Source organism: Carassius auratus, chromosome 43 (genome assembly GCF_003368295.1).
Source record: "Carassius auratus strain Wakin chromosome 43, ASM336829v1, whole genome shotgun sequence".
Taxonomy (NCBI): domain Eukaryota; kingdom Metazoa; phylum Chordata; class Actinopteri; order Cypriniformes; family Cyprinidae; genus Carassius; species Carassius auratus.
Window position 1 is genome coordinate 19,702,463 of NC_039285.1, and position 144,179 is coordinate 19,846,641.

General features: G+C 37.5%; 8 protein-coding genes across 16 annotated transcripts in view; all 8 read left to right on the top strand.

Annotated features, from left to right (window-relative positions):
* LOC113061846 (DNA-directed RNA polymerase II subunit RPB9) overlaps window positions 1–2,401 on the top strand; it is a 2,638-nt gene extending 237 nt beyond the window's left edge. The window contains exons 2-6 of the mRNA XM_026231311.1: window positions 1–54; window positions 304–377; window positions 1,179–1,253; window positions 1,325–1,376; window positions 1,851–2,401. The exon at window positions 1–54 is cut by the window's left edge and continues 1 nt beyond it. Coding sequence (XP_026087096.1) covers window positions 1–54; window positions 304–377; window positions 1,179–1,253; window positions 1,325–1,376; window positions 1,851–1,913 — 318 coding nt within the window. The 3' untranslated portion in view covers window positions 1,914–2,401. The remainder of the gene's footprint in view (window positions 55–303; window positions 378–1,178; window positions 1,254–1,324; window positions 1,377–1,850) is intronic.
* On the top strand, window positions 2,355–6,944 carry LOC113061845 (peptidoglycan-recognition protein SC2-like). Its single transcript, XM_026231310.1, has 5 exons — window positions 2,355–2,373; window positions 4,789–4,951; window positions 5,033–5,228; window positions 5,773–5,891; window positions 6,105–6,944. Exons 2-5 carry the CDS (start codon window positions 4,843–4,845, stop codon window positions 6,287–6,289), a joined length of 609 nt encoding a protein of 202 aa, XP_026087095.1. The 5' UTR covers window positions 2,355–2,373; window positions 4,789–4,842; the 3' UTR covers window positions 6,290–6,944.
* A 395-nt stretch (window positions 6,945–7,339) lies between these two features.
* On the top strand, window positions 7,340–9,214 carry LOC113061296 (forkhead box protein G1-like). The gene has a single exon (XM_026230325.1). The coding sequence runs from the start codon at window positions 8,066–8,068 to the stop codon at window positions 9,212–9,214; it is 1,149 nt and encodes a 382-aa protein (XP_026086110.1). The 5' UTR covers window positions 7,340–8,065.
* An 8,035-nt stretch (window positions 9,215–17,249) lies between these two features.
* LOC113061847 (small nuclear ribonucleoprotein Sm D2) lies at window positions 17,250–22,567 on the top strand. The gene is made up of 3 exons (XM_026231312.1): window positions 17,250–17,364; window positions 18,188–18,367; window positions 22,136–22,567. Coding segments are annotated over exons 1-3 (357 nt in total). The 5' UTR covers window positions 17,250–17,362; the 3' UTR covers window positions 22,311–22,567.
* A 7,040-nt stretch (window positions 22,568–29,607) lies between these two features.
* Window positions 29,608–70,565, top strand: LOC113061848 (vasodilator-stimulated phosphoprotein-like). Of its 6 annotated transcripts, XM_026231314.1 has the most exons (14): window positions 29,608–30,086; window positions 55,099–55,270; window positions 60,129–60,309; window positions 60,410–60,470; window positions 61,620–61,762; window positions 62,094–62,347; window positions 62,667–62,806; window positions 63,873–63,930; window positions 64,494–64,521; window positions 64,614–64,653; window positions 64,850–64,906; window positions 68,207–68,279; window positions 69,329–69,386; window positions 69,487–70,565. In XM_026231314.1, the coding sequence occupies exons 1-14, from the start codon at window positions 30,082–30,084 to the stop codon at window positions 69,522–69,524; spliced, it is 1,308 nt and encodes a 435-aa protein (XP_026087099.1). In that variant the 5' UTR covers window positions 29,608–30,081; the 3' UTR covers window positions 69,525–70,565. The 6 variants fall into 6 exon arrangements, with proteins under 6 accessions (XP_026087099.1, XP_026087098.1, XP_026087101.1 ...); XM_026231313.1 differs by lacking the exon at window positions 29,608–30,086 and having other exon boundaries at window positions 55,091–55,270; XM_026231316.1 differs by lacking the exon at window positions 29,608–30,086 and having other exon boundaries at window positions 55,091–55,270; window positions 64,494–64,518.
* Window positions 70,566–71,927: 1,362 nt separating this feature from the next.
* LOC113061850 (RAC-beta serine/threonine-protein kinase) lies at window positions 71,928–91,046 on the top strand. The gene is made up of 14 exons (XM_026231319.1): window positions 71,928–72,335; window positions 76,496–76,651; window positions 76,811–76,939; window positions 80,421–80,532; window positions 80,928–81,075; window positions 83,323–83,454; window positions 83,539–83,604; window positions 83,705–83,773; window positions 83,875–83,997; window positions 84,160–84,288; window positions 85,583–85,797; window positions 85,881–85,968; window positions 86,221–86,323; window positions 89,556–91,046. The coding sequence occupies exons 2-14, from the start codon at window positions 76,606–76,608 to the stop codon at window positions 89,633–89,635; spliced, it is 1,440 nt and encodes a 479-aa protein (XP_026087104.1). The 5' UTR covers window positions 71,928–72,335; window positions 76,496–76,605; the 3' UTR covers window positions 89,636–91,046.
* A 10,858-nt stretch (window positions 91,047–101,904) lies between these two features.
* On the top strand, window positions 101,905–108,527 carry LOC113061851 (cyclin N-terminal domain-containing protein 2-like). Of its 2 annotated transcripts, none has more exons than XM_026231320.1 (9): window positions 101,905–102,081; window positions 102,696–102,830; window positions 102,969–103,044; window positions 103,287–103,456; window positions 103,529–103,627; window positions 103,995–104,150; window positions 104,220–104,378; window positions 106,677–106,852; window positions 107,966–108,527. In XM_026231320.1, exons 1-9 carry the CDS (start codon window positions 102,031–102,033, stop codon window positions 108,141–108,143), a joined length of 1,200 nt encoding a protein of 399 aa, XP_026087105.1. In that variant the 5' UTR covers window positions 101,905–102,030; the 3' UTR covers window positions 108,144–108,527. The 2 variants fall into 2 exon arrangements, with proteins under 2 accessions (XP_026087105.1, XP_026087106.1); XM_026231321.1 differs by having other exon boundaries at window positions 101,908–102,081; window positions 102,696–102,824.
* Window positions 108,528–110,319: 1,792 nt separating this feature from the next.
* LOC113061852 (CLOCK-interacting pacemaker-like) lies at window positions 110,320–117,409 on the top strand. Of its 3 annotated transcripts, none has more exons than XM_026231324.1 (5): window positions 110,320–110,548; window positions 110,990–111,047; window positions 112,512–112,712; window positions 113,893–114,071; window positions 114,489–117,409. In XM_026231324.1, exons 3-5 carry the CDS (start codon window positions 112,520–112,522, stop codon window positions 115,677–115,679), a joined length of 1,563 nt encoding a protein of 520 aa, XP_026087109.1. In that variant the 5' UTR covers window positions 110,320–110,548; window positions 110,990–111,047; window positions 112,512–112,519; the 3' UTR covers window positions 115,680–117,409. The 3 variants fall into 3 exon arrangements, with proteins under 3 accessions (XP_026087109.1, XP_026087108.1, XP_026087110.1); XM_026231323.1 differs by having other exon boundaries at window positions 110,990–111,039; XM_026231325.1 differs by lacking the exon at window positions 110,990–111,047.
* Window positions 117,410–144,179: the final 26,770 nt, after the last annotated feature.

Below are 144,179 nucleotides of genomic sequence, written 5' to 3' on the forward strand. Positions count from 1 at the left end.
AATAACATGCTGTATCCTAAAGAGGATAAAGAAAACCGCATCCTGCTCTACGCTGTAAGTTATTTTTTTCAAATCTATGTGCATGAGTTGTCCTTTTAGACCATGTGAGAGAGTTCAGTCAATGCTCATAGCGCGTTTATGCATTGATTTATGATTACAGTTAGTAGATCTAATAAACAGATGTGATTTGACATGCATATGACTTATTGTGATTACAATCGAGCGTCAAGCTAATGGTTGATCAACATATGTGTTCTCGATTCTTCAGTCCCTTGCTTGTGTTCATGTACTGTGTGTGTTCAGTGCAGAAACTGTGACTATCAACAAGAAGCCGATAACAGCTGCATCTATGTGAACAAAATCACCCATGAGGTTGAGTGAGTATCTTATCTTGTTTTATTTACTAAGAGACGATGCATTAGTTTGCCCTAGAACTTTTTTTTTCACATTAAAGGCATGTCTGTACTGCTCAGGGGACAAAGACTGCTGGGTTTATTTGATTCTGATTCACTAGCTCTTTATTTGATTCGATATCAGTTGTTTTGGATATAAATTTGTTTATAAATTTGGATATATAAAACAATCTCTCATCTAATGCTGTAAACTATACAGAAAACCCTGTCAGTTGGTACACCGCGATAATATTACAGGATAAAATTACCAATAGATTAGTGCTAAAATAGACAGTTTTATATGAACTGTATAATTGTTCCCTTAATTTATTTTTATAACAGATTTATTCAAACATACAGTAAATAAGACATCAGTGACAAGTTAAGTAAATATATTTTTTAAATATATAATTTTGAAATTTAATGAATACGTAATATGATTCATAGATTCAGTAAAAGAGATGACTAGAACTAGATCTGGACATTGAATGGCTTTTTGGAGGTAAATGTAACATTACATAACATTGTTTACAAGCTGTTTATTGATTTCTCTCCGCGGTTGAAATGATGATTACATGACACGTGATACATTTCAGTAAGTTGTACTGTATCTTTTAACATCCCTTCTGATTTTTGGGTTTTTTCATACTATAGCAAGAAGTGAAGAGGAAAAACTTCATAAATGTTCTACCTGCCGTCTTTAACTCTGGCTGGATTATTCTGTAGTGTTTATTGGTTGAAGAGATTTTTCTAGACTCCTCTAACCTAGTCCCTCTTCTCCGCCAGTGAACTCACTCAGATTATTGCAGACGTGGCTCAGGATCCAACACTACCTCGGACGGAGGACCACCCTTGCCCAAAGTAAGAGTTCAATTTGTTTCTTGATGTAGATCTGTATTAATGATGGTATTAATGTGAATGTGTGTTTTTAGGTGTGGCCACAAGGAGGCGGTGTTCTTCCAGTCTCACAGCATGAAGGCTGAGGTGATGACACACAATCACTGTTTGCTGCTGCTGCTCTTCAGCAGTTTCAGATCCGTGACTTAACAGCACTGACAAATATTTTAAAACCGTTTTCACTCAGAAATTGCTAGTAAAAGCACTGAATTAAACGGAAATACTGAAAAATAGCATTTTCTTGTAAAATGTACTCCAATAATCTTTATTTATAACTATTTCTAAACACTGTTCTCCTCTACTAACAGTAACTCTCATGTACATTATACATTGTATCCACGTGACCGATTTTGTGACCTGTACTAAATGTTTGAAATAGTAAAAAAGGGCTTTATTTTGACTTTAAATATTTTCAATTATAATATAGTATATATATATATATATATATATATATATATATATATATATACACCGTGTGATTTTATTTTATTACAGCAATAACATAAATACTATCTAGGACAAAACTGAACTTTCTGATGTGTTTTGACTTTCTGAATGCAGGATGCCATGAGGCTTTACTATGTCTGCACTGCCCCACACTGCGGCCACAGATGGACAGAATGAGGAGGAGAAAGATTAGATGTTCTGGGGCCCCGCGTCATTCTTGTTCCATCCCTGAACATTATTTCTCAGTTTAGGGGACGTCTGTTGTGGAGTGGATGTGTTTTGCGGCTCCTAACTCGAAATGAAAGTGTGGATAAATAGTACAACAAATAAAAAGGAAGACTTGTCGTATATGTATGCGAAAAATGCGTATTATATGCACGCCAAAGTCCATTTGTGTGTATCAATACAACAAGATTTCCTTTTTATTTGGAATATTATTTATACATATATTTATATATTTTTATGAGACTGGGCTCGTTTTGTCGGTGACTCAACTTTAGGTCATTGATGCATTTGTGAATAAACTTGTGCTTAATTTTAGTGTGAGATTCATGCACAAACACCAGTGACTCGTCCTTTGACCCGAAGTGTTTATAGTTTTTTTCATTTGAATTCTACACAGTGTATTTTTTGGAAGGTTTGTAATAAAAGATTGCAAAAAGTAATTAGAGTTTTTATTTTGAAAAGTTGTTTTTTTGAGTTTGGATAGGTACAGTTCTTATTCGATGGGGATTTGGATAGGGCTGCACAGTTAACGGAAATAAAACCAGAGAAAAGAGAAGAGTTAAGGGCTTTACGGTTTCCTGCCAGAATAAAATCTTAATGGTTGGAAAGGAAGAAATTAAGACAACCATAAATAATTATATTGCAATTTTACAGTTGTACTGCAATTTTTTTTATTATTATTATTAAATATGTATTTTTTATAATGCAATATATCTTAATATTTTAATTAAATAATAAAAGACAGTTATTTTATAGTTTTACTAATAACATAGAATCATCAAATGTTTGACTATATTGTGCAGCCATGCAAACAAGCACAGAAAACTTTTTCGCAATGAAATTACTCTTCTATCAGTGGTGTGGGGAAAGTATAAAGTGAAAACCCGGAATAGAGTTACCGCTGAGCAGGCGCGTGCACACATAGACATCAAAGGGGGGTGGAGCACTTGCCCCTTTTTTTCCTCGAGAGAAAGTGCCCTTTTTTTCTTTTAAATAAGTGAATATGTGTGCATGTTACTGTTTGCGTGAAGCCCTCCCTCCCTTTCCAGTTGTGTTTGTCTTGCTGTGGAGGTGAGTGATGATGAACGAACGAATAAGCTACCTGTGCCTTGAATTTACAACTAATGATCCAAATGACAAAAGGCAAATACATAGTAGCCTACATCTGTCTTGCTAACATCCATGACTCATGAGACTGAGAGCTGTCATGTAAGTCAGCTAAAGTTTAGCAGGTTGGACCAGTGCGCGTTCTTTCACTGCATGATTCAGATTATTAAAATGCATGATCATTCAAGATGGCAGAAATGTATATTTATATAATTCCATATAGTTAATTAGTATCACTGGCGATTTTTTCCCATCAAAAAGCAGCATGATACAAATGTGATATTGCTTATACAGCAGTTCAATAAACAAGAAATTTATGTTAAGACACTGTTTTAGACACACTATTGACTCCTTTTGTTCTATTTCGCCAACGAATATAATTCCAATCAACATCTCTGCAACATGACGGTGTTTCGTTCCTGGATGAATCATCCGTTTAAACGATTCGGTTCAGTCGCAATGACTCACTTATTAACCGTGGCTTGCTGCCGCCTACTGCAGTTTTAGTTTCACAGTTAACGTTATATGTATATAAACGTTAACTGTGAAACTAATATATATATATATATATATATATATATATATATATATATATATATATATATATATATATATATATATATATATATATCAGTATTCAACGTTTTATGTTTGAAATATCAAAACAGTATTAATGCATTAGTAACTGCAGGTTAAAAACATTTATGGCTTGAATTAAACAGTGTAAATGCATTTAAATGCCACTTTTAATGCAGCTGTGTTTTCTATGCATTGCAAATATTAATTTTGTCAATACTTATTTAATTAGCTTGGTAACAGCCTAAATGACTTATTATTCTAATGAACTGATTCAACTTAAGAATTCGACTGAAAATATGATGCACACGTTTAGAAAAAAGGCTTTATAACGGTAAAAATGTCCATAAAAGTAAAACAAATAGAAATAATCAGTTTAAACTTATTGGAAAAGATTAATTTCTATCACTGATTTGAACTGATCACCACACAGACAGAATATGCAAAAAATTAAGTGTCAGCTGTCCACAGTAGTTCTTATGATATCAGCACAATAACACACTCAGCAAAATATCGTCTAATTATCGTTATCGATAAAATCCCAGAAAATATTGAGATAGCATTTAGCTTAGTCAATATCGCACACCCCTGATATATTTAATGTTTTATTTAGATAGAAAAAAATGCTCCTGGCCGGGTTTCAGTTGCTTGACAGCAAACCGTGCTATTCTTAGAGCCAGAGTTTCAGTTTGTAAGGCTTAATTACATCGTCAGATCAAATGTTTCACAGACGTATATCTGTAGCCTATTAATGTCTTGTTATAAAACACTTTCATCCTGGCAATCATGCTGTAAGCTGTGATAGCACTGCCATCATCGTGACTGGCTCAATCACAGTACAAAATAATTTATCATCAACAAGAGAATAATCACAAGGTTTGACTTTTCCCCCACTGTAGCCTACATAGAGAAGTTATTGTGTAAGTGCCTCTTTATATGTTAAGCAACTCTGCCAAGCTGTTACTTCTGTTATTTTTGCAATTGTAAAATATCGCCTATTCATATTGGCATTTCCATTGTGATCTATAAAAAGCCCGTGCAGACTAGAATTTCTTCATATCTGCCTGTAGGACTCACGACCTGATTTTCTGCACGAGACAGGAAAGTACAGCACGCGGAAGCTCAACATATTTGTCCCTCCCAGTCATTCAGGGCTATTAAACGTGTCAGCTTGCAGTCATGTACATTCGCCGTGGATATGGAGAGACACACACCTGGAGAGCCCTTGCATATGGAGAGACACACACCTGGAGAGCCCTTGGATATGGAGAGACACACACCTGGAGAGCCCGTGGATCTGAACGCAGGTAAAAGCAACCGTCCACAAGCGATCGAGCGCATATGTGACATTTCTAGCGTGTTTATCTGATCGCACTGTTGTTTCGCAGTGGCTGTAGTGTGTCGTCGTGCCTGGAACGCCGTGGAGCCTCGGGACAGGACAGAGATGAAGAGTCCCGCACAGACTGTGATCATTCACCACACAGCGCTCCGGTTCTGCGCGCAACCGCGCGAGAGCGTCTCTCAGCTCGCTCACATCCAGCACATGCACGTCCAAGAGAGGGGCTTCGACGATATCGGTTATAAGTAAGATACTAGACTACATTCAATAGGCTATCTGACTATTCTTTAGCCTATATCGCAGTGTAATTAAACTTTTTATATTTTGTAATTATGTATTATGTAGTATTATAGCATACATTTTCTTTAGAGGTAAAAATCAATGATATTGCTCTCTTTTTGTTTAGGATTGCTTAGTTAATAAAAAAAATACAAATACGATTTAAACAACTAACTAAATAATACCTACTTGAAGGATGGTTTTTTATTTCAATTTCTAAAAAAACAAAAATGTCTAGGTGGTGTGTTCTGTAAAAAGACAAAAGTCTCAATAATAGACTAAGTAATATTTGAATAATGTATTTATTATTATTTGGGCTACTAGTAAAAAAAAAAAGAAAAGTCAATAAGTCTAAAGTTTTTTTTATTCATTAATTAATTAATTTATTAATAATCACATATTTTCTTCTTTTTACAAAAAGTCATGTTTTGTCCTATATAAATTCTGCTGATATAACAAGACTGGCTCCAGTTTATACATCACACATCCACTCTGTGTGTCTTACTCCAGCTTTCTGATCTCTGGAGATGGGACGGTGTATGAAGGGCGAGGATGGGGGATTGTAGGGGCCCATGCAAAGGAACACAACCTCAATTCTGTTGGCATCGCGTTTATGGGCAACTTCAACAGTGAGAATGCGTCTACCTCTATTATCACATTTTATTGTACTTTCACACTATTATTTATTGTTCTGTTGTGATGTTTAGTGGGTTTGTAGAAATAGAGATTGTGCATAAGAATACTTTGGTAATGAACTAAAGACTTGTCTAAATAAAACAAAGTATAAAATACAAATGAACAAAAATACACACGATATAAAGAACATTTCTGTTTGTCTATAGATGAAATGCCCAGTTCTTCATCACTGTCTGCTCTGCTGAGATTGCTGCACATTGGAGTTCTTCACGGTCATGTACGGCCCAATTTTGTGCTTGTGGGACACAGAGATGTGGCAAAAACTGAGTGTCCGGGGAAAAATTTATATGCTCTACTACCAAAATTAAGAGATGAGTTACAAAAGCTGTGACCTCTTTTATATGCATTGCCTTTAATCCCTGCTGTGTCTGTAGCAATGTGTGAATGTGTAAATGTATGATAGGTTTATTTTTGCTCTAAAATTACGTTAGTCTTTTGTGACTTAAAATCTCTTATTAAAATCTCTCATAAAAAAATATTTTTATCAAAATTTGGAACCAAGCTTAAAGGCTATAATGAAGAGACCCACTGGGGAATTAAATTATGAAAAATAGAAAATTCTGTTTATCCAGTAAGAGGATTCATCTTTTTGGTTCCTTTAGGATTGGATACAAATTATAATAGAAATCGTATTCACAATCCTTTATGATTTATGGATGAGAGATATTTTACAGATGATTCCTTTAAAGATTAAACTTCTCGAAATCTCCTAAATCACAATTAAGTTTTAATTCATCACTTCTATACCGACGAACCTCTAGTTCATATGGACTGTACAGTACCATGCAATAAATTAGTACTCATGTGTGGCCATAGGAGGATGTTAGATATCCTAAAAATGAAACGCTTTGCATATATGCCTGTTTATTTTTGAAGCCTTTTTGTCGCAGTGACATGTTTATTTGATGCTGTGCATCAATGTCTTTTCATGAAGTCAATGGTGGTCCTTGTGTCTGTTTAAATCATTAAACTCATATTTATTGCTACTGTTTCCCGATTGCATTTCCTTTCACCTAATTTTACATATTAATATTCAATAATACATATAAATATAATTATTTTACTTGATCTATCTGTTTAGTCATTGTACTTTTACTATTCTACTTTATTAGTTCTGCAGTTGCATGTGTGTGTGTATATATATATATATATATATATATATATATATATATATATATATATATATATATATAATACACATATTATTTAAAAAACTGGATATTGTCACTACATTATGGCACTAAAAGCACCCTGTTAGTTTTATAAGAGAAGATGCGAGCACATAATCCAAAAAGTAAGAATCCTGAATTACATAACAAAGCTAATTTGCAACATCTTCAAATTTCACATCTTTAATTTAAATTGCAGTCAGATTAATGTATGAAAAATGACTGGTAGCTATCATCTGAATAGGGAGTTATTTGATAAATAATATCTGCCTTTAATGTATTTTACACTTAATTTCTACAGTAGGCTAATTTCATAGATTGTAACAACAGTACTCACTGTACTTAACGTTAATCTTTGGAAGTATAGGCTACTTCAAAACAACGTTCATTTGAAGCAGAGAAATAAATTATATCAAAGTCTGAAGCACATAGCGCAAGAAGCACTGCAGTTATAGATGTGTTTCAACACTCCCGAGTCATACTCCTTCAGTAGTAGCTATTCTGTAGCCAATATTTTGCCCGATATGTGCACGACACACTCCCTTTATGGAGCCGAGGGCATCCTCCAGAGATTAGGGTTCGTGTCCATCCTAAACTGTTTGTTTACTCACATCTCCGAGTGTTGTCGTATATGGGAACTCCTCCGTTTGACGTCTCTCGGCCTCGCTCGGATCTGACAGGAGTTCAGTCGGATGAATGTGTAAACAGAAGGGCGGTCTCAGGTGAGAGGCTTGAGTTTCAGAGGCTTCCGAAGTCTTATAATTGAGTCCTCGAGTTCATCGATCAGTCAGAGAGATTGGCTGTGCTAGAAACTTATCAGATCTTTGTTTTGTTTTTATCGAGCGCTTTCGAAGAATGAACGGGCATTTTCTGGGGTGCCATTTTGGTTGAACTTTTTAAGTTCAGTTTGACACCTTTGGGAGTTTGTATTGTTAAAAATGGAGGAACTAAAAGCCCCCGTGGGTTTTTTCCACAAGTCCTCATTCAGCATCAGCAGCTTACTGCTCCGACACGAGCGCGCGAGAACCGACACTATCACCGCGCCCGACGCACCGCGCTCCCGCACTGCAAAGCCTCCCGCGCGCTCCATTCAGTCAAATGACCAAAAAGACAAGCCGATTCGAGAGCTAAACGAATTAGCGACCGGACCGGATAAAAAAGAGGTAGTTGGGAAGTCAAAGTGTGAAGGAACCCATGTACAGGAGAAGAAGAATAAACCCGATAAGCCTCCGTTCAGTTATAACGCGCTTATCATGATGGCCATCCGCCAGAGTCCGGAGCGACGGCTCACCCTCAACGGCATCTATGAGTTCATCATGGGCAACTTCCCGTACTACCGAGAAAACCGGCAGGGCTGGCAGAACTCCATCCGACACAACCTGAGCCTTAACAAGTGCTTCGTCAAGGTCCCGCGCCACTACGACGACCCTGGAAAAGGCAACTACTGGATGCTGGACCCGTCCAGTGATGACGTGTTCATCGGCGGAACCACCGGGAAACTCAGGCGCCGGTCTACAACGGCGTCCCGCGCCAGGCTGGCCATGAAGAGAGGCGCGCGGCTGTCCTCCTCCTCCACCGCTGCCGGGCTCGCGTTCGCCGGCTCGTTTTACTGGCCCGTCCCGCCGTTCGTGACCCTCCAGCATCGTCACCCGAACCCCGCGGCGCACCACAGCAACTACGCCGCGTCGGTTCTGTCCCAAAGCTCGCGCCACTTCAGCTCGGTCGGTCCCGCGGCGGAAAGACTTCTTCTCCCGTCCGGTCAAGAGGCAGCTTATTATGGGATGGGTTGTGAACAGATGACCTCCGCCTCCTCCTTCGCCACATCTGCGGCTGTGCCTCTGCCTCTCTCTGCGCCCTGCTCTTTTAATTTACTTTCCAATCAGTCCAGCTACTTTTACTCTCACCAGGTGCCTCACACAGCGGGACCGTCGCCCTGGTCGCAGGAGGAATCGTACCTCTCCAAAACATCTCCTTCTGGACAGTTTTTCCCGGGAAAGCCATCTCCTTCTTCCGAATACATTGGAGGACTACGTACAGACATTCCCAGTTATTTTCCTCATTTTAACACAGCCAGCTCCATGCACTGAAAAGCTTGCTCTTTGTTTTTCAGCTGTTTGATAAAAAAAAAAAAAAAAAAAAATCTTTTAAAGTATTTATTATTATTATTATTATGAGACTGTCGGTTAAAAGTTTTGGAATAATTAAGGTTCTTTTGTTTTTGAAAAAGTCTTCTACTCAAGAATATATTAAAAACAGTAGTTATGTAGAATAAATAGTATTACAATTGAAAATAACTGTTTTCTATTTTAATATTCATTTTAAAATGTCATTTATTCCTGGCAATACTCCATTTATCAGTGTCACATGATCTTTTAGAAATCATTCTAATATGCTGATTTGGTGCTTTTTTATCAATTATTATAGGTGCTCCATAATGTCTCTTGTTATTGTCAATGTTGAAAACATTGTTTTTGCTGCTATATATTTTTGTAGCAAACAATATGTTTTTCTAAATTATTTTATGAATAGGAAGTTCAAACGAACAACATTTATTTGAAATGGAAAACTTTTGCAACATTATAAATGTCTGTGACTTTTCGTCATTTTAATGTGTCCTTACCAAATAAAATAAGAACTGTTTCTTAAGCAGAAAATCAGCATATTAGAATGATTTCTGAATGATCACGTGACACTGAAGACTGGAGTAGTGACAGATGAAAATACTTTTTTTTTCCAAAAAAAAAAAAAAAACTTAATTATTCAATTTTTTTTGACCTGCAGTTTATAATTACCAAGCAGTTTGTGTGCAATATTTTCTATGCATTAGTTTCATGTGAGCCCAAATATTTGTGGCCAAAACAAATACAGTTTTCCTTTTCAATTTTTCAGCTTCAAAAATCTCAAATAAATTCCACTGGAACACAACTCAAAGTATTTTAAGCAAATGACAGCAACACTTGAGCTAAAAAACAGTGCACTGAAAAAAAGGAAGTAGCTAAAGGAAACAACCATGTTTTGTTCTGCTAACCACATATGACTTTTGAAGCATTTTGATGCTATCTTGTTTGAAAACAGGTTTTGTTTGTTTGTTTGTTTTTGGCACAGAGTATTGGGTGACTTGTATGTAGAATGCCAAGAGATTGACTGCATGTTTCTGTCCGGTGCTTTTCCATGTGTTAGGTGTCTTCGTGTTGTTCAGCATTTACAGTCACTCACATAATCCTGAATGTGTGAATATTTCATACAATGAATCAGCTTTACACAGCCTTCAGGTCTTAGCCTCTAATTTTGTCTTGGCACAAACATGTATCCACTTAAAGGGAATAAATGTTTTGGAGGAACAGACCTTTGTTGTTCATGACAATTCATTTGGAATTATAAGACTCTGTCTGAATTCTGAGCGGATTTCTGATATTGAGCTTCAAAGTTTTTGCATTCCGTAAAATTGTAAGTCTCTTTCATACAAGAAAATGACAGACCCTAAATGTATTCTAAATGCACAAGATCAAAATCCTCTCAAATTTTTGGAACAGGTCAAATGAAGATAGAACCTTATAATTCTATATACAAATTATGTTTAGAATTGTAAGTTTCTATCCTGCAAAACATTAACTGAAGCAATCATTTTCAAGAAACAAATACTTAAAATATATTTTAAACCATTAAATTAGTGCTGTAACAATGTATTGGCATGTATGAGAAAGGTAATTTAATGCTTTCTATGACATTTATTTAATTTCTTATTTTTTTCTTATTCAAGTTAAGCATAAAATGCAGTGCTAAATATCTTTTCAGTGCAGATGTTAATTTTAGGTATATTTTGGATAATTACACATTATTGCAGGAACAGCAGCCACTGTAATACATCTGACCAGGACTTTATTCCACAGAAAGTGGGACGGGTAAAATTGCTTTCTCTTCAGATCTCAGTATGGCTGAGATAACCTGCTAACATTTATTCTTGTAATTAAGACCTCATCAATTAAATTGGTTACTATTTGTCCTTTAAGGCTTATAGGAAAATTAAAGACATTTGTAAGGCTTTAAAATGCAAGTAAACAGGCAATGCTTCAACAAATATACTTCACAAAGTTTAACTCTAAAATGCAAGAATGTTTCGCCAGTAATAGGTTACATATGCGCCTAATAAAGGGTCTTTAGCTTCCTGGACCTGATATTTTAATAACAATTAGCCTACAAAAAGAATAAGATATAGCATAGGCCTATTTTGTTACCTTTTTAAATTTGGAAGGGTTCAATTTGAGCAGATGAGCTTACCATCACTGTGATCGTCAGAAAACTCTTATTCAGCATCTGGCTCATATTTGCGATCTCAAACATATTATCAAAACTATCTTTTGCAATAACTTCAAAACTAATATTTTGATTGCTAGATTCAGCCCATCCACAATCAAATGACAGTGACACTTATACTTCATTGCAATTGCTCTGCAGCAGGGCCATGCACAGACCTTTTGAGAGGCATGTGCTGATACTGAAAAAAGCCCCCCTCCACATTTTTAAATTGGTCACATCTTAATGACAAATTAAATGACACAATATAATAGTCTCAAAAGCTTTAGATTCATTTCCTATTAATAACAATCATAATAATAATATAGATTATATAGATACAGGGTATCAGGGCTTCTTTAAACCTAATAACAACAGAAATCTTCTGTGAGCCATGTACTTGAAGATGTTTATGTCTTCACTGTGATGTCCCTCTATACACATAAAGTTCAATAAAAATATGTTTGAATTTATTATTATTATTTTTTTTAGCTATTCTGTCAAATTCTGCTTATTTGTATTATTTGGTTAAATATGTTTATGTGTTTCATTGTGAAGAGAGAAAGGTAAAGCAATGAGTCAAGTATCTTTGCATATTTTAAAATATGCTTTAAATAATTATTAATTAATAATTAACACAATTCCTGTCAATATAGGATATTATAAGAAACTATAGCCATGCCGTTACAATAGCATATCCATGTATCTGCATACCTGACAGAACTTGATACTGTGGAGAACCAAGGATGTTGGTCTCTTGAAGGTCTCTTATTCACTACACTTTTCCTAAAATAAGCCAGCAGTGAAGAAAATATTAAAATATTGTGTAAAGTACAGTTACAGTGAAAAGTTTGAATTATGCCAGAGCTCTCCCCTCCTAGTCCTACATACATGGATATATATATATAGCTATGAATTAACCACGCGACCATATGATATTATTAAATGTTAACAAATTAAGTGCATTAGCAATCATAATAATCAAAGAAGAAATTTCTTAGAAATATATTTTACCAAGGCGATTCACTCAAATGCAGTTTCAGGGTTTTTGACAAGCGAATGTGTGCAAATGTGCGCTCCATTTTACCTGATGTAAAATACATTAGGTGAAAAATCTAATTTGATTAAAGATGAATTGCTATGCTGCTGTCTGTATGCACAGGCTATTTAAGTGTAGGTTATTGGCTATGATGCTAGCCCTCTCTTTTTGTCCCACCTGTCTCGGGCTTCAAATACCTAAAACATGAGCCTTATAGACACAGTGTTGCTTGCATAAAAAACGCTGTACTTATTCAAACAACGAAATTTTTACCATTGCAAGAACTTCAAGAGTTCAATTGCTTTGCAGGCAAGGGTTGCCAGGTTTCACAACAAAACCCGCCCAATTGTTACTCAAAAATATCGCAAAACTAGCCCAATCGCATTTTGAGTGGGTGGAGATATGAGGTTTTACTGACAGTTTGAGCGGATCCAACTTTTAAATTTAGTCACAAGCTTTATTTAATGTTTTATTGGCTAAATATGAGTAAAATAGACAGACGTCTGTTTCATTGAAAAAAGGGCACTTCGGAGTATATATATCATGGGGCAGTCTGGCGACAGAACATTATAGAACCAAGTTAGAGTTCGACTGTAGATAGAACCTTTTTGTTTTCTGAATAAAAAAAAAAGTCCTCATATGTGCATAACTTTAAAAACACAATAACATAATGTAAATATGTAACAGAATAAGAATATGTGAATAACTCAATTTTGACAAAATGTAGGAACCTTATAATTCCAAGGTGACAAGTTGCTCATTAGCCTAATTGTTCAGGATATATATATTAAACTATGTTTATTTAATATTTAAAACTTTTAATGATGTTTTTTTTTTTTTTTTTTTTTTTTTTATATGCTTTGATTTATAAAGGACAGAACAGATAAAGCCCCTAAAACACAAAGCAGAGCTTTGGAAAATTGGGAGTTCACACTGTCTTCTTAAAACACATCCAGAATGAATACATCCTGATAATCAATTTATTGAACAATACAAGCATTTTAGGGCTTTTATATATAATGCAATGCTTCATGAAATGGTTTATGTGTGTGTTAAATTATACAATGATAAAAAATGTGTCAGTCTAACAAATCTGAAAATACTGTACAGTGCTTTGTTTTTCACATCTTTCTCCCCCTCTCTCTCCCAAACACACACACATCGTCTGAGGGTCCCTAGAGTGCGATCACAGCCTCAGCTCAGTAATGAAGTGGATCTCCTTTTTCAAATGGCTGAGGAGGGGAGAGATAAAAAGAGATGATAGAGGAAATTGAAAGAGAAAGAGAGAGAATTCAACCACAGCACACTGGAAATAAAAAAAAATCACTTTCATCAGATTACACCACTTCAAATAGACACAAGTGGTTTTTCACATTTGTACAAGTTGCGGTAATTGAGTGAGCTCGATGAAATGTGTTGCCCTTGAACCAAGGAAACCAGTTACTGAGTACAGATTTCACTTCTCAAAAAGGGCTGATGAGCAGACCTTACATGCCCTCGCAGAGCTACCATTGAGTCTGTGCCATTTTCCAAATACTGTATGTGTTTAAAATAATCATTCTATTCATTTTTATTTGTTATTGAATTGATAAATGTAAATTTAAATGCTTTTAGTATTAAATCTTAATTTAAATTTGATTTAAAAAAGTGAAGTCACGAATAATTACCCAATAAATGCTAACACTGTTTTTTACATATGTTACATATAGAAAAATGGTAAATCATGCATAATTTCAAGAAACTAACCTCAAACCAAACCATCATTTTGTTTAACTAAAATTACAATTTGATGTATATTTAGTGATGTAGATGTATGAATTTGTTTCTTCATCAGAACAGAGTTGGTGAAATGTAGCATTGCATTATTTGTGCAACAATGGATCCTCTGCAGTGAATGGGTGCCGTCAGAATAAGAGTCCAGACAGCTGTTAAAAACATCCAGTAATCCACATGACAACAATTAATCTTGTGTAAAGTTAAAGCTTCTGGCCAGTAAAAAAGTCTATCCCTGTTGTCCTATCACTGCTTTATCTGTACATATTTCTTTCCTGATTCAGATGAGACAACTTTTTCACTGGAGAAAGCAATATTATGGATAAAGGAATCATATTTTGGCCAGAAGCAATGGTTTAAAGTTAAAAACATTGCACACTCTTAAAAATAAAGGTGCTTCAAAAGGTTCTTCAAGCGATGCAATAGAACCCACTTCCTCAAATCATGCCCTGGAGGTCCAGTGCGCTGCAGAGTTTAGTTCCAACCCCAATCAAAGTCAGCTGCCTGGGATTTTTGTAATAATCACAAGACATTGATTGGCATTTTTTAGCATGTTCAGGTGTGTTTGATTAGGGTTAAAGCTAAACTCTGCAGGAAAGTGGATCTCGCGGTCCAGATTTGAAGATCGCTGCCATAGAAGAACTGTTTTTGGTTCCACAAAGAACCATTCAGTCAAAGGTTCTTTAAAGAACCATCTCTTTCATACCTTTTTATAATTTGAAGAACCTTTCAGTTTCACAAAAGAAGGTTCTTCAGAGAAACTCGGGGTTCTGTTAAAGGTTCTTTATGGAACAATTTAGACAAAAAGTTTCTTATATGCCATCGTGAAGCACCTTTATTTTTAAGTGTGTAATGATGAATTTGTCAATTACAAACGCTCAGCTTTTTACTTCACAAAACATTAATTCATAGATTGGAGTCATGTGGATTTCTGGATTATTGAGATGTTTTGTATGACGGTACCCATTCCCTGCAGAGGATCCATTGGTGAACAAGTGATATTATACTAAATTTCTCCAAATCTGCGCTGAGGACGAAACAAACTCATCTACATCTTGGATGACCTGAGGGAAAGTTCATTTTTGGCAATTTTTCATTTTGGTGAACCATTCCTTTAAATACACTGTAACAAGGACACATTTAAATAAAGTGGAATAACATACATACTCTTAACATTACTATTATTATGATATATTTATTATTATTATATATTATTATGATTATTATTTATTATTATGATATATGATACATTTGCAAAAATGTAGACTACATAACAAACTTTAGGCTTAATGCAGACTACACATTACATTAAACTGGTGAATTTCACAGTCACACTCCTTGAACAACTTTAGTCATGGTTAGATTTTATGCCCTGGTCTCTGTTTGTTAAGAGCACTTGTAAGACTCTAAAGATGCTTGGTGGAAGTTGAGAGAGAAACCAGTCTGCGAGGAAGGAAGTGATCTGGAGAGGTGAAAACATAAACCGATGTACCTGAAAGACTCGGGGTGCATTTCCTAATGATAGTTAAGCTTTGTAAACCAATCTCACAGACATGATCCTCAAATCTCCACACTATAGAATGTGATTATCCCAAGCAAAGTCACCACCCTGTGAAATCACGCGGGTGGGATAGTGCCTCGCGGGCGCCCGCCTGTCTCTAAGCAGTAAGCCAATCCCCTGGAGTCTAAGCGCTGTGCAGACACACATCTTTGTCTGTCTCAAAAACTCGCCCCATCATACAGCCTTCTTCCCTGTCAGTCATGACACATAACAAAAAGAGGTCTGTTTGGTCTACACACCTGACCCCTGCCCCATGAATATTACCCCACACCATGGTTAAGAGGCCAGACACATTCTTCTGTTATCGATACATGACTACTTCAATGAGGCAGATCACTAGATCAGATTGCTCCCTTTCATGACAGCAAAATATTTAAAAAGTAGCAGAAGTAACAAAACATTAAAAACATATAGTGTCTCAGCTTTAACACACACACACACACACACACACACACACACACACACACACACACACACACACACACACACACACACACACATATTCTCTCTTTACTTCCACTAAGCATGTTGTACACACACACACACACACACATATTCTCTTTTATATGTGTGTGTGTGTGTGTGTGTGTATGTGCGTTTGTTTGAGAGAGAGTCAGGGACCCAGATGGCAAACGTACATCTGCAAGATATCTGTTGAAGATTGCTTCATCTGGAAAGCATCTGCTATGTACAAACATCTGATAGACGTTTTTAAGATGTCAGTTTTACATAGATCATAAACATCCTAAAGACATCTTCTAAACATCTAAAAGACATCTGATAGGAAGCAATGTTTTGCATATGAGCAAACACTCATATACTCACATACTCAAAAGTACTTTTTGCAGACGTAAATGCAGACTTCAAATAGACGCCTTCGAGATGTACGTGTGCTATCAGGAGAGGGTCTGAAAGTCACTCACCTGCGCAGAACATAAAACTAAATATTACTTTAAAATAAACACTTAACTTAGAAAAACTAAGGAATTTGTTGACATCTCATGCTCCACCTTATTACTTTTTGACCAATACATAATTTAAGTAGTTAAACATATGTGTTATTAGCTACCGTAATAAATAAAAATGTCAACAACAACAACAGAAAGTATAAATACATTTCTACTTGGAAATGTTACAAGCAAAAGGCACCATTAGTGGAATGGCCCATTTATATTTGAAATACTTGTGGGACAGTGGGACAGATTATATCTGGTCTGTTGATTTGCCACAATGGCAAACTGCCATTGAATAGTATATGCATGAAAAATAAAATTACCTTATTTTAAAGACGACATTATTTTTACTGTTGCTAATTCCGTTTTATATTTCTATATAGCAAATTCTTAATTTTATTTTAAATTTTAATTATAGCTAATTAATTTACCTAATAAAATTCTAATATAACCTGAAAACAAGTTTATAAATATACATTGCGGGAGAAAACCGGAACCGGAACGTGAAACTGAGTAGGGCGACACAGACCCGGAAGTGACTTTAACGTTGTGGAAGCGTGAGGAGATTGTGTGGAGCTGCTCACATTTAATTTACTGAAAGAGAAAACTAATAAAAATGTAAGTTCACTCTGTGCGTAGTAACGTACATCATTAGAACTGTTTAAGCGATTACGCTGGGACTGAAAAAAGTCAATTCAAAGATTAATGACCGCTGAAGAAGTAATTTAGCAAGACTAATGCTAATGTTAGCAGCTAATTACAACGAACCTTCTGTTGTAACGTTAACGTTACTGTTATTAGGATTCTTTCGTGAAATACAAACTAATATTTGCGTATGTATTGTAATGGTTGTTTTCATTTGTCTTGGTTATTCGTTGGGTATTTCAATTTGATTGGTTATTCGTTGTGTTTTTCATTGTTTCCTCTTGTGTACTTTATTTCTGAATCGTTAAACTGTTAATAAATTGTAAATGTGTGGTATTTCAGGCTTAATATAAATCACTGAATGAAAAAATATTTTCCAACTAGCACCTGTATACACTGCTGTTCAAAAGCTTGAGATCAGTAAGCTTTATGCTTTTCAAAGAAGTCTTCTGCTCATCAAGACTGCATTTCTTTGACCAAAAATACAGAAAAAAAACAGCTTAAAGTTAATATATATAGCATATGAGATGATTTCTGAAGGATCATGTGACACTGAAGACTGGAGTAATGAGGCTGAAAATTCAGCTTTGAGCTTTGATAAATTACATAAAAATAAAAATAAATAAATAGAAAACCATTATTTTAAATTGCGGTATATTAATGTTTTTCTGTATTTAAAATGTTACTGATCCCAAACTCTTGAACGGCAGTCTGTACGCACTGTAAACTGTGATATTTATCTCAGCTCTTCATCAAGACATTCTAACTCTTGAAATTCCTTTATTGTCCTTATTAGGAGTTTGTTAAACAAGCCCAAATCTGAGATGACTCCAGAGGAGCTCCAAAAGCGAGAGGAGGAAGAGTTTAACACCGGTCCACTTTCAGTGCTCACCCAGTCTGTGAAGAACAACACACAGGTTCTTATCAACTGTCGCAACAATAAGAAGCTATTGGGCAGAGTCAAAGCCTTCGACAGGTACCTGATGTGTTTGATATATCAACTACACCGTATACTCCGTGACTACACACTGTTTTTATTACTTTCACAGATTTCTGTTGATCCGATTGCATCCAATACAAATGTTATAATAATTTACTAATAATTGTTATTTCATATTTGTATGCACTAGGGATGTCAACGATTAATCGATGATCGATTAATTGTCGATAAGAGATGCAATCGATTAAGGCTATCGAAGGTCGGTTAACCGATTCAATGTTGGGCTGCGTGCGGCTCATGCGCACTCAACACGTGCGAGCGGCTGTGAGTGACGGTGACGATATATAAAAGCATCATCATTCATTCACAATGTACAAATTAAGCTTTTAATGTGATTTAAACTTTAAAGTACATTAAAATAGAAACAACATAAAAGTTCTTCAACATTAAATGCAATAGAAATGTAGTTACTAATCATTTCATCAGATAACTGTTTTATATCGTGCGCTTTGCAGGGCTGCGGGACACAGTGACAGGACAGGTAGTCTATTCATTCCTACAACTTGTTAATTCATTCCTACGAATTATTAATGTGGCAATTGTCCATGTTTCATTAATTTTGTTCCCTAAATAACCCATGATTTAAGTGAAATAAGGGAACAAATTAATAAATCGAACGAATTCTTAATTCATGAAATCTTTAATTTCCCTTCCCATGTTTACCACAGTAAGAGATGCGAAAACAGTTATTAAAAGCGAAAGATAATAAAATAAACCTGGGAAATTAGAGGGTTAGACTATGAAGATTTAGGAAAAGAAACGATGCCTAAATATACTGAATTTGTGGAAATTCGTGACCAACCGGCAAACCAGAACAAAGCCGCGTAAATGAAGACTATGGGGTCCAAAAGCATGGTCGCGATCTAACATTTTCCAGTTAACCAATTATTCCTCTAATAAACAAAGCTTTTATACCACACTTGTCATAATCAGATCTTATCATTTCTAAATAAATAATTGCTGGATTCAAAACAGCGATTAATAGGCGCTGTGACCGACACATTCCTGGAGCATTCACTGCTGTCACTAAACGGTGACGCCGAGCATCGTTCACAAGTTTCTGCATGGACCTGACTAGGGCACAGGTTCTAAGCCCTGGGACAAAATGGGATGCTTTAAGGAAAATTTATAGCCTACTAAGTAATAGGCCCAACATAAAAATAACAATTTGTTTTCATGTTTTTTTTTTTTTTTTTTTAAATAGGCAATGCGAAATATATCCGACTTAAATAGGCTAATTAAGATTAACGGATTTAAAACAGAAGTGTGGGCGCTCCATAAGTTCACAAAAAAAAAAAAAAAGGATGACAACGCATTCTGTTTGTTTGCTTTATTTTACAAGAGCACAAATCTTCTGTTTTTATTGTGAGTGTGCACAAATGAAAGTAAACACTTCTGCGGAAAATATATATATTTTTTTAATGTCTCAGCTGTTTCGATCGCCCCGGAGCCTGCTGCACACGTATATTCTAGCGATTCAAACTTACATCGCAGTCTGTTCATTATCAAAATAAAATGTCAACTAAACATTAAAAGGTTACACTGGTCAGTTTAAATAGACCGTAGTATACCGGTCCTCTCTGCTGTTCCAAGGACGTTTTTGCTCATATGAAGAGGATCATCTTTTCCGTCTATATGCGAATGCGTGTTAAGTACAAGCCTAGTTTACATTATAAATAATAGTTTAACATTCAAATACATTGCGAATATGGAAACATTTCGATTTGTGCCGAATGAGACATGAGCAATAACCTCCAAATAAATCTAGCCAAAGCCGCGCTCGCTCATCCTCGTCTGCACGCATGCACTGTCACGATCTAATGCGCTGTATGCTGGATTTTTAAAAATCGGACATTTTCTAGGACAGAATCCAGCAGGATCAAATTAATGTGAGCAACTGTGTTTTGGTGCAGCAGCTCCGATGTAGTTCACTTAATGTGCAGCGCAGTCACACGCGCTCCACATTTCGAATAATTTTATACAATAATGTCAGTTGAAAACATTGCAATTGTGCTTTAAAATACAACAACGAGCAACACAAAACCATTTAAAGATGCGCGTTCAGCGTTCTCCGTGCGGGATTGGAAACTGTCAACAAAGTAAAATGACCTCAAAAGTATGGCGCGCTCTCTTCATTTTATCAAATGATCATAATTGCATCTATTCATTTTATAATCCTGCTACTAGCATTTTATTCAGACTAAAACCTCTTTAATTCAAGTGAGAGCGTTTTGTGTGTGTGTGTGGCTTTTGCACATCCTGTCATACCGCTGACTGCGTGCCTGCAATAGACGCATTTTGCAGTATTATGGTTAACGATTAATCGATTAATTGATCGTTAATTTAAACGACGATCGATCATGGAAATAATCGAAATTTGACATCCCTAGTATGCACAGAAGACAACCATTTTCAGCCTAATTCACAACATAACACTAAACAAGCGGCAACATGCATAACAGATGCCATCTTCAAAGGTGTTGCATATGCTATTTCAATTTTAGCAAACATAAGACATGCTCTCGTCTGAGATATGTGCAGCAAGAACCCCGAGCAATGCAGAGTTTGCCATCCTCAGAATCAGTTCAGTCACAATAAACACCTATTCTCCAGATCTCATATGTGTGTTTCTTTGCTTATTACTTATTCTGACCAGCACTTATTAAAACATATACAATAAATAGTGGTCATACTAAATGTAATTATATTTAAATTATCACCTTGCTGATGAATGTGTTATACTTAGTGGTTTGTAGGATAGTGGAAATGTTTGGTAAAGATTTAAAATTACAATAAATTCATTTTTGGACTAAATTTTTTTTGTTCAAAAACTTTGGTGCAACATGTTAATTTGGAGTTTGTTTCAGGAGGTCATGACGGCTTGCAAAGCTTCAGCTGGTAAACATCTTCAAACTATCATAGGTCAATGGCGATTACATAATAAGTAGATGTGCTCTGGGGCTGTGAAGATCTTCTCTGGTTCATCTCTCAAAGTCAGCGGCGAGTGAGACGTGAATAGACTAAAGCCGCTTTATAGCTGAAATTGAAGTTGTAATAATAATTGAAAGCTGAAATGAAACTGTTTTCTATGTTGAACACTGTAAAGCTGCTCGCTTTAAAACAATTGTATAAAGTGCTATAGAAATAAATGAGATGTGACTTAAATTACAGAGATCCGAATTGCAGAGCTAGTGGAAACATTCACATCTATGATCAGATGCTTTCTGAACTGCTGTTTTCTCACCGCTGTCATTTGTGTTGTGTGTTTGTTTTGTTACCGAGAGTAATAGTGTGCGGCGCATATTTACATGTCCAGCCAAACACCGTTCTCAGCCGCATGGGTGGGACATTATGCGGATGCTTGCTTATCTAATCTAATTTAGCATACTTATTTTCTGTTTTTTGTGCCTTTTTTAATTATTATTTATTCCCCTAAGCATGTGCGACACAGGACTGAAACGTCACCTAGACATTTTTTTTTTTACGAAGCTGATTTTGCAGTTAGTCTGATTCAAAGCTTTATGCTGCTGTTATTATTTTATTTAATAGATTTATGATCTACATAGCCTCTTTCTGACAGATCAATTCAGGTTTATCTCAATCAGAATGAAAAGACTCAAATGCTTTCCATTTTTCTCGAGCTTAAATTAATTTAGTCACATCATATTTAGATACAAGTGGTAAACAAACACAAGAGGTTTTCATAATTTAGTTCCTCACAGTCTCTTTTCTCTGTATTTTCAGGCATTGTAACATGGTTCTAGAGAATGTCAAAGAAATGTGGACTGAGGTGCCCAAAAGTGGCAAGGGCAAGAAGAAGTCGAAGCCGGTCAACAAGGATCGTTACATCTCAAAGATGTTCCTGAGAGGCGATTCAGTCATTGTGGTGCTGAGAAACCCACTCATAACCGGGAAATAAACCTGACGTATAACACATCTGTTCAAGTACAGGCGATCTCCTGGACATTCCTGTTAATTAGACCTTTGAGCAAAAGACTTCTTTTGTACTCAAGGAACAGTACACAGTTTGTCTTGTGCTGCAACATTTTGATGGGAAACCTTTAGCATCATTTTTAAGAGATTGCCTGGTCAAAGAAAGAAGACCTTTTTTTGTTTATGTTGTATAAAAATGTGCTTTTTACAAAAAATAAATAAAAGTTTGGATATTCAAACATCTATATCTGTTGTATGATTCTGTTAGAAATGAACTGTTAACAGACAAAGCAGAAAGAAGTTTGACGTTGCTGTGTGTCCTCTTTCTTCCCTCTCTCTGTCTGCTGCCCCTCTCCTCACTTCATCTGCCTCTCGTTTGGTAGAGTCCCTTGGCAGCAGCTTGGGTGTCAGTGTAGATTTCAGCAGGCAGCACTCAATAAGTGACAAACTGCCGTTTAAAGCTCTCTGCATTATTAATGTGACCAGATGTGCTGACTGTCACTTCACACCCCTGCCCTCCACTGTGGGCTCCGCTGACCCCTCGTACTAAAAGACCTTTTAAACCATTCCTTTTTGTTTAAACTGATTGGATGAAATAGATGTTTTAAAAAATTAAAATGAGCTTTCTAAACGTGGTTTACCATGGTAAAAAAAAAAATGATACCTAGATTTTTTTAAAAAGTATATATGGATAAAAGGGTTACCTCAGGACTTGACCTGAGAGGACAGTCTCAGGAAATCACTCAGTCAGGTTACTTAAATATTCAGTGGAACGGGGAAAATCTAACACTGTGTATCACTTTGAGTTATTGTGATCCACTGGTATCATATTTATTCAATTCTTTTAATGTGTTTTAATACAAAACTGGATAAAACAAATGTAAACTGATGCAGTCTGCTTCGATAGGTTATATCAATTGTTAATAAGGGTTAGATAAAATTTTTTTTTTTTTGATTAGGAAATCATCACAATATTTATTGCTCAGATCTATTAAAAACAAAAAACTGGTTTAGGGTCAGTTCTTTTTCTTTCTTTTTTTTCTTCAAAGAAATTAATAATTTTATTCAGTCGGGATGCATTAAATTCCCAAAAAGTAAAGATATGAATGTTACAAAAATGTCTATTTCAAATAAATGATGCTCTTTTGAGCCTTGACTTCATCAAAAAATCCTGAAAAATGTACCATAGTGTAAACGGAGTTAAGTTTTCAATAAAAAAAATTACAAATAAAAACAGCCAAAAGTAAACAAGAATTTGTTTACTTGTTGTTTGCCAACAAGAATAAATAATTTCAAAATATATTTAAAAGCTATATATATATATTATATATATATATAAAAGAAATATATATATATATATATATATATATATATATATATATATATATATATATATATATATATATATATATTTAGATGTAATATTTAATTATATTACTTTTATGATATTGTAAGTAATACACTTAAACTCATAATTTCTACCACACCACACAGCTTTTACTTTTTGTAGCATCTTGAATTTATGCCTGGTCAGCAGTGAATGGGTGATGGGTGGGATACGCATCCCTTAAAATTAACTAGGAGCCTCCATGCTTTAAAAAATGAAGTTTTGAGTATAGATTCACAAACTTCTGCAGTTCCTCCTGTCCGACAGCGAGACGTGGAGTTTTCTCCCGGGCCGCTGCACCTGGGCGCTGCGTGTGGGTTTGCCCGAAGCTCTGAATACTAGAGTCCTGACTTCAGCCTGAGATCTTATCATGAGATGCTGTCAAAATTGTGATTTATAGGCTTAAGTCTGCAGTGTTTTGGTCATGTCCTTTTTTTTCAACAGTGAATCGTTCTGTGGTGAATTGTCTATTGGACCTTGGTTTGTTTATACAACATGATATGTACAGTCTCAAACATAAATACTCATCACTCAGCAGTGAAAACTTAATCCTTACTAGGCAGGAAAAACAAAAAACCTTCCTGACCTTACTGCATATTAGTGTCTGTTATCAGTAAAAATATTTTCTCCACTTTCTTGACAGCTACATTATTGTACACAGAAATAATCCCATAAAACAACGCATGATGTAATATCCTGTACAACCCACCTATGGCACACACCTAAAAATTTAACTTTTGTCTTCTTTATGACTTGATTCATTGCGACTTCTATCACTCGATAAATTATTGATCATCCAGTTAAAAAACTGGCTCATTATTGCTCCAGAAATGTAAATTAAATTAATTTGGCACTGTGTGTTTGCTAATTTTAGTTTTCTCACTTGTTCTAAAGCTTTTATGTTAAACAGGGCATAATTCAGTGAGTCTGCCACCTTTTAAAAAATTTACCATGGTACCAAACTACTATATAACCATCATATTTATCATCATAACTAATAATAATAACTATTATATTTTCAGTCCACACAAAACCACATTGTGTGAACTTCTTAATCCCGTGAAATTGTACAAAATATAAAAACTAAACTTTTTGAAAAATAAAAAAATGCTTGTGAATTGTCAGTGTAAAAAAACATGTTATACATTTACAAATGTAGAATTATTATTTTGTATTTTTTTTACATTTGTTCTTAGTGTTAAAAAAAAGCTGTCTTGTTAATGGAAATGTGAATAACCACAAAATACAGGATGGAATGGAATTTTAATTTGAAAGTCATATTTACGTGGTTCTATGTTTTAGATGTTTTCTTCTAGCATCATTTGAAAACACAAACTCCTGAAATATAGTTAGGCATATAAGTTCTATAACTCCTTGTTTTATGAGTTGAAACTATTTCCATTAAAAATGCCACATCCATTTGTTTTTGATGGCTACATTTTTAGGGTTTTGGGATCTGTTTTTAACAAACAGCAAAAATAGTGAAAAGTGCATATTTACTTTTGTTGGTAGATTACTGCTTAATTAGTGAACAACATCCATGAAACCCACTGAAGCTCTTCTAGACTCCAACATTAGGGTCATTCCTAATATTCAGTACATTTTCAGATTCCCATCATTTTATGACTCAGTTTTCTGGATAATATATCAACTCAAATTAAAAAAAAGCAATTTTCAGGAAACATTTTAACGTTTTATATCTTAATTTCACTTCTCTAATGGAAATGTAAAAAAAAATAAAAATAAAAAATGAACAAACCATTCAACACCTTGATGCACTAAAATCCAGGCAGTCGAAGTATTTCAGGTGATATTGTAATTTTAAGACAAAATCATAAATGATAATTACAGAAATGAAATATGAAAATATATATGAAAAGGCTTACAAAGTTCAAACTGCCTAAATTCTACTTAAAATCTCAAAGAAAGTGCTCTAATCTCAGTATAATAATCTCCAGAAGTCTGGACTGGAGCATGCAACATGTAGAAGAAAAGAAGAAGCTGTCTGAAAGGCCAATTAGAATTATATATATATATATATATAATATCCATTGTGTCACTACTTCTTGCCAAATGTTTTCCTCCACTTGAATTAACCTGAAGTTCAAATCAGCTCAGGTCAAGAGGACATGAGGTGCAATGATCAGATAAAATACAGATGAGGCTGTGGTTTTACACCCTCAGAGCAGAAACAGCAGATCTTGGCAATTTTCAAATATCACTCTATGGCAAATATCAGCTCTTGGAAAAGAACACGCAGTACTAGACAGAAGGCGATCTGAGCAAACTTCCTTGCATGTCAATTATTTCTGCAGAAAATAAGTTTCCAACATCTTATCTAAACATCATTAAACAAGATGTACTTTCTTATTTCTCAAATGAAGAAAAATATACTACGTCAATGGAAATAAAGAGAATAAATGAATACTTGAGTAGCCTATAATGCGTAACGTAAGACATTAACAGGAATGTAATGTAATGTGAAGCAGCAATAGAAAGAAATCATAAAGAACAACTCACAATGAATATTGAAATATAACAACACTGAAATTTGATGGAAATTTTAGAAACCTTTATATTCCACTGTTATAATTAATAAAGTTCTCGAGGCAGACCGGAGCATATTTCTGAAAGTCTGAACAGTATAGAAATTACAACACAAGCACATTAGTTACAGATATAGGTGCTTTGTATCAAGATGTTTACCCATGTCATCTTTCTAATTTTTTCTGCTTTCTCGGTGTGTGTAAAAATGAACTTGAACAAGTTTGCTCGGAGTCACTGCTCTTGGCAAGAAAGCGCAATGTTTTATTCAGCAAGTTGAGGCGATAAGAGGGGAAGTGTGATTATGATAGCGATCGGTCACGCGTCGATACTGTCTCCCCCGCGCGCGCAACGCGATACTGTCGCCCGGCGCGCGGGCGCGGGGCGGGCTCTCACGTCAGCCATCGATCGCGCGCGCAGTAACTCAACACGCAACACGCCGCAGTTTGTTTCCAAGCAGCTCCGCAGCCGCGAGATCAGGTGCGCAATGATGCACAAACTGCCACCCTTTGGCTTCCCAAACGCTATTTTGTGCGCTCCTTATCTCTCTCTCTGTCTGTTTGTGCACACACCATGTTAGTTATACCTGATTCATTTCTATTACGCAGTACCAATAAACGTGTTTTTGTGTTTCAGGGATATTATACTTAACTAAAGCCATAAAACAGTTTATTACTTGAAATAAAATAGACTTCCCCCGAATAAAATAAAATATAAACAACTTAAGTAAATATATTTTAGCCCATCTCAATGATAGGCTACTAAATTAACCCTGCTTTGTGTTGTATTAAGGAAATATTTGTAAGTGTACGCATATATACTACATTTTAAGGAGTGTTTTATTCAACATTGTTAGGAACATAATTAATTGGATGGGAAATTAACAGGATGCATAAAATTATGAAGATGGAGAGTTGGTCATCGCTGAGCACATGGTCTTAGGTGACTAACAGAATATCATTTAATGTTTTCTAACCCATCTTTAGACATTTAGATTTTCTTATATGATTTCTGTCAATTTAACCGAACGAGATGACATGTTTTGCTGCCGCGAGCCAACTCACACAACAAAACATCACAGAGTTCATCACAACCATTCCTACTGACACGATAAATTGTGATATTGATAATGATAAAATCACAAAATTAAAACAATAACATGTTCTGTTTAAAACATTGCCTTTTGAGAAAGACAAATTAAGAATATTTCTTAAAATGGTCAGTGTTTAACATTATAGAACCCAGAAAAAAAAACATAAATATAAATAAATAAACATAAAATATTAATAAATTAATAAATAATGAAGGTACATAACTGTCACTGGGTCGTTACAATTTCAAAATGTACTAATATTTAGCAGTGAGTACAATGTGTTTTTATTATTAAGCTATGGTCCCAGGGACAGCTTTGGACCTTTTTTTCAGAGAATACAGGGACAGGGGAAGATTGCTCAGACCAAAGTATTTAATTATTAAAAATGTATTTTAATTCAATTGCAATAGCCGTTTTTTAATAATAATAATAATAATAATAATAGGCTGTCTCGTATCTGTAGTTACATCCCCATCTAGTGGTAAACAGGATAAATGACTTATTGTTTTTGTACAGCCAAAGAGTGTCCACTAGGTGACGTAATAAACCATTATTTATATTTGTCAAGGCTTTGAAATTGACGCTGGAAAATATAGGAGAAGATTTTTTTTTTTTTTTTTTTGAGCACAAGTCCAGTGATTGCAGACTGCTCATACATTTGTCAGTGTTCATAAGCTGGGTCCGTGTTGTTTGGCTTTTGCCCAGAATGCCTTTGGAAATTCTTTATAATTTCCTTCTAGCTGTCAGCCTGTGATAAACACACTCACACAATTTGCACATGCACAGCGTTCTCCTGATGGTGTTTCATGCTTCATTGCAGTCTGTCTCATATTTGAATAACATCTGCATTTAAAAGCATGATTCTGGAAGCATGTAAAGAATGTTACAAGGCCACAGAGTCCGAGGCTCTATCCTGTGAAACTGTGCCATGGAAGCAGAGCCAGAATGGGAGCTTGTAAAAGTGGCTCAATGGAGGAGGGGTGAGCCTAAAATTACAACTCACTAGTTTCCTTTTAGATAAGACGTTTATCAAAGCAGTCAGATGTGTATAATTCACATTACACATGCACAAACACACTACAAGAGGTCTTTTGATAGTGTACATCTGTGTCTTCTCTCATGTGCTCTCCTCTGAACCGAAATGACATGCCTGACAGGAAGAAAATCTGATTATGTAATTATCATAGGCTTACATAATTACTTCAAATGTTGTTGTTGTTTTTAATCACGTCTGTGAGTGATGTAAACTGCCTTCTGGAGGATTATAGACTGTTTATAATCTGACATATTTGTCAGACATATCCATATATTTTTAATAGACTTCCAGACATGAGACAAAAACTATTTGTGTATTTGTGATAGAGAGTGAGGCAACCAACCAGACAGTAGGTGGCAGATGTGACACACATGGTTGGATATTTTCCATTTATCTAAAGAAATGGCAGAAAGTTTTGTGATATTTGATCTTTACATATGCAAGCTATTTCTCTTCAGTTGTTTTTCTTTTTTGATTGAAATGACTTGCCACATAATTAGACAGTTTTATAAACTGTCACATAAAGACAGTTTTATAGATAGATTTAGATAGATAGATAGATAGATAGATAGATAGATAGATAGATAGATAGATAGATAGATAGATAGATAGATAGATAGATAGATAGATCGATAGATCACAACAGCTAATAACTGTTAGCCAGTATTACTTGGAGGAATAAGTTGTATATAATAAATGGATGGTTGCTAAAAAAAAGAGAAGTTTTAAATGCACAAGTGATTTAAGGCATCACACCATTATATTGTGTAGTATGAAAATGGATATTAATTTTGAGATTTGCTAAAGATTACATTTAACTGTGTTTTAAATTATTCGTTTCTTGAAAGATATACTTGATCATTGATATCATCTAACATTTATTGGATTATAAACACTTAAATATTCAGTAGGCAATCAACAAAATGATTTAGATCCATTAAAAGTATCACCATGGAACAGGATAAAAGTTCATGGTATTACCACTTTTTGAAAATGATACAACACACTCTGACATACAATACACATTTCACGCGGGTACTGTAAGTATAGGCTATACATAAAACAAAATGTGTAATGTAAGACACAGCACATTATATTAAAAACTGTTTAGTCAGAAATATAACTCGTCGTGCCATTCCCATTAGCAGAACTGAATTTGTAACGCAGAGCTGGGATTATGGAGCTCGGCCGCTAGGGAGTGGATGAGAACATTGCTCTGCCTGTTTTTCAGCTCGGGAGGGGGAGACAGACAGGAATGAAAGCTCTCCCTCAGAGAGTCGATGAGCAGGTTGGGTTTCGGTCGCGAATTGAACGTTTACTGACCGACCGGCGAACAGGAGGAGTTGTCGAAATCCTCGTCCGTACTTTCCAGACAGCAGCGCGAATGGAGACGAGTGCACGAGCCGGAATATGTGCAGACCTTGCTCGGAGCGAGACACGAGTCTAGGATACTGATTAGAGCTGAAACAAACCCAGCTCCAGTAGCAACTCTATCCACACTTCACCTCCAACCCCCTCCTTCGCTCCTCAACCAGGAAATCATCGTGCTGTGCTGCTTATCCTTCTTCCCACAGATTGAACAAAAACACCAGACCCCTCCGTGGGTTGATCCATGAGGATCTCGTCGGTTTCTCTACTGTTTTCTCCTCTGGAAGTTCGGCTTTACGTCTGAAGAGGATCCCCGCTGTCGTCGAACAATGAGGTAAAGCGCGTCAAAGCACATTTGGTGCCGTCGCTTTTGTGTGTGTGTACTTAGTTCTGCGCGCTACAATGTAACACAGTATCGATAATGACTGAGGCCGAGTGTGTGAGCCCGGTCTGTTACACACTTTCTGTTCTGTTACTCGCTCCTGTCGGAGATGGGTCATTACAGGAGCAAGTGTGTCTTTTCTTAGTTGTTTACACTCTCCAAGTCATTCGTTTTGTCTTGCTTTGACAGCTAGAGAGTTTCTTTCTTAATCGCGTTGCTTCGCTAGCTGGTGAATGAAGCTACTATGAACACTGACTAATAATTCTGCACTGATTTTCATGAAATACTTTTGAATGAGTTTGAATCATGAACGAACCATGCCACCGAAATGGCAGCCCTTTTCCGTCTCGAACGAATAATGCCTTTACATGTTTAATACAGACTTTTGCCATTTAAAGCTATATGATTTTAGAACTACCTCTTTAAAAACTGTTTTTTTCTCTGTTTATTTTTAGCCATTTCTAGCCTTGTCGTATACTTCTAGCACAATGTATTGATTAGAAAGAGAATTTTGATATTGAGATTTATACAAGTAGCCTATTCATTTTTCAATAGTTTATTGTTTATGTATACAAACTCATAGTGCTGGGTTGAATAAACATAACAGCCTACTGTAGCCTATATACTTCAATAAATAAATTAACATTTAATTTAACTTTTTAAAATATGTTTTATATATATATAATATATATTTATTATTATTATTATTTTTATTTATTTATTTATATATTTATTATTATTATTATTATTATTATTATTATTATTTACAGTATTATCATACATTGCACGTTTTTGTGAACTTATTTCAACAAGTTTTTTTTTATTTATTTATTTTTTTCATAAAACTTGGAACTGTAGTTTTAATATAGCCTAAGGTGCACCTGTATTTTGCAGTCTACTAGATGCAATATTTTGAATAAAATTATTAACATTGTTATACAAAACGCACAATTTAACTAATATCGATAACTGTGTCCTCAGGCGGTGTACACGAAGTTGGTCATTGTACATGTTGTAAATGCAGCTGTCAAGCGATAAATTGGCTTTTGGTAACACAGCCAGTCCTCTTTGGCGAGTCCTCCCGGTTCTTTCTGTTCTGGGAGTTGACCGCGGTGAGAAATCGCAAATCCTACTGTGGGGAAAGCTTGGCTCATGAATATTAATTAGGTCAGGGGATGGTCAACTAGTAGCGAACGTCAGATATTTATGTTAATGTTCATGAGAAAAGCCTTTGCAATAGTAGGAGAGGTAATTTTGCGGTCAGGGCTGTACCCGGAACTAAGCTTCCATACATGGAGCACAGCCTGATAATTCCACATCCTGCTGCGGCCTGTGCAGTCAGTTACACAGTTCAAGGGCACTTTTTGTTTAGTTAAGTTTTAGTTTAAACAACTTTATTTTGAATGCAATTCTTGCCATGCCCAGACAAGTCTGCGGTCTTAAACCACCAGTGAATTGATGTTGTTTTCTAATAAAATTTAATATGTCCACTTTTGCTGTTATTAAAGCAAAAGTGGACTTATTAAATACTGACAGAAATAAAACTTGATGTTCTCCAGAATGATTTGAAATGTTTCAGAGCATGATGCAAGAAAATCAAACCATCTGTATAAAGGAGTTAATGGGCTTTAGATAATGTCACAAATTCGTTTTTGTTTAATAGTGTTGGTCAGAAATATTTCTTCTTCATTTTACGTCATGACTTTAATATGTTTTATGTGTTTTTAAAACATTGTTAGTTTGTTATTTGGTTTAGCCTATATGAAATTCTATTGAAGTGGACGTAAACGCAGAGTTGTGCAACCATCCAGTTTTGTTTAAAGGAGGGAAATGCCAACACATGGCATGTTCTTCCGACATCTTGAGAATTTAAAACACTCATTTTGCTATGTAAATAACAACAGTAACCTGCCTGACGGGTTTTCATCAATGCATCTCTTAGATCTGTCTCTCACCAAAAATAAAAATGTTGAAATAAGCATGGCCGAAAACCTCAGCCATGCATAGCCATGCATTTCCATGCAAATTTTAGTTCAGCAACGTTATCAGGCAGCATGGGCTCCATGGCATATATCCGTTGTGGCACACAGGGAACTTGGTTCAGGGAGGCTTGCTGGGTCCAAGCAAAGGGTGCCGGGGTCAGCGCAGAGCACGTGTGCTACCATGAGTTTACTGTGTCGGGTCTGCTTGCATAATAGTTGAAGAATGGAATGTTGTCACATTTACAAGTTTATTGTTCTGTCATGTTATGGAATGTCAGTATCAGAAAGCAGTGAAGCGGTTAGCGCCTCGTTTTGAATTTCACCAGGCCACCCAATGCAACAATGGGCTCTCAAACTGACCGTGTCATTTGGGAAGCCCAGTATTGAATTCATGGGAACGCAGGCAAAGTCACTGACCTCCAGGCAAACAATCAAAGTTTCAGTGATGTTCAAACCCTTAACACGGTCCTCTTTATTTGTATCTTTTTTTTTTTTAATATACAAGTGAAAGCTTGCCATTTACTAGTTGCTTAGAACTGATCAAACAGTGTGAGCAGCCCAAGATTTGCTTTTCAGGCCCCTATGAAATCCGTTTTCCCCAAAATGATAAAAATGATTTATTTGATGCAATTTTATCACTTGTACTATTTAATTAATCTGGTAAAAAATTAAATAAGATCATTTTGAATATTTCCTTTATTTTTATTTTATTTTTAATTTAATTAATTTATTTATTTTATAGCTGATTCCGTGATTCTCTCTGCATTTTCAGCCTCCCAGAAATCATAAGGCCCTAACAATTGCTTTAACATTTACATTACAGTCTGGACCTCGGTAAATATTTCATGTTCAAAAATAAAATTTGTTCTCTGATTGACTAATTTGCTGCTAGACTCCTCATATGCATGTCTGCATTTATAATTCAGAAAGTTTAGCATTCTTGGTATGAAAATGATCACTGCGAGACGCTTACGAAGTGAACGAGTCTTCAGAGAGTTGTGAGTGAGAGCGCGAGACGCAGCCTCAGTGTTGCCAGATCCAGCCATTGTAAGGGTTTTTTGACTAGTTTTTCCACCTAATTTGACTCTTTAGAAAGTTAATGAAGTAGGAAGTTGCGGTTTAGGGTCAGCGATAACTGTATCTTATCTAATTTCCAAAATATTTGATTTTTTTTTTTGATAGCAATATCTGGCAACATTGCATCGCCGGCATTAGTCTGACAGTAATCAAAAAAGTCAGTGGCTATTTACACTAAGTGCAAATAGCTATACATGTTAAAATAACAGGATTTTCTGCCATTTATAATACCTATTGCAAATAGTGGCGGTTATCTATTTTCTTTGAGTTGGCCAAAAAGCAGTTTCGAACCCGGATCGATCCCGTCAAAATATGTAAGACACACAGTTTATCTTCTGCACCACTAGATCAGCAATGGTCTAAAAAAGTCTTGTGACAGGGTATTGCTGACATTAGGTGTCATTCGAGACATTCGAGTCACGACTATTAGTGGTGTGGAAAGGTTTATGATATTTACACTGATTAAAGTGATGCAGAAACATTGAGTAATGGGAAAATATAGATGCGTCCCAAACATATCAAGATGAGGAAGCACATGTTATTTGGGGGTGGTGTAGATGTTATGGTGTGTGTTTGGGCTAGGACTGTCTGTTTTGTCTGAGTAATGACGGACAAGTTTGGAAATGGAAAACTTCATTATTTGTCCACTTGTTTTGTTACAGACACTTCAAAAAATTATTTGACACCTATTTTTGTTTCTTAAACGAGACAATGTCAGTTTATTTTATTTTTTGTCTTGTGGAGCTCTGCTTCAACGTTAAATGAAAGCCCGAGCACACAGATGGTCCACGTGCAGCTGGCTTTCCACACTTGCTGTGTAATCAGTCCAGCTTGTTCCTGTGTGTATTTCTGTCACTGAGACACAGCCGGTCATCCTGGAAGTGCTTGTCTGATTAATGGCAGGACTGTGATTCACTGCTGTTATCAGACTGATGACTGAGGGACTCGCCCAGCATGTCTTTATCTAAATGACTTCCACTCTACTGCTTCTCCAGGCCAAAGGGCTTTAGGGTGGCACTGGTGGCTTTGCGACCCATGCTGGATACTGCCGGTATTTAATTTTGTATGATCCCGAGTGGTTACCAACCATCAGATATTGAAATGTTAGAGGAGAACAAAAGGGTCAATTAAAATCGCTTTTTCAATGGCTGTTACCGATATCTAGAGAGCAGACTGACTGATGGGTAATATAATGGAGATATAAATGAGAGAACAACGCATTTTCATGTATAAAAATATCTGAAATACAGTGTTGGACACAGACTGGGCTGCTGCAGAGAAAGTGTATAATTTGAGTTGGCCTAAACCTGAGAGTGCTTTATATCAAGTACTTCAAACAAAAGCATATAGTCATAATGAGACTGCTCCTGTCAGGTGCTTTTGACAGATTGTGCTGTTTAATGTATTTGAGACATTATTTCCTCAGTGCATAACTTGTGAATAACTAATGTGCTGATATCTACCTCTCAATTGTTTTATGTATGTATCAGCATTATATCAGGTATCAGTCAGCCTGCTGTCTAGATATCGTTATCAGCCGATATTTTAGTCAATCAATGTGGGTTTAAATTTCTGAATGTAACACAATGAATGGTTCTGTTTGTAAAGCAGTAACAGTAAAGGGACTATCGAAATGGAGTCTAATTTTTATGTTTATATGAGTGAATCTGTGTGTTCTGGTACCATTTTTAATTTGGCTTTAAGATGACAGCATTGGGCAGGATGTGGAATAACATTTTGTAAATAATGGATTAAAACTATATTTTTTTAAATAATTAATTTCTATCCTATTAGCTGAATAAATAGGCTAATCAACAGATTAATCGATTAAGATGAAGGCTGAGGTGGAGATGGAAATGGAAATAGAATATTGTATTGCTACATTATATTGATGAGAGACAAAAAGGAAATAAATATATATATATATATATATATATATATATATGTGTGTGTGTGTGTGTGTGTGTGTGTGAAACATATCAGATTTCTCAGTAGTGTGATAACTTCCTATTTTTGAAGTCGTTACTTTAGTAGCTTTACTAATTGTAGAGACTCTATTGCTCAACACAGCATATGCACAGTGTGCTTTAATTTTCAATAATTCCTCTGTAGGTAGAGGACTTCCCATCCTACCCCACTGCTGTACATTCATACAGTCTTGTATTAGGACCGAGACCAAAAATGACTTCCTCATTTCAATTGTTGTTCCTCATGAACCATGTAATTACAGCCTTTCTTTTGTCTTTACATGTCCTGATTCTCTTTGGTATTGTTTATGGTGCTGGCCCATAGTAAATCTTTGGAATTGCAAACCTAATGCTATCAATGAATCACACATAGACTTTGAAAGCTCAGATGTGTTTTAATCTGACTGACCCTCTATGCATTCAAAAGTATTTCTGCTTTGAATAAGACAAAGACACTACAAACACGCATGCAGTGCTGTACTTTGCCATACAAATCTCATTGCTAATTGCAAATTGTAGAACAAATTTAGAAAAAAATGTGAATTAATAAGGCAACATAATAGGTTTCATTGTATGACTACTTTACGGTAAAGCAGCTTGTAACAACTGAGCCCATAATCCTGAAGAATTGCACCAAAATAGTAGTGAATAAATTCTCCTTGTGTATACAACTATATGCAAATATACAAGTTGTTTAAGAACACAAATATAATTTATTCACTACTATTTTGGTATAAAATACAATTTTATTTATAAAAACAAATATACAAAAAATGTGTGTGTGTATGTATGTATGTATATATATATATATATATATATATATATATATATATATATATATATATATATATATATATATACACATTAGGGTTGGGGAAGTTAACGCGTTTTCGCACATCAGTTGATTAATGCTGATAATAACTGTATCGTGGGTTAACACAGTTTTTTTTATTATTGTGGAAGTCCTTGGCTCACTGGCTCTGAAAACACATACAGACAAATCATGGTTTACAGGAGGTGATGCTCCCGATCAAATTATTTAGGCTAAGCATCAGCATTTACAAACTGTCCACTGTCCACTGTTATTTTTAATAGAAAAGAACGAGCTAATAATCACGACTTCAAAATCTGTGCTATGGCGTGGTTTGCGCTCACACTCAATGATCAATATATAACTGAACCGCGCTCTTGCACACCTCTTCAAACAGAGCCAGGGACTGCTAAACAGAGCGATCACACTAGTCAAATGAACCAGGCACCACCAAAAAAAGGCGCTCCGGCATGGTTAAAGGGGGGGTGAAATGCTATTTCATGCATACTGAGTTTTTTACACTGTTAAAGAGTTGGATTCCCATGCTAAACATGGACAAAGTTTCAAAAATTAAGTTGTACGTTTGAAGGAGTATTTTTGTTCCAAAAAAACCTCTTCCGGTTTGTCACAAGTTTCGGAAAGTTTTTTTCGAGTATGGCTCTGTGTGACGTTAGATGGAGCGGAATTTCCTTATATGGGTCTAAGGGCACTTCTGCCGGAAGAGCGCACGCTCCCGTATAGCAGGGCACTGAGAGGCTGAGCACAGCCTGATCAGAGCAAGAGCGTCGCGAAATGTCACAAAAGAAGTGTGTTTTTGGTTGCCAGGGCAAGACAACCCTGCACAGATTACCAAAAGAGAAACAACATTAAGAGACCAGTGGATGGAGTTTATTTTTACAGAGCATCAACTGAGTTTTGCAAGTGTTTTTGTTTGTTCCCTGCATTTCGGATTGCACATCGTTTATTTCTTAAGGATAATGCAGTCCCAACGGAAAAGGGTCACGATCGTGTGTTGGAACCACATGCGGTGAGTAAAACTGCTTCAAATATCTCTGTGTTGTTAACTTAGCTATCGGCGTGTAAGCACATCAAGTAAACAACATGCAATGTTGTCATCAAACTGCACTTTCCACATGTAACGTTACAGCTTAAAAAAAAAAAAAAAAAAAAAAAAAAAGACGACATAAAGTGGAACTTAGTCATTTTCCAAAACCGCTAAGCAAATATATACAGTTTCAGTACATACCACATAGAGACGCATTTGCTGATGCTGCTCTTGTTAAATTTCAGCCTCTGGATCTGATTCTTGATCATAAATATACGCTGAATCTGACTGTTAGCCATGGTTTGTTTTGGTTGGTTTTGTCCTCACGGTAATGTCACAGCTTCCAAACGCTCTCAACTCAAAAGCCTACTGGCGCTCGTGATTCTTTAGCTCCGCCCACACGTCACGCCTCTAGGCGCTCGTGTTTTTCCGGGAAAAATCGGTACAGACTATCTTTCTCTTATAAATATAATAAAAATAAAGACTTTTTGGAGTTATGAAGGATGCAGTACTACTCTATAGGTACTCAAGATTAACAGGATATTGAGTGAAAACGAGCATTTCACCCCCCCTTTAAGATTGTCTAGTGTGAGCACATCCTAATTATTCTCCTGCATCCCGCACACACAAGGCTGTACTTGCCCATTTAGTGTTGTCCCGCGCCGCACTCTGCTGCTATGGGTCCCGCGATCATGCAGGTCTCTCTCTACTACGAAGATGCCTGTTATAATGTTATGATCGAGGCTCTGGACTATACTATAAAATATTTTCTATAAAAATGTTAATGTCCTGGCAGTGACAAATAGCTTGTTTTATTTTATTTAATTACATAATGTTACAAGCTAAGATAAAATACAATAAATATTTGAACTGCTGCTATGTAAAAGGAATACTGCTGTAAAAAGCATCTTATTTGTTTAAAGTGTTTGCAAACCAAATGTTATCGCACTTTTGTTCGTATAGTAGTACTTTTGAAATGAAAAAAGTGCACAATACATTACTTTTAAATATATTATTAGTTTTGTGCATAACATTGCGATTAATCACAGACAATCATGTGAATATAATTTTAATAAGTGCCCAGCACACACACACACACACACACACACACACACACACACACACACACACACACACACACACACACACACACATATATATATATGGTCCCACTTTATATTAGGTGACCTTAACTACTATGTACTTACATAAAAAAATAAGTATATATATATATATATATGTATGTATGTATGTATGTGTGTGTGTGTGTATGTGTTTACATATAATATAATCATATACAATATATTTAAAATGTATAATAATTTTTTTTTTTTTGCTTTACCATAATTTCTGATATGATACTGTCATTTAAGTCTTGGGGTTTTTGGTTTTGTTGGTTGGTTTTATTTATAGTACTTCGATACTTTTTGGGAACCCAAGTCATTGAAAGACTTCCACATTTGCACCACTGATATAATAATAATTACAATCTCACTTCTCTTTCTGTATTCAAATGTAATGTGATGTCTCAGAGGTGCTTTGAGATATGTTTCACTTGTTAGATCAGTAGTGGGGGTCACCGTTGGCCTCTGTTCTGATGGGAGTCTGGCGCATGGCCACAGTGCTTAGCTAGGCCTCTGGCCTCCTTCCAAAACCTCTGTCACGCCCTCACCACTTGCTGATTGGTTCATTATCCAGCTTGATTGTTTTTGAATGGCTGAGGAAACAGCCCTTAGACAAGATTAGGTGCATGAATTGCCATAAGTTGCTTACTGAATTCTCTAGTGTTAAAAGCTGGCAACATCTGTCTATTACACTGTTTGCTAAATATTTGTTGGTGTTCAAGTCAGGATAACCACATTGCTTGTTTTATGTCATGTGAATTAACTGTATTCTACATTTGCCATGTTTATCAGAACTGAATTCTCTTTAAACACATCAATGTGCTGATTTTGGAAGAGATTCTTCTGAAATTATTTTAATATGGTAAAGTGTGTGAAACGGAACCGGACAGAACTGGTAGGTGAATGAACAGTAAAGTCAAATATTTATTAAACATGAACAAAAGAGCAAGAGATTTGTGGAAGTTTGTGATTGACAGTCGTTCCATCTTCAACAGAAATCACAAACCATCTTTCCAAACTTGTAATGAGAAGTGCCTTTAAACTTGCCATGATCAGCTAAAGAGAAGCTTTAAGGGCTCCCTTATGGTGACTTATGAGGGCCATCATGAATATTAGTGTTGTAAGTTATTAGTTATATTAGTTGTTAATATAATAATTAGTAATATTATAATTTATATTCATCATAAAATTATAAATTATTAAATGGTTTTTCTAGTTACACTTCATTTTTGGAAATTGTTGTAAAATTTTATAAAATGTTTAATAAAGACACACTCATTATTGATTGTAAAATTTTTATCTATCTATCTATCTATCTATCTATCTATCTATCTATCTATCTATATATATATATATATATATATATATATATATATATATATATATATATATATATTAGAAAAATTCTGATGATTATAATAGTTGACTGTACAAATTTGCTTATGCTTAATCAGACAAGTACAATACCAAACGATCTTAGAAGATGGATAAGTTTGGGAAAAAGAAATGGAGCTTAAATTATTTGTGGCTTTTATTATCTCTTGTGGAATTTTTTTTTTTTTTTTTTTTTTTGGTGTGAAATTCAAACGCATGTAAACCTAACCCCTCATATTAAGGAAATGTGTTGCTCTGGGACTAACAACAAATGTTAGAGACAGATTTACATAGAGACATCCAGGAAACTAACTGACTCCTAATCTGTTGAACAGCTGAACATGAAAGCTGACGCCTCATGGTGCCAACAAAGCAGTGAAACAGTAAAATTTAGTCAGTTGGGTCTGGTGTGGCTTGTGTTGATTCGTTCTTTATCAGCAGGAAGTTGTTGTAGGGCCCAAGCATTTTATTTTACACACAACAGTACCTTAATCTGTTATGAATTCTGTTTTACCTACTATGGTAAGCTTACTTGTTTGAAGACTTACTTTCAGCATATGAATCTAGATAACACAACAATGATGATGCATCCCAATTCACAAACTATCCGTCCTAAATAGTATTCGAAAATAGAATTAGTATGTCCAGAATCATAGTATGTTGAAATGGAATGTCAGAGATTCCCGGATGGTCTACTACTTTTAGAATTCAAAATCCAGATTGATATTCACTCTAAATAATAATATTGCCCACAACCCATTGTGTGTTGGTCGAGGAATCAATTAGAACTTCAAACATGCATAAAAAGTGTTAAAGACTATATATTTGCGAGACGGACAGGTAGAGAAAGGGGTTGGAGTGATAAATAATCAATGTCTGACTTGATGAAAAAATATTTATTTACTGTTATCCACATTATATTTCATCTGCAGCATTATTATGAACTTTTATAAAGATACGTTTGGTCATTAACTTTTTTAATGCATCATTATGCAAACACATGAGCAGAGTTTTTCGCATTAAATACCCAGATCAGCGTGCCTCTTAATTTCTCTCTAATATGGTAAGCAATAAAATTAAATGAAATCATATAAGTCGGCGAATTGGGACGCAGCATGAGACACATTTGCACAGGTGGTGATACCATAATGACCAGCTGTTCTACAGAGAACAACCGTTTTAAACACACTTTAAGAGAGAGAGAGAGAGAGAGACAGAGACCAATAGAGAGAGAAAGAGAGAGACTGAGTGTAATGGGGTTTAATGGACCTGGTGGTAAAGGAGTCCATGATTTAGTCTTTATTAGCACAGTCTAGACAGATGCGAAGAAATTTGATAGCACTATATTAGCACAAGAAAAAAAAACCTTCAAAAACAAGGCATGGCAGAAATCATAGGGGCCCTACACACTGCAAATGGAAGGCATTTGGCTTTTCTTTTTTGTTATTTTAGCTATTGTGTAAAAGTTGTAGTACTTGATTTCCTATTCTTGACTCCCACAGTAGATACTGCATCATTTTCTTAATTTGTCCCTAATTTGAATCAATACAATATTGAGATTGCTGTTGGGACTTGAGGTTAAGTGCGGTGGTCAAATAAACAGCCTGCGATAAACTGGTCTGGTGTCCTGAGATGTCTGGTGTCTGACCCCAGTGTTGGCCATAGCTCTCATGTTCTGTTGCAGATCAGTGTGTTCAGACCAGATGATTCATCCCGACAGATCTCCAGTAATGAATCGCATTTGCTGTGTTATTAACTCTAGGAATTTCATATTAAATTCGTCTTTCTGGTTCTTTAACTCCGTCTACTTTGATATTAACTGCAAGATAAGCCCCTGGAGTTTTACTGATGAGCGTGTTAGGACAACAGGGAACAGAATGATTGGCTGCCTCTTGACTTCCTCTTCCCTGTGAAGGCGGGGCTCTCTCAGGAACAAAATCTGTGTATAGGGTGTACTCCAACCTGTAAAAGGAAATAAGAGCAAAAACCTCCTGCTGTGTTTGATTGGCCGAATATGGCCATGTGGAGTACCAGCCAGGGATGTGAAGGAGGAGGAATGTGTTTGTTCTGTCACTGCTTCAAAGTGCTTTCACTGAATGTTGAGGAAGCAGTAGTCTCAGCCTCAGACATCATGTCCACGGACCATTGGCTAAACGTCTGATGCATATGGGACACAAAAGTGGAAACACTTCAGGACTGTCGAAGTCATCATCGGATTGGATGAGTTCTACAGGATTTCCGGGAGACGTGTGTGTCGGGTTCTTTAACGTTCTGTGTGGAAACACAAAACCCCCTCATTAAAGAAGAAAGCCATAGCGTTTACAACTGTGATGACGAGCACTTATCAGGATCAACTAAGAGTTTCAAAAGTATGTGTAAGTTTGCGGCATAGAATCTTTTAAATATGTCTGAAAGTTTTACACACCGGTCTAGTATTGTGTCAACATTTCCATGCCGCAAAACATGATGCTGAATGAAACAAACTGTGATTGGTTGTTTGACATGTCAGTCAAACAGCTTCATGGGTGGTCCTTGGCCAATGAAAGCTGCTATGAATTCCAGCCCTTCAGCCGTCAGTCTGAAGTCTGGTTACACGAGACTAAGGAAGCATTGTCACTCATAAATTAAAATTTTGTCATCTGTTGCTCAGCCTCATATCATTCATACCTGTATGATGTTCTTCCTTCTGCGGAACACGAAAGGTCGATTTCTCTGGAATGTCCTGACCTTCGTTTTCCATACAGTGGTAGTGAATAATGTTTGATGTTCAAGTGAAGGTTGATAAATACCACAACTTGAAATTAGGGGTGTGCGATAACATGATTTTTGATCATGGACGATTAAAATTTGAGTTGTTCCGATTCCGATACTAGTATCGGAAATATCACCGATACCACAATAAATTCCGGCATGAAACCATATACCGATCCGATACCATTTTCTTAAACGAGACCTTGTTATGACCGCTAGCTTTGCCTAACTGCTGCACGGTTCTTCTTTGCTGCTCAGAATGCATTGCAAACACAGGAAGATGTGCTGTGTTGCCACAAGCAACCCATGTTTAGAGCAGTGAAGAAGAAATGAAAACGCGTTAGCAGCACTGATCCATATATGAATGGATCGCTCATCGCGTTCTAAACTGCCAACAGACAGTGAAGCCGCTTCTATATTATAGATCAGTGGTTAGCAGTATGTCTGCTGTCTAGCAGTATTTCAGACTGCACCAACCAGACAGTAAAACGGCGAGTAGGGATGCCACAAGTACTGCCACTTCACTACCAAGTCGGTGCTGAAAATTAAAAAATGTGATGATACCAGCATCTCTGTAGTACCGGTAGTAAGTTTGCCGTGTCTTTGTCGTGTGTCACTAAATGAAGACATGAACGCATTAACCGTCACTTCATGAGAATTTACCGTTTCATTTAAGAAAACTGTTTGGTTTAACGTGAGTAAATTGCCAATAAATTAAGCTAAGTCTCTATTAATAATAATAATTATGCCTAGATGGTTGCTTGTTTTTTTTACCTGTTTTGTTGTAAAGAGATTATCTGATTAATATATAATTTTAGTAATTAGAATTATAACTTGATAACCATGATTGAATGCATATTAGTCATTTTATAGATACATTGCATAGAAATTTTGCGCATTATGGAGCTGCAATCAATATGCAGAGTATATCATCTCTTTTGAATGAGCGCTCGCTTTTCTCTTTCACTTCTGATTTCACGATCACGTGCTCTGTGTAAGGTAAGCACATCTTATGAGATAGGATATTTTTCAATGAGCTTAGGATCTATTGGAGCAACAAATCCTCCAGTATGATCTTGTCAGGCATCTCTCCTCTGAACCCATTATCTGTGAAATCTGACTTCTGCAGCTCTTACATGTTGGACGCAGCGTTGTTAAGTTCATGTTTCTTCCATTTAGCTAGGCAGTGTTTTAACTGTCAAATGTTAAAAGCAGCATGTAATGTCAATCTAAAGGCTGTAATACATTATACAACTTTTACCTCGATTTACAGTCTGATGGTGATGTGCAATTAGTCATGTGCGATTTTTCATGCACATCTTGTCAGTAATGCCGGTTCCGTGATCCCTATCACCTGCTTTCAGATGGAAAGGTATTTAATACACAGAGCTGTAGATCACTGACAAGCTACGCAATATTGCATTCATTATTGTAGCCTGCAGACAATTCAATCTGCGATAATGAACGCGATGTTGCCTTATTGTCAGTGAAGTACTGCTCTGTGTAGTAAATGCTGCTCCATTTGAAAACTGGCTTTACTGATGAGATGTGCATGACAATTACAGTCTGGAGAAGTTCACCCAATATTTACCGAAAGTCAGGGACAGTCTGCAGATTTGAGTCGATAGATTTAATTGAAAATTGCATAGTGTATGATGGTTATTTTTTTAGGTTCAGACTTTGATTCCATCCAGTCAGAGGATATTAGACATGTTTGATGTTTTCAGCCAATTTTGTACCACATATTGTTTTTGACATGATTTGACAGATTTGTCATTAATCTAAAACAAGGCGTGCACTTCTGCATGAGTTTTTGTCATCGAAATTACTTTAAGTCTGGTAATGTGTGATCCCCATTCGTGTAGTGTAAGATGCCCAGTTTTTCCTTTGTGACTATTTACGAAGTTAGTAAGTGTAGCCTATAATGACTAGTGTTTTAAAATTTGTTCTGTTCTGGAATACACCTATTTTAAAATCAGACCCAATTTTAAAACACTAGGCCTCATACACTCACCGACCTTTACATTAAATTATACATTAAAGGTTGGTTGGTAGTGTATGATCCTCAGTCGTTTAAAGTCATTCCGATCACAAAAATCAAACAAAGTTTACATTCCTATTTTTATCTCATGTAGGCTATTGTTAAATGATTTTAGAAAAAAGCACTGAGGTCCACCCTATGTTAACAAGGTCCAATCAATTAAACATTTCTGGCCTCGCCACTGCATCAATTCAATCACAAGTGGATAACGCTACATATAGGTTTAAAGGGGATATAAAAGTTTTGAGTTTGTCCACTGTCAACCAGTTATTCAAAAAATGGGACGTGCTGTGAGAAACTACACAAAAACAAGCAATTCAAACTTCACTGTTAACAAAAACACTGATTATGGTTGAAATGGATTTGCACAATGGAAATTTCCTTTAATGGATGAAAAAGCCACTTGGGATTGTTTTGCTTTGAGAAGATAGTTTTTTTTCATAGAGGAGAAAGGCCAAATGAACTGTAAGGGTGACTCTTGTATGATTCAGTACTTCTTACAGAAACTTTAAAAGCTGTAGCCCACAGCACTTCGACCAACAAGCTGAGATTGAGAGAGGAGAGACAAAGAGAAAACTTACAATAACTTGAGCAAAGCAAGTAAGTGCTTTAGCTTTGCTTCGCCACTGTCTTTAAGAGGCATCACAGGCTTGACTTCAAAAGTTCATCAAAAGATTCCATTTTAATACTGCAATTTTTTACTGTGTCTTGTAAATACCATGGTTCTCATATGAGGATCATTCTGTGTCATGATACCTCTGTAATATGAGGTTAGTCGTCTTGCTCAACAATGATAGTTCTTCTAGCAGTGGGCTTGCCTTGAACCAATGACTTTTGTATTTAAACCACTAAGTATTATGCTTTTTTAAACCACTAAGCCACCTCTCACACACACCTCTTCATGAGAATGAAGAAGTGATTAACAAAAGTTTTATTTCACGCTTCACAGTGCTGCTCTGTCTTTCAGTTAATATGGAAATGTGGTAAATGAAAAAAAACAGTGGTTGTAATGGACATCTGTGTACCATAGCAGTGTAGCAAAGTAGTAGATTCTCTCGAAATAACTCTAAACATTGACCAGTAAAGAGGAAAATAAAATATTTAAATAAAAAAAAAAGAAGGAATTTTGGCATTCTGCTAGGCGGGTATGTGGTGTTCAAGATTTGTTTTTATGTAATTTCCAGTAGCCTGTCATTTCAACTTTATAGCTTCTCAGAACACATTAGAAATCACTTACATAAGTGGAAAAGCAGATCTAGAATTTCAGCCATGGAAATATGCTTTTTATTTCTAGTTCCAATTTTAAATGGGCACAAGTATCCAAAAATTTGAGACATTATTTTTCATTCAACTTCAAAACATTTCACACCAATTGAAATTTAGTTTCAGTTTTGAAGTCCATTTTTAACATAGATGGGTGAATCATCTTCACCCTTGAGTACTTAAAATAAAAATAATACAATTAATATTCGTTTTTCTGAAGAATTTACCATTAGGTCATTTTCACACCTCCTCCTCTTATAATTCAAATATAACCAAAAGCTAAAATAGTTTTAGCACAGCTGTTAATTGTATTTAAACCATTCAATAATTGTTTATTGAAACGACTTAAAACCCGTACAAAGTTAAAACTGTGTAAGCAAAACGTGACAGCTGATCTTAACAGCTATAAAGCATGACGTATTTTGCTAAGGGATAGACCCTTCAAGTCCCACGAGTCTCTTGAGTTCACATTCTTTTCTTCTTGTGTCCGAACTCTCATCTGCCAGTCTTCGTATCTTATCCACACTGGGTCACTTGCAGTTACACTGTGACCATCAGCCCTTAACTTCCCCCTTGGTGCTGTCGTTGAGCTGGAGAACCAGGTGAAATTAGAAGAACAGAACATATTTGAGATGTTAAAGGAGAGATGACGGAAAGAGAGAGAGAGAGAGTTTGAGACAGATTAATGGGCTTGACTCTACATGTTAAGGGCAGCTGTCTGCACAGCCTTATACAGACATTTCTTCAGCTGTGCTCTGCGGTTTCCTGTTAACTCTTTCATTACTAGGAAACTGGCAATTTGTGGTTCTGTGGAGGAGTGTCATGCATTTTTAAAGTAGAGAAAGTGTGATATGTTGTTTAAATTGCCAATAATATCTAGAGAGCTGCGTACTTAAACTCTGCAGTTGCTGAAAGAACAACTAAAACTTAAAAATTGGTATTGATTACTGATATACTTGTCACTGCTTTGAGTGTACATATTTCAAGACAAAGTCCAGCAAGTTATTTAACCAAAAAACTATGGATGAACAATACATTTTAACCCTAAACTAAAAATTGCCAATTAAAACAGACAGAAACATTTAAACATCCAAATATTGGTTGAAATATATATATATATATATATATTATTCAACCAATATTGGATGTTTAAATGTTTCTGCCAGAAGTGAATGTCTGTATATTTCTGCCTATTATATGATTTTGATTGATAGAAAAATATGTAAAATATATTAATTTCTATAGTTATCTAAATAAATGTCTTTGTGAGAATTAATGCAAAATACAAATTTATGTGACGTTCTAATATTTACAGAGAGAGACACAAACGTAAAAAGTAAATTTTCTGTGTGCCTGTTTTAGCATTGGGTCAGAGGGAATAATGCTGTTCATGTTGTGAATATATTAGATCTGTTTCATCCATAATTTCATGGATTTAGTTAATGTCATGAACACTTCATATAGTTTGCATTCGCTCATTATCCGTCCATGAAGGCAATTGTTTATGTACAGTGTGTGTGTGTGCCTCTTTCTTCATTAATAATTCAGTGCACACCCTCAGTTTCGTCCCTAGTTCCAGCTCAGCCTTCCCATATTAAAAATGTATTTATTTCTCATAACAGTATGGCTGAGTCTAAGCCAAGCTCATCCTGATCTCCCTCCTCCTTCACCTATAATCTGTTCTTTCTGTGATTGCTGTTATCCCCTCTTTCCTTCCAGCTGGTTAACCTAAGCTCCACCTCGAACAACAATCAACATCTGGGCACGAGGAGTGTGTGTGTGTGTGTTCAAACCACTGGCCAGACCATAGCGTCAATCCTTATTCTGCATTTCTTTGAACAGGAAGTGGGATGTGGCATCTCTGTGATGTCACAGGAAGAGAAGATTGTATCACAGTTTGGAAAACATGAGGGAGAGAATGACGAAAATACTTTTAAATATAAGTGCTTTGGTCACTTTTATGTTACAGGCATTTTTATTTTATAAAAACTTTTTTCCCTTTTTTATATTTATTATACTGGTAATGTTTATATATTTATTTTTATTTTTTAAATGCCTTTTATGAATAGATTGTATTATTTTACCCTTGTCTCAGTAGCTGGATCTTGAATTTGAAAATCCATTTAGCATATATTAAATAATTTTAAATGAAAAATTAATATTTGAAGCAATTATTATTATTATTATTATTATTATTATTATTATTATTATTATTATTATTATTATTATTATTATTATTATTTATTAATAACTGTCTCTTGGTTGTGGTGTCATTTCCCTCTTGACAAACAGTTTTGCCCCGATACACTTTTATCAAATGTTAGTGTAATTGGCTACCAATTAAACAGAACTGTCATTGAAGAAATACAAGAAAACAAAGATTTTTTTGTTTTACATTTCTGTTGTGATGCATGTATGCCCACTGTTGTTAGAAGACAAATTAAATAAGCTAATTAGAGTTTGAAAAGTTTATTAGGTTGATGTTTATACTGATGTTAAATGTAAAAATACCAGAAAACTGCCTTTAGTTGAGTAACTGTGCATGTAGGTGGAAATATTCAATTTAATAAGCATGGAAGAATGTAAACAAGGAGCCAGCGCAGCAGCAGCATTTGAATTTGAAGATGAACCGCCTGTTTGTGTCCGATCTGTTTCTCCAGAGACATTATAAACAGTCCAGGCACAAATGTGCCGCCACATGCGCATATCACGATTAAGATGATGTCAGTTTTAAAATCACAGCCCTTGCTTGATGATATCATTGTCCTTGTTTGTATATATTTGTGACAGACTATTCCAATTGTTTTTTCCACTCATTATCAGTTTTTTTTACCACTCACTCGTTATTTTTTTCTTTACCTTTAATGGTTGACAGATACATCCCTACAGTCATTATTTAGCATTTTCAACCATTTTCTAAGCATTTTAGCTTTTCTGTTTGGCTGTCGAGTTTATTTTTTATAATTTCCAAATTATTGTTGAGTAAATTATGTAAAATAATTATTTATTATAAAAAAAATTTTATTTACTTTATTTATCCTTCTGGTGCTGCTTGTGTGATGGCCAAAAATGACGTTTTTTTATCTAGCAAAATGAATGTACTATATTGAAGTACAAAAATTATATATTTTCATAAAATAAAATTTATGGAATAGTTGTGATCCGTTTATAGCCTGCTTTTTGACCTAAAAATTACATTTCTTATTAAAGGGGACTTCAGATGGCTATTTTTCACAAGTTGGTATGATTCTGTAGGATCTTCAAGAAATGTCTGTAACTTACTTTGGTTAAAGGGATAGTTCAACCAAAAATGACCCAAGATTTACCTACCGTCAAGCCATCCTAGGTGTATATGACAAATGCAATCAGATTTAGATTTAAAAATGTCCTGGCTCTTCCAATTTTTATAATGGCAGTGAAGGGGTGGTTATATTCAATAGGGATGCACCGGTTGACCAGCCATAAATCGGAACCGGCCGGTTTTTGCTTAAAATACACGATCGACAATCGGCCGGTTTTTGGTCTTCTCTCGGCCGATTTTTCCGGAAGTGCGCTCGCGTGCACAGACTACATTGTAATCGTTCGCTATGTCATTTGTGTGGAAGTATTTCGAAATCGCTGCGCAGGACACAGGCAGCTGATCAGCACTGGAAATGCAGAGTTTCATGTTTGAGGTAGAGGTCTTCACGGGTCCAAAAATTCTTGCCCGAACCCGACAGAGACCCGTAATGTACTACACCGAACCGACCCGGACCCGTCTATTATTTCAAAAGCTGGACCCGGACCCGTGTAGATCCGAGAAATGCCTACCCGGACCCGACCCGGACCCGTATATTACTTGAAATCTGGACCCGAACCCGCCGGGAAGACACAGACCCTACTGGACCCGACGTTGACACATTCCACCTTAAATTGCTATTACAAGTCAATAAACCTGTTGCGAAGAATACAGCTTTTTGTCTTACCTAATTTAAAGAGCCGTGGTCTCTCTTCCTTGTACCTGACTGCTTGTGATGCATTACAATCCTCCGACAAGAAAGTTATTCATGTTATTCCTCTCGTTATTCCAAGTCCAAGCTGAATCCACTCATTATTTCAGCTTCAAAAGTCCACTTGATGTCACAGTGACGGATGACAAATGCTACTGTGCACATGTACATTCTGACTCGAGTTAATTTGCATAATAACTTACACTGTTTGCCTTTTGAACTATAATAACGATCGCTCGTGCAATGCCATGGCCGCTGACATTATTTTTTTGCTATCATCTGATCTCTGTCTGTGCTCTCTGCTCTGCATCGAGTCTGAATCTGAACCACTAAAACTTTAAGATTAAACGGTTCATTTATAATATTATAAAAATGGGAGAAAATGTAAAACGCGGTTTGGCGGTCGAAGTGTCCCTCACTGCTTGCCATAGAAACATGACTGCACATGCGTGCTAGCTTTATCAACCTAAAATGCCTTAATGCAATTTGAGCGTAATAGAAAACATTCATGTGACAGTTCACCTCAGATTGTGTTGCTGATTTGAAATATATTAAACATGAGTGTGTCCAGGGCTGTTTGAAGGAATTTGGGGGCCCCAAGCAAAATGGACATAGAGGCCCCCCGACAACAACCCAACACCCCCCCCCCCCACACACACACACGCAAAGCCTACAGGAACCACAGCATAGCCATTCAGTTTAAGTTCACCCGCACCTTATATAAATTTAAAAAAGTTTACAGTGCAAATACTGCTTGAAAAAATAGTTTGGTGGGAATTCAATAGTGTTTTTTTTTTTTTAATAATATGACAGCACATACTTAGTTTAAACTCTGGGCTGTGCAGGATATCAGCTATAATTATAGAGCTTGTGGTACCTTGTGCTTTATAGAGGAAAAATCAGCACTGAGAAGTGATGCATCTGTTGATGCTGAGGATGAAGTTGATGGTGTAGCTGGGAAATAATTGAAACAAAAATCTGAAATTACCTGTGAAGTACGTTTTACCATTTCCCTGTTAGCATATTGAAAGAGGTCACTATTACCAGCTCAGGGGTGCGTTAAATGAACAACTAAGTTTCCTTTTTTAGATTTTTTTTTTTTTAAATGCATAGAATGCAATGCATACATTAAAAAATAAATAAATAAATAAAAAATAAAAAAAACATTTAATTATTAATAATTGTTTCTCTGTCTGTACTACTTGTGCTTTGAACAATGACAATAAAGTTGACAGATGAATTAAGTGCATTTAAGTGCCATTCAGCTGGGTTTTTAAATAATGCATTTTCTGATATGCACATTAAACACCAAACATTAATTTATCTTTTAATTATTGAAAATTAAGCAAACTAAAGTTTTTTTTTTAAGAGCAGTTCTGTAGATGTTGTTCATGCGTTCACATTCTTATTTAGTGAGACATCAGACGCGAGACTGAAATCACCGCGAGCGTCACGCGCGCTTAAGTGCGTCTTCAAGGAAGACGCGCTTCTGCTCCTTTCATTAACAGAGACACGCAAAACATGCAGGATTCATATTTAAACAGACTGTTCCTGCTTAATATTTACAGATATTAGTCCGTATCGTGGTTTGATGTAAGCGCAATGACCTATTTTTAATTCATTCATTCAAAATTTGGCAAATTACCTGTCATTCTACTTTAAACTGTAAATTCCGTTTTTATGACTGGATTCCGCGATTCTTGCAATCGAAACACGCCACGACGTTCTCTTTATGTTTGCCTGAGCCCTCAAATCAAAACACTGCTGACTCCTTGCAGTCTGCGATTTCTGATCTGCGTTTTCCTTATCCCGTTAAAAAAAAAAAAAAAAAAAAAACATATTACAGTAACCATATTCCTTCCGTTCGAAAAAAAAAAAGCAGAGATCACTTGACTTGGTTGGCCTGCTGCTGTCAGCGACAACTGAGAGGGGGCCCCTTGAGGGGGATCCCGATAACAGTGTCATTACATGTTACTGCATTGACGATCAAAGGGGCGCTCACACAGTGTCGTTGCATTTTATTCTTAACCAGTCGTTGTCTTGGGGCCCCAGGTCAGCTCGGGGCCCCAAGCAATTGCTTGGTTTGCCTGCCTTGTTGCGACGGGCCTGAGTGTGTCAAGTCTGCAAGCATTACCGTGTGTGCACTTGTATTAACTCTTGAGTCTGCGAGCGAGCGAGAGAGAGAGATCACTTTTTTTGGCTCACTCTTTTCTTTTCCTAATTTTACAAGTTGCAAGCTACAAAAAACACAAGCAGTCTTTGATAACGGCCGGATGTTCTCCGAGTCCGATGACTCCGATCGGCGATCGCACGGGTATTACACACAATGTTAAACAGACCCGGGACCCGATGTAATAGATTCGGACCCGACCCGGACCCGGCTGATGATTTAAAATATAGACCCGAACCCGTACGGGTCCGGGGTCGACGGGTCTCGGGTGCACTGTGAAGACCTCTAGTTTGAGGCACACATAGCAGGAGGCGATCAGCCGTTGGTGTACTGGCACACAAATAAGAGCCTTTCCTGCGAACTGAAGCTGCGCGAGCGTATCTGTACCGGTCCGCGCACTGAACACGAGTAGACCGTGAAGAGATGTTCAGCTCAACTTCTCACGTGTTGGATGAGAAACGAAACGGACTAAACTGTGACAAAACTGAAATGTTTTTTATTTTATTTATTTATTTATTTATTTTTTTTTAGATCTTGCATACACGTTTGAAAAGCCAGAAATAAACGTCAATTCTGCATTAGGATGATTATTTTTAGTTTACCTTAAGATCACATAGACTTAAATTTATTTAAAAATCACCTGCTGTAGCACACTGAAATTCATCCAATTAAAACATTTTAGGGTAATGATTCACATCTATATTTTTTTTTTACTTGAGACAATATATATATATATAATTTTTTTTTTTTTTTTTTTTATTGGATGAATGAAACACTTTGCATCTTTGATTTATTTGCACCAACATTATTTGATTTTAACATTTTGGAAAATGTATTTATATAGCATACTTTTATTTAGTCTCACTGGTAAATATCTTTTTTTATTTAAAACCAAATGTAAAAACTAAAATACTGAATGCTGATTAAGAAACATCTTATTGAGTGTGTGTTGATTGTGGTGTTTGGATTGTAGAACTATGAAGTTGTTGCCTTTAATCTCACATGGTTACAGTTAATCTTTATATTTAAGGCCAGTTCTATGTAGTTTCAACCCAATTCAAAAACAAAATCTAAATGCTGATGTCTGTACCATCTATGTTTGTATTGAATGTAGACTACTTACTGTGCAGTTACTGCTGTTAATTTCAGATGGTTACAGTTATTGTTTTCAATAGCCAAAAGCAAGTTTGGCCTATTTAATACTAAATATATTGTTTATGCACACTTTCCTTTCTTGTTTGTTGCTTAAAAGAAAAAGAAAAAATCGGAAATCGGTATCGGAATCGGCCAGTTTGCTTGTAAAAAATCGGTATCGGAATCTGCCATGAAAAATCATGATCGGTGCATTCCTAATATTCAATAGAAGTCCAATATACTGTGCCCATCCATCTTAAAAAGTGCCCCACGTCTCTGTGGGGTTAATAAAGGCCTCCTGAAGTGAAACGAAGTTTTTTGGGAAAAAAAAAAATCCATATTTAAAACTTCACAATCCATTATTGCTAGTTTCCGCTAACTGTTCGTTCTGTGCGTTCATACACAAGTCGCGTTCCAGTGGATGGCATAGGACATGAGAATATGCTATTCTCGCGAGAACCAAGGTTTGTTTACAGGAGCAAAGGAAGCAAAGTTTCATATGTTTAGCAAAGGAAAACTAGTATTCTCTTGTCTTAGATGGAAACTCTGACATTTTTCTTTACAAATCCTTTTTTGTACTTCTAAATCGTTGTTTTGTTTTGCTGTGTCTGTACTTCTGCATTCATCACTTCTCACTGGAACTTGCGCTACACCTAGGTCCTACTGGAATGTGACTTTCTCGTGAACATGCATATGACAGTTAGCGGAAGCTAGAGATTAAGGTTTATAAAGTTTTAAATATGGATTTTGTTCTTACAAAAACACATTAATTTTATTCAGAAGGCCTTTATAAACCAGCCGGAGCTGTGTGGAGTACTTTTTATGATGGATGGACACAGCTTATTGGACTTCTATTGGACTATTGAATATTACCACCCATTCACTGCCATTATAAAGCTTTAAAGAGCCAGGATATTTTTTCATATAACTTCAATTGTATTCCTCTTAAAGTAGAAAGTCATTTACACCTAGGATGGCTGGAGGGTAAGCAAATCATGAGGTAATTTACAATTTAAAATACCACTATTATCAAATAAAACAACACCCATTTTACCTTTTCAAAAACAGGTCTGTTCACCGTAACTCATTTCGGTGCATGTCTCTTTAAATGATAATGAGCTACTGCTAACCCCACCCCTCTCTTCCGGGCCTTGGACTCCATATATGGCTTGGAAGTGGTCTTATTCAAATAAGTATCTATGTAGAAAACGGTTGCAAATTGAAACTCGCTAAATGACACCGTTTCAGACTCAGCAGGCCATAAGAAACTGGCGGAGTTTTTTCTTTTCAGCTTTTCAGAGCTAGCAGACATGCCAGAAATCTAACTAAATGAAAAAAAAAGTTGAAAAAGGGAAATTTTCATCCAGTGTCTCTCTTTGAACTGTCATAGCTGTCGTAAACTGTTTGAATATCAAAGTCCTAGATCAAAACATGTTATGTTGCAAATTTGAGGTTGATATCTCAAAAACTTTGTTTGGCCATAGTACTATATATTTCCACTAAATGAAGTTAGCTTCCCATTCATTTCCAATGCGGTCATTTTTGACCATTAACAGTACTAGATTTTGTTTTTTTCAGCACCATTTAACCCTTTTTGAATCATAAGTTTCACACCATTCTGATGAAGTTAAATAAAAAATTAAATTAAAATCCAAATGTTATTTTTTATGTCAAAAATGAACAGCACCAGTGTGTAAATTAAATAGTGTGGTATCATATAGGCCTATATTGCCTTCATATATCTGTTTTCGGCCACCCTACTCTCCAAGAAGTCATCATCAGCCATCATAAAATCCAAATTAGTCAGCCACTTCTCACCCTCTTTGTTGTCCCAAATTGCTATTTTGAAAGCACCACACATATTTCCATTAAAATGATCCCTTTTAGAACTGGCTGTGTTTGCATGTTAATGTGTGGGAATTTGATGTGCTGTCAGTTTGAAGTTTCTAGAAACCTGCTTTCTCTCCTGAGCAGAGGAATGTTGAACACTTCCTGTCTTTGTCTGCCCCCATTGTTGGTACTTGCTGGGCTTGTTTCGATCAGGCAGACTTCTCCTCCTACCTCACACATTTCTAACCACACTTGTTTCTTTGTTCATTATGCCTCAATTCTCTGTCATCCAAACCCCCCCAGTATCCAATGCCTGTTTCTCTTTTGCTTTTCTCCTTTCATGCAGTTTTATTTATATACCGTAAATGTATTTAATGTCATCTCTTTCTTTCTTTCATATGCACAGTGAGTCAAGTATCTGTCAGGCACGGGCCACGGTGATGATCTACAATGATGCCGATAAGAAGTGGGTCCCGGCAGGCACGGGTCCCCAGACATTCAGCAGGGTCCAAATCTACCACAACCCCAGCAATAACAACTTCAGAGTGGTGGGACGCAAGATGCAGACCGACCAGCAGGTAAACAACCCAAATATACCGTGGGATTGCAGCCAAAAAAAAAAAAAAAATTTCATTGAAGGAAACACTGCAGAGTGTTGACACGTACAGGTTAACTGGAATTCCAAACTTTGCCTCAAGCTCAGTTTGAAATATGTCTTCAAAAATATGTTTTTTTATTATTATAAAATATATAATAAATAATAATGCAATGCTAATGCAACTTTATCACTGCTTCGAATACTATGAAATACGCTGGGTGCCTTATTCTGAGGTCAGCCCCTTGAGCAAGGCACCAAACCCTCAACTGCTGTTTGGGTATCACAGCAAAAATGGCTGCCAACTGCTTTAAGTTTGCTCTATTAATGAGGATAGGTCACCCATTCAATTGATAAATTAACGGGTAGTTAAAGATGTAAAGGGAACCGAACTACTATAGTATTAATTAAAAATAAACTGACATTAGGAATCAATCTCTTGCACTCCTTATTTTTCTATATCCGTGTTAACACTATTCAGCAGCATATGAAGACTAACACCAGGATGTGGTTTTTCCAAAAAATACTTTTTACTTTTCGATTTCAGTTTAATAAGAAATAATTGAAGTCACATAAATCACTGTTTACACAACTCACTTATATTACTGCTCGTCAGTACACCTGTTCTCTAATCAGCGGTTAATTCCATCAGGTGCGTGATTTCACATAGAGCAGCTGTTACTACACAGAGCCGTTATTAACTGAGAAGATGCGCAAATCCACGTTCATTTTCAGCGTTTATTGGCACGGTTGTATGAACATATGGTTCACGCACCTGATGGAATAAACCGCTGATTAGAGAACCGGCTTTACTGAGATGCGCATTAACGAGCGGCCGATCGTGATCGGAGCACCCCTACAAAATAATTACTGAATCTCCACCCGTCGAAACTAGCTTTCTGTTGCTGGGAACCTTCCTCTGAAAAAGAGCTTGCCGTTGTTGACGCTTCCATTTTTCCCCATCTGTCTGAGCGTGCCGCTCTGCTGCCGGCTGTCGACCAATCAGTGATGGTAAATGATACCTCGTGCCAAACCCAGACCAATCACTGTTCCATTCACGCCCTCCTTCCCTTTTGTTCTCTGTGTTGTGTGCCTTGTGTGTGATGAAGGTGCTACTGGCAAATGTAACGCAAGTAACTAGCTCGGGAAAACTGTAATAATATTACCATTTTCAGACGAGTAATGCCTTACACTACTAGTTACTGAAAAAAGTAATATTATTACAGTAACGCGTTACACCCAACACTGTGTGTCTATTTGTTCATCTATCACTTCTGTGTGTGTTGCACTTGGATAGGTGAAATACAGAACCCAAATTTCGAGTATGGGACACCATACTTGACCACACGTCATGTCCTTTTTCATACAAATAAATTCTTAATATATTTATAATACAGACATATTCAGAAGTCCTTAAGGTCCAAGTAAAGTCTTAAGTCTTGTTCTCTTTATATCTTATATATTTAGCAGTAGTCAAAACACAATATACTAATAATGATAATAATAATTATACGTTATTATTATTAGTAGAATGCAGTAATGGAACTACTGTAGTGCAACTGCATTGTAAAAAATGTAAATGAAAAAATTAACATATTATAATGCTTTTATTATTTAACTATACAATGGAAAATTTGAATATTTCTTCACTTGCAACATTGAAACCCCTGAGCTGTTATTTAGGTGGAAACCTGCAGTTTCAGTGAAAACAGGTTTATAAATGTGGTGAAGTACTAAGGTTGTAACGGTTCACAACATGATAGTTCAGCAGATAACCGTGTATTCAAGTTAGTACTGTCAGGTTACTTTTGAAACATCTGATGAAATTGAAATTCAAAATGAAACTGTCATTTTATCATTTTTTGCAAAGATAAAGGACAAGATATGTTTGCAGTTACATATTATAAGATCATGGGTATATTTAATAAAAACTAAAAACAATTTATTAATTTATTAATCTAGCTGGTATTATTGTGTATCTTATGTTCAGAATGAAATGTGAACCTGGACCACAAAACCAGTTTGAAGTCGCCGGGGTATATTTGTAGCAATAGCCAAAAATACATTGTATGGGTCAAAATTTTTGATTTTTCATTCATACCGAAAATCATTAGGATATTAAGTAAATATCTTGTTCCATGAAGATAATTTGTAAATTTTCTACCATAAATATATCAAAACGATATTTTTGATTAGTAATATGCTTTGCTAAGAACTTAATTTGAACAACTTTAAAGTTGATTTTTTTTTTATATTTTGATCTCTTTACACCCTCAGATTACAGATTATCAAATAGTTGTATTTTAGCCAAATATTGTCAGATTCTAACAAAGCACACATCAATGGAAAGCTTATGTATGCGGCTTTCATATGATGTATACATCTCAATTAAAACAAATGACACTTAACACTGGTTTTCTGGTCCATGGTCACAAATTATACTTAAGTTGTTCTACATTTGTACAAAATTGATAAACCACACTTGTGAGTTATTGCCCCCAGCAAAAATGTATCTTGGTCTTAAATATTATCTTTTAAAATTACGTTTTTCAGAAATGTTTTTTTAAAAAAAGGACATTATTTGAAAGACACTTTTCCTTATCAAAAGTAACAATATATAAAGCTGGAAGTTTCAAATTAAGTTCCACTCGCACAGTGGCTAAAACTTGCGTATTGAACCAAGAGACACTTGCTGAAACATTTTCGGAATACGTATACCGTTACACCCCCCCCCCCCCCCAATGAAGTACTCAAATAATAATCTGTCCACAAAAAAAGTTGGAAATTATGTGTATGTCCCACGTGTTTATAGTAACGTTGGCTCGGTGTGTTTAGACAATTGTTGCGATATTTTATGTTGATACGGAATTAATAGAAAAATATGGTGTTTGATGTTGTTAAAAAGAGAACTTATCGGCAATGACTTGTGTTTTTGTCGAGTCTCTGTCTTCGTGTCCAAGTTAAGTCAGGTGAGTTGTTCACGAGTCCAAGACATGCGACTTCAGCGCGGCTCGAGTTTCCATCACTGTTATAATAAGAAATGTTTCTTGATCACCAAATCATCATATTACACTGAAAACTGGAATAATGATGCTGAAAATTCAGATTTCCATCAAAGGTATAAATTACATTTTAAATTATATAAACATTTTAAAGTGTAAAAATAAAACCGTAATACAACCTAGGTGAGCATTTGCCACACAATGTTTATATATTGTTTCCATATAATTTTCAGCGATAACTAACTTATTTTGTTCTGTTTGTCAAACAAAGCTATTTTTTAACTTTAGATGACTTTGAATATGGTGCACTTTTTTTTACGGCCCCCGTTTTGGCATTTTTGAAGCTCCACGTCCCCAGCATCCATCCACTTTCATCATATAGAAAACAGTGGTCTGGACATTCTACATAAGTGTCTGTCAAATGACCAAAGTATAATTTTTAGGGAGAAATATTTCTCTAACTGTTAGAATGTGATTTAGGTTTCTGAGTTTTACAGTCCACCCATCACCTGATTCCTTCTGTCTTGAGTTCTCTCTTCCCTTCCTGCGCTGGTGCCCTCTATAGGCACAGACACGAATGCTCCCCAGAGATGACTACTAAAGTAAATGTTGTTTCCTGTAAGATAGGCAAACCATTTCCAGTGCCAGTTAGGCCCTCCTCCCCCATTCCCATGACCTCTCCACACTCCATCTGTCTGATTCCACAAACTCATTTCTCTTTGTCTGAATGACTCGACGACTTTTTGTCTCTTTCTGTACAGCTCTTTCTTTGTAGCGTTCTGTCTGTTTCTCTGTATTTTTAATGGCAGTGCTTTTTTGGACATTTTCTTCAACTCTTTTTCTTCCCTGCTCTACTTTATGGAGTTCATGATGGTAATACAAACATAGAAACGAGGTGTCAGCACATTCAGTAAAGGCGAACGCTCATACACACACACACTCGATCTCTCGCACGTTCAACTTGTGTGTTCTGCGGAGGTGGAGCCATCTCCTGGACACGCTTTTCTGGTTTATGCAAAGAAGTTAAAGGTTATAAGTTATAAGTATCAATGGTTAAAGTACTTTAAGGGTGGGTAGAAGAAAATCTTTTGGCACATTCAGATATATGTGAATCTAAGTCTAGTTTAAAATGTGTGTGCCAAGTTCTTAGACATGTTCTAAGATTGATTTAAAAAAATGTAAATAACTCTAAATAATCACATACTTGCTGAGAAAAGCAATATGATGTAGATCACTTAATACATTATTTATGATGGCAGTGAATTTAAAGATGACTATTGTTTGTTTATTTCATATGGCTGAACATATGTTTGCCTTTGGCTTTAATGTCTGTTCACAAATGCATTCCGTCTTTTTTTATTTTATTTTTATTAACCTTGTTTTCTTTGTTGCACTGTTAAACATAAGAATGCATCTTGGCTTTTGTGAAACATTTTTTTTAATCTTAATTGTGTTTGTTTATATAATTGCTTCCACGCAAATAAATAAATCCAAACAGCTAATTAAATGCTAATTATATTATTGCTTCCATGCAAATACATATAAACAAATAAATCCAGACAGTTAATTAAATGCTTACTATATTATTGCCATAAAAGCCCCACAAAAGATAAAGTAAATAAATTCTGAATCTGAAAACATGTTCATTTTATGAGGTGTATTTAAATATTAGTCTATATTAATTACATAAAAATGTATAATAAAAATAGATCTGGACACTAAAATGAGTGTCGCAAAGAAAATTGAACTTCTCAAATGATCTGTTGCATAAAAGAGAAGCTGTATACTTGTGTGTTGTACAACTTAATTTACATTTGGACATTTGTGTCTTCTGTACAGGTTGTGATAAACTGTCCAATTGTAAAGGGATTAAAATATAATCAGGCCACGCCGAACTTCCATCAGTGGCGGGACGTTCGACAGGTGTGGGGCCTGAATTTTGGCACCAAGGAAGATGCAGTGCTGTTCGCCAATGGCATGACACATGCGCTTAACGTCCTCAACTCCATGCCTGATGGAGGTAATGCACATGCACATTTTCACACCATTGTGACGGAGCCATACGTTTTAATGAATAATGAAAAACATAAATGTAATCTTTTACAACTGCATTGTCTTAGGTTACCCCACACGACCTGTGTCCAATGGACCAACCCCAGAAGAGCTGGAACAACAGAAAAGGTACAAACTTGGGATTATTTCTAGTGGTTTATGTTGTAATGCTTCTATGTGAAGTTTTTGTTCACTTCCTGAGGCATCAAGTGAATTGCCTGAAGTCATAGTCTCCCTTTGACCTCATTTAAGCACACACTCTCAAGGGGTTTTTGGTATTAACACTCAAGTATTTAGCTTTCAGTGAGACCCTGAAGTTATGGGGCAGAAGTCCGGGTCAGGCCTTCTGACACTTACAGTAGATCCTCTTCTTTCCTGCCTTTCTCTCCTCTTCTTTCTCCCTGCAAAACTGCAGGCTAAAAAAATCAAACACTAGTGTATTTTCGAACTTAAAATCTTCGATTTTTTTGTATTTTTGTCCTTTTGAAATTTTATTTTATGAACTTATATACCTGAAGTACCACTTTTAAGTTACTTTTTAAGTCCACCCTCAAAAATCTAAGAACACATTTGCATGTTTGTGATTCTTTGATGTTGGTTGGTCACATGACACAGTTAAACTAAATATTTAATTTATTTTACTGTTTCAGTAAAATTTTAATTTAATTGTACAATTATTTTAATTTTGTATGATTTAAAGCTGCAGTAGGTAACTTTTGTAAAAAATATATTTTTTACATATTTGTTACATGTCCTGACAGTAGAATATGAAACCGATAATCTGTGAAAAAATCAATCTCCTCTGGCTCCTCCCAGTGCGTCCTATTGCCATTTGCAGTTACGGACCGCTCCCGTTAAGAAACAACCAATCAGAGCTGCGGTCCGTAACTTTGTTTGTGTTCAAAATGTAGAAAAATGTTTATAATAAGCGAGTACACCATGAATCCATTTTCCAAACCGTGTTTTTAGCTTGTCCTGAATCACTAGGGTACACCTATAATAAGTGTTTATATTCAGACTATTTTAGATTGCTTCGGGGGTACCGCGGCGGAGTAACCCAGTACCTTTGTGATTCTTCATAGACATAAACAGAGAGAAGTAGCTCCGGCTACGATGTTCTTCCGCAAGGCGCAAGCAGTTCTGTTTATTAACCGCTAGAGTGTCAAAAGTTACCTACCGAAGCTTTAACTATTACCTTTATCAACTCAAAAATCTAATTTCAAATTGCAATATGTCAAAATAATTGCAATGGTTTCATGGTTTTTTTTTTTCCTGCAGATTGGAAATGCTGAGGTCGGAGCAGCTAGAGCGAGACAGACAAGAAAGAGACCGACTTGAAAGAGAGCGACTGGAAAGAGAAATACAAGAAAGAGAGCGACTGGAAAGAGAAAGACAAGAAAGAGAACGGCAGGCAGCTCCAGGTCAGCAGAAAGTGTTTTACCTCAACGGACAAGACTTTGTGTATTTGGATTATGAGATCATTGCTTAGAACTTATTAGAGAATAAATAATGTGTAAAACTACTTTGCTGTAGTTATAAAAGTATGTTGATAAACAATTTAAATTAAGTATGATTTAATAATATAACACTATGGTTGAGCTTTGTGAGCAATGCAGTTATTTGAATATGCACATTTGTTTTTTTATCTACTTATTACTAAATTAAATACTAAATTATTAATCAAATCGATAATTTGCCTATTTATTCGTGAGATAACTATTTTAATAGCATAATTGTGCTGTTGTTCTATAGTAGTCATTCCTCCAGCACCACCTTTGGCCCCTGGAGGCCCTCCGGCTCCCCCTGGACCTCCACCTCCCCCTGGGCCCCCTCCGTCTGGACCTCCACCTCCACCTGGACCTCCTCCCTCAGGAGGAGGAGCTCCACCTCCACCGGCTCCTCCTCTGCCCACTTCCGGAGGAGGTGGAGGTGGGGGAGAAGGAGGACTAGGTGGCGGGGGTCTCGCCGCTGCCCTGGCAGGTGCCAAACTCCGCAGAGTACCCAAGGTGAGACAATGAGTCAAAATAATGAGACACTTCCTGGTAACGTTATTTACAGTCTTGCTGACACCTGAAATCGAAATGCTTTTTTAGAGGCAGAGCGAGTTAATCGATTTTTAAATGTGGAATAACGTTTCCTGATGTACAGGTGTCATGCACAATCGTAAAACCAGAAATGTTATAATTAAGAAATATGATCAAATTAATATTTCATGTTGTAGAATGCAGAGAATGAACTCTAAAACTTGTAAAATAAAGACAATTTTTAAAAACTGCATCTGTTCATTCCTGGCTGCTGTTTTTGACTCAGTGCTTCCTCCTGCAGGATGATGTTGGTAGTGGTGGAGGTGGAGGGGGCCCTGCTGTGGCGCCAACTCCTAAAGCAGACAGCAGCCGCAGCAGTGTGTCTTTGCCCAGCGGAGGAGGAGGCCTGATGGGAGAGATGAGTGCAATTCTAGCACGAAGGTCGGTAGAAAATAAGATTCAAAACCATAAAGCTAATGTGTACACTAATGTATCTTCAATTCAGATTCCTTTTATTTCTGGTTGCTTTGCTGTTTTCTTGATGCTTTTGTGGGAGAAGTATAGTATCTAATTTCTTCCACGAACTTATAAGAGTTATTTGAATTGGGCTGCACTCTTCATGCTCTGGAAGCCTGTTTCCGCCACTAAATAAAACATAAAACAAGGTAATTGCGACTTTTTATCTCACGATTCATCCTTTTTTTTGTCAAATAACTTCGCAATTAAAAAAAAAATTCTCAGAATTGCGAGTTCATATCTGACTTTCCAGCACACAGTTGCAAGTTATTAAGTCAGAATTGTGTGATATAAACTCTTAATTGCGAGTTATAAAGTCAGAATTGCAAGATAAAAACTTGCAATTCTGAGAAAACAGAAAATCTGAATTGCAAGATATAAACTCGCAATTGTGAGAAAAAAGTCTGAATTCTGACTTCATAACTTGAAAATCTTGAGTTTCTTTCTCACAATCCTGATATAAAAGACAGTGTTTTATACAGTGGCAGAAAACGGGCTTCCATTTGAGTCAATAAAAAATATTTATTTTTAGTATGATTGCGATGTGTGCTTCACAACAATCAGTGGCAGTGTTGTGTCACCACTAAATAATAATTCTGAATTTGTGGAAGAATGGATTTTTAAAAACTGAAAATCATTTAGTTCCAGTTTTTATTTATTTATATTTTTTAATAAAGGAAACAATTATATATAAGAAATGTTTCTCAGTTGATTCTCAGGTTTGAAATGACATGAGGGTGAGTAATTGTTGACAGAATGTACATTTTTGTGTGAACTATCCCGTTAGTAATTCGTCTTTGCAATGAATGTATTACTGTAAATGTGCTTTCCTTTTATTTTACAAACTGAGGGTCGAAAGTTTTATTATATTTAACTGACATCATGCTCTGTTAGACTTTAACTAGTAAATAACCCATAATATTTCTTGAACTCTTTGGCTATGGTAAAAATGTGCTGTAAATGACTGTTGTCATTGTGTCTGTTGGCACAGGAGAAAAGCAGCAGATAAAGGGGAGAAGGCACCCCCCAAAGCAGAGGAGCCCAGTAATGTATGAACATCTTCAGTCATTATGGGTGATTGTGTCAGTTCCACAGACAAAGCACTTGTGTGTGTTTTTCCCCAAACCAGTGAAGTGTAAAAACAACCGTGCAGCCGATTCTAAAAATGACATTGGTCATATCAGTCAGTGCAAATTCCAACCCTGCCCTAAACAGTAACCTTAACTTTAGTATAGCATTGGTAGCTCATCCTCTTACGCTGAATTATTGTGACTGGAACCAACCAAGTTTTTTTGGAAAGTCAAAAATGTTCTTAAAAATAGACATTGAATTCAGAAATGAAATTGGCTGTAGGGTGTTATTTGTTTGGGGGGAAAATTCTGCAAAAAATCCTGTATTTCCAGTAAAATTCCTGTATATCCTGTAAATCGACCATTTAAAGTGCATGCTAAAGAGGTTTACTATAGACTTGAGATGGATTGTAGCCTCTATAACTGTAAATGTAAGTACTTAAATTAAAAAAAAAAAAAAACACTATTACTGACTGCTGAGGAAACACTCATTCTGTTCTCTGTCTGTTTCGGTTTCTTTTCCTTTGCATGATGATCTTCAGGATGATTCTGACGCTCAAGGCCCAGGTGGTAAGAACTCTATGCATTTGTGATTGGGATTTGTCACATTTAGATACTCACTGAGTGTTTTCTCATTATCTGTGATTTTTTTTCTTTAACAGAATTTAGGAGACCATGGGAAAAATCTGCCACAATGCCCAGGTGAACATTCATTTACAGACACCGGATGCTTTTTAGTTATATACTGAACTGCTGAAACTTTGTTTATATCAAGTACCAGCACTGAATCACCATAAGTCTGATGTTTAAAGAACTCCAGCTGTTGAGTGTGACTGTCTATAGGGTCCTGTAGTTTAAATTTAAAGTGAAGTATATATACAGTACATGTTTCAAACAGGACTAACTCCGCACCCAGAGGTCTGGAGTCACCCTTCTCCTCTAGCTCACTTACCAGGTACTTTTACTACAGTATGCTCTCAACTGGTTTTGGACTAACACTGCTGGCGTTCTTGGTTCCTTTGCTTTCATACATACATTTACCTAAACATGCAATAAAGTATAAACCACCCAAGTCAATCCAATACACTGATTTTACAAGAGAGTTTTGAACTCTCTTTAAAGGGATACTTCACCCAAAAATCTAAATTATGTCATTAATAACTCACCCTCATGTTGTTCCAAACCCGTAAGACCTCCGTTTATCTTCGGAACAGTTTAAGATATTTTAGATTTAGTCCGAGAGCTCTCAGTCCCTCCATGAAACTGTGTGTAATGTAAAAACATCATCAAAGTGGTCCATGTGACATCAGAGGGTCAGTTTGAATATTTTGAAGCATCGAAAATACATTTTGGTCCAAAAATAGCAAAAACTACGACTTTATTCAGCATTGTCTTCTCTTCCGTGTCTGTTGTGAGAGAGTTCAAAACAAAGCAGTTTGTGATATCCGGTTGGCGAACAAATCATTGGATGTAACTGGATCTTTTTGAACCAGTTCACCAAATCGAACTGAATCGTTTGAAACGGTTCGCATCTCCAATACGTATTAATCCACAAATTGCTTAAGCTGTTTACTTTTTGAATGTGGCTGACACTCCCTCTGAGTTAAAACAAACCTATATCCCGGAGTAATTCATTTACTCAAACAGTACACTGACTGAACTGCTGTGAAGAGAGAACTGAAGATGAACACCGAGCCGAGCCAGATAACAAACAACAGACTGACTCGTTCACGAGTCAAGAACCGTTTCTGTCAGAACCGAGGAGCTGATGATACTGCGCATGTGTGATTCAGCGTGAAGCAGACCGACACACAGAGCATCTGAACTGAACTGATTCTTTTGGTGATTGATTCTGAACTGATTCTGTGCTAGTGTTATGAGCGCGGGTAAACCGAAGGCTTGAATCAAGGGCAATCATCGCCAATGACGCCATTACGTCGAGCGCAAAAGAACCCGTGAACCAGTTTCTTCAACCGATTTATTGAATCGAACTGTCTGAAAGAACTACTGGTGATCCGAAAACCGATGCAACCAGTTCTTGACTCGTGAACGAGTCATTATCTGGATCGGGTCGGTGTTCATCTTCAGTTCTCTCTTCACAGCAGTTCAGTCAGTGTACTGTTTGAGTACATGAATTACTCCGGGATATTGGTTTGTTTGAACTCAGAGAGAGTGTCAGCCACCTTAAAAAAGTGAACAGCTTAAGTCATTTGTGGATTAATGCGTATTGGAGACATGAACCGTTTAAAATTCAGTTCGATTTGGTGAACTGGTTCAAAAAGATCCAGTTACATCCAATGATTCATTCGCGAACCGGATATCACAAACTGCTTTGTTTTGAACTCTCTCACAACAGACAGGGAAGAGAAGACAATGCTGAATAAAGTCATAGTGTTTGCTATTTTTGGATCAAAATGTATTTTCGATGCTTCAAAAATTCTAACTGACCCTCTGATGTCACATGGACTACTTTGAAGATGTTTTTCTTACCTTTCTGGACATGGACAGTATACCGTTCACACAGCTTCAATGTAGGGACTGAGAGCTCTCGGACTTAATCTAAAATATCTTAAACTGTGTTCCAAAGATAAACGAAGGTCTTACTGGATTGGGATCGACATGAGGGTGAGTTATTAATGACATAATTTTGATTTTTGGGTGAACTATCCCTTTAAGCTCAACAAGTCTCCATTTATCATAGGTACAGTAAGTATTATGAAGTATGTTTATGATTAAAATGACTTTCTGTTTCAATAATAATAATAATAATAATAATAAACAACAATTTAAAATGAAATTGAATTTTTAACAGCCATTATTCCAGTCTTGAGTGCCACATAATCCTTTAGGAATTATTCTGATATGCTGATTTGGTGCTTTAGAAGCATTATTAATTCTGTTTTTAAAATGTTGCTTTGCTGCTTAATATTTTTGTGTAAAGTGATATTTTTGTTCAACCTTCTTTGAATAGAAAGGAAATAGAAATGTCTTTATTGTCACTTTTGATCAATTTGCATCCTTTCTTAAAAGCACTGATTTATGCTCCAACACACATTTAGTTTTCAGATAAGCCTGGAGGACTTGATTAGTTTGATCAGTTGTGTTTAGTTAGGGTTTAATCTAAACTCTGCTGGCCTCCGGCCTTCCAGGAATTGATTTTGACATCCCTGGTCTGTAGGCTACCATGGTCTGTCTGAATACTTGATTCTGATTGGCTAGGTGTGCATAGAAATCTGAGATCCTGCTGAACGCATACAGAAACATCCATGAGTGTCATCCAAGAACTTGTCAACCCCGCCCTGCAACTTTTATTAATAAAATGCCTTCAATGCTGAATACTTCTCAGCAGTGAACTGGCAGCGTCACTGTTTTTTAAAAAACACATTCCCTTTGAGGCCCTGGTGATGGTGCCATGAAGGGCAGCTCATCAGCTGGCACAATAGATTATAAATATACCACACACACACAAACACAGAGCTGGTTCCGGTCGATTGGATTTGACTTGACATGTCTCATATAACTGGAGTGGATCTGAGATTCTGAGCTTGTTTGGCTTCATCTCGTGGGGCTTTGGAAATCTCTTTGGCTTTCTGTAGTGTCTTTAGATCTGTGCAACACTGTCATAGTATTACATGCTTTCTTCAACAGTTTTTCATGCTTTGTTTGAGGGTACTTGCAGTTTTCTTCAGGCTAGGATTTATTGGATTGATTCTGCTGCTATTCTCTTATTGTCCATTAGGGGAGCTCTGTTACTAACTATATTCCTTCTGTTCCCAGATCTGTGTAAGAGCCCATATTAAAGCTGTTTCCACATCCATGACTTTAAACCACAACTTCACTTTTTGACCAAATTCAGATATTAACCCTTCTAAATAGAATAGCAATTTTTTGCTTAGAATTAGCACCAAAAATACTAATTAGTATATGTACATCCTTGCATACATGCTCTTGCCCATTGGAAGAGGAATTTAAACTTTTTCAGGTAAGGTATATACATAAATATAGAAATTAACGGCACACACGACAGCCTTTTTGCAATTACATTTTTCCAGTTGAAGCCATGGAAGTGGATGAGACTTTGATGTTGGGTTTTCCTGTGAATAACTCTAAAAGTCATTTTGGACATCTTTAGACCAGTTTATTGCATTTTGGTATGGCGTACAGGGCTTTGCTTTCACCTTCGCTTTTTGTTCTCCTTTTCCCTTTTCTTTTTTCCTGTTTCTGTTTAATAATTACAGTCTTTCTGTATTTACAGGATGAAACCCAGTAGCCAATCAGCAGACTCCGAAAGTGGAGAAGGAGAGTCAGAGATGGAACGAATTAAACAGGTCAGAATCAAAGTCAGTAAACTAATAGCTAACCTTAAAGGTCAAAAGTACCAGTGCTTTGGGTGTGGATGTGTACCGTATTTTTTGGACTATAAGTCGCACCTTAGTATAAGTCGCATCAGTCTAAAAATACGTCATGATGAGGAAAAAAACATATATAAGTCGCACTGGACTATATGGCGCATTTATTTAGAACCAAGAACCAAGAGAAAACATTACCATCTACAGGCGCAAGAGGGCGCTCTATGGGTGTACTCACACTAGCCAGTTTGAACCGTGCCCGAGTGCGTTTGACCACCAAAGCGCGGTTCGTTTGACTAGTGTGAGTGCTCCGAATCGTGCCCGGGCGCGGCTCGATTAGAAGAAAAATTTCGCGCCACTAAAGGCGACACATCTGTTTAACAACAGGCTGTGAGAGGGCTGTGGACCAAACGACACAAAATTATCCACAAAGAAAACAGAGCGATGCACTCCATTGTGTTCATAGAGCGCCGCTCTTCCTGTTTATCCGGAAACCGTCGCACCATAATGACGTAAGCGTGCTCCGGCACGAATGCTGAAACCCTATATGTGAGTGCAGGCCAGAGGGGGAGTGGGGAGGGGGGACAATCGTACTCGGGTCCGGTTCATGGCAACTGTGCCTAGTGTGAGAACACCCTATGTCTTCAGTGTAGACTACAGGAGCACTGAGCAGCATAGAGCGCCATCTCGTGGCTGTAGACGGTAATGTTTTCTCTTGATTCATTTCTCTTGGTTCATTTCAAATTAATTTTGATAAATAGGTCGCACCTGACTTTAAGTTGCAGGACCAGCCAAACTATGAAAAAAAGTGTGACTTATAGTCAGGAAAATACGGTATATATATAATATGATCACCTGTGCTTCTGCTTCTCAATTAAATTATTTATTTTAGAGACATTAGAATTTTATTTTTTCTTTTACATTTTTGTTTTGTGACAACCCTGTAGATATTACCATGATTTTACTCAACATGGAGGTTTTGTCATGTGAACATGAATTGGTTTATAACTGTCCATCTGATTGTTTAGGAACTGCTTGAGGAGGTGAGAAAAGAGCTTCAGAAGGTTAAGAATGAAATCATTGGAGGTGAGAACATCATTTTCTCCCTGTGTTTTCCTTCCTGTCCCTGTTGTTTCAAATGAAGATTCATTTCTGTATTAATTTATTGCTGTGTGTCCTTTCACAGCCTTTATTCAGGAGCTACAGAAACGAGGCTCTACATAGTCCCACATAAACTGATGAGAAGGGATCACTCAGTCCTGAGAACCCAGGGATACACACACACTCACACACACACACACACACACACACCCAGGGACTTAACCCTTAATCATTATCATTCAACACAAGATGAGCTTTCTTGTACCTTTACCTGCCAATGTTTTCTTTCACATTTTGTTTCCCATTTAATGTTTTACACACCATACACATTGTCACCTTCATGCTTGATTCCTATAAAACACTGTGCAAGAATCCTCATCATAAACTCAAGACTTGCCTAAAGTTATTGTATTCAGGGAATATAGCATATCAACTATCCCAGTGACTGTAATTGCCATATACAGACCTGCAGAGGTATGATGTGACAATAAGGAAGCGAAAACAAGATGGATCTTAGAGAAAAAGACCTGCAGTCACACACACTATCTTCCACACACACACACACACACCTTGGATCGTCCGCATCATCAGGTCAGGTCCCACTCTTGCGCTTTATGCTGGGAAATTTTCACATCAGACCTGGTTTAGGGAAGACAAAAGCATATTTCTCATTTGAATTTGAAGCTCAGAGCTGTGTGTTTCATTTGTGTGGATGCATGTTTGTGTTTATGGATGTATGACTGCACTTGACTCTGTTTATCAGTGCCATCTTGTATGCGGTCACCTGATCGGGTGGTGTGAATAGCTTCAGCCCTCATTCGAGATGTTTTTAAACTTTGTGTTGAGATATGAAATAATATGGCCATGATCATTTTTGTCTTTTGGCCATGCCAAACTGCCTTGGAAAATACATATACATATAAATATATATTTGTTTTGAGGGAAAAAGATAGAAAACTTGAGATAATGTTTCTATTTTAATTGAAATGATTGGTGAATGGGGATTTATTTTGATTATAATGTTTTCAGAGATTATTTTCAGTTTTCTGTTAATTTTTTTTCTATAGGATATAGGCTTTTTACACTGAAATATATGAAGAAAATTGCGTAGAGACACTGGATTAGATGCCTTTATAGTCAAATACAGCTGCTTCTTCTACTGCACATGTGTCTGCCTCTTTTTTTTTTTCTTGTTGTTTTAACAACCACATTTCACAAGAAAAAGCATATTTTTATGGCCTTGCCACAAACACATTTGGTTTATTCACTAGATTTTATTCTGTTGATTTAACTGTTAGTGGTTAATACAGACACATGTACTGTCATCCACACATACTGGGCATAATAAAAACAGCCTTGTTATGAAATCCAGGAAACAATTTCTTTGACTATATATATGTTTGTTTAGCTGTGGCTGAGAGAGCAACAGCAGAAGGATAATGAGCGATTGTTTCCTGTTATGAATGGACCCAAGCAAATGGTCAACAATTACTATCTCACTCTGCTTTTAGAAGCCAATCCTGATAAACACATTTGATTTCAGAGTAGAAGATTAGAATAACCTCAACAATAGACCAAACCGAGTGCAATAACACTACACAAATGTTACAATTCTTCAGATAATATCTGTTCTTTAGAAACAGATTTCCAGTGTTTTTCAATATCCACTGGACGCTTCGTATGAAAATAAACACGCTCATAAAAAATAAATAAAAAAAGGTTATAAGTACAAACAGTCCAGTTGTGATGAAGTTGCTTTTTTGGACCAGTTCAATAAACAGGATGTAAATTTAATCTGGATTACCTAATCTGATTCCAAAAACAAAGTACTCATAATTAGGGAATATTATATTTTATAATGTTCATTATTAAATGATTTATTTTTATGTATTACATACATATTATTCACCCAATGGCAGTAAATCATTCAGAATTTATTGATTCTTCCTAATTATGTTTTCTTTTAATTTTTAAAATAAATATAGCACCTCTCAAGCAATTATGTTTGAAACAAATAAGTATGCGTGTATATATGCGAATTGGGACCCAACAACTTTTATTTTGGTTCTGAACCGAGGAATCAATTGAACTGAGTAATACCTAACGATGTAACTTGAAGGAAAAACAAAAACAAAGGAATTCTCTTCTATTTCATATATTTGGTGTTTAACATATCTGTTGTGATGTATTTATTTAACCCTTACAAAAATACTAGAGTGGTACCATGGAACGATAATGGTATTACTAACACCATATAATATAAACTTCCACTACAAGGTAGTACGTTACCATATAACTTTTTTGAACATTTTTGCAGAGGAACTGTGGCAGAGATCCGGTAGAGGGAGCTTACTCAGAAAACGTACATAATGTGTTACAATATTGAAATAGCAACCGACGAAACAATCCGGAAATGTATGGTTTTATTATAAAATCATAACCTCGCTATCACTGAATTGTTGACAAACAGCAACACAAAAGACGGTCCTTTTCAAATTTCGGACGTTGCCCGTGACGTCGCGCCGAGCTTGCGCTGAGGTCATTTCCTGTTTGTGCTCCCGTTGAGTCGCTAGACGGAGGCCTATCCGCGATACTATCGCCACCGTAATATCGTTCACAGACCTGCAGGACGGCCACGGCGAGGTTATTAACAGCATTAAATGCGTCGAATAAGTGTTGAGGGATGAGTTTGGGCGACCGGGTTCGAGTTTTGGGCCACTGAGGGGCTGTTTGTGAGGATATTCCGGCGGCTGGGTGTTGTTATTTTTGGGGCAGCTGAGTGGTCATTGGCAGAGCTCAAAACACAGCAGCTCGCCAGAGGATTAAACACACATTTCACGTCTCTAAACACCCTTCATTTACTCCACTTACATGGGCTTCTGAAGATTTTTACATTTCAAGTAACCAACACATCGCAGGAGAGTAAAAGTGGAGGTAAGGGACTAAAACGTGCATCGATGATTGATGGCTAGCGTGATGTTTAGCCTAGCACGAGTCTCTATATTTAAATTGCACTTAAATGTTATGTTCTGTTGCGCTTTCGGATACATTACCAGATAAATCGGTTTATTAATATGTGTTTCTTAGGTTTACCTTACAGAAAAATCGCATCTCCCGTCATGTTTGTCAATCATTTTTTCTTTACAAATCTGTTTACTTAATAAAAGCACGCTTAAAGATGAATTTAAACCCATTTGGCGCTTTGCTGATCTCTCCCGCGGCGTCTTTGCTTGCGGATCTATTTTAAGTGCATCATTGTGTCTTGACGGGGTTCTCAGTCTGTTAAGTTAAGAAATAGTACAGCTAAATAAGTGGAAATAAGAGTATATTATCTATCAGGCCCTTTACGCGCTGTACAAATGCATGATACATGTGGATATATAGGGCGAACTCGCTGTGCATGCTTAATGATCGATCAAACTGGTGCCACTTTGTTTTCGGTTTTATCAATAGAGCTGGCATGCTGTTCCACGTGGAGTCCAGTGCTATTCTGTAGGCACGTTTAAAATATGGAGACTTTATTTAAGGTAAAAGTAGTCGGATGTTTGACAGTTATCAAATAAAGCATCTGTCGGGTTTGTGCATGTGTGTAAATGAGGCCTGAAGGTTATTGAGGTTGAGAGGGGTCAGATTCAGGACTTCTCAGTCTGGAATTATTCCACTCGCTACAGAAAGTGTGTAATCTTTAGTTAGTTGAAATGGTCAACGCCTGTGGACTTCAAAGTGCGCGTGTGTGTGTGAGAGAAAGAGTTGTTGAAAATGAGGAACAGGCAGACAGACCACTGACCGACTGATACACACGCACACTAGATGCACGAATATATGCCAGCGATAGAGTCGGTCAGTGTGTTTTTAATGCCATGTGTTAAGCAGTTGTGTTGTGGACTAGCAGGAGCATCACAAGGTGGGTATTTTACTTTTCAGGGATAATCCAGTGTTGTGCCCATGGTGATAGGACAACATGCCAGATCTGTGCCAGAGGCACTGCTATGCCAGGAAACTCCTCTGGAACAGACTGATCTTATACTCACTACACCCCCCCCCCCCACCACCACACAAACACACACAGACAGACAGAAAACAGCTTTTTTGTGCTGTTTGATAAGGCAAGATTATCGATTATTATTGTATAGGTTAAGTTATTTAAACAAACATTTAATACTGAATGTGAAACCCAGAAATGCATTTTGCTGTTTGTATTACATATTTGAAAGGTACTACTTTGAATCGTGTTTTTGGTTAAGGAGAGCTGTTATTATTTATTAAGAGATCACACTTATTGCATCAAATCAAGGTACAAAAAGAGTTTGAACTGGACTTTTTGGAATTTGGCAAACAAAAATCTTAACATTTTCTTAGAATTGTAAAAGTTTAAATATTCTATAACAAGCTAAAATGTGCTTCTTATATGAGAGCACTTTGCACTGACAGTAACTATTATTATCTTTAATATTTTACAGCTACTCAAGAAGATTTAACTAATACCCTGTTTTAAGGGTTTTTTTAATATAAATTTTTTGCACCAATATTAATATTATGACAGATACATTAAGCCGTTAATTATTTTGATGCTAAGGGCAGTAACAGATAAAAGGACAATATTTCAATAGTTCAACTCCTGTATGACTTTTTTTGCATAACACAAAAAATCAGCTGATGCATGTAGAAACTACGCTCACATTTTCTTCAAGTGGATGAAAATGTCTGTCCCCTAGTTATCAAGCGTTGCAGCCAAAGCTCGTGCTTTCTTATGTCTCTTCTGAAAACAGCAGGTGTCTTGTCTTGTTCGCTGTACAAAGTGGCATGTTTACCTGTGGCTCAGACTGGCTTTAGTGCAGTCTAATTGGCATCTCCATGGTGATGATAGAATAGTGTTGTCGCATTTCCTGTCAGAAATGGTTTAAAAACATATTGTGGTGAATGAGGCTCATCCTTGTCCCATGTTCATTAAGTGCATGTTATTCTCTCCACACGTATTGTGATAAAAAAAAACATAATTTGCATTATGTATATTATCAGAGTAAAATACCAAATTAACTACAAAATAAAAGTGGTTATTTTAGTCTTCCTTCCACCAGATAACTTTGGCACACACTTTATTTATCTAAGCTAAACACATCAATTAAACATGTTTGTAAATTCAAATTAAGTTCTGCAGACGTGAGGTTAATATGTTTATTGTTCACATAAGCCATTATATAATAACAGGTGATCAATGGTCCACTCATATACCACACACTGATTACGTTGTCTTCTTAAAGATGTCCAAGACAAAAAAAAAATTAACACCGCTTATATCCATCCATCCACCAGTATGGAGACCCTGCTCCTCCGTCAGCACTTTTATCCCACATGTAAAGAAACTTGTTTGTGAATAATGACTCAGCACTTTCAATTCATTCATTTGAAATTTTCCATAGAATGTCTAGCACTTACCTCTTTGTCATGATCTTTTCATTCATTTATTTCCTTCTTTGCCCAGTTTTAGCTTTATTGGATCGTGCATGGGAGTCTCTGTTTTATTCAGTAAGATGATAACAAGTGAAATTCAGCTGTCCCTCATCTGTTAAATGTAAAATTGAGGCTTGTCTGTTGCTGAGTGCTGAATGCTGCATTTGTCAAGTTTACATTACAAACATTTCTAAACTGATGGCACTCCTGCAGTTTGGTCAGGTGACCATTTGTGGAAAATGTTCATTTGTGTGCTGCAGTAACAATTAGGGATGCATCGATCCGATACTCAGGATCAGTATCGGCTCCGATACTGGCATTTTCTGCGGATCGGGTACCAGTCAGACGAGACCAATCCTAATCCGATACTGTGCGTGTACTATTGTGTTATTGTTAAGCCCCCAGCAGGCACAGAAACATTATAAATCACCAAAACGTTTTCAAGAACATATTAAAAGTGTTCTGAAGCTGTTCCATAGTTCCACGTGAGGTACAGATTAATATTAATAAAGTCTTTCAATTCAAGTTCACAAACTATTCTTTCCGCTGTGGCTGTCTATCATCCTCCATTCAGCAATCGAACTGCGTGTTGTGTTCTTTTACTACTGTCAAAATAAAGAAACTCTCTTCAAGAGCGCACAGTAACTGAGGTTTATAACTGTTCAAAGAATAGGCTCATTAAACTAACGCACAGATTTAATACACTACGTATCAATATCTCATCCCTTTGTACTAGTGATGTCCGGTTCGCGAACAAATAGTGTTCCTGTAGCTCAAGTGGTAGAACATTGCGTTAGCAAGCGCAAGGTTGGGGGTTCGAATCCAGGGGAACACGTGTTAGGAAAAATCTGCTAAATGCATTCATTTTAAAATTACATAAAAATTGTAATTTAATTTAAATTTAAATGTTCAAATCGTTTGATTTAACCGGTTCTTCTTGGTGAAACGGTTGAACCAGTTCACCAAATCGGACAGAATCGTTTGAACTGGTTCATGTCTCCAGTAAGCATTAATCAACAAATTGAGTACCCGTGATTTTTTTTTAGAGTATGTTTTGCTGCTGAATTATCCACTAACCTGGTTTATAATATTATTTTTTGATTACATATTTTTATTTTTCATTAAAATGAAGTTGTGTTTATGTAGTATATTGTGATTAACACAAAAGAGTGGTGATGAGGTCAACACAGAGAGTATAGAAATTCGACATTGATTTAAAAAAAATAAAGCCGCACTGGTATTCGATTGGATCGATATTGGTAGATACTCAAAATGTTCTGTATCAGATTGGTTCTGAAAAAATGTTATCGTTGCATCTCTAGTAATAATAATAAATTCACATGCAGAATGCTTTAATTAAAGGAATCATTCACCCAAATTGAAAATTCTAATTTATTCACCCTGTTCCAAACCATATATTTTTCTTCAGTCTGTTGAACACACACTCAAAAAAATATCATGAAAAACGTCTTTTTGCCATACATCGAAATCAGTGGGCGTCTAATATATTGGCATTGTTCTTGTTTTGTTCACAAACACTGTTTGCTAAAAATAAGCAACAGAAATGTAAACCTCCTTAGTCTTTGGTGCCTTCTGTGTTATACTTTATTGTGGTTAACAATGGTTTATTTGCATGATCCCAGGTGAGTTTGGCTGTGTGATACTGAACATCTGCCTGACCTGAGACTCCACGCTCCCCCTCCCCAAACCTCCCTGCCACCCTGCCCTACGCCCCACACACCCCTAACCCAGCATGAACGAGGTCAGCATCGTCAGAGAGGGCTGGCTCCACAAGAGAGGTGAGATTGCTTACTCACCCATTCCTTGCAACTGTTTATCATACTTTTATATCATAAACACTGAGTTGTTGTCTTCCTTTTCACTGCCTTTTTGATTTATCCCAACTTTCTTCCTTCTGCCATTTACTTCCTTGTATCTCTTCCTCTTCCTGTCTGCAGGTGAATACATTAAGACATGGAGGCCCCGATATTTCATCCTAAAGAGTGATGGCTCTTTCATTGGCTACAAAGAGAAGCCAGAGACGTCAGACCACAATCAGCCGCCTCTCAATAACTTCTCTGTTGCAGGTCTGCCACATTTCACTGTATCTCTCCACACTAACCAGATTGTGTTTAGTATTCTAATATACAGGTTCCCTGTAGTTAGTTTAGTTTTTGAGCTATGGGCTATTCTTAAGGCAAGGGATGCATCATAAGGATAATTGCACCAAATAGGAAATTGCACAATATCAACAAGGTTTTTTTAATTATAATTTTTTTATATACATTGTTTTATATCTGGCAACATTGAATCTTACATTGTTTCAGCTAATTTAAGAGATTTGAAGGATCACTTTTCCCATCACCTAGCACCCAAAGCAGTGCTCGCAAAATTGCTAGCCTTATATCCCTGGGCTATTGTGTTATCCACTCGGGCTACCAAAATGTATCTCTGCCCTGATATCCACTATCTTGAATAGTGATGTAAAATTCCTAACATGATATACGTTGTTCACTCACTTGTAGGGGTAAAATGGATCATAGTTGTTTGCACTTATTTCGAAGTCTTGGTGATTTAAACATTCAAGCGTTTTAAAACATGCGTGAACATTCAAAGCTAGCACGCTGGTTTTTGTGTGTACTCACTCAAAGCACGCACGTTTTTCAGACAATGCAATACACAGAATTGATTAATTTTCACTTCTCTTTGCTTCTGAATGAACACATACACACACAGATTCTAAAATCACAGAGCTAAAATCAGACCATTCTGTTTTTGCTTACAATTTTGGAATTATACAATCCAAACAACATGTATTTAGCATTTTTTTTGGATAGTAATTCAAATGCAGTGGTTGCCTCTGATTTTAAATAGAGCACAGGCAAAGCCTTTTGGTTTAGATTTCCTTTAGTTGTATAACTTGATTTAGGATTCGTTTTAAAATTTCAAGTTATTTTTATTATTTAACATTTCATTTCACAAAGAAATATGCAGAATTTTGTCTGAGAAAAATTAAAAGGGACACCTTTTCATTTGTAATTTGTTTTATATCTCATTTTGTAAAAAAAAAAAACAATAAATAAATTGTAAGAAAATTGCATTGTGTAATCTGTATCGTGAATTTTATCGCATTGTAAGTTTAGTGAATCGTTAAATCCCTAACAGTGATGCCCGGGTCAGTGTATAAACATCCTGCAACCGACCAACGTTTTCAACTAACCCGCCCGCAACTCGGACCGCAAAATTTTTTTATATTGTACCCGACCCACTTCCTGACCCGCATTTTTTTAAGTAGTAAATGCTCATCGTAGCATCATTGGGGCCATAGTCATAGGAACTAAGCAAATCAAAATAATAAAAAAACCTTAATATATTTACATTTTGTCAAGAATTATATATAAAAAAAATCGTCAATAAACTCATAATTTGTAATTATAATTTATTTATTTTTTTCATGTTTCTGTAACTTCAGCAGACAGTGAGGTTCGTTTTTTTTTCCGATCAGAGCTCGTGAGCGGAGAGCACATTTCTGAATATTCCGCTCCACTCACTCATTCCGTGGAGTCGGATAATAAGCGTTATGACCGCAAGCAAAGAACCGGTTAAAGTAATGATTATGAATGTCTAAATTAGCAAGGAGACATTTAATTGTTTAGCAATAAACTGGTATTTTCTGTGTCACTGCAAAGATGAAGTTGACGATGCGGAAAAATGCCCATTTCATATGGATTACATAATCAGAGAGTAGCCTATTTATAATGGTTTGAATATTTTAGTTTAAAAGTAGACATTTCAAGCTTTCTGTAATATATAGCCTATATTTCTCAAATCTGTGAGGCACAAGCTGAGTTTCGGCGGCCTCCAGTTCACATGCAATGTAAGTGATCGTGCTGGCGCATCATTAAATTGTCTGCTATTTATTTGCTTATCAAATACGGGCAATTGATTGATAAAACACTGATCAAAATTAAGATACAATTAATACAAAATGAAAATCTTTAAAAAAGTTTTCTATAAAACAAAAATTAATGAAGTCGTCAAATTCATGTTTTACCAAAAACAGCGCCGTTGCTCCCCAGTCTTCACCTTTTCTCTCGCCGCCTCCATCTCTTCCTGCAAACTGAGCTTGTGTGTCATCTTCACGCCAGTTATTCAGCCAATAAAGTGTAGGCCCATGTATTTCAAAATTGTCTAGTACTATACAAAGGTTTAATTGGCATCTTTATTTTAAAACGACCCAACCGACGGTGACCCAAATATTATTAAAAATATTTTTAGATGACTTGACCACAGGCACCGCTCATTTTGGATCAACCTGCGCATCACTGATCCCTATATGCTACTAGTTTTGGCTGATCATGGTGATTTGTCCACAGTAAAGTTCAGCCGATGTCCTTTTTTATTTTGGGCTAGTTAAATTAATTTTGGGTTACCAAAACCTGAAGAATGCCTGCCCGAAGGGCTACTAGGGATTTTGACATTTTGCGAAAGTGGTAGTGGTAAATTATGTAAAATCTGTTTGTCTGACCAGTAGAAAATAAATCCGTGTTTAAGAAAACCTCTTGATAAGTGTTTTTAATTTTTCAAAAGTTTCCCGGAAATTACACACTTAATGTTTAAATACAAATTAATGTACAATATGTAATTTTCCGCTGCTAGGCATGTATTTTAAACAAAGAGACAAATCCATATTTTGATGAGTCTGTGACTGAGTGTGGAATTGTGGTCTTCATCCCCGCAGCCGATGCAATTTGATGGGACTCGGCTGGAAATCACGTTGACATATGAGCTAATGATTTATTAAAGTAGTAGAATGAAGCAGGGTGAGACTGAAAGCCATCAAAGCGAAATGAGGTCACTGAACGAACGTGACGCACAGCTCGAAAGCAGCGGCGTTTTTATTTTGACTGCTTCCGCTCTTTCTGTTTGTGCGTATGTGGGGGGGAAAAAGCAGCATTGTTTTATCATAGTATATACATTTGAAAGTTCAGTTATAATGCTACTCTGTGTTATCGTAACTGGTCTGTTAAAACTCACAACATATTAAAGCGTCTTTGTTGTTTCCATATTTTCTACAAAACTAGAAATCGAGAGGTTATGACGTCATTGGCAGGCGACAGTGACAATATAGGCACGGGCCGTGACACTAGTTAAAATTGATCATTTCTCTGGATTATGCATTCTTAGAAACATTTGAGACAATGTAAGCAAAATATATAACACTGTTCTAGTGGTTTTGGGAAATTTTAATAAAAAAATCTTACATAGAGTCTTCGTGTTTGCCAGAGTACAAAAAAAAACACTCATCAAAGTGCAAAATGAGCAAAAACAAAAGAATTTGACAAGAGGTTGTGTGTATGTGTTTTTCTATCAATGTTGGATGTTCTTGTTTGTTTAAATCTCCTAAACCTAGATTACTAGCATATTCGGTCAAGAATCATCTTCGATTAAGAAAGCCAAGAGGTCATTAAATAGCAGATGACTCAATATATTTAGTTTAGAAACTTTTGACATTCAACAAATTTAAATCCAAAATATAACTTTTCAAAACTTTAATATCCTTCACAGAGTGTCAGCTGATGAAGACTGAACGGCCTCGGCCAAACACATTTGTCATCCGCTGCTTGCAGTGGACCACTGTTATTGAGCGCACCTTCCATGTGGACAGCAATGCTGAAAGGTGAGGAGATGAGATGGAGGGTCCTGCTGCAATCAGTGTCTTTGTTGTAAATGAATGAGTGGTAGCGAGAGCGCTTAAGAAACAGATGCTGAATGGTATTTACTGGAAAAGCAGATTTAGATGTATTAATCAGATTTTTGCCAACCAAAACAGGTTATTACTCACTGCCTGTTGCTTAAATTGAATCGTAAGGGAGTTGAAAAACATTTCAGTGGAAACAGGAATTGTGTTAAGGTCATTGTGACTAAAGAGCCCAATTCTTTCAAAGGATGGCAATCACGTACATGTGACCAGTGTAAGAACCTAGAAAATAACAAGAGGAACCAAAACTTCTTAAATGTTTTTTCATTTTTTTTTCATTTAATGAATTCGATTTTATTTTGATGTCAATAAAGAGAGGAGTGGATACGTGCAATTCAGGATGTTGCCAATGGGCTCAAGTCCCGGGAAGAGGAAGAGCCAATGGACATCAACTTTGGCTCCCCTGGAGACAACAGCTTGGAGGGGATGGAGGCTGCCATTGCAAAGTCTCGCACCAAAGTGGTAAGTGCCTTAACTCAAGGTGTAGCCATGTTCTGGTTGTTTGGGCATCGTTTCACTTCTCCAGGAGAAACAAACTCAGTTGTCCATTTTCTCAAAGAACCAGTTTCCTACACCGCTGTTTCAATGGCTGCGTTTACACTTGGCATTAACATGCAACTAGGGCTGGGCGATATATCTAACAGTATGATCATGTGCATCTAGTCAGTTAATCTGATTCCGCCTTCGATAATGAACGTGATATTGCGTAGCTTGTAAGTGATCTACGGCTCGGTCTATTCAATGCCGCACCATTTGAAAGCAGGTGATGGCGATTTAGTGATAATCACGGAACCAGATTTACTAACTATATGCCCATGATCATATAGTTAGATATATCGCCCAGCCCTACATGCAACCTGTATCCGGATGTTGTCCAACTACACATTGAAAAGACAAGTGTAAATGCACTACTGATCTGATTGTTGTCCAATCAGCATGTCCAGGTCCAGAGGTAGTCGGAGACACATTGTGATCAGATCTCAGTGTAATCTAAATAAAATCCAGCCATCGTGTCAGCATTCACAGGTCGACATCATGCAAAACGCCGTGCCCTCTCGAGTGAACTATCAGGAAAAAAAGACAGAGAACACACATGTGGAGACCAGTGAGACTCCTACACTTATCTTTGAATTCTAAAATGTCCCGCATCTGAAAATGCTTTTCAAAAGAAAACCCCCCTCTTTAGGTTGACTGCACCGGGCTATTCTCTGCAGATTATATTGCACGGGAAATACAGATCCAATCGGTTATCCAGATAGAAAAGTCAGTTGATGTTGCCAAGTATAAACCATGGACTGTAAAAAAGATGGAAGACACACCATCATTCACTTCCATTGAATAAAAGTGAAGCCGCCATTGTCCCAATAGGGGGCGGCCATATTGCGCTGATTTGGAAATAGATTTTGCACAGTAGAGAGCAAAATGAAGCAGTGTCCTGCCTACACTTTTGGAGTCGGGGCTTGTGTTAAAATAAGGTAAATACAACTCCAGTCTCTTCTTGAAGATCAGGGAAGCTGTCAATTAGGATGTCACACTCCTGTTTTTATAGCATCACATAACTAACTAAAACCAAACTTATTTTAAAAATGAACACCCTAACTTACATCAGTGTGAATAAAATCTAAATCAAATGACATAAACCATTCTTGAAAACAAAATATTGTCAGTGAAATTTAATTTAGTTTGTATCACGTCCCATTAGATAACATGGGGAGGGCATAGTTTATAAGGTTGGCTTCACGTTTGAGGACTAACTGTGGGCACACTTGTTCTGATTGATTGAGGATCTGATCTGTTTGATCGGATCACGGTGATCACATGTTAATGCCAAGTGTAAACACAGCCACTGTCAAGTTTCTCGTATCACCTTGCTCGCTCTATCTTCATTTAATATCCAGTTATTTTAAGGAATTAACCCAAAAATCAAAATTTTACTCATCCTCAGTGCCATTCAAGATGTAGATAAGTTGGTTTGTTCATTTGATCAGATTTGCTTAGCATTATAGTCCAATAAATTCTCTACTGTGAATGGATGCAGCAAGAATGAGTTTAACAGTTGTGAGAAACAGTTGTTTAAAACAACACCGTAATCCACGTCATTGACACGACTCTAGTTCGTCAGTTAACTGCATGTTTGTAAGAAGCAAATCTATTATTAAGGTGTATTAAATTTAAACTTGTTTCTGGCCAAAATTTGAGTCCATAATAACACTTCCTCCAGAGAAGTCGTCCATCCCCTGATGTTCTCTCACATCAGAATCCACCAACATAAAGTTGAGAACTCTTGAACTGTAGAAAGTTTTCTGTACTGGAGAAAGCAATTTTATGGGTAGAGGACTTGTATTTTAGTTTGAAGTTAAAAACTTCTTGTTGATGGTCTTGTTTATTACAAACATAGGTTTTTACTTCACAGGATGTTAATTAATGGACTGGAATAATGTGGATTACTGTAAAAAACAAGATCACTTAGAATCAGCTTGTCAAAATAGTCCTGTTCAGCATTATATGAGACTCTTCCACTCTGCTATGGGGTCCTGATCACCCTGCCATGGTTTATTTTGTGATAATGACACGCTTGGCTGTTCGTTATCCATTACTTGGCATAACTATAGGTTTTATTTACATAATTTTAAAAGTTGAGATTTTTATGACTGAGCAGATTTAATTCTAATACAAAAAATGTCATGACTCATTTTTGTTCTTCTTTAGACAATGAGTGACTTCGACTACTTAAAGCTGCTGGGCAAAGGCACATTTGGAAAGGTGATTCTAGTAAGGGAAAAGGCTACTGGCATGTACTATGCCATGAAGATCCTACGCAAAGAGGTCATCATTGCTAAGGTGGGCAGCACACAAATCAGAAATGTAAAATGCTCCAGAATGACTTGTGTGAGACTAATGACACAGTGTTGTGTCCTTTTTCAGGACGAGGTTGCACACACAGTCACAGAAAGCAGAGTGTTGCAGAACACACGGCATCCGTTCCTCACAGTACGTCCAGCTCCATCAGGGTTTTTGTTGTTGTTGTTGTTGTTGCACAATTATCTTGGTTCTAGAGTTGTAGTTCACATTGTTTTCAATCTCTCCACAGACACTAAAATACGCCTTCCAGACACGAGATCGATTGTGTTTTGTCATGGAGTACGCAAACGGGGGCGAGGTTCGTCACATCTTGTCGCTCCTTACAAAAACAAACTAGGAAATCCTTCACATTCTGTCTCTTTTAAAATTATGTTTTGTCTCGTTTTTACGTGTTTCCAGCTGTTCTTCCACTTGTCTCGAGAGCGCGTGTTTACGGAAGATAGAGCTCGCTTCTATGGGGCTGAAATTGTTTCAGCGTTGGAATATCTGCACTCTAAAGATGTCGTCTACAGGGACCTAAAGGTTTTCTGTGTTTAATGCTCTATGTAATCATTGTGAAAATACTTAGAATTGTTTTTGAAAATTGTGTCATAGACCACAAAGACATGAAGTCTGTGTTCCTTTTTTCCACAAATGGCAAAACACGATTTCCTAATTCTGTTTGAATTGCATTTGTCTCTGCAGCTGGAGAATCTAATGCTGGACAAAGACGGTCATATTAAAATCACAGACTTTGGCCTGTGTAAAGAGGGCATTACTAACGAGGCCACCATGAAGACATTCTGTGGGACCCCAGAGTACCTTGCTCCTGAGGTACTCCCTACTCACTCCATGAATGTTTTTTTTTTTTTTTCAATCAATTTTTGGATTATAGTTTAATAGATTACATGTGGAAAACCCTGTGAATCAGGCCCAACTCTAATTTTCAAATTTTCTGATCTATTGTTATGAAATCCCACACTGTTTTAAAGCAGGAAATCATCTTGTTGTTTGTGTGTTTTAAATGTCATCACATTGAAAGGAGAGCAGAAGCTACAAAACATCGCAATATTACACAATAGTACTAGATGTCAAGAAGCACTATATGAAGGTTTAAGAATATTTAAAAATAAAAAAGCAAGTCCTATGACGCAGAAAGAATACAGACAAAGCCTTGAAACAATTTTCTGTTATGTTTGTTGTGGCTTGTAGACCCAGAAGTAAACGCCCACTGGTACGATTAGCTAAAAGTTGTGTATGTTTGACAGTCTACATCCTTCACAGATGGATTTAGGTTTAAAACATATAAATACTCAGTACATATCAAACAATCTGAAATGAAAGACAAAGTAATTTTCATTTTATGCAGAGGCGGTGTTTAGCCACACTATTGGGTCATAAAGTGGTACATTCAACAACCTGTCGTTTTAGCAGAATGGCTTCAATATAAGCAGTTTTTTTTTTTTATGAGAAAGTTTTGAGTTCTGAAAATTACTGGGTGTTTTTATAGTACGATGACCTCTTACATGTCACAAGATCAAGGGAATTTAGATTTCTCAGTTCATGACCTCTTTAATAAGATTTAGCTTGATTGTTCTTTTGGCCAAAAGGAAAAAGATGCTTTGTAAACCAAAAATATCACTCCATTATTGTTTGCACAAAGAAGGTTATTTGTGCATTCCTTGTGTTTATATTGTCCACATTTAGTGAATGTTGTTCCATAAATAAATAAATATATATATATATATATATATATATATATAAAATCTAAAGTATTCAGTAGTGTTTAACACAGTAATTTAATGCTGGTTATTGTAACAAGTTCAACATTTATAACTAATTCCAAATAAGGTTGGGGCACCATTGGGATACATGGGGGTACACTATAAGTTGAACCTGGTTATTCACCCCTCCCCCCCCTTCCCACACAGATTCATTTAATGTACTTGTCACTCAGAAATACACCGCATTATTAAAGTACAGTTGTTTACTAAAACAGCTGCAGAACTTTGATAAACCTTCCCAATATTAAAGAATGTCTTGTTTGAGCTTCTTGTTTTCTCTTGCTTTATTGCCATCTTTAAATGTTCCACTTCATTTTCATCTTCTCCACGTTCTTCGATTGTAGGTATTAGAAGACAATGATTACGGCCGTGCGGTGGATTGGTGGGGTCTGGGAGTGGTCATGTATGAAATGATGTGTGGTCGGCTGCCGTTCTATAACCAGGACCACGAACGTCTGTTTGAGCTCATTTTAATGGAGGAGATCCGCTTCCCTAGAAACCTCTCGCCCGAGGCAAAGGCCTTGCTGGCCGGCCTGCTCAAGAAAGACCCCAAACAGAGGTAAGACGAGCATCTGTTTCTACTGTTGTTATGACGGGGGGTCTTGTGTATGGTTTTATTAATGTGAATGTGGTGTTTTTAAGGCTTGGAGGAGGTCCTGAGGATGCCAAAGAAGTGATGACACACAAGTTCTTCAGTTCCATGAACTGGCAAGATGTCCTTCAAAAGAAGGTGAGAGTTTAAGTCAGTGGGAACTGATTCATGAGATATAATCATCACACGTATTAGAGAATATACACTATTAATGTCTTGGACAGATGCTCTCAAATATCGTTTGCATTCATGTTTCAATATTGTTTCTGCATGATTGATGCAGTGTGCTCGGAAGACATATACCCTCAAACACATGTTTATTTTTTACTTCTTTAGACATTTAACAGTGAACAGTCATTTATGCTGATCTCTTTGTGTGCTTTTATGCAGCTTATCCCACCCTTCAAGCCGCAAGTGACCTCAGAGACAGACACACGCTACTTTGACGACGAGTTCACTGCACAGACCATTACTGTCACACCACCTGACCAATGTGAGTACCTCAGTTCTTCTGCTTGTGAGGTGTGTGTCTGAGAAAATGATTAACAAGTCATTTTGTGGAAAATTACAGCAAATGTAGCCCTCATAACTGTTCCAAATAAGTAGCACAAGTATGAGTTGCACTGGATCAAAAATGCATTAAGAGCATTGGTGTAAAAGTCACATGATGCTGTTATTATATGTACCTACGGTTTCACAGGTGAGGCTTAAGGCTAGTCCCAGACTAAAATGCATGTTTGATTTGTCTCAACTGAAAATAGCTGGGCGCTATGTCAAAAATATCATATCGATAATCACCTTAACCCTTTCGCACATGAGTTTAAAATATTCTAGCTGAGCCACCGGCATGAGTTTCTTTAGAATGTACCACCTTATTGTTTCCATGGCGACGCATCATGCTTGTCATGTGACACAACACAGCTACTATAGATCTTTGACACATGTTTTGTTCACAATATTCACAAACGTGCTAGTGTTACTGTTCCTGTGGCTCAGTGGTAGAGCATTGCGTTAGCAGCACAAAAGGTTGTGGGTTCGATTCCCAGGGAGCACGTTAGGTAAAGAATTTTAGCATGAATGCACTGTAAGTCGCTTTGGATAACAGCATCTGCTAAATGCATGAATGTAATTTAATTTTTTATTGAATTTAGTTGATCTATACCGGGTGATGGGCGCCGCCATGTTAGTTCACGCTAAATCCGAATTTGGGATTTACAACACGCAAATTCATCCTCTCATCCTGAAACACTTTGAAGTAGGTCTTCGGTAAACTCAGAGAAGAGCAGAGTAAACTTTATCGTCTACATACAAAATCTGTATATGATATCAATAAAAACATGAAGTCAGATTATATTTGTATGGCTCATTGCCGTTTCCATAGACATCAGCGTGTATTTTACAAACTGTAAATGTATGGTTTTGCTTGTACTTACCTGTATTTAAATATCTGAAACCTAAAGTAAGCATTATATGGTTTAAAACTAAATATTGGTGATGATATGACAAATGCTCAGCGCGTCTGACCTGGCTCTGCGCCAGCCAAAGTAGGAAAGAGATTCAAATTCAGCAGTTGATGACGTGATGCTCTGAAAGTTCTAATCACACTGGTGTGATCATACACTACAGGGATCAGCCAAAACTGATCACACCGGTGTGATCGTACGCATTAAAGGGTTAAAAATTCATATCATCTACCTAAGCCCCATCTCCACCACACCCGGCCCCGCCGAGACAACAACGCACCATAAACACACATGTTCAGTTTGGACTTAACTATTGCCACAAAGTTTGGTCTAACTTTTCTCAGGGAGTAGGGAGTAATGAACACTGTGTAGGGACCATGTCAGTCGGAACACAGTTTTGTTTCTCAAGTCTTTATATTCTTAAAACATAACCAATTGTATTCATGTGATATTTTGATATAATCCTGTTTACTTGTCCATACAGATGTGTAAAAATGCAGATATAAAGCCGAAATGATTTTTTTTTTAAGAAATTTGAAATCATTTGACAATGGATTTAAAAATACATGTGTAAACCTACTTTAGATGACAAGGTATTTTCCACAAATAAATATTTAATAAAAAATATCATAAAAAAAGTAAACACTCTAATCAATGGGGTCTCGGTATCCTGCGAAGTTTGTGTGTACTGGGAATAATATTTTTCAACTAAACATTAAACCTAAAACATTTTACAGCATGCATTGAAAATTACACTAATATGGCAGCGGGGAAATGCATAAAGCGTAGCATAATTTGAAATCACGAGTTTGAAGCACTATCCACAGAATTAGTAAATAGTTTTATACCTTTTACAGACTTAAAACAAACGATAAATGAATACATCAGAAATAAATGGCAATCAGAATGGGATCAATGTCTAAATAATAAGTTGCATGAAATAAATCCTGATGTGAAGAAAAAACTTAGACTCTGTTTTGAGAATCGTTGGAATCAAGTCATCTATACAAGATGCAGAATAGGACATTCAAAAATTATACAAATTTTTACTCTTAGGAGAAAATCCTCCAAAATGTTCATTTTGTCAGAATTCATTGTCCACATATCCTTCTAGATTGTATTACATCTGCCCCTGTGAGAAACCTTTTTTATTCCGTTGATACTTTTGGAAAAAATTTTAATCAAGTGAATCCAAACATGGTCCTAAGATTTCTAGAGGAAATAAATGTTAAACATCTTTTATAGTCTTCCTTTGATTGATTGTACTTTATTCTCGCCATGAATATAGCTTTAGAAGCTGGTATGGCGTTTAAAAGAAAAGAAAGAAAGAAAGAAATCACGAGTTTATATTTCAAAGCAGGGGTCACCAAACTCTGTCCTGGAGGGCCGATGTCTTGCAGAGTTTAGTTCCAACTTGCCTCAACACCCCTGCCTGAGAGTGTCCGGTATAGTGAGACCTTGGTTAGCTGGTTCAGGTGTGTTTGATTGGGGTTGGAGTTAAACTCTGCAGGACACCGTGCCCTCCAGGACTGAGTTTAATGATGCCTGGTTTAAAGCATTCAATTCACACGGACTGAGAACACTTGATCATGCTGGGTACACATAAACACTTCACAATCTCATAGCTGGATTCAATTAAGTTTGCAAGGTTTGTGAAATGCTCATTAATCATTCGAAGATTTGTTTAAATTATATAAATGCGTATTTGCTTAATGCTGACCTCAATATATATCATATATCGGCCAACCACTAATAATGATTACAATGCAGTGGTTGAATCTAATGTCTATTTAGTTTTGTTATTTACATTATATTTAAATTTGGTTATTTAGCCGATGCTTTTATCCAAAGCGACTTACAATTGAGGACAATAGAAGGAATCAAAACCAACGAAAGAGCAATAAATATGCAAGTGCTATATTATAATAGTGTTGAATCTGTTTGAGTTAATCTGCAGGTTTAAATTAGGGATCCTGTTTACTTTGTCAGCGCACATTACTAGTCTTGTGGTGAACAATTAATCTTCCGAAGTTAATCAAAACGAATATTTCTGTCTTTAATCTCCCGTGAAAATAATCTTAACGTTTGGAATCACATTATATCGCAATAATCGATATCATGCAATACTGACTTTAACTCGCAACCACGTTATCTCGAAATTCTGACTTTATTTCTCCAAATTGAGTATTTTTCTCACAAGTCTGACTTTTTATAGCTCGCAATTGCTGATGATGCTTTGTTCTTGGTCTCTGTTGCTTGCAGATGACAGTCTTGATGCCGAGGGTCCAGATACACGCACACACTTCTCGCAGTTCTCCTACTCAGCCAGTGTGCGGGAGTGACCCCCCCTTCCCACTCTCTCACCCTTACCAGCAAACCGGACGCCCCTCACATACACCAACGCAAACTCATACAAGGACATGTGCACCAGCAACCCAAGCCTACTGAGGAGTGGGTTCTAGGCAGGAGTACGGCATCTGTGAACTATCCTGAACAGGTGGGACCCTCTGGTCAGTCCTGGTTTCTGATTGGCCTTTCATCCAGCCAATCGTAGCCTGACACTACACACTGCAACACAATCCATCCATCACTGAATAAATCTCAACCAATAAGGTACCACCGAGAACACCGCTCAGGACCAGCAGGTTTCAAGACACGCACTCACACTCAAAACACTGGACTACGGGACTAAAGCCTCTTGTAAACACAGATATCGAACACGCTCTAAATCATCTTGTGGGGACTAGAGAAATCAAACTATTTGGACTTATTTCCCACTGATTGTTACAGTTTTAAAGCCATATTTCTGCAATTGTACAAGTGCTCTTTCTGGAACTAGCTGTTACCAATAGTGTTTATACAGCGGGAGGACTGATGATGGGGTCACACAGAAAGGAATAGTGCCGTTTCTCTGCCTGGGTAGCATACCGAATGCTGTGCACGTGTGTGTGCATCGACGGATGTCTCGACTCAGTCTACATCTTCAACTGTGTGTCTTTTTGTTTCAATTTTGTACATGGGCATAAAGGAGCAGAACGGGGTGGGATTGCTAGGGGGTTGGAGACTCACACACTATAGATGTTTGTGCTTTAAAGGGAAGAGAGAGAGGAAGACGGCTCTAGCGTGTTGTTCAATGGTTTCCTCCACAAACAGGAACCTTGAAACTGGCTTCATGTAGAAGCCTTTTTCCAGTCTTCATTTGAAGCCCCAGAGGCTTGTTGTTCCAAGGTTACTGTATCATAGAAACTGTCCATCATGTTGTTTTCATGCTCTCGAAAGTTTTGCAGGCAACAACTGTTAAAAAAAAAAAAAAAAAAAGGATTTGAATGTCCTGTTATTTCATCAGCATGACCGACTGGTAAAAGTAGCAAGCAGTGGAAACACGTACCTGCGTGCTCAGCCATTGTTGTCGCAGCCTTCACCCTTCTTTTCATTCTTTTTTTTATTATTAGTGTAGTCAGAAAAAAAATGGTTAGGATGTTTGAGATAAAAAAATGTTCAACTTCATCTCCAGATGTGTAACGTAGGTGTGCTTCTCCAGACAGAAGCTGTCAGACACACCGCTTAGATGTGTGAGGTGTTTTTGTTCTTTTGCCATTTTAAAGATGCTTCATGTGTAAGGAACATCAAACTGTTTCGTTTTTTGTTTTATTCCTTATTTTATTTGGATCATTTTTTTTTTTCTTCATTCGCCCACTCCCTGAAATTAAATTGTCTTGATAAAATATATATATAAAAATATATATTACAATAGTAGAGTTTTTTTGTTTCTTTCTTTTGTCCATTTTTCCATTTGTGTGAATGTGTAGTTGATTTGTGCGTGTGTGGGTGTGTAGTCACAGTATACACTCACCTAAAGGATTATTAGGAAAACCAACAATTTCTCATTAATGCAATCATCTAATCAACCAATCACATGGCAGTTGCTTCGATGCATTTAGGGGTGTGGTCCTGGTCAAGACAATCTCCTGAACTCCAAACTGGATGTCAGAATGGGAAAGAAAGGTGATTTAAGCAATTTTGAGCGTGGCATGGTTGTTTATTTCACAATCTGCTAGGTTACTGGGATTTTCACACACAACCATTTCTAAGGTTTACAAAGAATGGTGTGAAAAGAGAAAAACATCCAGTATGTGGCAGTCCTGTGGGTGAAAATGCCTTGTTGATGCTAGAGGTCAGAGGAGAATGGGCCGACTGATTCAAGCTGATAGGAGAGCAACTTTGACTGAAATATGCAGCAAAACATTTGTGAAGCCACAACACGCACAACCTTGAGGTGGATCGGCTACAACAGCAGAAGACCCCACAGGGTACCACTCATCTCCACTACAAATATGAAAAAGAGACTACAATTTGCACGAGCTCACCAAAATTGGACAGTTGAAGACTGGAAAAATGTTGCCTGGTCTGATGAGTCTCGATTTCTGTTGAGACATTCAGATGGTAGAGTCAGAATTTGGCGTAAACAGAATGAGAACATGGATCCATCATGACTTGTTACCACTTTGCAGGATGTTGGTGTAATGGTGTGGGGGTTTCTTGTCACACTTTAGGACCCTTAGTGCCAATTGGGCATCGTTTAAATGCCACGGCCTACTTGAGCATTGTGTCTGACCATGTCCATCCCTTTATGACCACTATGTACTCATCCTCTGATGGCTACTTCCAGCAGGATAATGCACCATGTCTCAAAGCTCAAATCATTTCAAACTGGTTTCTTGAACATGACAATGAGTTCACTATACTAAAATGGCCCCCACAGTCACCAGATCTCAACCCAGTAGAGCATCTTTGGGATGTGGTGGAATGGGAGCTTCGTTTCCTGGATGTGCATCCGACAAATCTCCATCAACTGCAAGATGCTATCCTATCAATATAGGACAACATTTCTAAAGAATGCTTTCAGCACCTTGTTGAATCAATGCCACGTATAATTAAGGCAGTTCTGAAGGCAAAAGGGGGTCAAACACAGTATTAGTATGGTGTTCCTAATAATCCTTTAGGTGAGTGTGTAATGTATTAGTCTTTCGTGTTTAAACATGATATATATTACCACCCGTCCTCCATAAACCAACAGCTGGGCTGAACTGCAGTGCTTCTACGGCTCTTAAACACATCAAACACATTTATTTTAGGCATCTCACTAGGTTTTGAAACAGCCATTATTGTCTTGACTGTGAGAGAACGCTAGATGGTGCCATTTGCCTGTGTCATTAAATGATACATTGCTCTGGACATAACTTACATATGCACACTAGTTCACAACATTAATCATGCTCAAATACAGTTTTGAAAAGAAACTTTTGGGTGGAGACATGAGAGGCAAAGATTTAAAATGGTCTGCTGTAGTGCTTTCACCCATTTTTGTATATATCTACTTGTAGGACAAATCCGCTTTGATTATTTTGCAACTTTAACCATCGACTGTTCTGTTCTGAATGTGATGAACAATCACGAATGTCATCATTGATGCTCAGTTTGCTCCGTTTTTTTATTTCTTTTAGGGCAGGGGATGCAAACTTGGGGGAATCTTGAAATTTTTCTTCAAACTGAATTTTTTTTGTTTTTGTTTTTTTGCTAATGAGTACAGTGGGATATGCTTTGCTATTAGGACATTCATGCAAGTAAATTCTTTTGTTAAAAACTATGTCTGCCTCCTTTACTAACTGAACAGCATGTCAAATTACCCAAGTGGATAGAAGATTTCGAAAACACTTGTTCTTCAGCCATGGCTCAAGAGCTCAAACAATCCACAATTTGAGTTTTATTGAAGATGTTTACACTTTACACATTTAATTGTTCAAACATTTGAAATGTCTGTATATTTTGCCCTAACAATATCTAGAAAATGATTTTAAGAGACGTTGACTACTGATGTCCATGATTACTCCCACAGCAGTGAGACACTTACCATGAAAACTGAGTCGGTTTCAGAAGTGGTCTGGATAATAATCTACAGCTAAATAATGCCACTGGGGATAAAAGAACTTTCATGGCCAGTAGTTTGAAAAAATAGTCAGAACTATTCACTTAAAAACGAGTAATATTTTAGTGTCTGCAGAGCAGTAGATCCTAACCAGTGGGCAGTGGGCATGACCTAAGGTCATGTCACTATACAAAACTACTATGGAAGCCCGTTTCCACCATAGTTGAGAAAAACTTTCTCATCATTATGACTTATTTTCTCAATATAACGAGATATTTTCCTGTAATAATGACTTAGTTTCTCATAATAATGAGAAGAATTTTTGAAATAATGACTTAATGGGGTCTTATGATGCTTTTTTAAAATCATTATTTGGTGTAACAGAATATGTTTGCAGGACAAACTCTAAACCTGAAAAATGCTTAACGTGGTACAAAAACGTATTGAACTAAATTCAGTACTGAAATTAATAAACTGGCATATTGTATATACAGGCATTCAGGTGGACCCCAAAATATGAAATATGCAACGCTAATGCATTTTCTATAAGAAAACACTTAACATGCAGCATTGGGTGTTGTGTTCAAATTCTGGGATCTTGAGCTTGCCTGTGTGCATGATCAATAATATTGTATCCTGAATTTGTCATTGTACTTTAAGCATTTTTTCACATTCACATATCCTGCCGGAAGCGTTGTCCTTGAACTAAAGTCATTATTATGAGAAATTAAATCATTATTACAATAAATTTTCTCATTATTACGAGAAAAAGTTTCTAATTTTTATGAGAAACAAGGCATTATTATGAGAAAGTATCTTAATATAACAAGATACTAAGTCATAATTATAAGAAAGTTTATCCTTATTATGACTTACAGAATCATATTTTTCTCAACTGTGGCAGAAACGGGCTTCCATAAAACTACTGTACACTATTAAAGGGGGGGTGAAATGCTATTTCATGCATACTGAGTTTTTTACACTGTTAAAGAGTTGGATTCCCATGCTAAACATGGACAAAGTTTCAAAAATTAAGTTGTACGTTTGAAGGAGTATTTCTGTTCCAAAAATACTCCTTCCGGTTTGTCACAAGTTTCGGAAAGTTTTTTTCGAGTATGGCTCTGTGTGACGTTAAATGGAGCGGAATTTCCTTATATGGGTGCTAAGGGCGCGTCTGCCGGAAGAGCGTGCTCCAGTATAGCAGAGCAGAGAGAGGCTGTGCACAGACAATCACTTATCAGAGCGAGAGCGTCGCGAAATGTCACAAAAGGAGTGTGTTTTTGGTTGCCAGGGCAAGACAACCCTGCACAGATTACCAAAAGAGAAACAGCATTAAGGGACCAGTGGATGGAGTTTATTTTTACAGAGCATCAACAGAGTTGTGCAAGTGTTTGTGTTTGTTCCCTGCATTTCGAAGATGCTTGTTTTACAAACAAGGCCAGGTTGACGCTGGATTTTTACATTGTTTATTTCTTAAGGATAATGCAATCCCAACGAAAAAGGGTCACGATCATGTGTTGGAACCGCAGGCGGTGAGTAAAACTGCTTCAAATATCTCTGTGTTGTTAAACTTAGCTATCAGGGCGTAAGCACATCAAGTAAACAACATGCGATGTTGTTATCAAACTGCACTTTCCACATGTACAGCTTAAAAAAAAAAAAACTGGAAAGTGGAACTTAGTCATTTTCCAAAACCGCTAAGCAAATATATACAGTTTCAGTACATACCACATAGAGAAGCCTTTGCTGATGCTGCTCTTTTTAAATTTCAGCCTCTGGATCTGTGTCACAGCTTCCAAACGCTCTCAACACAAAGAGGCTGACTCCAGCTCCTTATTCGCCAGCTCCCTATTCGCCGAACGATCCGTTCCACCTTAAAAATGTCGGGCGGTTGTTAATCCTTCCCCCTCAGTGCTATTGGTTGTATTTTTTTAAAGGAACAGTTGCACAAAAATGGCATGCTTCAGACAGCAGTTAACAATGAACGGTAAAAATATGTAGTTCTGTAAAAATGTATTGTATGTTTCAATAAATGATGCACGTGACTGATTCAGGCAGAGTTCTTTTTTTATTTAAACTCCATGCCTTACTCAATGTCTTTTTCAACATACCCTGTATGAATGGAACAAGATCATATTGTTTGCAGCTGTTGTGCAATCTTCATTAAAATGTATTCATTACTGTAAAAGATTAAATAAACATATACATTATTTAACTGTCGCACAAAATCTTGTATTACTGCAATTTCTGATGTACTGTTGAAGAAACATGTGCCCTACACATCTGTATTCTGAAGAAGCATATTGGGCATGTCATAATTTTTTTGTTTCAAAGGTTCTCAAAAAAAGCAGCATGTAGAGGGCAAGAGTAATTCACTCTCTAACAAAACCCTGCATTAGAACATTTTCTGATGTTTTATTATTGAAATATGACCCAGAGAAAATGTCCTCCAAAACATCTTTATATCCCGAAAAAGCATATTGGGCATGTCATCCTTTTCTTGTTTCAAAGGTTCTCAAAACAATGAGCAGGTAGAGGGCAAGAGTAATTCACTCTCTAACAAGATCCTGCATTAGAACATTTTCTGATGTTTTATTATGGAAATATGACCCAGAGAATATGCCCTCAATAGCAACTTTATGGGCCGAAAAAGCATATTTTGCATCTCATCATTTTATTTTCTCAAAGGTTCTCAAAAAAAGGAGCACGTAGAGGGCAAGAGTAATTAATTCTTCTGTAACTTTATATACCAAACCAGTAAAAAGTGAATATAGGGTTCTAAATAAAATTATCTGACGAAATTATACTGGATTATGGAAATATGAATTGCACCCTATATTCACTTTTTACTGGTTTGGTATATAAAGTTACAGTGCATGGGCATGGTTCTGAGCTTCATATTTTCATAACAAACCATTAGAAATTGTTCTAATGTAGGACTGTTAGAAGAATTAATTACTCTTGCCCTCTACGTGCTCCTTTTTTCGAGAATCTTTGAAACAAGAAAATGATGACATGCCCAATGTTTCTCGGCATATACAGATGCTTTGGAAGGCATATTCCCTGGGTCATATTTCCATAATAAAACATCAGAAAATGTTCTAATGCAGGATTTCGTTAGTGAGTGAATTACTCTTGCCCTCTACATGCTCCTTTTTTTGAGAACCTTTGAAACAAAAAAAATATGACATGTCCAATATGCTTTTTCAGGATATACAGATGTTTTGGAGGACATTTTCTCTGGGTCATATTTTCATAATAAAACATCAGAAAATGTTCTAATGCTGGATCTTGTTAGAGGGTGAATTACTCTTGCCCTCTACGTGAACCTTTTTTTGAGAACCTTTGAAACAAGAAAAGGATGACATGCCCAATATGCTTTTTCGGCATATACAGATGCTTTGGAGGGCATATTCCCTGGGTCATATTTCCATAATAAAACATCAGAAAATGTTCTAATGCAGGATTTCGTTAGTGAGTGAATTACTCTTGCCCTCTACATGCTCCTTTTCTTGAGAACCTTTGAAACAAAAAAAAATATGACATGCCAAATATGCTTTTTTGGCCCATAAAGTTGCTATTGAGGGCATATTCTCTGGGTCATATTTCAATAATAAAACATCAGAAAATGTTCTAATAAAGGATCTTGTTAGAGAGTGAATTACTCTTGCCCTCTACGTGAACCTTTTTTTGAGAATCTTTGAAACAAGTAAATTGTGACATGCCCAATATGCTTTTCGGCATATACAGATGCTTTGGAGGGCATATTCCCTGGGTCATATTTCCATAATAAAACATCAGAAAATGTTCTATTGCAGGATCTTGTTTGAGGGTGAATTACTCTTGTCCTCTACATGCTCCTTCTTTTGAGAACCTTTGAAACAAGAAAATGATGACATTCCCAATATGCTATTTCGAGATATACAGATGTTTTGGAGGGCATTTTCACTGGGTCATATTTCCATAATAAAACATCAGAAAATGTTCTAATGCAGGATTTCGTTAGTCAGTGAATTACTCTTGCCATCTACGTGCTCCTTTTTTTGAGAACCTTTGAGAAAATAAAATGATGACATGCAAAATATGCTTTTTCGGCCCATAAAGTTGCTATTGAGAGCATTTTCTCTGGGTCATATTTCAATAATAAAACATCAGAAAATGTTCTAATGCAGGATCTTGTTAGAGAGTGAATTACTCTTGCCCTCTACGTGAACCTTTTTTTGAGAACTTTTGAAACAAGAAAATGATGACATGCCCAATATGCTGTTTCGGCCCTTAAAGTTGCTATTGAGAGCATTTTCTCTGGGTCATATTTCCATAATAAAACATCAGAAAATGTTCTAATGCAGGACCTTGTTAGAGAGTGAATTACTCTTGCCCTCTACGTGCTCCTTTTTTTGAGAACATTTGAAACAAGAAAACGATGACATGCCCAATATGCTTTTTCGGCATATACAGATGCTTTGGAGGGCATATTCCCTGGGTCATATTTCCATAATAAAACATCAGAAAATGTTCTAATGCAGGATTTCGTTAGTGAGTGAATTACTCTTGCCATCTACGTGCTCCTTTTTTTGAGAACCTTTGAGAAAATAAAATGATGACATGCAAAATATGCTTTTTCGGCCCATAAAGTTGCTATTGAGGGCATTTTCTCTGGGACATATTTCCATAATAAAACATCAGAAAATGTTCTAATGCAAGATTTCGTTAGTGAGTGAATTACTCTTGCCCTCTACATGCTCCTTTTTTTGAGAATCTTTGAAACAAGAAAATTGTGACATGCCCAATATGCTATTTCAGGATATACAGTATTGTTCAAAATAATAGCAGTACAATGTGACTAACCAGAATAATCAAGGTTTTTAGTATATTTTTTATTGCTACGTGGCAAACAAGTTACCAGTAGGTTCAGTAGATTCTCAGAAAACAAATGAGACCCAGCATTCATGATATGCACGCTCTTAAGGCTGTGCAATTGGGCAATTAGTTGAAAGGGGTGTGTTCAAAAAAATAGCAGTGTCTACCTTTGACTGTACAAACTCAAAACTATTTTGTATAAACATTTTTTTTTTCTGGGATTTAGCAATCCTGTGAATCACTAAACTAATATTTAGTTGTATGACCACAGTTTTTTAAAACTGCTTGACATCTGTGTGGCATGGAGTCAACCAACTTGTGGCACCTCTTAGCTGTTATTCCACTCCATGATTCTTTAACAACATTCCACAATTCATTCACATTTCTTGGTTTTGCTTCAGAAACAGCATTTTTGATATCACCCCACAAGTTCTCAATTGGATTAAGGTCTGGAGATTGGGCTGGCCACTCCATAACATTAATTTTGTTGGTTTGGAACCAAGACTTTGCCCGTTTACTAGTGTGTTTTGGGTCATTGTCTTGTTGAAACAACCATTTCAAGGGCATGTCCTCTTCAGCATAGGGCAACATGACCTCTTCAAGTATTTTATCCATGATCCCTGGTATGCGATAAATAGGCCCAACACCATAGTAGGAGAAACATGCCCATATCATGATGCTTGCACCTCCATGCTTCACTGTCTTCACTGTGTACTGTGGCTTGAATTCAGAGTTTGGGGGTCGTCTCACAAACTGCCTGTGGCCCTTGGACCCAAAAAGAACAATTTTACTCTCATCAGTCCACAAAATGTTCCTCCATTTCTCTTTAGGCCAGTTGATGTGTTCTTTGGCAAATTGTAACCTCTTCTGCACATGCCTTTTTTTTAACAGAGGGACTTTGCGGGGGATTCTTGAAAATAGATTAGCTTCACACAGACGTCTTCTAACTGTCACAGTACTTACAGGTAACTCCAGACTGTCTTTGATCATCCTGGAGGTGATCATTGGCTGAGCCTTTGCCATTCTGGTTATTCTTCTATCCATTTTGATGGTTGTCTTCCGTTTTCTTCCACGTCTCTCTGGTTTTGCTCTCCATTTTAAGGCATTGGAGATCATTTTAGCTGAACAGCCTATCATTTTTTGCACCTCTTTATAGGTTTTCCCCTCTCTAATCAACTTTTTAATCAAAGTACGCTGTTCTTCTGAACAATGTCTTGAACGACCCATTTTCCTCAGCTTTCAAATGCATGTTCAACAAGTGTTGGCTTCATCCTTAAATAGGGGCCACCTGATTCACACCTGTTTCTTCACAAAATTGATGACCTCAGTGATTGAATGCCACACTGCTATTTTTTTGAACACACCCCTTTCAACTAATTCAACTAACTGCCCAATTGCACAGCCTTAAGAGCGTGCATATCATGAATGCTGGGTCTCGTTTGTTTTCTGAGAATCTACTGAACCTACTGGTAACTTGTTTGCCACGTAGCAATAAAAAAATATACGAAAAACCTTGATTATTCTGGTTAGTCACATTGTACTGCTATTATTTTGAACAATACTGTACAAATGTTTTGGAGGGCATTTTCACTGGGTCATATTTCCATAATAAAACATCAGAAAATGTTCTAATGCAGGATTTCGTTAGTGAGTGAATTACTCTTGCCCTCTACATGCTCCTTTTTTTGAGAACCTTTGAGAAAATAAAATGATGACATGCAAAATATGCTTTTTCGGCCCATAAAGTTGATATTGAGGGCATATTCTCTGGGTCATATTTCCATAATAAAACATCAGAAAATGTTCTAATGCAGGATCTTGTTAGAGAGTGAATTACTCTTGCCCTCTACCTGCTCGTTGTTTTGAGAACCTTTGAAACAAGAAAAGGATGACATGCCCAATATGCTTTTTCGGGATATAAAGATGTTTTGGAGGACATTTTCTCTGGGTCATATTTCCATAATAAAACATCAGAAAATGTTCTAATGCAGGATTTTGTTAGAGAGTGAATTACTCTTGCCCTCTACATGCTCCTTTTTTTGAGAACCTTTGAAACAAAAAAATTATGACATGCCCAACATGCTTCTTCAGAATACAGTTGTGTAGGGCACATGTTTCTTCAACAGTACATCAGAAATTGCAGTAATACAATATTTTGTGCGACAGTTAAATAATGTATATGTTTATTTAATCTTTTACAGTAATGAATACATTTTAATGAAGATTGCACAACAGCTGCAAACAATATGATCTTGTTCCATTCATACAGGGTATGTTGAAAAAGACATTGAGTAAGGCATGGAGTTTAAATAAAAAAAGAACTCTGCCTGAATCAGTCACGTGCATCATTTATTGAAACATACAATACATTTTTACAGAACTACATATTTTTACCGTTCATTGTTAACTGCTGTCTGAAGCATGCCATTTTTGTGCAACTGTTCCTTTAAAAAAATACAACCAATAGCACTGAGGGGGAAGGATTAACAACCGCCCGACATTTTTAAGGTGGAACGGATCGTTCGGCGAATAGGGAGCTGGCGAATAAGGAGCTGGAGTCAGCCTCGTCTCAAAACAAAATCCTACTCGCGCTCGTGATTCTTTAGCTCCGCCCACACGTCACGCCTCTAGGCGCTCGTGTTTTTCCGGGAAAAATCGGTACAGACTATCTTTCTCTTATGAATATAATAAAACTAAAGACTTTTTGGAGTTATGAAGGATGCAGTACTACTCTATAGGTACTCAAGAGTAACAGGATATTGAGTGAAAACGAGCATTTCACCCCCCCTTTAACCCACACCTTAAACCATAAGCTTTAAGTGAAAGTTCACCAAAAAAAAAAAGAAAGCCTGGTTATGTCATCTTAAGCCGGTGTGAATGACTGACTGACTGACTTCCGTGTAACATAACAGAAGATATTTTGAGAAATAATTCCCAGCTCAGCACCTGCAGTCATTGAAAAAGCAATGAATTGCCAAGTGAAACAACATTTTACAGGGAAATGTCAGAACTGCAGTCTATATCTTCAAGCTTCAGATTTGGTTGGGTGATGCAATACCAAAATGAACCAAAGACGCACAAATAAATCTACTTGCCACTAGATAAAAAAATAAAGAAATATGTGTTTCCCTGTGTTCTGATGAAATGCAGTTGCATAAAGTCAACCATGCTATCAAGATAACCCAGAAATAATGGTAAACTGTAACGGATTTCTGGGGAGGGATTCAAAGGTGTTCAAAAGTCTGCTACAGGAAACATTTGCTAGAAGTTGAGCGGTTGAATGAGGATGCACAAGTGTTCACTTACTTCACACTGCAAATGATTACTCTGTGTGTCTGTCTACAAATGTGAAATGATGTAATCAATGCATAAATCCAGACATTTTCAAAGGATTCAAAAATATTCTTGTCACAGAAATTGACATGCAATTAATCAGTGATGATAAGAATACCTACAACACAATGCACACTTTTAAACAATAACCTGACCAACGCTGAAGTAAGCCTATGAGTGAGACTGCCGTTCATTAGGTAAATAACGAGGAGAATAACAATGTGCAGTAAACGGTAAAACTGTTTACACTACAAACCAGTGTGTTCATAATTAAGATAATATGATAAGACACACCAACTTTCAATATCAAGCAGCAAGATTAACTGTTTTGTTCAGCTAAATATAGATTAGTTATGTCCAGTTCACGAGACACTGTGTTCATTTTGGAAGAAGACATACCCTTACCATATATTTGGGAGATTTCTGTCCAACTCCATTTAAAACAAACTAAACAAGCAGAACTTCCAGTGACTTGCATGAAAAAAAGTAAGCTAGTGACAGAAGGCGGGGCTTAGTCACGGCTCAATTAGTGAGCTTTATTAGTGCCACTGGTGTTAATTAGATGATGGTGAGCTGTAGATTCAGTGTGTGCAGGTAGCTGCAGTGTCTTGGTGAATCATGGCTCGAACTGGGTTTTGTGATTCCAGGCAACTGTTGGACCTCCATATGGTGAGAATGCTTGTAATCTCACAACTTTAATTCCTGGACCTGCTGTGTAAACTGAAAAATGGCCAACAGGAGACTTTGTGTAAATTCACCGGTTTCTGCTACATTATTATTACTGAACACGTACTCGAGTTAACTAAAATATTCAGATGCCGTGTGGCTTTAGTCATGAGATCAATTTGAAGGCTGTCCTGCAAGGCAAATTCCCGTGGTTTCCTTCCAGAACTCCAGTTAATTCTTGGAATGGCAGTTTTTATTTAGTGTAAAATGAGGTCTGTGGTTTACACAGTTGCAGTTTGCACCGTTGTACCTCAAATGTGAACTCTGAAACTGTTGTATCTTTAAAAAAAATTAAAGTTGCTCAATAAGAACATCATTTGAATTCAACTGTTTCAAAATTCACATTCCTTTATTGCAGAACGATACATGAAAGTCTGTGTGCAATGTTGCCCACAGACCTTATTTTACTTCTTTTAGGAATCCATGCTCCTTTTTTTCCAGGGTTAAGGATTAAAAACTGATTCAGTGTTCATGCAGGTTTTTTACGTGTGTTGAAAGACTACTTGATGCTTTACAAACTTCTTGTGAATAAATGAAACCATTTTGTACTTCAAAAGACTGAGGACAGACAAGCGCCCCTGCGGACGTGGACGAACTCCTGTGTTCGGAGGGAGCGCAGGGTGTTTGCTGAAGGAGAAGATGTGGGGCCGGGGCAGCACTGTAAACCCACACAGGACAGGCGATGGGTAACTGTATGTCTTTATGTGACAAGGTGTTACTTTGCTACCATTTGAAACCTCCTCTGAGAGTAATGGATAGAAAATCGCCAATTTGGACAGGTTGTTCTTCAAATAATGCGTTATGATGTGGTATTTCTGTTTTTCCTTAAGATTCAAAGACTTCCCATATCTGCAGAAGATGGGATCATAATGGATTACGCTCCACAGGATGAGTCTGTACTTTCAGGTAACCTGAGATGGCTTGGTTGACACTGCTTGAGTAATCCATTACAGTCATTTTTCCTTAGTTTTAGTTGAAGTTTAACCCAAGTTACTGCTGTAGAATTCTAACCGTACTACTACTACAATTTAATTGTTGTGTCCCACCCCATTTTTAACAAATCAATTTCAGTCAAACTGACATTACTTAATCTAGAATGCATTTTATAGTCTTCCAATTGAACAATTATTCTTGTGCAACAATGCTAGATGTCTATGAAGAGGAGGCTTTGCTGAAGTATCTGAACAGGTTGCCAGGTCCACCTAGTCTGCGAGAACTGATGCCAGGACTTCTGCGCAGAGAGGTGGAGGTAGCCATCAGTAAGCTGGGGCTCCTCTATGATAAGACCTATGCATGGGACATCTTTTCCGACATGATGGTGAGCATGCCACGCAAGGTACTGTTGATCTTCCCGTCACTGTGGTCATGTATTTGTTTCTTTTGCTTGCAGAGAAGTCAGCTACTATGCTCTCTCCCAAACGCTGAGCTGCCCAAGCATTTCAGTGACGCATCGAGAGCCATCTTGGTGGACTGGCTAATTCAAGTCCATGTAAGTGCAATATTCAGATTTGTGTGACCTGTTTGTTCCACTTCTGGTTTCTGATCCGTATCCTTTACTCCAGTCTTTAGTGTCACTTGGCTATTCAAAAGTTATTCTAATGTGATAATCTATTATCATTTATTGGTGCTTAAAATTGGTTATGGTGTAAAACCGCTCTTTGCAGATTGTTTTAGTATTCTTTGAATAAAGACAAAATAACTCTTTTATTTGAAATAAAAATCTTGTAACATTAAAACAAAAAGTGACCGTATGTTTGTAATTTGTAGTGTATATTATGCTAAAAATATAATTAGTTTGAATAAGGTGTTATCACAGTCTTTTAAAATCTGTGATTGATTGGTTGTTTTCACCTCAGGAAGTGTTCCAGTTCTCGGAGGAAACGTTGTATCTGGCGGTACACCTGTTGAATCGAGCTCTAAGGCTCATCAAAGTGTCCATCTCTGGCCTGCAGTTACTGGGTGTGGTTTGCCTTTTTCTGGCTGCTAAAAAAGAGGAATGTCTGTTACCAGAGGTACTTGAGTGTTAAGCCAAATGTTTAATGGAAACCTGACCTTGACACTGTTTACATGATGTTTGTCAGGTGTCGGAGCTCTGCTATCTGATGGAGAATGCCTACAGTAAGAAACAGCTGCTACGGATGGAGAGGAGGGTTTTAACTGGGCTCAAGTTTGATCTCTTTCACTGTCCCCCTCTTCATTTTCTTCTCATCTCTGCTTCCATCGCACGCTGCAGCAATAAGGTCCCACCACACTTTAGTGTACTTTTTACAGATGTTTACATTATATGAAGAAAGAAATACATTTTCAATTTAAATGAAAATCTATTAAAGTGGAAAAAGCAGCTAGTTTATAAAATTGTTTGAACCAATTAAGTGCATAGTTGTACAGTAGTTTTATAATTAGCCCTTAAAGTAGGGTTAAAGTTTACTGTCAAATGTAAGAAGTTAAATTTGTGGTAAGATAATTTGTAGTCATATAATTAAAATATCATAAAGTTTATTCATTTCATTAATTTCATTCAAGAAGTGAAACTTGTATATTATATTCATTCATTACACACGGACTGATATATTTCAAATGTTTATTTCTTTTTCCTTTGATTATAACTGACAACTAAGGAAAACCCAAATTCAGTATCTCAGAAAATTAGAATATTACTTAAGACCAATACAAAGAAAGGATTTTTTGAAATCTTGGCTAACTGGGTCTCCTTTTACCTGAATTACTGCAGCAATGTGGTGTGGCATGGAGTCGATCAGTCTGTGACACTGCTCAGGTGTTATGAGAGCCCAGGTTGTTCTGATAATGGCCTTCAGCTCTTCTGCATTGTTGGGTCTGGCATATCGCATCTTCCTCTTCCAGTTCAGGCTGGCTAATTAAGAACAGGGATACCATGGTCCTTAAAACAGGTAATGGTAGCTTTGGCACTCTGTGCAGGTGCCAAGTCCTCTTGCAAAATGAAATCTGCATCTCCATAAAGTTGTTCATCAGCAGGAAGCATGAAGTGATCCAAAACTTCCTGCTATACAGCTGTGTTGATATTGGACCTAAGAAAACACAGTGGACCAACACCAGCAGATGACATGGCAACACAAACCATCACTGACTGTGGAAACTTTACACTGAACTTCAAGAAACGTGGATTGTGTGCCTCTCCTCTCTTCTTCCAGACTCTGGGACCCTGATTTCCAAAGAAAATTCAAAATTTACTTTCATCAGAGCACATTACTTTGGACCCCTCAGCAGCAGTCCAGTCCTTTTTGAAGTGCGATGCTTCTGACGCGGTCTGTTGTTCAAGAGTGGCTTGACACAAGGAATCCAACAGCTGAAACCCATGTCTTCCATACGTCTGTGCGTAGTGGTTCTTGAAGCACTGACTCCAGCTGCAGTCCACTCTTTGTGAATCTCCCCCACATTTTGAATGGGTTTTGTTTCACAATCCTCTCCAGGGTGCGGTTATCCCTATTGCTTGTACACCCTTTTTTTTTTTTTTGTGTGTGTTTTCTCAATCACATCTTTTCCTTCCCTTCACCTCTCTATTAATGTGCTTGGATACAGAGCTCTGTGAACAGCCAGCCTCTTTCGCAATGACCTTTTGTGTCTTGCCCTCCTTGTGCAAGGTGTCAATGGTCATCTTTCGGATAACTGTCAAGTCAGCAGTCTTCCCCCATGATTGTGTACAGAACTAGACTGAGAGACCATTTAAAGGCCTTTCCAGGTGTTTTGAGTTAATTAGCTGATTAGAGTGTGGCACCAGGCGTCTTCAATATTGAACTTTTTCACAATATTCAAATTTTGAGATACTGAATTTGACTTTCCTTAGTTGTCAGTTATAATCAAAATTAAAAGAAATAAACATTTGAAATATATCAGTCTGTGTGTAATGAATACATATAATATACAAGTTTTACTTTTTGAATGGAATTAGTGAAATCAACTTTTTGATGATATTCTAGTAATGACTAGCATCTGTACTGTCATTTCTGTTGAAACATGTATGGTGTACATCTATATTTGTAACTTCACATTGGTAATGTTGAAATTTAGTACACTGAAATATTAAGGGTATAAAATATACTAACATTAAATGTAATAAAACGCTAGTTATAATAAAGTACTTTACATGTAGAATGTTAGACAATAGTGTGTACTTCAAAGCCCAACAAATTGTTTTAAAGTGGTTTTAAAATTTACTCATTTAATTTTAAGAACTTGGTTACAAAAGTGCTTTTACAAAATACACTTAAAGGGATATTTCATCTCAAAATGGAAACTCACACCCAGTTGTTCCTCTGTCCAAGTTTCCTCTGAGTGTTTTATATACAAAGAAAAAGTGAAAGGCCACTTAAAGGGATAATTCAGGGTGAGTAAAGGATATAATTTTCCTCTTTGGGTGAACTATCCCTTTAAGTGGCCTTTCACTTTTACATTATCTGGAAGTCTTTTAGGCAAAGAAAAGTGACCTATGTTTATGCTGTCCATTTTATTTGTCTGTGTGGCCTTGAATTAAAAACTGTTGTAAAATGATTTCTATTCAGGTGGTCTGGATGGCACGATACCTGTTGGAGCTCTCGCTCTTGGAGGGGCAATGTGTGGTGTATCTGCCCGCCCAGCTGGCAGGTGCTGCCCTCCGTCTGGCCCGCAGGATCCTGCAGGAAGCTCCTTCTGATGGAGAGATGGCCTGGTGCATTGCCTCTAGTATCCATGTAGGAAGGTCAGGACAATTAGCTCTTTAGTTCTGTTTTTAAGACCTGCTACAGACTGATTTCTTTAGAATTCTCAGTGTTTGAGCTTTAACTTGCCTACTGTTGAAAAGGACTTTCTCAGTGACCCTCAATGATCATAAGTCAGTTTAAAGGTTTTTTTTTTTCGTTTCTTTTTTTGAGACATGACCAGTGTTGGGGAAAGTTACTTTTAAAAGTAATGCATTTACAATGTTGCTTTAGTCCAAAAAAGAGCCAATTACGTTACTTATTTACTTTTTATGGTAATAATCGTTACTTTCTAGTTACTCTTTAAATATGAGGAGGGCTCGATTTGTTTTTATTAAGTTCTGTAGTGCAAATAAAAGTCCTTTTCACAACAAAAATTGTAATGAATAAACCTCAGGCTGAAGGAAAAGAAAATTCACTTCTGTACAGTAGAACACAGGAAAAGGTTAAAAAAAAAAAAAAAAAAAAAAAACTGAACAATTGTTAGTTTATTTTAAGTAAGTCATTTTTGCTTATATGGTTGAACTGGATCATCAAAGGTCATCAACAAAGACATTTAATTAATAAAATGGGATTCGATACATCTGTGTTATTTAACACATTTAAATATTGCAGGTTTGTATCATAATCTTAGTTTGCATTTTATTTAAATCATTTTGATAGAATACTAGTTTTTTTTTTTTTGGGGGGGGGGGGGTGATTTTAATGCTACTAACAGTCTAGTTAGTCTAGAACTATGGTAATGTTCACACACTACCTCTGTACTTCTGATTTCTCCCAATAAGGGGAGAGGAGACTTGTCAGTCAATAAATGGAAAAACAAAGTAACTGGCATTACTTTTTGGAAAAAGTAACTGATATTTCCTCGTAAATTAAAAAGTAATCTGATTATGTAACTTGAGTTACTTGTAATGCGTTACCCCCAACACTTGACAAGACTACACTTATTTGATAAAAACCAGTAAAGACAGTGTTTACAATAAGCTCCAAAGTTATGTCATTATTTTAAGCTTCTTAAATCCACAATTTAAAAAGCAGTAATGTTGAAATTGATTTGAAATCTAGCTCAATCTTATTACTGTTGTTGCACACCCACCCCACTATATCTCATGCAGTGAAGCAGCTCTCCTCAGTATAATGCAGATCATGGCCATGGCAGCAGCAAGAGCACATTCTCGTGAGACCCGTGCCACTTACATCAAGTTCTCCACTATACAAACCCTCCATGTCAGCATGCACCCTGCCCTGAAAGCCGCCGCTGGCCTACTGGGCCTGTCGTGCTCTCAGACGTGATACACTTACACCAGTGAGGAGGACAAGTGGGGCCGGAAATGTTCAGGAATGCTGTATAGCGCTGCTACTCTTAAGGAGGGAAAGAAATCCCAATTATGGCCAGTCGGGAGGTTTGTGTTGCACTGGTTGCTTTATATGGACTGAGTTGTTTTCTGTAACTTTTTATAGTAATCTTATGTCACTTGATGTAAAAGGATAAAGAAAAAAGTGTGTATTTGTCTTTTTGTAGCTTTTAAGTGTTTATCAATGCTATGGTGAAAAATATATACTGGGATATGGTGTCTTATGGAATTAAAGCATTTTGAAACATTTACTGTTTTTAAGTGTTTTTGCAAATTTGTGATTTTTAAGATTGTGAAAAATAAAACTGACTGGAAAACCGCATCGGAAATTCTATTCCTTTCCACACGTCGAGTATTAAACTATTTTCTTTCATACAAGTTTCAGTGCATTCCAATTATCACATGATGCTCTCACCAGCGGCGTCATGTTAATGTCCGATCAAACTTGCCCTGATAAAACACATTTTACATTGCATTTTATCGATTTTAAGTCTATTGCATAAGGTGTACATAACATTAAGTTTTCAAAATGTGAAAAAAACAATATTACCAGGTAAAGATGAGATAGCTAGGTTTAGAAGGGATTAAAGGTAAATTAATAGACGGTCGGTTTGCTTCGAAAAACGGCAATGGAAATTATATTCCTTTCCACACGTCAATGTATTAACTTATACTTTTTTTTTTCCCTTTCATCCACGTTTCAGTGCACTCAAATTATCACATGACGCTCTCAGCAGGGGCATCATGTGCAGGGTTGCCAGATCTGCATATCTGGTCCAACATACAATTGTTTGATGCATTTAATAAATCCTAAATGTAAAAAAAAAAATAAACATTGTGTTCATGTGGAATAAGTTAAACCATCAAATCACCAAAATTGTTTAAAAGTGCCTTAATTACGCTGGAATATATGGACTTGGGAAGTCTGTGACGTTACATGAAAAGTGATCAAGTTTTCGACGGGCGTCTGTGCACAGTACCGAACATGTGCGCGCAGCTCTTCTACTCTCGTCCTCACATGTTCGCACACACCGGCGCTGCTGATTGGCTGACAGAAGCGCGCTGCGTCATTCCGCCCTGCGAGAACCACGTGGCGCTGTAGTAGAACAGCTGAGCACTCGGGCTCTGGCACATTTTAGAGGCGCGTGTGAGAAACAAGAAGAGTTTTGCTCCACAGTTCAGTCTGACGCGCGTATTTCCTTATCATTTTCATTCATCAGTTCCATGCCCCACTTCGCCATATTTTTATGGCCAGAATGTTAATTTGTTATCTTAATTCACTCATTAAATGACAGTCAATAGTAATAAATACTTAACCGTTATGATTTTTTTCGGTGGAGTTTTCAGTCGGTTCTAATCAGCAAGAACCAGATATAACGATATCGCCTGTTTATATGGATTCTTACCTCTACATTGAGTTGATGCAAGATCATTGTATAATTACTCAACATTTTAACTGTTGATCGAATCAGAACTGTAAACACATGCAATAAAATTAATTAAAACACTTAACTGCGAAACAACAACACAAAACAATATAACAATACATTATTATTATTATGCATTATTATTTTGATTTATTTGGCTCAAAGCAGCACTTAATTCATCAATTCTGTCCTTTGTTAAGGGTACGTGTAGGTGTCCACTAACAGCTCAAGCCTACTTTGACTTTTTTTTTTTTTTTTTTTTTGTCATATGGCCTTGAATTAGCAGCATCCAGTCTGACGATCCTTTTTGATTTGAATGACACCAACTTACATAAAACATAAAAGCTGCAATATTCACACTCTGGCCTGTTAACTGGTCATACTTCCTGTATTTGGCTCAACAGATAGTCAGCGGTCAGGATTACAAAATAGCCAACACATGGACAGCCAAATGTAGTTACACTAATTCTTGTTACTTCGCCCCTCCTCTTGTTATGTTTCGTGTCCGTCCTGTCATACCGTCTCGGTCCTCCTCTCCACGTGCCTGGTCCCAGCATTGGCCATGCCACTCATTCCCCTGCGTCACTCGTGTTTGGGGCGGGATTAGGCGGAATCTCTTTACCGCTATTGGTCCGATGGCGTGCCTACCACACAAATGGGCGGGCTCTAATAATGTGGGGCGGGGCTTACTGCAGGTGGAGTTGACAGTCTGCAATTTTGAAGTAGGGGCTGGAGACGACTAGAAAAATTGCAGGCGAAAGAAATGTGGCTCGGTCACGCTGGGTGGTCATCATCGTTGTCAGCGAGATGACGGGAGGTACAGATTGCCCCTGGACAGGTAGTTAGGAGTGTGTCCTACCCTGGACGAAGAAGAGTCGAATACTCGGGACCAGGATCAGTGTTGTACACTACTAAGGTAGACAATGCTGATGTTCTATTCATATTCATATCTTACTTATTATGCTAAATGCTTTATTTTGCTCTGTAGGTTTTTACTTAAGCCCATTTGCACTGATACTTTATCTGTCTGACAATGTATCGTAACTTCCATCTTTATTAGCACGTAAAGTTTGTCTATGCTGGTGGTAAAAGCACGTTATTTTGACGGTGTCTGTGGTGTTAACATGAGGAAGTAGAGACCGAGCTCGGCTGTTGTTGTAGTATTACATAACAGTAAGGGAAGGGAGGGCTCAGAGCTCCGGGTGTGTGTGTGTGTGTCTAAATAAATAACCTTCCTCCTGGCAGGATAAATAATGTCACAGACCCACAAAGAACTGTGCAATATTTGGTAATTTTTTTGTTGTTTTTTTGCTCACAATACTGTATTTTATATTTATGTTTTTACATATATTTAAAGGTGCCGCGATCCCCTGACGGTGTATTATTTTCGGAGACATATGAAATACGGTAATAAAGTAATTAAAGCTTCTTTGCGACTTATAAAAAAAGAATACACACACACACACACACACACATATATAGACATTAGGGAGAGTGGCAGGGAGAATAAATCCAATCAGAATTTAGAGTTGATTGTATCCGATCTGTAGTTAAAGTGTTTTTGTACTAACATGTTGGTAAAAAAAAACATTTAAATATCATCTACTCAAAAAAAAAAAAAAAAAAAAAAGCAATCAGGTTTCTGTATATTCACATTTACCAACATTGTAAAGTTGAAAACATGGTTCGTGTAACTTAAGGCACAGACTGGAGATCACAATAAACAACTGCATATTAGCAGAATGTTCAGAGTGTACATATATACATAATGTATGTGTGTGTAGTCACTTTAATGTTAACTTAAAGGGGTCATATGATGCGATTTACATTTTTCCTTTCTCTTTGGAGTTCTTTGGAGTGCATAATGAAGATCTGCATAGTTGCAAAGACTATAGTCTAAAATCAAAAGAGATATTCTTTATAAAAGTCTAGAGTCAACTATGCCTACTTAAAACGGCTCATTCTAACACACCCCCATGTCTACCTCACCATGTGGGAAGATTTGCATAATGCTGCCCGAATGTTCACACAAAGAATGAAAGTGTTACTATTATTCTCACTGTTGCTGCTGGCGACATATTGTGGAGATGCTTTTTGTTTTATTCTGAAAGCGAAACTACTTTGAAAAAACTTGAAAAACAGTGCATAAGTTGAACAGGTAAACCAAATATTTAGATTTGTGCTGCGCATTTGAGCTTTGTAAAAATCAACGTGTTTCAGAAATGCAGGGCATAGAGAGGAGCACAGTAATGCATATTATGTGGAATATTATGTGTTTTTTTAACCTTGAACTGCAGAAGCACATTGCATTACACCAAATATACAAAATAATGTTCTTTTTAGCTACGTTTTGTGTTCTTTGTGGTAGAAAGTAATTTAGAGAAATGCTACATTTTGTCCAGTAGCTCTGAATACAGTGTTCCTGTAGCTCAAGTGGTAGAGCATTGCGGATCAAGCAAGCAAGATAAAAGCGTCTGCTAAATGCATACATTTTTAATTTATTGTAATAGTCATGACAGAAAAAGCTTGACTCGTTCCGAAAAACTGACTAGCTATCATGCGTTTTGAATTTACATTTCCTGTAGATTAAGTGTTCATATAATCTTTAAGCATCTCACATAACACAATTCACTTTTTTTTCAGATTTGTAAATAATACTAAATTAAAAAAATGCTCCCCTGGACAAACGTTGAAAGAGAATTTCCATAGTTCACCCTTTGTTGGCATAAATGTGGAATTTTGGAATTAAAATCTTCAGTTTATCAGTGCTACTGATCAAACATTTTTATGTAGAACAAACTCCATGCCCCTTGTTAGTAATGGGTAAATATATTCTGCATGAGCCTACTGTCTGCCCAGCTGTGTCTCTCTGCTTTCAGGGCTCGGGATGCCCAAGGAACCGAGAGGAGAGGCCCAAGGGTGTGTAGGAGAGAGGGAACGCACCTCCCGTCCAGCCAGTAAAAATGCTAAAGACAAAAGCAACAGCGCCGCCCTTTTGGCCTCTAGAGCCAGAGCACACACCGAACAGAAAGCAAAAGGACGTGATTCGCGCTGCTCTGAGAAAGACTCTGGTTACTCGGGTGAGTATTAACTGACAGTCCTACTGTTATATTTGCCAACTAAGAGACTCAGTTAACACTACCTTTACAATTATGACAAAAGTGTATTAAGAAACAATAATCGTCCCAACTTACAATTTATACAAAACCACAATACAATGCCTGCACAGGTTTCTGTGAATGCCTGAATTTCTGATTTTCAGTCCCATTCAATTCAGTATATACTATATATAGTTTATATATCTTCAGTAATCATTAAATCAATCTCACCTGGTAGTCGAATGGAGAGCAAAAGTTCTGGCAGTTGGAAAAACTGCTGTAGTGAATTACATAATAATTATATAAAGCAACTTGGACCATGCATTTTTCTGGCAGCTTCGTTATTCCTTTGTTATTTTTCAGATGCGTTTGCAACCTCAAAATATACTGATAAAAACATTATTGTCCCATCGTAGGGGGGCCACTGAGTTTAAAATTAGATTCCACACACAGAGAAGTTCAGCACACGCAGTTGTTAAAACAATGCTGTGTTCATTCAATACATGTGTGCCAAATTGAAACACCCATACAGAAATATTTTAGTAGGAACGTGTACCATTACACCACTAACACACACACTGCAAGTTTTGTGGTCGTTTATACACTCTCATATTGTTCCTTTATAACTCACTTCCTTCTGTAGAAAAGTATATTTTCTCTCTTTTTATACAAATAAAGTCATATTAAGTGTTTGTAATATTTGCTCCTAATATAGCTTTGCACCCAATCAGAAACAAAAGTCATCGTTCCAGTTTATCTCAGAGATGTTTATTAGGTCACAACATATTCAGAAAACATTTTTCCTGATTACATTTCATGACAGTGCCAGCTTGAACTGAGTCTTTTGATATGCCTTATTTGACTGTTTGTATAGGGATATTTATTGGCATTATGCTTGATTTTATGCACATGCAGCTGAAAGAGTCTAAATGTCTTCATTAGAAGTGTACTTCTGATCATAAAGTGTAATTTTTATGAGACTTAAGTAACATCCATGCCAAAACTTCTGGATAGCCAACTTCGTTGAATGGTCCTTCATTACTGAGCCTCCCATCCCTCTCGGTTTTGTATTTCTCTTTCTATGTTTCCCATCCTTCCTCTTGATTTTTCTGTTCCATCCAATGCCCTTTCTACTCCTAACTACCTACGGTTTCTTTCCCAGACACTGGTTCAGACTCCTTACAGACTTATGCAGATGACCAGCAGAGCAGTGTGAATGTGCCTCATGTCCGCAAGGGTTTCGGTGGGGCAGATAAAGGCACCCCACAGGGACACATACTGGTGTCCGAGACGCCGGAACTAACCCCGATATTCATCATTAAGAATGTGGTGTTGAAGCAGGTGAGGCAATCAAGTTGAAAAGAGTCAGATGCTCTGCTCCAAAACATTTATATGGTTCCTTTTTTTATTATATGAAGAAAGTAGACAAGGCAGCTTATTATAATTTAAACCAAAGCCAAAAATAAGGTTAGTTAGGCAGATGGCAGGGAAAATATGAGGGAAGAGGTAAAAAGAAAACAGAATGATGTGTGGCATTGGTGTGAATGATGATTGGTTAGAGGTGTCCGAAGGTCCTAAGTGCTTGTGATGAACAAAAGAGTGGAAGCAAGTCACATAGACAACAACACATCCCATAAAGTAAGATATTACTGTGAAATATGCTAAAAACAAGGAACATAATACTCATGGTTTCGTAATGTAAATCTGCTCTATACAAGGAGGAATTGTGTCTCTTCCCCTCTTTTTCTCTCTCCCAAGCCTGGGCAGTCTGGTCAGGACCACATCCTTCCTTCAGCTCTGTCATGGGATGGAGGTACTACAAGCAGTCAGGCTCCCACCCACGTTCTCTTGCTACAACAGCCTGGCGTCAATCAAAGCGCCCCGCTGCACATCCTCAAACCCCAGCCACAGAGATCCGAAAGCAAGGGTGTAAAGAAGAGCAAAAACACCTACCTCCCCATCCTAAACTCCTACCCTCGAATCGCACCTCACCCAAGTAAGAAAACCCCAGAGAAACCAACGGCTAGTAGAGGAAGTAACACAGAGGAGCACAGCCTGAGTAAGAGAGTATGCACAGAGGAGAAGAGAGATGAGGTGTCAACAACCACGCAAGCAGCCAAGCAGCATCTGCACAAACAGCCAGAGAACAACTTGCTGTTACACTCTCAATCCCTCTCACGGTTGCTGTCTGCTGGCCAAGAGACACTTTCTGGCTCTCATCAGCACCAGAGCCCTTGCCGCCCATCTAGTCCCTCTGCCTCCCTCAACGTCAGCTCTCCGTCAATCTCAAGCACTCAGACTCTTTCCCCACCCTCTTCCAATGACCTCAGAAAAGGGCCACACAAGGATTGCCCAGAATCAAACAGTGACTCTGGCAAAGAGTCGAACAACCTCAAAGGGACAGCACGGCACCGTCGCTTCCTCAACACAGTGGAGATTCTGAGCCAGTTGGGACTACTGGACATCACCTTAAGGACGCAGGATCTGCTGCGGCAAAATGCCGCAACGGAACGAGACATAGCCCAGCTCCGTCAACATGCCCATCTGCTTTTCCAGACCGCCCAAGCAGGTGCTGATGCTCCAGCTGCCTTGGAGAAGCTCCAACAGGTCATGGCTGAGTCTGGGCACTATCCCAGCCTCAAGTGCCTACCCACAGACAGCAGCAATGGAGGGTCTCAATCAAAGGTGGAAGTCGAGGCAGCCACCAGCACCAAACCTGATACCCCTGTGGTATATGGATATAGACTTAATGGGACTGAAGAGGTGGCACCCCCATCTCCTCTTCTAGCTCCAATGCCAGATGCAGAATGGCAGTCAACAGGTCAATATGATTGTATCAGTGATAGCACCACCACTTCTGAGCAAATCAGAGCCCATAGAGGAACCATGAGTCCACCAGATGATCCCATAATGCCTCCAGACAGCTCTACACATGGAAACCTGCTTTAGACTGCACCCAGAAACCTGCTGAGCACTGGGAGTTTAAAGCTGAGACACAGCAAGGGAGACTTCAAGATGCTTTCCCGAACATCTCAAACATGATTTCAGAGATGTTATCATTGCCCCAATATTCAGTCGTCTCCATGGGAACTCAGGGCTATGCTCAAGGACAGCGTCTTGACTGCGCTGCATGCCATCTTCCTGTCTGTCACATTTCTACTCATCTACATCTGAAATCACCCAAAGTGTCTGATGAGAGCTACACAGAATTGAATGCATGTGCTACAGACCGCCACTCATTACGATAGTTTTGTCATTGATAAATGTCATCTGCAACAGGTATCCTGCCCTATGATTAAATCGAGGTTTTCATTGGCTGTTTGCAAATGTTTTAAATACCAACACTTCATGAATGGTCAAGCACAGAGTAAACAAAAATGACAGCCTATTTCCTACTTTATACTGCTAGTTGAATAATTTCCAGTTGCTGTCACAGTTTGCAGCATGTAGCGTTTCTGAAGAACATGACTGGGAATGTTATTCTGCAACAATGTGGTAATAATTAGTGATGAGATCCCCTCTGTGAGGCCTTGTCACTTAAACAAAATAAAGATGGTGCGTGAAGGTCTTGAAAAGTCCACACATGCAAAGACACTAAGAAATGTGTGAGAGTTATTCTCGCAGTGATATTGGTAAAGTCCATGGAGCTTTTGTTCTTCTATGCAGTTCTGCGCACTTCATTAATCTCATTGCATTGATCTGATGGCTATACATCTTCATCTTTGACGGTGGACCAACACACCCATTACTCAAGCGTTTTGAATTGGGTTCGCTCTGAGATATAAGGTCAAATTTGAGTGTCGTCTATGTATTTGTGAATTTTTTTTGTGTTAATAGTGTTTCGTGCCAGCCTTAATGTATTCTTTAACATCTTTACTCTTCTTTCCCAATTCTGTACTACTGCACCAAGCTTTTTGGCACATATTTGATACTCTTGACATGACACTATTGTATTATTTGTTGTTTCTTTGATATATTTTCTTCTTTTTTTTAAGTTACTATTTCTGTAGAACAGAAGTTGTGTATGAACGCAGTCACTGATTTGTGTCTAAAAAGCCGTCAGGCCCACACAGAGATTTTGCAGATCTCACAAAATTGTGCACGTCATCACTGCATATTGGTTTGTAAAATACTTAGCCTAATTTGATTAGGGTTTCAGAGTTTAGTTCTTTATTCTTTAACATGTTCTGTATTTAAGTACAGCAGATTTTCAGATATCCCTAAAATAAATTCAGAAAATGAGGAAAGGTCTGCAGATTCCACTTTGGCCAGATTGTTTTATAAACTTAAGCGTTCTTCTTTGTGACTGATTTTGTCCCCCTTCTTCATTAACACTTTAATTTTCTTGTTATAGATATTAATGGTGTGTTTGTACACAACAATGATCTTAAGTCCAAATAAATAGCAGTACAGTAGGGATGGTCTGAGCCGTGTGTGTTTGATGGCCAGGTGAAACAGATTTAAGTTTGTGTTTGAAATGGCATGATATGACATGATCGATATTTGTGCTTCCCATGTAACAGCACAAGGAGAACAGTTTGTGATGCAATTTTAATGCATTTTAAGAATATACGGTGAATATACAGTCTTTCCATGCAGTATGTTTGCTGTCAGAATCACCGCAACAGATACACGATTACACTACGTACAGATTCAAATAAAAAGCTTAATTAAATGGCCTTTGGTTTGTTTGATCATACATTTATTACTTTGCATGCAACCTATTTTATTTCTCTAAAACCCTGCATTAACCCTGTATCAACCTATATTACAGTAACCCTATATTGTTACTTCATGTCATAAATCTGTTGGAATCATCTATTGATGATGAATTTATTGGAAAGAGAGTGGCAAAATATCTTTGGTCTTGAAAATGAAGAACAGCTTGTCTTGTAAAGCTTCTAAACTTCTCTTCACATCTCTTCTCTTCAAACAGTTTGAAGTGTTTGGAACTGAAATCCTGTGAACTGTTTCCAAGGCAACCCTCAAGGTGTCACCATAGTACAGAATAAAACTACTGACAGATTTAGTTTTAAAGATTTATTTTTCTTCATTTACTTCAACAGGCACTTTCAGGTATTTTTGTGTACAGTGCATCAACCATTCCCCGGTCTCCCCCATTATGAATCTTACATCTTCCTCTTGATTTATTAGAAATGCACTTTTGTTCATTCTCATCTGAACTTCTGTTCATTTTGATGTTATTCTCACCTCTGACTAAACCTATGTTTTTATTTTTTTATTTTTATGTACTGTATATTCGATTTCTGCTATTTTTGCTCTTCCATCTCCACACTGCACCTGGTGCTTGGCCCTATATCACTAATTGTAGCTATAATGTGAACTGAATTTACAATATAACCACAAACTCATATCGTCCCCTTGGAATTATAAGGTTCTCTCTGCGTTCTGAGTAGTTTTGAGATATTGAGCTTTAAAGTTTTTGTGTTCCATAGACTTCTGTAGATAGAACCTTTTAGTTTTTTCAATAAAACATCCCAAAATGTACACAACTTAAAATAAAACATCACATAATGTAAATAAATTGTCACAGAATAAGAATATGTGAATAACTCAATTTTCATCAAAAATGTCAGATAGAATAATTCCAAGGGGACTATATGCAATAGCTGTTTGTACGGAAAACGAGTTCAAGTAAGAGTCAAATATATATAAAAATAAAGTATTTAAAAGCAGATTAGAGAGATTGTTGCACTACAATGTGAAGAAAACCTACATTTTAAATGTGGCTGAAGTGTCCCAATACTGCGAATTTAAGCTGTATACATTATATTTACATGTAGATCATCTGAATCAGTCTTTACTTCAATTGTAATTTTTGAACACACAACACAAGCAGCATCACGTAAGGAAATGTAGCTGTGAAATACACCATCTACAGGCATATTGCAGTAATACAACACAAAACTAACAGAGCAGAATAAAACATGAATTCATCTTTGAAAGATAAATAAATTAATTCTACAGCCTCACAGAAGAATCTCCTAGCTAATCTTACTGATCTCCTCAATACATTTGCAGAGAGAGACACTCATTCACTCCCGGGGTAAAATTAATTAGTGTTGTCCGGTTGAGAGCTAGATTTCGTTCAGCAAGATTTAAACAGGCATCTACTGTAGGCTGTAGATGATAGAGAGAAAGAGCGAGCGAGAAAGAGGTTTTTTACTTTAAACACACTTTTTAGTTAACCATCATATCATATTTTTTTAAAAATAATTTATGAGAATTCTTAACAACAAATAATAAATACATTTTTAAATCCAATTTTATTTATTTATTAAAATTCAGCAATAGAATTTCATATATTTTTTTTATATAACCAAACTTTTTTTGTTTATTTGGTGTAATACAATGTGTTTTTGCAGTTTAAGGTTCATAAACCAAATTATTTTCCACATACTGTACATTATTGTTTCTCCTCTATGCCCCTCCTCTCTCAAATGTGTCGATTGCTACAAAGCTCATCGTTCTGAAAAGTGAGGTGTGATCTGATTGGCCAGCTATCCATTGGTTGTGATTGACCGAGTGCCTCAAGCCAGGTCCATGTGGAGATGGCGAGTCGGCGTCGGCATTCGGTAACTTCATATTTGCACTCGACATTGACTCAGAAAGCACTAGTTTATTATAAAACAATTTAAATGTCTTTCCCCAGACACGGTCAGAATCCCTTTGCCGGTGCTTTGAGGCAATTGATTTATGTGCGAGCTTGAGCGCGGAATGCCTAGCAGTATTTGGTTAATATATTATTATATGAATCAATTTAATACAACGTGCGACTAGTTGACTTGGAGCAGTTTTTAGTAGAGGGCAGACCTAGGCTACTTTGCACAAGGAAACGCTCCATTAAAAAAAAAAAAAAAAAAAAAAAAACAATATGAAAAGTGCTAAAGCTGCGAATCACGTCATTATTGCACTGGATGAGTTATACATACGTATCGAGTCACAAGTATTATTATTATTTTTTGTTGTTGTTGAAGACCAAATCATTACATTTTCGTACCAGGGTTTACAGCGCATGCGCACATCAATGAACAACATTTAATGTATCTGCATTACTGTAAGGGCAGGTTTGGGGTTGATGTAGGGGTAGACTACATCAAATACAATATAATAGGTACAAAGAAAATATTTATTGTTGATTTCCTGTAGCTGTATCCGTTCTACACGTATTATAACACACAATGATTATATTTGCATTACTGTAAGGGTAGGTTTAGGGTTGTGGTAGGTATGAACCATAACTTTACAGTAGCGTTTTTCATCGTCCAATTGTATACTACCCACTGTTTTAAAGGGAGGTAGCAATATCTGACACGGTAGGACAAATAGAAAGAACACTGCTTTATTAAAAACCCTAATCGTTTAGGAAGCAAAACATGACTATTGTGAGTAAATGTTGCCTAGTCTAAACTATATCAGACTATTTGGTTATTGAACTATACAGTGGGCATATAACACATTCGTCATATTCTTTGTAGGCTGTGTTTATATTTTTAACCTGTCAGAAATCATTTTATATCTACTTTGTTTTTCATAAGCCATCACATGTCACGGTATGGCATAAATCATATAAAATGTACAAATATAGCTGATTTAAATTTAAGCATAGTCTAACCACAGAATATTTTCAAAGTCTTGAGAACAGACAGTATTAAACACTGATTGAATTATTTGTTAGCCAGAGTTTTGGTTTTGAATCATAAGAACCATGCAATCAGAACTGTTGGTTCATTATGTGAGATAACATTTAACATTTACCCAAACACACTAGAGTAATACAAGCTTTATGGGGGGGGGGGTGAAATGCTCGTTTTCACTCAATATCCTGTTAATCTTGAGTACCTATAGAGTAGTACTGCATCCTTCATAACTCCAAAAAGTCTTTATTTTTATTATATTTATAAGAGAAAGATAGTCTGTACCGATTTTTCCCGGAAAAACACGAGCGCCTAGAGGCGTGACGTGTGGGCGGAGCTAAAGAATCACGAGCGCCAGTAGGCTTTTGCTTTGAGAGCGTTTGGAAGTTGTGACATTACCGTGAGGGAAAAAAACCATCATCCAAAACAAACCATGGGTAACAGTCAGATTCAGTCGTTTATTTATGATCCAGAATCAGATCCCGAGGGTGAAACTGAACGAGAGCAGCAGCAGCAACGACTCGCTCCGAGCGGGGCTCGAACCCTGGGTCTCCGATGGGAGGCGGACACACTAACATGGAGGCAGAGATATTTGAAGCAGTTTTACTCACCGCCTGCGGTTCCAACACACAATCGTGATCCTTTTTCGTTGGGATTGCATCATCCTTAAGAAATAAACGATACGCAAATACGTCGTCAAACTGGGCATTGTTTGTAAAACAAGCATTTTCGAAATGCAGGGAACAAACACTTGCACAACTCCGTTGATGCTCTGTAAAAATAAACTCCATCCACTGGTCCCTTAATGCTGTTTTTTCTTTGGTAATCTGTGCAGGGTTGTCTTGGCCTGGCAACCAAAAACACACTCCTTTTGTGACATTTTGCGACGCTCTCGCTCTGATCAGTGAATGTCTGTTGTGCTCTCATTGCTCTGCTATACGGGAGTGCGCGCTCTTCCGGGAGACGTGCCCTCAAGACCCATATAAGGAAATTCCGCTCCATCTAACGTCACACAGAGCCATACTTGAAAAAAACTTTCTGAAACTTGTGACAAACCGGAAGGAGTATTTTTGGAACAGAAATATTCCTTCAAACGTACAACTTAATTTTTGAAACTTTGTCCATGTTTATCATGGGAATCCAACTCTTTAACAGTGTAAAAAATTCAGTATGCATGAAATAGCATCTCACCCCCCCTTTAAATGAATTTCGTGTCAGAAAATGTGACCTACCAATTCTGGTAGATTTTTTTTAATGCATTTAACAGACGCTTTTATCCAAAGCGACTTACAGTGCATTCAAGCTATCCTTGTTTTTTTTTTTTTTTTTTTTTTTTTTACCTATCATGGTCGGGATTCCCAATGAGATCGTTTGTGATCAGACAATCATAAACTGATGCAAATTACAGTGTCATATGTCATACCATTTATTTACCTAATCTCTCACGTTGAAGCGACTCTGGCAACTCAGCTGTTCTCCCGTAGTAGACTGTTAAAATAGAAGGTCACAAAGTAGCAGTTAAATTTGCGCATGTGCAATATAACGCCAGAATGGCGTTGCCGTTCCACCAGAGGTTGTTGCTAAGTCCTGAAACGGCGCCCAGTGACGGATGGTGTAGCAATTTTGCTGTCCGGGTGGAAATTGGGAGAAATTCGGGAGAAAGGTCGGCCCGGGAGATTTTCAGGAGGGGCTTTGAAATTCGGGAGTCTCCCGGAAAAATCAGGAGGGTTGGCATTTATGATACAGACAAAGGCTGCAGACAGCACACATACTGATAAGACGCTCGGGAGAAAACAAACACATAACTTCATAATCATACTTCGCGTTGTGATTCGGAGATGCTTGTTGGCGTCATGTCATGTCCTCGACATGACGCTATCACACCAACCAGAGCGTCTGTGTGGGGGGGTGGGGGGGTGGGGCAGGTCAGAGTTCTGTTTCTCCCAAGACGGTAGGCAGAGATTATTCTGCAAAGTGTTCCTAGTGACGTACATAGAGATGGGCAAAAGATTTGAAATCTATAACGACTCGTTTCAGCGATTCAGAGTCGACTCCTTACTTTAGAAGCCAATAACTTTATAAATTGTGTACTTTTTGGTTGAAATACTTTGCACATTTTTTACACTGATGGACAGCTACATCATACACTTTATACAGGTAATTTTTGATTTCCCATCTGTGTGGCTCTTTAAATGTATACTGAAATATAATACAAAGAATTTAAAACAGAAGATCGAGTGGCTTATTTCTTATTTTATTATTTTTATAATTTTTTTTAATGTAAAAATGAGAGACAGGAGGCACTAACCTTTACAGCTGTGCTATTTAGATACTGGGCTTTTCTCACGCATCGTTTCTTAAGTGGAGGAGGCTGAAGCACATCTCCATCGTCCTGTTGAAAAAACAGACATGTAATGCACATGCAGGTTTAATAAGAGCTTTTAGACATAATCTTAAGACATAACGCTACATATATTAAAATATAATATGAAATATTTAAAATAACGTTTTTTTTTTTACAAATCTGAAAAGCAAAATAACAGATAGGAGAGATTTACAGAGTCTCCAGTGGTCCATGGGCACAGCCTATTCAGATTGTGCTGAGAACTTAGAGAGGCTGTGCAGTCTTTCTACATACATAGTTTTTTCAGTGGAGGAAGCTGAACCATGCCTACATTGTCCTGTTGAAAGAATAAACATCATAATGTAATGCACAAGCAGGTTGAGATCTTCTTAAGACAAAATCTAAAGGCATATAATTGTGGAATAATGAAATAATTGATTTAGAATATATACATTATATTATACACATTATATTATATAACGAAACCTGAAGTGACCCCTGTGGGTATGTGGTAAATCTGTGTGCTCCCTCGTGTCACCTGATGGGTCTAGCTGATCCCCCTTGGGAACTGGCTGGAACATTAGAAACAGCTGCTCCCTCAGAGGATGTGGGGGGTACAGGTACTTCCCTGGGGGATGCACAGGACATAGGTGCTCCCTCAGTGGACCTGGCTGGTACAGGTGCTTCGACAGGGGATACAGCAGACAGAGGTTGCTCAGGGGGTGAAGTGGGTACAGGTACCCCGGAAGATGTAAGTCGCCCCATGGGTTGCCTTAGGAGCAAAGGCGTTGAAATGATATTCCTTGTCACATACTGCCTCATGTTTTCAGAGACCCTTAGTTTTCTGCACAGTGAGGGCCTTGCAGGAACTGGTGCTCCCTGTTGGGAACCATTGGCAGCAGCTGCTCCTTTGGAGGGTTCTGTCCAGAACAGGTGCTTCCTCAGGGGACACAGCAGGCACAGGTGCTTGCACAGAGGATGCTGCAGGTATAGGTCGTCCCATAGGTTGCCTTATTGGCAAAGATGTTAAGATGGATTTCCTTGTCAGATGCTGCCTCATATTTCCAGGAACCCTCAGTTTCTGTCTCCATGGCGGCCTAGCTGGCACAGGTGCTTCCTGTTGGGATCCGTCAGTAACAGTTGCTCCTTGCAGGTTCCTGGAAAGCACAGACACTTCCCATTGAGACTTGTCTGGATCAGTTGGTCCTTTTAGGATCCTGGAAGGCACAGGCAGTTCCTGATTGGCGTTCAAGATGGCGACACGATAGCAGTTTCATGTGTGTCTATGTATTTTGGGAGTCCTGTCTTGGGTCTTATCTCAAGTGCTAAGCAGCTTTTAAATGTTTTAAATGTTCATAAGTTCTGTGGGTTTTCTACTGGGATGACGAATTGTAGTTTTTATTGACTAGCAGTCGTGCAGCTTTATGGAGTAATTTCACCAGTTGAAGGATCGGCCAGGGCGACAACGTGCACTGACTGGGTTAGCCGACTGCGCAATTGCGTGTATAATCGGCTTTGATACTGGTTCTTTGTCAGTGGCCGCAGAGGCTCGTCTCCGGTGGTGTGATTGCGATCAGCAAAAAATTGGTGGTTTCCTTCATCCGACTGCTTGACCTGCTCGACCTTGCATTCGAGCTGGCCCATCGTTGGACTTCGATCCCGTGTTTCAGAGGATCCGCCAGAGCAACTGCGCCTTCTGATCCGAGTTTTCTGCGTGCACTAGGGCTGCACGATGTGTCGTTTAAGCATCGATATCGCGATGTACGAATCCACGATAGTAACATCGCAGGATGTGCGATGTAGGCTGTCATAGTTGATCCGTTATTCATTAGCTGTATGGGCAAGAGAGCGCGCGCGAGCACGCGGCCGGCAACACACTAGATGCGTGGCCCAAGCGTCTCAGCTGCGTGGCCTGTCCGTTTTTAATTCGGCTCCAATGTTAACAGGATAGAGCTTGCAGACTGCCTGCGTGAGACGCACGTCTCAGGCGCGGCTTGAGCCGTGCAGAAAACGCATGCATGCTAGAAATAGAACCGACGCCTACTTTTCACGCGACACGCAAGCTTGCTGGAAGCGTTTCCAGACAAAATAGAATAGGAAAATATGTTTATATGTCATTTTGTACACCGATACATATTAATTCATGACACTTAGATGTTTGAAAGTCTATAGGTTGACATATATTCAGATATAAATGTAATTTAAAAAGAAATTAATAATTATCCATTTCCAAATATTGCACCTGTCACCTGCCTGAGAGAAAGAGCTCGCGCAAGAGAGAAAGAGAGAGAGCGAGCCCCGGCCGGACGCTCAAAGTCTTCAAACAACACGAGCGCTGTCTTGCTCTCTCTCCCTCGCGCATATTAATCAATTGACACGATGATGTCGATGTTTAAATCATTTAAAAGGAGAATGTAAGTGTGCTCACCCCATTTTTGTTTGTAAGAAAAAATTAGGTTGCTCAGGGGATGCAGTGGGAACAAGTTCCCTGGAAGATGTAAGTTGTCCCATGTGTTGCCTTAGGGGCAAAGGCGCTAAAATGATATTCCTTGTCACATACTGCCTCATCTTTTCAGGGACTCTTAGATTTCTGCTCAGTGAGGGCCTGGCTGGAACTGGTGCCCCATGTTGGGACCCATTGGCAGCAGTTGCTCCTTGCAGGGTTCTATCCAGAACAGGTGCTTGCACAGGGGATGTTGTGGGTATAGGTCATCCCATGGATTGCCTTATAGGCAAAGATGTTAAAATGGATTTCCTTGTCAGATACTGCCTCATATTTTCAGGGACCCACAGATTCTGTCTTAGTGGCGGCCTAGCTGGCACAGGTGCTTCCTGTTGGGACCCGTCAGGAACAGTTGCTCCTTGCAGGTTCCTGGAAAGCACAGACACTTCCCATTGAGACTCGTGTGTCTGTGAAACACTGTAAGAGAAAGATAGAGAAGAGGTGAACAAATAAACGCTGGTTAATTTTTTTTAAGGCTAGGCTAGGCTATGCCAAGTGGTGGTTCATCAGAGGAGGAAAAGGAGTCTTTGCAAAAATGTTCACAGCGACACAGCAGATTATAAATATACTAAGAATAATGTACAGATAAGTATTATAGGTTATTATAGGTTTACAGAATAAACCTTGACTATTAAAAAGTTGTGATAGGACAGATTTTATAATGCATCATTAATTATCTTGACTATTTTAAGGTATCGGAGGATATCTGTGCAGGGGAGCATAATTAATAATTTATCAGCAGGGTTTCCGCGGGGTCATAAAAAGTCATAAAAAGTAATAAATTTAACAATAAGAATTTAAGGCCATAAAAAGTCATAAAAACGTCTGGATTTTCCATACAAGGTCATAAAAATCATTTAGCCACGTTTTAAATTGATATGCTAGTCCATTAATTTGTTCTTCCATCAAAATGCGCTCGCAGCGGCAATGGCATTCATTTGTTTCACCTGTTGTAGTTCTGTATGAGGAATCTGGGTGGTATCACACTGGTACCACAGCGTTCCAGAACTACAAGGTCCATGCGGCAGCATACAGACTTGTCAGAAGGACTTTCACATAAACCCGCGCGAACTCCGAACAAACTGTGTCATACTGAGTCACTGCTTAGATTAATCATGCCTCTCACAATGGGAAAATGTACCTTTAATGATCTATGGCTCGAAGACGGTGCATTTAGTAGCTGGCTCAAGCCCGACTCTAACAATCGGTATGAGAGAGTCACGTATCACGGACAGTCCCTCCGGCACATGAACAAACAAATACTAATCGCAGTTTTGAACAAACAAAAGGATGTGAAAGAGCCCAATTCAGTACCACAGTGTTCAGGGCTCATGCTGAGAAAGGCGTCTCAAAACGCTTGTACACCGAATTTGCTTCTTTTTGCTCTTGTGCTGACAAATACATACAAAATATGGCAAAATACCCGCCTTGGAAAGCATGCTCGAAAAACGTATTTATTTGTCAGTTATTTCTTAAGTGAAAGTAAACAGTTGAGGAAAAAGATGCGTTCACCGTCTCTTAAAGTGACCGCGCCTAATTTAGCTACTGGCTGCTGTAATGTTAATCCAAGAAAATGAAAGAAAATCACTCACTGCTCTTGACTTCATTACTTTGTAGTTTTAACAAGAATTTAAGCACAGTCAAACCAAAAATTATCCAGACTCAAGATATAATTTTTTGATATACATATTTTACTAGTAGGTACAGGACACTAATACATTTATGTAAGTGAGTATAAGCAAACTGTGACATATTATACAGTGAACTACTAGTGAAATAAATAGATATAAATATTTTATCTATCTATATATAAAATTGGGAACAAAAATTATTCAGCACCTTATAAAGCACCATGCATTGCTTATGTGTTTTTTTTCCTGAATTGCTAATGCAAGCTTTTCACACCACAATGAAGCATTGCTTGGTAATTGGTCAACAAAGTATTGATAGTTGTGTAAATATTGTCATAATAACAGTTGTCTGTAGTTTTGGTTGATTACGTACATTTCTATCAAAGTTATGACATTATCAAGACGAATTTGTTCTGACAGAGTTTAACTCTAAGTTCTTGTCATATTTTATTACCATTTTAGAAGCAATAGCAAATAAACTAATAACGTGAGAAATGTTCAAGGTGTCTGATTTGATTGTATATTTAATTTTTACATTGAAGACTATCCAGTGCTATTTTACATTAAATTATTCGGTTTCTGTACCTTGACACCTACAAACTTGAAAAAACAAACCTTTGTGTAAATAGCAAAAATAAATATAAAATGAACAAACATATAAATTAAACAATTACAAACAGGGCCCACTGGTACAACCTTCAGCGGGGCCCCGCTGACCCCAGCTACGCCCTGTGGATGTTGAATACTGTGACCAAACACCAATAACACTTGTTATTTTGGAAAGTAATGCCATAAAATAATTGTTACTTTACAATGTTACTTTACAATGTTACAATTGTTAAATGTTCCTGTGTTTTTGATACTCAAGAAATAGAAGGTGAAGGCTTCAGTTTCTTAATCTTAAGAAATAATAGAATAAATCTTTAAATAATAAAAAACTTGTTACTTTTAATGAAAGTCAATAATAAAAAAAGGCTTTTGAAAGGAATTTTAATGACTGAAGTTATTCATCGTAATTCGTGTAGGTCATAAATTCAAATCCTAATGGTCATAAAAAGGTCTTCAAAAGTCTTAAATTTGAATGATTAAACCCTGCAGAAAACCTGTATCAGCCTCTCCGACAAACTCCTCATGGACCATCACTATGCTTATTTATTTTCAATTTCATTGTACAGTACATATTTAAACAATTCATAAATTGAGACAATAATATTGTCTCAATTTATACAATAATATTCCCTGCAAAAAATATTGAAAATACAGATGAAAAATCCCCAAATCCAAGGGTAAGAGTGTACTCACAATCTCTCGCCAAACTTGCTACAAATTCCAATCTCGCTTGCACTCAAATTTACGCTCATCGAACAATCAAAAGAATGTTGCGTCATAATGGATAAGAATCTGGTGTTATGAGGGATTTGTACTAGGCAGTTTTATTCGATTTAAACTTAATAAACCATTCAGCTTAAGTTTATAAGAAACCAGCGCATTTATATATTAACATTTGCATAAATTTTGGGCCCTATAATACACCCGGCGCAATGCTATAATTTTCCCGTCCAGCGCCACATCGTTTAATCAGCAAATGCATTTGCGCTCATTTGTTCGCCCATGGGCGTGCTGGTCTAAAAAGATTTGTGTTCAGGCACATTGATGGCACAATGATATTTTAAGGTGCTGAAAATAGACTGCGCCATAGACCAACTCAAACCCCGTCTAAAGTCTGGTGCAATGTTTTTTTCTTTGTTATTTAAAAAACGTGTTAGTATAGGCAGGTCTGCAACGCACATACATGCTTCTTATTAAACACAGGGACTCACAGCAGCAAACAAACATGCCGAATATGAAAAATTAAAGAATTGCAATGCATAATAATTTTTTGTAGGCTAATTAAATATAAATAAATAAATATTATAATAAATATTAGGGGTGTCACGATTCTCAATCCTCGATTCGATTGCATTTTCGATTCTAAGGTCACGGTTCGATTCGATTCTCGATTTTTACATTCGATTCTCGATTCTCGATTTTTACATTGAGACAGTCATGAAGCTCTGTGTTGCTCTGGATGTCCAGCAATCTGTAGTCAAGGTAACTAAATGTGCACTGCTCAGACCTTCAAAAACTTTCTCTTTTACATTATTGTACATGGAGGGAATCACCGTAGCTTTGAGATGCGTTCTACTTGGGATTTCGTAGCGTGGCACTAGCACGCTAATTAAATGCCTAAAACCGGAGTTTTCCACCACCGAATAAGGTCGCATGTCCGCGGCTATGAATACTCCTACCGCACGTGTAATTGCATTTGCACGAGTTGAGTTGCTTGGAAGTTTAATTCCAAATGAAGACGGAAGAGTAGTTTGTGTAGTTGTTGGTTTAACAGATAAATCTATGTTTTTGTGGTGCCTGCGGAGATGCCCTGCCATGTTAGTCGTGCTGCCAGTGAGAGAATATGGTACACGCACATAGCACAGCTTGCAAACTGTTGTTTTTTTGTCGACAACGCGAACGTTGTCAACATAACTCACTGGAAATCCAAAATACTTCCACACCAGCGACTTGTATCTGCATTACTGTAAGGGCAGGTTTGGGGTTGATGTAGGGGTAGACTACATCAAATACAATATAATAGGTACAAAGAAAATATTTATTGTTGATTTCCTGTAGCTGTATCCGTTCTACACGTATTATAACACACAATGATTATATTTGCATTACTGTAAGGGTAGGTTTAGGGTTGTGGTAGGTATGAACCATAACTTTACAGTAGCGTTTTTCATCGTCCAATTGTATACTACCCACTGTTTTAAAGGGAGGTAGCAATATCTGACACGGTAGGACAAATAGAAAGAAAACTGCTTTATTAAAAACCCTAATCGTTTAGGAAGCAAAACATGACTATTGTGAGTAAATGTTGCCTAGTCTAAACTATATCAGACTATTTGTTTATTGAACTATACAGTGGGCATATAACACATTCGTCATATTCTTTGTAGGCTGTGTTTATATTTTTAACCTGTCAGAAATCATTTTATATCTACTTTGTTTTTCATAAGCCATCACATGCCACGGTATGGCATAAATCATATAAAATGTACAAATATAGCTGATTTAAATTTAAGCATAGTCTAACCACAGAATATTTTCAAAGTCTTGAGAACAGACAGTATTAAACACTGATTGAATTATTTGTTAGCCAGAGTTTTGGTTTTGAATCATAAGAACCATGCAATCAGAACTGTTGGTTCATTATGTGAGATAACATTTAACATTTACCCAAACACACTAGAGTAATACAAGCTTTATGGGGGGGGGTGAAATGCTCGTTTTCACTCAATATCCTGTTAATCTTGAGTACCTATAGAGTAGTACTGCATCCTTCATAACTCCAAAAAGTCTTTATTTTTATTATATTTATAAGAGAAAGATAGTCTGTACCGATTTTTCCCGGAAAAACACGAGCGCCTAGAGGCGTGACGTGTGGGCGGAGCTAAAGAATCACGAGCGCCAGTAGGCTTTTGCTTTGAGAGCGTTTGGAAGTTGTGACATTACCGTGAGGGAAAAAAACCATCATCCAAAACAAACCATGGGTAACAGTCAGATTCAGTCGTTTATTTATGATCCAGAATCAGATCCCGAGGCTGAAACTGAATGAGAGCAGCAGCAGCAACGACTCGCTCCGAGCGGGGCTCGAACCCTGGGTCTCCGATGGGAGGCGGACACACTAACATGGAGGCAGAGATATTTGAAGCAGTTTTACTCACCGCCTGCGGTTCCAACACACAATCGTGATCCTTTTTCGTTGGGATTGCATCATCCTTAAGAAATAAACGATACGCAAATACGTCGTCAAACTGGGCATTGTTTGTAAAACAAGCATTTTCGAAATGCAGGGAACAAACACTTGCACAACTCCGTTGATGCTCTGTAAAAATAAACTCCATCCACTGGTCCCTTAATGCTGTTTTTTCTTTGGTAATCTGTGCAGGGTTGTCTTGGCCTGGCAACCAAAAACACACTCCTTTTGTGACATTTTGCGACGCTCTCGCTCTGATCAGTGAATGTCTGTTGTGCTCTCATTGCTCTGCTATACGGGAGTGCGCGCTCTTCCGGGAGACGTGCCCTCAAGACCCATATAAGGAAATTCCGCTCCATCTAACGTCACACAGAGCCATACTTGAAAAAAACTTTCTGAAACTTGTGACAAACCGGAAGGAGTATTTTTGGAACAGAAATACTCCTTCAAACGTACAACTTAATTTTTGAAACTTTGTCCATGTTTATCATGGGAATCCAACTCTTTAACAGTGTAAAAAATTCAGTATGCATGAAATAGCATCTCACCCCCCCTTTAAATGAATTTCGTGTCAGAAAATGTGACCTACCAATTCTGGTAGATTTTTTTTAATGCATTTAACAGACGCTTTTATCCAAAGCGACTTACAGTGCATTCAAGCTATCCTTGTTTTTTTTTTTTTTTTTTTTTTTTTTACCTATCATGGTCGGGATTCCCAATGAGATCGTTTGTGATCAGACAATCATAAACTGATGCAAATTACAGTGTCATATGTCATACCATTTATTTACCTAATCTCTCACGTTGAAGCGACTCTGGCAACTCAGCTGTTCTCCCGTAGTAGACGGTTAAAATAGAACGTCACAAAGTAGCAGTTAAATTTGCGCATGTGCAATATAACGCCAGAATGGCGTTGCCGTTCCACCAGAGGTTGTTGCTAAGTCCTGAAACGGCGCCCAGTGACGGATGGTGTAGCAATTTTGCTGTCCGGGTGGAAATCGGGAGAAATTCGGGAGAAAAGTCGGCCCGGGAGATTTTCAGGAGGGGCTTTGAAATTCGGGAGTCTCCCGGAAAAATCAGGAGGGTTGGCATTTATGATACAGACAAAGGCTGCAGACAGCACACATACTGATAAGACGCTCGGGAGAAAACAAACACATAACTTCATAATCATACTTCGCGTTGTGATTCGGAGATGCTTGTTGGCGTCATGTCATGTCCTCGACATGACGCTATCACACCAACCAGAGCGTCTGTGTGGGGGGGTGGGGCAGGTCAGAGTTCTGTTTCTCCCAAGACGGTAGGCAGAGATTATTCTGCAAAGTGTTCCTAGTGACGTACATAGAGATGGGCAAAAGATTTGAAATCTATAACGACTCGTTTCAGCGATTCAGAGTCGACTCCTTACTTTAGAAGCCAATAACTTTATAAATTGTGTACTTTTTGGTTGAAATACTTTGCACATTTTTTACACTGATGGACAGCTACATCATACACTTTATACAGGTAATTTTTGATTTCCCATCTGTGTGGCTCTTTAAATGTATACTGAAATATAATACAAAGAATTTAAAACAGAAGATCGAGTGGCTTATTTTTTATTTTATTATTTTTATAATTTTTTTTAATGTAAAAATGAGAGACAGGAGGCACTAACCTTTACAGCTGTGCTATTTAGATACTGGGCTTTTCTCACGCATCGTTTCTTAAGTGGAGGAGGCTGAAGCACATCTCCATCGTCCTGTTGAAAAAACAGACATGTAATGCACATGCAGGTTTAATAAGAGCTTTTAGACATAATCTTAAGACATAACGCTACATATATTAAAATATAATATGAAATATTTAAAATAACGTTTTTTTTTTTACAAATCTGAAAAGCAAAATAACAGATAGGAGAGATTTACAGAGTCTCCAGTGGTCCATGGGCACAGCCTATTCAGATTGTGCTGAGAACTTAGAGAGGCTGTGCAGTCTTTCTACATACATAGTTTTTTCAGTGGAGGAAGCTGAACCATGCCTACATTGTCCTGTTGAAAGAATAAACATCATAATGTAATGCACAAGCAGGTTGAGATCTTCTTAAGACAAAATCTAAAGGCATATAATTGTGGAATAATGAAATAATTGATTTAGAATATATACATTATATTATACACATTATATTATATAACGAAACCTGAAGTGACCCCTGTGGGTATGTGGTAAATCTGTGTGCTCCCTCGTGTCACCTGATGGGTCTAGCTGATCCCCCTTGGGAACTGGCTGGAACATTAGAAACAGCTGCTCCCTCAGAGGATGTGGGGGGTACAGGTACTTCCCTGGGGGATGCACAGGACATAGGTGCTCCCTCAGTGGACCTGGCTGGTACAGGTGCTTCGACAGGGGATACAGCAGACAGAGGTTGCTCAGGGGGTGAAGTGGGTACAGGTACCCCGGAAGATGTAAGTCGCCCCATGGGTTGCCTTAGGAGCAAAGGCGTTGAAATGATATTCCTTGTCACATACTGCCTCATGTTTTCAGAGACCCTTAGTTTTCTGCACAGTGAGGGCCTTGCAGGAACTGGTGCTCCCTGTTGGGAACCATTGGCAGCAGCTGCTCCTTTGGAGGGTTCTGTCCAGAACAGGTGCTTCCTCAGGGGACACAGCAGGCACAGGTGCTTGCACAGAGGATGCTGCAGGTATAGGTCGTCCCATAGGTTGCCTTATTGGCAAAGATGTTAAGATGGATTTCCTTGTCAGATACTGCCTCATATTTCCAGGAACCCTCAGTTTCTGTCTCCATGGCGGCCTAGCTGGCACAGGTGCTTCCTGTTGGGATCCGTCAGTAACAGTTGCTCCTTGCAGGTTCCTGGAAAGCACAGACACTTCCCATTGAGACTTGTCTGGATCAGTTGGTCCTTTTAGGATCCTGGAAGGCACAGGCAGTTCCTGATTGGCGTTCAAGATGGCGACACGATAGCAGTTTCATGTGTGTCTATGTATTTTGGGAGTCCTGTCTTGGGTCTTATCTCAAGTGCTAAGCAGCTTTTAAATGTTTTAAATGTTCATAAGTTCTGTGGGTTTTCTACTGGGATGACGAATTGTAGTTTTTATTGACTAGCAGTCGTGCAGCTTTATGGAGTAATTTCACCAGTTGAAGGATCGGCCAGGGCGACAACGTGCACTGACTGGGTTAGCCGACTGCGCAATTGCGTGTATAATCGGCTTTGATACTGGTTCTTTGTCAGTGGCCGCAGAGGCTCGTCTCCGGTGGTGTGATTGCGATCAGCAAAAAATTGGTGGTTTCCTTCATCCGACTGCTTGACCTGCTCGACCTTGCATTCGAGCTGGCCCATCGTTGGACTTCGATCCCGTGTTTCAGAGGATCCGCCAGAGCAACTGCGCCTTCTGATCCGAGTTTTCTGCGTGCACTAGGGCTGCACGATGTGTCGGTTAAGCATCGATATCGCGATGTACGAATCCACGATAGTCACATCGCAGGATGTGCGATGTAGGCTGTCATAGTTGATCCGTTATTCATTAGCTGTATGGGCCAGAGAGCGCGCGCGAGCACGCGGCCGGCAACACACTAGATGCGTGGCGCAAGCGTCTCAGCTGCGTGGCCTGTCCGTTTTTAATTCGGCTCCAATGTTAACAGGATAGAGCTTGCAGACTGCCTGCGTGAGACGCACGTCTCAGGCGCGGCTTGAGCCGTGCGGAAAACGCATGCATGCTAGAAATAGAACCGACGCCTACTTTTCACGCGACACGCAAGCTTGCTGGAAGCGTTTCCAGACAAAATAGAATAGGAAAATATGTTTATATGTCATTTTGTACACCGATACATATTAATTCATGACACTTAGATGTTTGAAAGTCTATAGGTTGACATATATTCAGATATAAATGTAATTTAAAAAGAAATTAATAATTATCCATTTCCAAATATTGCACCTGTCACCTGCCTGAGAGAAAGAGCTCGCGCAAGAGAGAAAGAGAGAGAGCGAGCCCCGGCCGGATGCTCAAAGTCTTCAAACAACACGAGCGCTGTCTTGCTCTCTCTCCCTCGCGCATATTAATCAATTGACACGATGATGTCGATGTTTAAATCATTTAAAAGGAGAATGTAAGTGTGCTCACCCCATTTTTGTTTGTAAGAAAAAATTAGGTTGCTCAGGGGATGCAGTGGGAACAAGTTCCCTGGAAGATGTAAGTTGTCCCATGTGTTGCCTTAGGGGCAAAGGCGCTAAAATGATATTCCTTGTCACATACTGCCTCATCTTTTCAGGGACTCTTAGATTTCTGCTTAGTGAGGGCCTGGCTGGAACTGGTGCCCCATGTTGGGACCCATTGGCAGCAGTTGCTCCTTGCAGGGTTCTATCCAGAACAGGTGCTTGCACAGGGGATGTTGTGGGTATAGGTCATCCCATGGATTGCCTTATAGGCAAAGATGTTAAAATGGATTTCCTTGTCAGATACTGCCTCATATTTTCAGGGACCCACAGATTCTGTCTTAGTGGCGGCCTAGCTGGCACAGGTGCTTCCTGTTGGGACCCGTCAGGAACAGTTGCTCCTTGCAGGTTCCTGGAAAGCACAGACACTTCCCATTGAGACTCGTGTGTCTGTGAAACACTGTAAGAGAAAGATAGAGAAGAGGTGAACAAATAAACGCCGGTTAATTTTTTTTAAGGCTAGGCTAGGCTATGCCAAGTGGTGGTTCATCAGAGGAGGAAAAGGAGTCTTTGCAAAAATGTTCACAGCGACACAGCAGATTATAAATATACTAAGAATAATGTACAGATAAGTATTATAGGTTATTATAGGTTTACAGAATAAACCTTGACTATTAAAAAGTTGTGATAGGACAGATTTTATAATGCATCATTAATTATCTTGACTATTTTAAGGTATCGGAGGATATCTGTGCAGGGGAGCATAATTAATAATTTATCAGCAGGGTTTCCGCGGGGTCATAAAAAGTCATAAAAAGTAATAAATTTAACAATAAGAATTTAAGGCCATAAAAAGTCATAAAAACGTCTGGATTTTCCATACAAGGTCATAAAAATCATTTAGCCACGTTTTAAATTGATATGCTAGTCCATTAATTTGTTCTTCCATCAAAATGCGCTCGCAGCTGCAATGGCATTCATTTGTTTCACCTGTTGTAGTTCTGTATGAGGAATCTGGGTGGTATCACACTGGTACCACAGCGTTCCAGAACTACAAGGTCCATGCGGCAGCATACAGACTTGTCAGAAGGACTTTCACATAAACCCGCGCGAACTCCGAACAAACTGTGTCATACTGAGTCACTGCTTAGATTAATCATGCCTCTCACAATGGGAAAATGTACCTTTAATGATCTATGGCTCGAAGACGGTGCATTTAGTAGCTGGCTCAAGCCCGACTCTAACAATCGGTATGAGAGAGTCACGTATCACGGACAGTCCCTCCGGCACATGAACAAACAAATACTAATCGCAGTTTTGAACAAACAAAAGGATGTGAAAGAGCCCAATTCAGTACCACAGTGTTCAGGGCTCATGCTGAGAAAGGCGTCTCAAAACGCTTGTACACCGAATTTGCTTCTTTTTGCTCTTGTGCTGACAAATACATACAAAATATGGCAAAATACCCGCCTTGGAAAGCATGCTCGAAAAACGTATTTATTTGTCAGTTATTTCTTAAGTGAAAGTAAACAGTTGAGGAAAAAGATGCGTTCACCGTCTCTTAAAGTGACCGCGCCTAATTTAGCTACTGGCTGCTGTAATGTTAATCCAAGAAAATGAAAGAAAATCACTCACTGCTCTTGACTTCATTACTTTGTAGTTTTAACAAGAATTTAAGCACAGTCAAACCAAAAATTATCCAGACTCAAGATATAATTTTTTGATATACATATTTTACTAGTAGGTACAGGACACTAATACATTTATGTAAGTGAGTATAAGCAAACTGTGACATATTATACAGTGAACTACTAGTGAAATAAATAGATATAAATATTTTATCTATCTATATATAAAATTGGGAACAAAAATTATTCAGCACCTTATAAAGCACCATGCATTGCTTATGTGTTTTTTTTCCTGAATTGCTAATGCAAGCTTTTCACACCACAATGAAGCATTGCTTGGTAATTGGTCAACAAAGTATTGATAGTTGTGTAAATATTGTCATAATAACAGTTGTCTGTAGTTTTGGTTGATTACGTACATTTCTATCAAAGTTATGACATTATCAAGACGAATTTGTTCTGACAGAGTTTAACTCTAAGTTCTTGTCATATTTTATTACCATTTTAGAAGCAATAGCAAATAAACTAATAACGTGAGAAATGTTCAAGGTGTCTGATTTGATTGTATATTTAATTTTTACATTGAAGACTATCCAGTGCTATTTTACATTAAATTATTCGGTTTCTGTACCTTGACACCTACAAACTTGAAAAAACAAACCTTTGTGTAAATAGCAAAAATAAATATAAAATGAACAAACATATAAATTAAACAATTACAAACAGGGCCCACTGGTACAACCTTCAGCGGGGCCCCGCTGACCCCAGCTACGCCCTGTGGATGTTGAATACTGTGACCAAACACCAATAACACTTGTTATTTTGGAAAGTAATGCCATAAAATAATTGTTACTTTACAATGTTACTTTACAATGTTACAATTGTTAAATGTTCCTGTGTTTTTGATACTCAAGAAATAGAAGGTGAAGGCTTCAGTTTCTTAATCTTAAGAAATAATAGAATAAATCTTTAAATAATAAAAAACTTGTTACTTTTAATGAAAGTCAATAATAAAAAAAGGCTTTTGAAAGGAATTTTAATGACTGAAGTTATTCATCGTAATTCGTGTAGGTCATAAATTCAAATCCTAATGGTCATAAAAAGGTCTTAAAAAGTCTTAAATTTGAATGATTAAACCCTGCAGAAAACCTGTATCAGCCTCTCCGACAAACTCCTCATGGACCATCACTATGCTTATTTATTTTCAATTTCATTGTACAGTACATATTTAAACAATTCATAAATTGAGACAATAATATTGTCTCAATTTATACAATAATATTCCCTGCAAAAAATATTGAAAATACAGATGAAAAATCCCCAAATCCAAGGGTAAGAGTGTACTCACAATCTCTCGCCAAACTTGCTACAAATTCCAATCTCGCTTGCACTCAAATTTACGCTCATCGAACAATCAAAAGAATGTTGCGTCATAATGGATAAGAATCTGGTGTTATGAGGGATTTGTACTAGGCAGTTTTATTCGATTTAAACTTAATAAACCATTCAGCTTAAGTTTATAAGAAACCAGCGCATTTATATATTAACATTTGCATAAATTTTGGGCCCTATAATACACCCGGCGCAATGCTATAATTTTCCCGTCCAGCGCCACATCGTTTAATCAGCAAATGCATTTGCGCTCATTTGTTCGCCCATGGGCGTGCTGGTCTAAAAAGATTTGTGTTCAGGCACATTGATGGCACAATGATATTTTAAGGTGCTGAAAATAGACTGCGCCATAGACCAACTCAAACCCCGTCTAAAGTCTGGTGCAATGTTTTTTTCTTTGTTATTTAAAAAACGTGTTAGTATAGGCAGGTCTGCAACGCACATACATGCTTCTTATTAAACACAGGGACTCACAGCAGCAAACAAACATGCCGAATATGAAAAATTAAAGAATTGCAATGCATAATAATTTTTTGTAGGCTAATTAAATATAAATAAATAAATATTATAATAAATATTAGGGGTGTCACGATTCTCAATCCTCGATTCGATTGCATTTTCGATTCTAAGGTCACGGTTCGATTCGATTCTCGATTTTTACATTCGATTCTCGATTCTCGATTTTTACATTGAGACAGTCATGAAGCTCTGTGTTGCTCTGGATGTCCAGCAATCTGTAGTCAAGGTAACTAAATGTGCACTGCTCAGACCTTCAAAAACTTTCTCTTTTACATTATTGTACATGGAGGGAATCACCGTAGCTTTGAGATGCGTTCTACTTGGGATTTCGTAGCGTGGCACTAGCACGCTAATTAAATGCCTAAAACCGGAGTTTTCCACCACCGAATAAGGTCGCATGTCCGCGGCTATGAATACTCCTACCGCACGTGTAATTGCATTTGCACGAGTTGAGTTGCTTGGAAATGGAAGCTTTAGCCTAAGTTCTGCCAGGAAGACTCAATCACTTCGTCACTAATTACCTTCATCATTATCCAATCACGTCTTTATACTCCTGTATAAAAGATCGTACTTACACATGTTTGAGTTCTCAGATGCCAACGCGACAACAACCGCAGATTCCGACGCGATTGTACTTGCTCAAGCTGTTGTGTTTATTCATCTACTTGCTGTAATTAAGTTCGTGCCCCGCAAACTATCTAGAGTTCGACGTTCCTCTAAGATGCACACGGGATCGTTGGCTTAGCTCTGTGTCGCGGTGATTATCTGAAGTCGTTTGTGTTGGATGATTTACAAGCTTTTCTCGGCAGAGGATGTGAACATTGGCGGAGTTCCGTGTGCTTCCAGGCCAGGGTTGCCAGGTTCTCAAAACCACCAGTTACTACTTTAAAAAAAAAAAAAAAAAAAAAAAAAAATAGCCCAATCGCGTTCAAAAGGGATTTATGGTAGAATTCACATTCTAGGGGCTATATATAACACTATTGGGGTCACCTCAAACCCAGGACAGAAAAGGCAACCCACACACAAAAAAAAAATACGTTCTTGGCAACGCTGGTGCTTTCCGAGATGTCGCGTCAGTGCTGCTTGGGTCTCAACACCTGAAAAGACTTTGGTCTCAATCAACAAATATTCATCTGTACGCTCACGTGAACCTGCAGCAATGAAGTTTCTCCGGACCAGCAGACAGAATTAAGGCTGCCAGTCTCTTCGGCATCTCGCCTCCATCACTTCACAAGTCTACAGCATTATAAGTATCATTTTGTTCTATGCACTTGCGGCGCCTGGGCATTAATTTATTCTCTGCAAGGATTTATACTTGCACGTTCAAATAAAACACTGGGCGTTTCGTGCTTGTTTATTGACTTGCACAGCATAATTAAGATGTTGATCATAGTGCATGCAATTTTCTGAATTTCTTCGTAATGAGGCACTTTAAGGCTCATCATAAACGCTACAATCTTTATACTGATAAAGATTTTTCGCATTTCTTAAAAAAAAAAAAAAAAAAAAAACCTCTGTCTAGCACACTTGAGATTCGCTGTTTTAATCCTATGCTTTAATATTTTGCTTATTCAGTCTTTCATTTGCGTTATTCCTGAAAGTTCATACTCTAATGGGATTCTATGGTTGCAGATGCAGGGAACCGCTGCTCTCACCTCATCTTTACATGGCTTACTCTTGGGCTAGTGAATCATGAACACCGGATCTACCAAGCTGATGCGTATATGGACCCTTCTTTTGAGTCGTAGGTAAGATTCGGCTCAATGCTCCGTCAGCTGGCATATAACTCCACGTGACACGAGTTGCTGCTGACCTTATTTCAGAGTAGTGACAGATCTCCAGTTTAAACCGAATATTAATTAGCAGGTATGGTTTGTTTGCACTCCTGGTCTCCGTCTCAAGGTGCGGTCACACTAGACTTTAAACATGCAAAATTATTTCGAACGCCACTGCGAATATGGGCGGGAACAAGATAAAACGGTCTCCCCTCAATTATCACAAGATGGATTATTATGTGCGCTAGCACTGTGTCTTTTGCAACGGCGTCAAAAGCGTTTTATTATATTGTAACGTTACTCTGTATCTCTCTATAAATATATACACCCTAAGGGGAGGAGGGGGAGAAGAAAGAGAGAGAGAGAAAAAAAAAAAAAAAATATATATATATATATATATATATATATATATATATATATATATATATATATATATATATATATATATATATATATATATATATATATATATATATATATATATATATATATATATATATATATATATATATATATAAAACGTTGTCATTTCAATGTATCACCTGTTCCCGTCGACACTACAAACCATGCAGCTTTTCTTTTATAAATCTTTTAATGTATTATAAACTAGGACCCTGTGCAACAGCTAAAGTATATAGCGCTTCCTTTTTGAATTTTTGTACAGAGGCCATGCAGCAATGTATCGCTCTTCTACCGGTCCACATCCTCACGTTATGCAAATTCCCTGGTCCGAGTTCACCAAACTTGAACTTTGGAACGCAGCGAAATGCAAAATTTTTCGCATAAGCTTGCGTTTCCGGTCCGACGCATTCGCATGCGTATGAATGGAAGTCAATGGAGAGAAAAGTGCAGTGTGACCGCCCATCACTCATAACTAACTAACGTCTGGAGGGGCGCGTTAAGTAGGTTCTGCTCATGCTGTCAAACTGACCTCATCAGAAAAATTATTCGTTACAGGGTGGAAATATTCAGAATTTGATAAGATTGTTAAGACAAACAACGTTTAATTGTTTACATCAAGATTAGCAATGTGTGCTAGTAAGTCAATTCGACTTATGCGTATTTTAAACTTAACCTCTGATACCTCAACTTAATAATATAAAAAAAAAAAAAAATTGGGGAGTGACAGTTAAGGGGTTAAGCTACAATCAAGGCTTGTTTATATTCGCGCATCTACTGGTGTTGGTTCATCACTCTTACTCGGCTGTTGCGCCTTTCACCTTACACTTTTAAACTTTCAGACAGCTGTGCCCTCAGCCAACCCGGATTCTTCAGTCTGCCCTCCGTTAGCAGACATAATACTAAACGAAGTGCTACGTCAGCTGGAAATCACATTTCTAAGGCGTCGCTCCCTCTACAATCAAGCCTACACGTTTGCATGGTCCGCTTCTAATGTTTTTCCTTCCAATTTTTGCGTTCCTATTCTAATTTCGACCGTTGCTCCTTTCTTGTCAAAAAAAAAAAAAAAAAAAAAAAAAAAAAATCGCAATCTTAATTTCTCTATTCGCAGACTCCTTGCCAGCATCTAATCCACGCTAAATTTTATAATCAAATTTTCAAGCTCTTGGTTATTCAGTTCTATTACTACTTGAGGGGTTAGCTAAATCTTCCAACAAATTAAAGACAAATGTCTGCCTATTTCCCTGCCCATATTGCAAATGAATTACTTCCATCTGCTACGGCCTTCCTTCAAAGTACCTCAATATTCTTCTGGAGGCAGTGTTTATCTGCTTTCTACAGGTTATGCTTCCAGGGGAATTCACTTCAAACCAATCAATTTGATCCTGCTCGCGGCATTTCCTTCAGATCTATGATTCGGACCAAAAAATTCTTCACACTCTCCCCAAGCACTCAAAAAAAAAAAAAAAAAACCATGTGCAAGGTTCTGGAGTCACCTTAACAATTCTAAAATCAATAATCCTGTCCCTTCTCTGCATGGTGAAATTTCTTTAAAAATCCGACCTAGAATTTCTAAAACGCACCAGCGCTCTTTTTCCTAACGGAGCCCCCTTTCCAAGGCTGTTTAGAACTCCCTTAACCACTGTTCTCAAAGCTGCAGTCTATCTACTGGCCATTCATTCAGAATTGGGGCAGCTACTTCAGCAGCTGAATGAGGGATCTCTACATCAGCTGTTAAGATCATGGGCAGATGGTCTTCCTAAGCATTTGAATCATACATCAGACCTGATTCAAAACCATTATTGAAGCTCAGCAAGCTCTCCTGTAACTAATCAGGTAAATTCATGCAATTACTGGTGGTGGTGTTACTATATCCGTATGGTCTTTCAAGGCCTGTCTGTGTCTGCCTATCGTGACTATTTCTGTACGGTCTATCGAGACCTGTCCGTGTCCGGCTATCATGGCTATTTTTCTGTATGGTCTATCAAGGCCTGCCCCATGTCTGCCTATTGTGGCTATCAGTGTCTGGCCTATCGTGGCTATTTCTGTACGGTCTATCGAGACCTGTCCGCGTCCGGCTATCATGGCTATTTTTCTGTACGGTCTATCAAGGCCTGTCCCATGTCTGCATATTGTGGCTATCTGTGTCTGGCCTATCGTGGCTATTTCTGTACGGTCTATCGAGACCTGTCCGTGTCCGGCTATCATGGCTATTTTTCTGTATGGTCTATCAAGGCCTGTCCCATGTCTGCCTATTGTGGCTGTCTGTGTCTGCCTATCGTGGCTATTTCTGTACGGTCTATCGAGACCTGTCCGTGTCCGGCTATCATGGCTATTTTCTGTATGGTCTATCAAGGCCTGTCCCATGTCTGCCTATTGTGGCTATCTGTGTCTGGCCTATCCTGGCTATTTCTGTACGGTCTATCGAGGCCTATCTGTGTCTGGCTATAATGGCTATTTCTGTACGGCCTATCGAGGCCTGTCTGTGTCTGCCTATCGTGGCTGTCTGTGTCTGGCCTATCGTGGCTATTTCTGTACGGCCTATCAAGGCCTGTCCGTGTCCGGCCATCATGGCTATTTTTCTGTATGGTCTATTGAGGCCTGTCCTGTGTCTGCCTATTGTGGCGATTTCTGTACGGCCTATTGAGGCCTGTCTGCGTCTGCCATTGTGGCTGTCTGCGTCTGGCCTATCGTGGCTATTTATGTACGGCCTATCGAGGTCTGTCTGCGTCTGCCTATCGTGGCTAATCATGGTCTATCGAGGCCTGTCTTGCGTCTGCCTATCGTGGCTGTCTGCGTCTGGCCTATTGTGGCTATTTATGTACGGTCTATCGAGGCCTGTCTGTGTTGGCTATCATGGCTATTTCTGTACGGTCTATCGAGGCCTGTCCGTGTCCGCCTATCGTGGCTGTCTGCGTCTGGCCTATTGTGGCTATTTCCGTTGGTCTATCGAGGCCTGTCCGTGTCTGGCTATCATGGCTATTTTTCTGTATGGTCTATCAAGGCCTATCTGTGTCTGGCCATCATGGCTATTTCTGTACGGTCTATCAAGGCCTGTCTGCGTCTGCCTACTGTGGCTGTCTGTGTCTGGCCTATCGTGGCTATTTATGTATGGTCTATCGAGGCCTGTCTTTGTCTGGCTATCATGGCTATTTTTCTGTACGGTCTATCGAGGCTGTCTGTGTTCTGCCTATCATGGCTATTCTGTATGGTCTATCGAGGCCTGTCTGCGTCTGCCTATCGTGGCTGTCTGCGTCTGGCCTATCGTGGCTATTTCTGTTGGTCTATCGAGGCCTGTCTGTGTCTGCCTATCGTGGCTGTCTGCGTGAGGCCTATCGTGGCTATTTATGTTGGTCTATCGGGGCCTGTCTGTGTCTGCCTATCGTGGCTGTCTGCGTCTGGCCTATCGTGGCTATTTATGTACGGCCTATCGAGGCCTGTCTGTGTCTGCCTATCGTGGCATTTCTGTTGGTCTATCGAGGCCTGTCTGTGTCTGCCTATCGTGGCATTTCTGTTGGTCTATCGAGGCCTGTCTGTGTCTGCCTATCGTGGCTATTTCTGTTGGTCTATCGAGGCCTGTCTGTGTCTGCCTATCGTGGCTGTTTCTGTTGGTCTATTGAGGCCTGTCTTTGTCTGCCTATCGTGGCTATT

Bases quoted from the DNA above. Each gene is read 5' to 3' on its own strand.
- LOC113061845 (XM_026231310.1), top strand. From the start codon at position 4,843: ATGGAGAGACACACACCTGGAGAGCCCTTGCATATGGAGAGACACACA. The intron at 4,952-5,032 runs GTAAAAGCAACC...GTTGTTTCGCAG, and splicing joins GCCCGTGGATCTGAACGCAG to TGGCTGTAGTGTGTCGTCGT. The intron at 5,229-5,772 runs GTAAGATACTAG...GTCTTACTCCAG, and splicing joins TTCGACGATATCGGTTATAA to CTTTCTGATCTCTGGAGATG.
- LOC113061296 (XM_026230325.1), top strand. From the start codon at position 8,066: ATGGAGGAACTAAAAGCCCCCGTGGGTTTTTTCCACAAGTCCTCATTC.
- LOC113061847 (XM_026231312.1), top strand. The intron at 18,368-22,135 runs GTACCTGATGTG...CTGTATTTTCAG, and splicing joins AGAGTCAAAGCCTTCGACAG to GCATTGTAACATGGTTCTAG.
- LOC113061848 (XM_026231313.1), top strand. From the start codon at position 55,091: ATGCACAGTGAGTCAAGTATCTGTCAGGCACGGGCCACGGTGATGATC. The intron at 62,348-62,666 runs GTGAGACAATGA...TTCCTCCTGCAG, and splicing joins AACTCCGCAGAGTACCCAAG to GATGATGTTGGTAGTGGTGG. The intron at 64,654-64,849 runs GTGAACATTCAT...TGTTTCAAACAG, and splicing joins AAATCTGCCACAATGCCCAG to GACTAACTCCGCACCCAGAG.
- LOC113061850 (XM_026231319.1), top strand. From the start codon at position 76,606: ATGAACGAGGTCAGCATCGTCAGAGAGGGCTGGCTCCACAAGAGAG. The intron at 83,998-84,159 runs GTTTTCTGTGTT...TTGTCTCTGCAG, and splicing joins TCGTCTACAGGGACCTAAAG to CTGGAGAATCTAATGCTGGA. The intron at 85,798-85,880 runs GTAAGACGAGCA...GGTGTTTTTAAG, and splicing joins AAGAAAGACCCCAAACAGAG to GCTTGGAGGAGGTCCTGAGG.
- LOC113061851 (XM_026231320.1), top strand. From the start codon at position 102,031: ATGGCTCGAACTGGGTTTTGTGATTCCAGGCAACTGTTGGACCTCCAT. The intron at 103,628-103,994 runs GTAAGTGCAATA...TTTTCACCTCAG, and splicing joins ACTGGCTAATTCAAGTCCAT to GAAGTGTTCCAGTTCTCGGA. The intron at 104,379-106,676 runs GTCCCACCACAC...ATTTCTATTCAG, and splicing joins TCGCACGCTGCAGCAATAAG to GTGGTCTGGATGGCACGATA.
- LOC113061852 (XM_026231323.1), top strand. The intron at 112,713-113,892 runs GTGAGTATTAAC...TTTCTTTCCCAG, and splicing joins GAAAGACTCTGGTTACTCGG to ACACTGGTTCAGACTCCTTA. The intron at 114,072-114,488 runs GTGAGGCAATCA...CTCTCTCCCAAG, and splicing joins AGAATGTGGTGTTGAAGCAG to CCTGGGCAGTCTGGTCAGGA.